Below are 106,107 nucleotides of genomic sequence, written 5' to 3'. Positions count from 1 at the left end.
GGAGCTTCTATATTTTTAATTGCAGACGTCAAGCAACTTTCGGAGATTTGTTGAGCTACCTTTTTAAATTCGTGGCAAATTGAACACTCGATGTGTTTGTCAATGATAAGCCTCTGGTCTTCAAACCTGTCCGTCGAGAATCGCTAGGCAGCATTGTAATCATTGTTATTTACAATGGTCGATGATGCCTTCTACCGGTCCAACCAGTGAGTTACGGAGATGGTAGAGTTTTATCTCCGGCTCCTCGTGTTTGTATCGATCCATTATGGTCGTTTTTTTTTTTTATTTAGTTAACATCTAAACAGATAACACTGAATCAACAATTTGACGCCACAATGCACGGTTCGAGGCCGCATCTCTCCATCCTCGGATACGCCCCACGCTCGCCAAGTCGTTCTGCACCTGGTCTGCCCATCTCGCTCGCTATCTATCTATCTATGATGGTCGTAAACATGGATTTAAACGAAAACCATCGCTCATACGACCCGTCGAAGGTCGGCAACGGTGCTTGAAGTGGAGGCAGATAGGACAAACCTGAACCAACTGGCATCGTAATGTTCGCTGTTGTTACGGTGGTTTTATTCGTGGCGGCATCTTTTGCTTGACTTTGCTTCATATCTTTTTCCATAGGCATGCTCAGTCGAATCGTCAAATCGTTGTAGATGGTCTCAAAGTCGACGAACTTTGCATCCTGTTCAGCACATCGCTCTTCAGAAAGGGGCAGGGCATAAACAAGATTCAGGAATTCATTATATTCACTGTACGCTTGATCAATAGTTTTCTTATGCAACCGAAGAAAATGAACGTTCATAATGTTCGTGTTCGGCGCATCTTCATTGTGTTCAATGGGACTTTTCACGCGAGTAAGTTGGCCCCGCACTTTCTGACGAGTGAGAGTCTTCATTTGCTCATCCATCTTCTGTTGTTCTTGCTTCGCTTTTTTTGAGAATTTCTGTTCACTGATTGCTTTCGGTATTGGCATCACAACACGATCACTTTTGCACTTGTTTCCGAGCGACGGTTATTTGCTATTTTCGCAGCGCGTCGCTGCACTCGACCAGCGGATCTGGTGAGTGCTCAATTTCAACGATTTTTTCGCGGGAAAAACACTCCTTCAATTCAATAAGCCGAGCGGACTCTATTTATCGGATTTTTCTTCGCGAAATTAAAAACGCGTCCTGTTAACCGTTAAACTGTTAATCGACAAGAGAATATATTTTTATTTTTAAAGATACATGTATGTGTGTGTATTTCAATGTTGTTCACTCCCAACACCCTCTGTTTCCATAGATAACTACTGTAAACATTTCAGCCAGATCCTAGAAGACTAAGTAGATAGGTGCTCAACGAACATGAAGTTTATATAGAAAAAAAAAATAACAATGTATGAGAAAAATAATCCCATCTACTCTTTTTTACCGCTGGTGCTGTTATTATTCAATGCCGCTTATTAGTTTTTTACGTTACTCGCTTTTGTTCCGCCACGTGTTGGCGGGCTTGGCAGTCATATGGCTACTGCTTCTGCCTCATACGCAGGAGGTCGTGGGTTCAATCCCAGGTCCGTTCCATTCTCCTGGAAAATATAAAACTGGAAATGGACTTCCATACCGTTTCCATTACTATTCCTATACCTTCAACTTGAGTATTCTAACAGTAATCTGCTAGAATTGGAAATGAACTATAGAGCTCGTTTCCTACATCCAATTAGAAAATTACATCAGTTGCTTTCTCCTATCTATTACATTGGCAGCTCGTTAACTCTCGAACCTAACCCAAAAATTCCAACAAATTCCCCATGAACTCGTGGCAAGTGCAGAGGTATATTCGGCTTGCAGTGGGCGAGTGATTGCATCATAATTTCCTCCCCCTTCCCTGCATTGACTTGCATTCTGACGTGGCAGGCGCCAGTATGACCTAACAAATGAGGTCACCAGTACTTGTATATTGAAGATGTGTGCTAGTCCCAAGCAAACATCTGTTGGTTCCCTGTGCAAGAACAGCTGATCTGGTCATAATGGAGTAGCAACTACAAGCAGTCAATCAAGCTCAAGTTACTCGCTTTTGTTCCACAACATGCAGACAAAAACGAAATTCACTGATGATAATCTCCCAGTGGCCTTTTACACACATGAAAAGATAACGTTAAAAGAGGATAACCGTAAAGCTTTCCAGGTTTTCGAATGAAGGTGTTGCGTACAGAGCTCGGTGGACAGATAGAAAGTGAATAAATTACGAGTTTTATTTAGTTTATAAGAAAAACTCAACTTAATTCATTCCAGTGATGCTGCCTTTCTCACATTTAGCGAAGACACCAACCTTATGTGGATCGATGCACCATTTTCTTCATGACTTTTAAAGGCAATGACCGATCGTAATCAAATCCAATAGTGATCAACTGGGATTCGTTCCCTGTCGAATGCAACTTGTTGCGATAAATTGGTTAAGGATAACTATATGAATATATATATATGTATTAGGGTGGCTCAAAAAACACTTTTTCTAATTTTTTGATGGGCCGCCCTCTTATTCGGTTCTATTTGATGCCCTGATGCTCTGGACAAAATTTCAGCCAAATCGGTCAACGTTTAGGCAGTGCTAAACTCGTTGGAAGTTTATATGAAAAAATGTATGCAGAAACATCCAAAAACAGTGATTTGCAGTTGGACGGCACAATTTAAGATCAAGAACCATGATACTCATTCAGTTCTTGTAAAATAAAATTCAGAATGTTATGCTGAAAACCGCGAGAAGATTAGAGTTTATTACGCAAAGATATTAGCATTTTACTGGAGTGTTGTAGGGGTGAATTTATTTCTTTTCAAAGGTAAAAGAAACGAAATTTGCTCAAACCCCACCGCAGAGAAATGCTAATAACTTAGCCGGGCAAACTCGAATCTTCTCGCGGTTTTCTGCATAACATTCTGTATTTTATTTTACAAGAACTGAATGAGTATCATGGTTCTTGATCTTAAATTGTGCCGTCCAACTGCAAATCACTGTTTTTGGATGTTTCTGCATACATTTTTTCATATAAACTTCCAACGAGTTTAGCACTGCCTAAACGTTGACCGATTTGGCTGAAATTTTGTCCAGAGCATCAGGGCATCAAATAGAACCGAATAAGAGGGCGGCCCATCACAAAAATTGAACAAAGTTTTTCCCATACTAATTTGAGCCACCCTAATATATATATATATATATATATATATATATATATATATATATCAGGGGGGAGAAAGCCTGTCATCCACGAACAAATCCAGCCTACCTAAGATGTATTATCCGGGCCTCGCCGCTTGGGAAAGGCGGGCCACCCTGGGCCACCCCGCTTGGCAAGTGTAACATTTTTCGAACTGGAATCTTGTAGGATATTGGTTAACCTACACTACTGCTGACTAACGAAAAAAATGTGGGATTGTTTATTTACATTTGCTTCATACTACATGCAGGGGAGGCGCGATGCACCGCATATTACCCCCCTGATATATATATATATATATATATATATATATATATATATATATATATATATATATACATACGCAAATATTTGTATTTCCACAGACAGTCAAGCAACATTTGCCGGTCTAGGCTATTTTCGGATTGGAAATTGTTTCGACTTCCCTGGGCATAAAAGTATCTCATCGTGCTAGCCTCATGATAGTACGAATGCAAAAATGGTAACTTGGCTTAGAAACCTCGCAGTTAATAACTGTGGAAGTGCTTACTGAACACTAAGCTGCGAGGCGGCTCTGTCCCAGTGTTGGGGATGTAATGCCAATAAGAAGAAGAAGAAGAACTCTTCAGGTAGCTGTTCAGTTTTCCAGATTCTGACTATCAGTTTGTGCAGGCCAGTGGCTAGCTTTTCCGGGCCCATATTGATGAGCTCAGCTCCGATACCATCCTTATTGGTCTTTAGCTGTTGGATGGCATCCTTAACTTCCCTCAAGGTGGGCTCTGGTTGGCTTCCATCGTCCGCTGAACTGACGTAGTCATCTCCTCCGCCGCCTTGACTTTCACTGCCTGTACTCTCAGCGCCATTCAAATGTTTCTCGTAGTGCTGCTTCCACCTTTCGATCACATCGTCCGTCACGATGCTCCCATCCTTATCCTTGCACATTTCGGCTCGCGGCACGAAGCTTTTGCGGATGTATTGAGCTTCTGATAGAACTTGCGTGTTTCTTGAGAACGGCATAGCTGATCCATCTCCTCGCACTCCGCTTCTTTCATGCGGCTGAAAAGGCGGGTCTGCTGTCTCTGCTTCCGTCTATAACGTTCTACGTTCTGCCGGGTACCTTGCTGCAACGCGACCGCCCACGCTGCGTCCTTCTCCTCCAGAATCTGTGTCTGCACTCTTCGTCGAACCAATCGTTCCGTCGACTTCGTCCCATATACCCGACGTTGTTCTCCGCTGCGTCGGTCATGGCTGTCCTCAAGAAGGGCCTCATCGAGCTCACCCTCTTCAGGCAACGCTGCCTCAAGATGCTGCGCGTATGCAGTTGCGACATCAGGTTGCTTCAGTCGCTCTATGTCGAATAGCGACGGTCGTCGGTATCGAACATTGTTGATGACCGATAGTTTTGGGTGCAGTTTAACCATCACCAGATAGCGGTCAGAGTCGATGTTAGCGCCACGATATGCCCTGACGTCGATAATGTCGGAGAAGTGCCGTCCATCAATCAGAACGTGGTCGATTTGTGATTCTGTCTGCAGTGGTGATCTCCAGGTGTACCGATACGGCATACGGGAGGCTGTGTTGGAAGTAGGTGCTGCGAATTACCATATTCTTGGAGGCGGCGAAATCAATTAGTCGTAGGCCGTTTTCTTTCGTCAGCCGGTGAGCGCTAAACTTCCCAGTAGTCGGTCTAAACTCCTCTTGGCCAACTTGGCCGTTTAAATCTCCTATGATTATTTTGACGACGTGCTTCCGGAGTGTGGGCTTTGGACGTTGATTATGCTGAAGTTGAAGAGCCGGTTTTTGATCCTCAACCTGCACATTCTTTCATTAATTGGCCACCACCCGATCACGCGCCTTTGCATATCGTCCATCACTATGAATGCTGTTCCCAGCTCGTGTGTGTTGCCGCAGCTCTGGTAGATGATATGATTACCTCTAAACGTTCGCACCATTGATCCCTTCCAACAAACCTCTTGCAGCGCTACGATGCCGAATCCACGGTCCTTGAGCACATTTTCGCACCTTTACTGGCCTAAACCGACACTGCCCGAGCAGGTATAACTTTAAAAAATTTGGCCAGATTCATAATGATATCCGTCGTTTCTGTAACATGGTACGTGAAACATCGGAACATCTGCTTTGCAGTTGTGATGCATTGAACAAGGGTAGATCTTAATTTTTAAATAGTGACTTTATGCAACCAGGAGATATTTGGACTGCAAATCCAGGAGTAGTGGGTTTTATTTACTCAATTATACCGGACTGGGAAAATACGCGTCTTAGGTTCTTGATAAATGGCGAACAACCTACAAGATGCGAATACATAGTTAATAGTAATCAGGGATATACCACAACAGTTCAACTCAATGGACGTAGTGGGACTCCAGACTCCAGTGGGCTCGTCATTTAGTGCGAGTGCCGGAAGAAGATATGCTAGACCAACATTCAACAGATAACCAGATAGAGGCTGGTGCATTCGTAGAAGCTGCATGCGGTGGACCTAGCAGACCTAGATTCCTGAGCATTCGGCAAAACTGGAGGAACAGAGCCCAAGAACGACGATTATGGAGCGCTTTCCTTTCCCTGCTTCGAAGGAATCTTTCATTTTGGATATTTTCTTGAGTTATCTGGGCATAAAGCGCCATAATGTCTGGTGTGATAGGCTACATTAACTTTAAGGACAATCCTCACGGAATCCAAATTTATAAGTACTCGCGTTTTTTGTTATATCACGCATGCTGCGACGCAGCAAAGCTGAAATATTAAAAATGACAGTTGTGCGTTTATTAGCTCTTTTATTGAATGCGAATCAAGTTGAAATGTATTGTTATGTTTATAACACATCGTATTTTATTCCAGGTTCTTTATCTTCAGATCATACTGATCGACTTCTAGATTTGTTTGTTTGATTAAAAATGAAAGATAACGGTTGTTGTTTTGGTTTGATGAATTTCTCGTTTTATAGTTTTCAACAATGGAACAAAGGAACACAATTCCTTCGATAATCATCCATAGAATGACTGGCTTGTGCTGGTTTCGATTCCACGATAAGCACCATACCGGTCACCGATTGTGCAGCAGTTGTTCCAACAACAGGTAGTGAGTCCATTGAATTATTGCTCTTGATTTTATTAAACTCTTCTTCGTGTTTCATAACCCACTGTTCAACATATTTTCCGTTTAGGCTTTCTTTTGCAGAATTATGATTTTGGACAACTTTGTAGTCATTGATGGTTCCTGTATGACAGAATTGCCCAACATCTTGAGGAGCTAAATACCTTGTCGTTTTGAAAACAAATGGTTTGCTGGATGCATTGGTACCTGTAAGAATACGCCTTTTAGCTTTCAATATTTTCCGCCGTTGTACTTTGCTCCTCCCCGAGATAAGGTAATCATCATGTGATATCATTGGTTCCACGTCTGAATCGATTGACGTCAAATCAGAATCACTTACGTATTCGAGAGATCGTGCAGTTGCTATACCTAATTGAATGCGATTACTTTCTCTGGTGGGTGTGCAGTAGTCAATCAGAGTCAAATCCATTCTGGTGCAGTATATGTTTTAACTTACGAAGAAACTACGAAATAGCTTATGATGGCGATGAAGCAGAATCAAAACGGTTTTATAGTGGGTATTGAATTATATACCTGATGATTGGTAGAGACGCGTCTTCATTTCAGAATGTACCTACCAATCAGTATCTACAGCAAAATATGGGAAAGCGCATTTTTTAATACGTTGAAATAACAAGAGAGATTGGGAAGGCTCTGGACCACCAAATGTATTTACTGCTGGCAGAATGTGCACTGACGCAGAGGATACTGATGCACATCTGAAGCTCGGCCGTTCTGACGTTTTAACGAAGCAGTGCAATGAAGCTGATACAATTAATCTGTCATCATCGTCATTATTCATTATGCACGAGGAGTAAGACGGTAAGACGCTACATGTGTATAAGCCTTGCATGCACCTCACATCCTCCTTCCACTCAAGAAAAAATACTAGCAGTCATCACAATTCTCGCAACTGTATTATCCTGATGGGAATTCTGTAACTAACTCATATATTGCCTGATTTTCTCAAGATTGCACGCGGCGTAACTTCCGGAAAGGTACCGCCCCGCTTTATGCACCCCGTTTACTTGATTCTTACGGGTGAATAGCATTGCGGTGTATCGTTTGGCGCGGCCGTACCTTTTGACAGTCATTCGCCGCGTGAAGTTTTGTGCAAGCACCCATTTGGGAACATTACAAAAGCTGCGCAGACAATGTGATAATCAGAAAAATATATTAAGCTTTTAGTGGAATGTATTCAACCGTCTAAGACGAGTTAAGTACTCTCCATTTAATTCCACCAATTATTTTCGAATCTTTGCAGATACGTATTTCGACCTCAACTGTGTGGTCGTCTTCAGTGTCTTGTACTTGACTCGACTCGAGTCAGGTACAAGACACTGAAGACGACCACACAGTTGTGGTCGAAACACATATCTGCAAAGATTCGAAAATAACTGGTGGACTTAAATGGAGAGTACTTAAGGTGAAGGTGGGTTGAGTACCAAAACAAAGCTTTGATAGTATTGGTACAATAAAAACTTTCATATACTGTAGTAGTATTGGTGTCGTATTTATAAAAAAAACAAAGAATATTAGTAGGGTGGTTCAAAAAACGACCCAGCACCACCACGCTCACTCGATTCCGTCCCATGCTCCGAGTGTCCTCAAAAAACCGATTTGAACAAAAACTGGTTGAGCGCAAGCCGGTTCAAGTTTGTATGAAAACTAGAATGGGAAACTAAACCTTTTATTACACTGGCTACGGCGCTTTCCCTCCAAACGCTGGTGAAAAGAGAACCCACATAGCTGAAAGCAACATTCCAGAGACTTCAGTGAACGAAAACCACACCGCAGGAAAGATCCATTGATTACGTAACGCAAATATAGCATTTTATACTCCACTCACCCTTATGTCACACTTTTTGTATAAAGTATCTGCTCCTGGTACGATAGTGTAGACTAGACTAGACTATAAGTATCTGCCCCTGGTGCGATAGATATCACAGACAAATTCTGGGTATTTTGTTGAATTGCACGTTTCACTGATGCCTTCTGAGAAGCCTAATTATCATGCGAAAGAATCGCAACCTCGATTAAAATCGACTCCCAACTATTGGAACGACCATTCAATATGGATTGTCTATGGAGTTGAAGCTCTTAAATATTTCATCCAGTCATATGGTTTCCCCCCTCGCCGTCGCCAAATGACGGAGTGCCAGAATCAGAATAAAGGCAACTAGTCGCCGCGATTCCATCGTTGGGTCGCTGCAGGCAATGTTCTATATACGCTTCCATACCAACGGCGACAGAATCGCTGTCTCCAAGCGATAGAATCGCGTCGCGACTGTCGCGTCGCGTGTGTTTTGGGGCGAACACAATGCTGCGTCATCGCATACTTCAACTTCATCGCATATGGCCGGATCCATATGCGATGAAGTTGAAGTCTGCGATGACGCAGCATTGTGTTCGACCCTTTTGGGGGAATCTTAAGTTAAATTCAACGTCGCCATATCAACTGCCATACAAACCTGAAACGACACGGTAAGCCTCTATTCAAACCAGCCCAAACCATTGGATGACACCCAAATTATTAATCATAATCAACTGAGCGTGGCGAAGCAAAATTATTTTTTGAGCCACCCTACTTATTAGTTTGCTGCTGGCGGTGCCGGTGCACCGCGGTGTTTACATTCGCTCCGCGATCAGTTTTTAATCGTTTTTTTTTTCGGGCAAAACTAGTAGTTTACACTAAGTTTTCGGTTCAAATAAGTGACTGAGCATGAGCATGATTGACCGCCCACGGTTGCTCCTCCGTTATTGCCAGGCCAGCTGTAATTACACAGAGAACCAACAGATGTTGTTTGGGACTAACATCATCCTCAATGTGTAAAAACTGGTGACCCAATATAAAGCAATACCAGCGCCGGCCGTGTCCGAATGCAGGTCAATTAAGGAATGGGTAGGAAAATGTTGACGTGATACTCGCTTTGATGGAAGCCGACGAGTCATCTGCACTTCCACGAGAAATCACTGGGATGTTGGATATACGGGGTAGGGCATGTAGCGGGGTTCGTCTTGGTAAACGGTATGCTGTGTATAACGTGTGTCTGATGATCGTGCACTTATTAGTTCAATTACTGACCGCACAAAGTAGAACAAAAATCCGTGATCCTGAGACCGTTCAGTTTTGAACAAAAACGTCCGATCGCGCACTTAATTATTTGAATAACTTACCGCACAAAGCAGAACAAAAACCCGTGGTTTCGAGACCGTTCTACTTTTGAACAAACACTTTGTATCGCACACTAATCAATATAAAAACTCTTTACCATTTACCTTAAGGTCCCGCGACGAAAAAAACTAACACAATGCAAGTCCGGTGACTTCTGTATACTGAGGATCGTGCTTCTACGAACGAATCGACGCGCACTAATAATCTCTATCAACTTTTATTTATTATTAGGATTGTTCCGCACAATATAAGCTGGGTAACTTTTGGATACCGAGAAACGCGTAACTTCGACCGATCCAACGCGCACTTTAACGCGATCTTTCAAGCACTATTCCAATTACTACCAGAATTTAGATGGAAATTGTAGACATTTTTATAATACCATTCATTCCGCAATGCAGTCAAAGAAATCAAATTCATAAATGAAATAATGAGTTTAATGAATGTACATGTAATGAATACAATGAATAGGATGAAAATAGTAAGTTTCCAATAGGTGATTCAAAATGGATAATTATGAAAACTACTACTGCCGATTATACCCATCTTCTCTGTTACAAGAAAGGAGAAGGGAATGATGATATGACATCTACTAAACAAGAGCCCAGCGACTCACCGACGCCCACCGAAGTTGAGAAGGAAATTGTATAAGAATCATCGCCATAAGCAATCTCGGTAATTATCGCCATAAATAATCTCGGTAATTCAACCCCCTCTAATAATTTTAGGATTCTAGGTTAAATAACAATAATAATGAAACCAGATATAATCATAAATGCTGAAAAGATGATGGTTGTGTTCCAGAAAAGTACGTCTTATATGTGCAGTCAAACCTCCATGAGTCGATGTTCTATGACTCGATATCGACTCATGGAAGCAAACTATTCCATACTAAAAAATATTTTCTGGGTTACTGTGATGGTCCCTCCAAAGAGCCTTCCAAGTATTTTCTATTCTACATCTCGATATTTCTATGAGTCGATGGTCCCTTCAATATCGACTCATGGAGGTTTGACTGTAACATTATCCAAAATCAATGAAAAAAAAAACAGATGATGTAGCTACTTAAAATAAACTATATTGTGTACTACTTAGTGCTTATGCATTATTTCATACAATTTCAAGGAATATACTGCAAACCTACAATCAAGTGATGGAATGTTCAATGCACTAGTCAGAATTTTATTGAATGGTATGCTACATTATTGAAGGCAGTTATATAACATGCTTTGATACATTTAAAAATTAATGAAATGTTATTTGGTTAGCTTAAGTTTTACACCCAGTTTTTTTTTTGCACGGTTTAGTTTTGTTCGTTTAAGACCTTCACCGTCAATGAAGCAATAAGTTAACCCCACAAAAAAAAATCACAAAAAATCAAAGAAAATTCAGGGGGTATTTTAAAAGCTTTGAAAGTTCAGGTTGACCGAGAAATTAATGGATTCCAACCACGAAAAAACTGGGTGTACTTTGATCCACGTGATCCTGCAAACAAAGATTCAAAAGTCAATTCGTTGAATCAGACGTCACACCCACGCAAACTTACATGGGTGTGCCATATACTCAACGAATCGACGTCTAACCCAGCCTACTAAATTACAAAAGTCGTTCCAAAAATGTATTGAAAATACGTATGTAAAATATGTGACATCACAGATAGAAAAATCCACTGAAATTTACGCTAAAAATCATGCACATAAATGGAACGTCATTATTAGCGTACATCCACACGAGATGTAGCCTAAAGGTATACAATATTTGACGTGAAACGTCAATATTGCATACAAGTTGTAAGCAATCTTGTTAGGAAGAAGGCCATTTCAGCGTAAAATAGTGTAAATTTCCGCATGTCAAGTTTTACGCGCTGTTTATTTTTCATTATTTTTTTCTGTGATTTTACTGCTCTTGAATCTCGATGTACAACAACAGTAACTTGTTTATCAAATGATGTTTGACTGTAGGGTAAAATGTTAGAAAATCGAACAATCAAGGATTAACTGAAATTTAATTACATCAAGGGTCAGAACTGGGGTGTTGGCAAAAAAAAAACTGTTGCTGCTGAAATATGTTGTAATGCTTATCAAGAGAGGAGTAAAATACATGTTATTAGAGAGTACCTGAATTTTGTGCGATCCAGCAACGTAGACTTGACTCCCGCATGCAATGGTATTCCGTTAGTGCCTGCGTCATCTCTCTGTCGTACCCCTTGAGTAGCCTAGGAAGATTTGTTGTCTATGTACTTACCTGAATCTACTACACGCTCTACTTCGTCGCAAAGCATGTTCCAGAAAGTCTCGTCATTTTTCGCTGCCGTTCTTGCACAGGCCACCTTTCAATCGCAGCAAAGCCCGTTCCTGCACGCCTCGTCATTGCGGCTTCTACGCTCCTCATCTTCTCCATCCTATCGCTATCCGGCTGCCATCCAGCCACCGTTCGACTACTTGCCCACAAAATCCGTTACTGGATTTTATCCTTAACACGAAAACGTAATAATTAACACGGTAGACTTTCCGAAAGACTTTTCTACTAAATGTTCTAAAATTATGTTTCGAAACAGCCGAAACGAGAAAAACGCGTCGTGAAAATTTTGACATCCGTTCACGCACGCAGCTTACTACGATCCATCTTTTCGGTTCAAATAAGTGACTGATTTCAAAAAGTGGTGTTTCATTTGCATGCTATCAACATTTCGGGTTGCTCATGTGCGGAGCAGTGAGTAAAAACTTGATTTTTCCAATGCCCTTTGAGAAGAAGTGAAGTGCAGTGATGAACCCACCAAATCGCGAACGGCTATTAAATTGGCACGAAACTGCTGATTTATGCTACAATTCGAGCCGGAATACATAGGATTCATTGCAGAAACATGTTCATTATCACGGGAAGTAAGGAAATATGCTGTGAACAGGTTAGTAATATGAATATTAAACTTTTGTTCGATGCTGTTCGATGCATTCGAATGTTGGTGGGAGAGGAGTGCGGGAGGTGTGGGGTTGGCCCGTGGAAGGTCCGGTGCCATATTGGCTGCCATCGTGGTACTCTTCCAACTATGTCCTTAACTCGTCTTAGATTGGTTGAATCTAGAGGCCTGAATAAGAGAAACGCGGATAGGAAATAAGACTCTGCCAACACTGCATTCAATCTTCTTCATCAAAGAACAACAGATGAAAAGGAAGAAACGGTTTATGTAGATAAAATCTCACAATCCGCTATTTTATGTGTTCACATTACATAACAATAGAATGCAATAAACAATGGAATTTCATTTCATAATCTATAAATGACTTGCATATATTATTGAAAAATAATGTAAAATACATTCAATTTTGTTTATTTAAAAATGGCATGAAATCAAATTTGGCCGTTTTCAGTTTTTGAGCCATCATTTTGGCTGCTTGACAGGTCTCCTGCTCGATTGGCTGCTGTTTTTTGACGGTTCGATTGGCGGCACATACCTATCCGCGTTTCTCTTATTCAGGCCTCTAGTTGAGAAGATATCTCGCTTAACTTTTCAAAAGGACCTAAGTAACATTTTTTTCATGAATTAATTTGAGTACTGCAATCAAAAGCTTTCATGTTGTTCTGTTGATTGCGCTATTCAAATTAATTCATGAAAAAAATGTTACTTAGGTCCTTTTGAAAAGTTAAGCGAGATTTGTTTAATATTCATTAATCTTCTCTGTCGGTACTACAACTCTCACTGAAGCATCGACGGCTTCAAACTTAGTGTTCATTGAGCACTTTTTATTTGGAATACATTCAAGGGCTTGCCGTTTACAGTATTCCGCTACCCCCCACTAAGGCATTGCCGCTTCACCGAATATTTCTTAGACCCCGAAGACTACCAGTTTCAGCGCTGGGTTCGTTTAATAAGGAGTAATACGAAGGGCAGGGATTGACACGAGTGGTACGATTTTCACGAAGTCCGTCCAGTTATTTGGTTTCACCGACGACATTGATATCATGGCACGTAACTTTGAGAGGATGGAGGAAGCCTACATCAGACTGAAAAGCGAAGCTTAACGGATTGGACTAGTCATCAACACGTCGAAGACGAAGTACATGATAGGAAGAGGCTCAAGAGAGGTCAATGTAAGCCACCCACCACGAGTTTCTATCGGTAGTGACGAAATCGAGGTGGTTGAAGAATTCGTATACTTGGGCTCACTGGTGACCGCCGATAACGATACCAGCAGAGAAATTCGGAGGCGCATAGCGGCTGGAAATCGTACGTACTTTGAACTCCGTAAGACGCTCCGATCGAATAGAGTTCGCCGTCGTACCAAACTGACTATCTACAAAACGCTTATAAGACCGGTAGTTCTCTACGGACACGAGACCTGGACGATGCTCGTGGAGGACCAACGCGCACTGGGATTTTTTGAAAGGAAAGTGTTGCGTACCATCTATGGTGGGGTGCAGATGGCGGACGGTACGTGGAGGAGGCGAATGAACCACGAGTTGCATCAGCTGTTGGGAGGACCATCCATCGTTCACACCGCGAAAATCGGAAGACTGCGGTAGGCCGGGCACGTAGCCAGAATGTCGGACAGTAATCCGGTGAAAATGGTTCTCGACAACTATCCGACGGGAACAAGAAGGCGAGGTGCACAGCGGGCAAGGTGGATCGATCAGGTGGAGGACGATTTGCGGACCCTCCGCAGACTGTGTGGTTGGCGAAGTGCAGCCGTGGACCGAGCTGAATGGAGAAGACTTTTATGTGCAGCACAGGCCACTCCGGCCTTAGTCTGATAATAAATAAATAAATAAGAATGAAAACTCTCTACTGGGTTGTCTCTGTTAACTTTGGTTTAGTTTGGAAGATCTAATCATGAAACACAATACCAATCAAAGCGACACTCCCGAGGTCGTTCCATCAAATAATATAATCTGTAAAATATAATAATGTAATCTGTAAAAATCGTGAATATTTTTCGTGAGACGTGAAATCCTCGAAATGTAGCAACAATTTTTCGAACAAAACTCGATATCTTTAAGAATTAAAAAAAAAAAACATCAAAATAGCCAGCTCGGAGATAAAAAGTAAAAAACTACTAACATGGGACAATTATGCTGAATATGGTTTTGAAGAGGATAAGTCGACGCGTATTATTCATCGTCTTGGTCATGACATTTCAGCAATTACTTTAATCAGTGTTAAAAAAACGTTTAAAATTTTTTTTTACTCGCGTTAGGCGTAACATTTGGTAATACCCACCCCCTCCCCCACCTTTTAGTGTAACAAAGTATAACGCAAGTTGGACCTCCCCCCTCCCCCCAAAAGCGTTACGTAATTTGTGAACAGACCCTTAGCGTTGTTTATTTCGCTGGAAATCAGTTGATGTGTAGATTATCAACGTAAAAACCCAACTTAATTCACCGAGTAGTGATACTGCCTTTCTCGCATTTAGCCGAGACACCAACCTTATATGGCGCTAATACAGTTTTATGTACCATTTTCTTAATAAATTTCAAACGCAATCGTTATCAAATTCAATTGGCGATTAACCGTTGTGTGACCGGCAAAAAAAACACCCTTAACAGGCCGGCAGGGTACCCGGGTACCCACGAAACTAAAATGCTTATATCTCTGGAAATTTACAACCGATTTCAACAATTTTGGGCTTATTCGATTCAGAATTTTCTCTTCTATAAAGATGTTACCAGGATTAACCGACCCGGTCAATTCGATTCCTGGAAAATTCGGATTTTCAGGAACATATCCTGCATAAATGATACTGATCGTGGATTTCGATAGCTAATCAGCTATACGGGTATCAAACTTCTAGGATTTTCATCAGTAGATTGATTCTTATCGATTTGGATCCATCAGAAGTGCAGATTTTCGATTGGCCATTCCAGAACAGGTTCCTCGAGGGGTCATAGGTGGCCATGAACATTGTTCAATGGAACATCAACAATATGGGTATCAAACTTCATGACATTAACTCTTGCGTATGTCCTTAATGATCCTAGGCTTACCAGACAAGTTGACTCAGGAGTGGCCATTCTGGAACAGGTTCCACGGGTGCCGGGGTTGGCCAAAATTATTTCTCATTGGAACCCCAACAATATGGGTGTCAAACTTCTTGAAATTGTCTCAAGCGTTTATTTCTGATCTATTTGGGTTCATCAAACAAGTTCACCCCGGATCTCCAATTCCGGAATAGGTTCCCTGAGGAGTCAAGAATGTTCATTAACATTTTCATAGCTCATTGTTTTAAATCAATTTATCTAGCAATGTAAGTGCAAAATAAATGCAAGGACCACTCATTGACGCCGGGTGACCAACAGGAGACCCACCATAAGATTCCGAACACTCGGAGATATGATCGATTCCAGAAATTCTTCTAAACAGATGTGACTTTTCATAAACCGTTTGTTTTAACATTATCATATCAAAACCAATACATGCACTACTCTTCGATCCTAGGTGGCCTTTATCTGTTACTACGAAAGTTTGTTCTAGAAATTTGCGACTTATCTTATAAACAATCCGTTGTAAGGTAATTTCCAGGGCCATTAATTGACTCCAGGTGGACACTAAGTTATCCTTGGGAAGCTCCGAATCATCCGGAGCAGGGATTAATTCTTGAAATTCGTCATTTGTTGTGAGAGCAAAATTAATGCAAGGGCTACCTGGTGGTCCCCAAATGGTGCTCCAGAAGTGCGGAGGCATCCAGAGCAGTGGTCAATTATTGCAGTTCGTTCTAGAAACTTTCGAAAATCGTTTGTAATAGCAGTATAGAAGCAGAGTCTTTGCTCGCACTTAGAAGCATAGGGTAGGGGCGTAACTGTATTGATCGATTTCTCTTCATCGATTTTATGTTTACTTCACGTAGAAGATGCAATAATCCTTCATTACAACCATGAACTCGTCGAAGATAAATCGATCAAAACAGTTACGTCCTTATGATTCTAAGCGCGAGACTGCGAATATCATTCATTGATCCCGAGTGGCCACCAAGAAGTCCTCCTGAAATACCGGAATTCCCCAAGCAATCGTCATTTCTTACATTTTGTGTTCAACAGTTGCGTAATCGTGAACAATTTTTTTGTAACAAAGTAAAAAAAGAAGGAGAAGAGAGCGGGCTTGATAGTCATAAGGCTACTGCTTTTGCCTCATACGCAGGAAGTCGTGGGTTTAATCCAAAGTCCATTCCATTCTCCTACTTTGTATCTTTCTTTATATTTATCTCTAGCAATCGCTAGAACTGGAAATGGACTTCCATGCCATTTCCATTTCTTTTTCTATACCTTCAACTTGACAATTCTAGCCGTTTCTATTAGAATTGGAAATGAACTAAAGAGCTCGTTTCCTACATCCAATTAGAAATTCCATCAGTTGCTTTCTATCTACATATAACATTGACAGATCGTTAACCAAGACGGACCTCTGCCTCTCGAACTTTAACCCAACAATTCCAATAAATTCCGTACGAACAGAGGTATATTCGGCTTGCAGTGGGTGAGTTATTGCATCATCATTTCCACTCCCTTTCCTACATTGACTTGTATTCTGAATCCACTGATAATCTGTTTGAAACAAAAATCTGTAACTAAATGCGCTCCCTCAGAAGATGAAGAAACTGGCTAGTCGAATCAGTTTCGTCGTTCCAGTTTCAAAATCTACCTGTCTGGCCGTAAGGCCGATGAGATGTCGACGGATGAGATGTTTAGCCTGAAGATGATCCTTTATGAATTTCGGGAGTACAACTTGCCGACTCACCATCTGTCTATTGATTTCAAAGCAGCCTACGATTCATTGAAGTGCTGAGGTAGTGCTTGATGGGAAAGTTGTTGAAGAATTTGTTTATCTTTGAACACATGACATGTGACATGTGACAATGACGTTTCCTGTGAAGTGAAAAGACGTATTGCTGCTGAATAGGGGCTTCCTCGAATATTGGAAACGAAATTTTCTCTGATTCGTTAGGATTTAAAAAGAGGTGGACCGGAAAGCTTTTTGAGTTTTCGAACGAAAAGTGCTACGTACAATTCTCGATGGGAAATTAGAAAAAAAAATGGGTGGCGTAGACGCATAAATCACGAGCTGTATCAAGTGTATAAAGAAGAAAATATTGTGAATCGTATAAAATACGGCAAACTCCAGAGGGCCGGTCACTTAGTGCGAATGCCGGAAAAAAGAATAGCAAAAACAATATTCACCAGAGATCCGGATAGAGGCTAGCGACTTCGTGCTGCACTTCCACTGCTGCACGCGGTGGAATCGGACCTGGGAACCCTAAACGTTTATGAAAACTGGAGGAACATCACCCAAGATTGACAATTATGGAGCTCTACAATACGTCAGTCAAAGGTTGTTTAGAGCTTCTAGTGGAGTGTCTTCACTTGTCATAAGACGATTTAGAACTATCCCATTTTATTCCACCACTTGAAGTGAACGAACGATTTATTGAAAGTAGCAGTATTATTGGATGTATTGTGGCCGTTTAGATTGCATCAATTATGCTCTCACATTTCTCAACAAGCGATATCTAAAAACTCACAACTTTCTAGGACGACTTAAAAATTGGCACATCTTCGAAAGTTCCGAAGCTTCCAGATGTTCACCTAACGGCCACACGGTGTCAATAGATGATGCTCGAATTGATTTTGATCGCACACAACTACAAAAAAATCGCAGCTTTCTAGGGCGAGTTTCTAGAATTGATTAACTTTTCGGCTATTCCTGAGCTGGAGCACCACTTAGTGGCCTCCAGGGGTCAACATTTGGTTCTTGAAATGATATTGCTCTCATTTTGATGCATAAGTAGTTTTGTGAAACAGTACGGTTTATGAGGATGAATTTAAAATTTGGCCCTTTTCTCAGAATGTTACGGAGTTCCCGGAGGACCATTTAGCGTAGTTTTGCTCTCACATTCATAACAAACCACTGTATTCTAGGACGATATTCAAGAATTTGTCTTTACTATGGGTGTTCCGGACATTCAGCGCCAGATGACCAATGGTGGTCAATGCGTTGGTCATGCAATGATTTTACTCTCACAATGCTACAAAAATTAATAGTTTTTAGGATTTCCAGAATTGGCATTACGCCAACAATAGATTTATAAAAAAAATCGCAACTTCAAAATATAATCTTCTACGGTGTTAGGCCATTTGGCCGAATGCCGTTTGGCCGAACGCCATTTGGCCGAGTAGTTAAAAAAAATTACCTTAGTGGTCCTTCTCCCTTCTTGCTTCTTTCTTCCTCCTTATTCCCTCTTCCTTCTTTCTTCTTTTTTCCGTCCTCTACCTTCCTTCTTCTTTCTTCCTTCTTTCCTCTTCCTTCTTCCTTCTTTCTTCCTTCCTCCTTCGTTTTTCTTCCTTCTTCATTCTTCTGTTTTCATTCTTCTTTCTTCATTCTTCCTTTTTCTTTTTTCCTTCTTGCTTCTTCTTTCTTCGTTCGTCCTTCTTCCTTCGCCCTTCTTCTTCTTTTTTCCTTCTTCCTTTTCCCTTCTTTTTTATTTCTTATTCCTTCTTCCTTCGTTTTTGTATTTTTCTTCTTTCTTTTTCCTTTTTCCTTCTTACTTTTTTCTTCTACCTTCTTCATTCTTCATTCTTCAATTTTTCTTCTTCCTTCTTCCTTCCTCCATCTTCCTTCTTTCTTCCTTTTCCCTTCCTTCTTCCTTCTTCTTTCTTCCTTCTTCCTTCTTCTTTCTTCCTTCTTCCTTCTTCCTGCTTCCCTCTTCCTTCTTCCTTCTTCCTTTTTCCTTCTTTCTTCTTCCTTCTCACTACTCACTTCGTAAGGAAACGTATTTCAACTATTCGGCCAAACGGCCAAATGGCGTTCGGCCAAATGACCCTTTCGGCCAAATGGCATTCGGCCAAACGGCATTCGGCCAAGTTGCTCTAAACCTCTTCTACACCTGGTCATTTCTCCTGATGTTCCAGAACTTTCTAAAACCACTTAGTGTCCATCTGGGATGAATGAGTAGTCCTTGTATTGATTTTGTTCGCTCGTTGCTACAACACTAAAATTCTAAAAAGTCTCAGTTTTCTAGGATAAACTTTCAGAATCGGCAAATTCTACGGATGTTTCGGAGCTTTCAATGGTCCACCTAGTTGCCTTCTGGTGTCAGAGGGTAGTCCTTGCAATGATTTGGCTCTCAACACACGGATTACAAAAAATAACTGCAGCTTTCTTTTTTTATTTATATTTATTTTATTGAAAAGTATTTATGGCCACTTAACACCCTACGGGGTCCTGTCCTGCAATGGAAACTATAAAGTCAGCACGTCTGGTGGCTTTCAAACAATCAGAAACACACTGCTGAGGCAATTTCAAGAAGTTTGATACCCATATTGTTGAGGTTCCATTGGGAAATGTCCATGGCCACCTATGACCCCTCAAGGAACCTGTTCTGGAATGGCCAATTGAAGATCTGCACGTCTGATGGACCCAAATCAATAAAAATCAACCTGTTGATGAAATATCAAGAAGTTTGATACCCATATTGCTATTTACATATTGAAATCTACGATCATTATAATCTATGCAGGACATGTCCCTAGAAATCCGGATTTCCCGGTGATCCGAGGGTCCGGCCCGGTCCAATCCTAAAACAGCATGATAAAGGACAAAATTCTGAATCGAATGAGTCTAAAATGGTTGAAAACGGTTAAAAATTGCTCAAGATATAAGCATTTTAGTTTCGTGGGTACCCGGGTACCCTGCCGGCCATTTAAAGGGTAAAAAAATGTCGGAACCCCTCCCTCCACCCCTCCTTAATCAAAATTTCAGTTAACCCGTACAATCGATTTTGGCCGTCATTATTGTGGATATGACAGAGTTTCAACATCCTACTATGAAAATTCATTTAGATATCGCGAATTGAATTCCAAAAAGGTACGCGGGTACCCAGCCGGCCACACAAGGGTTAAGGTTTGCATGAAGAAGAAGAAGTCGACGGATGATATTAGAAAAATATAGGATGCATACGGACATTTTTTTAAAACTCTTCTCAAAAATTCTAGAAGCGATTTAATTAAAAACGGAAAGCATTACGGAGTTGGACTTTTTTTATACTGTGTATTAGATATGATATCATAAAATAAAATTTGAAATCGAAAAATTGCGTTTATTATGCAGTAGAAGGATAGTCCAACCCAGTACTGCTAATCGTTTTTAATTAAATTGCTTCTAGAATTTTTGAGAAAAGTTTTAAAAAATTTCCCGTATGCTTCCCCATGCAATATTTTTCAAATATCATCCTTCGACTTCTTCTTCTTCATGCAACCTTTAACTTTTGCATCCCCAACCTCTTTTGGGTCTGTTCAAATATTACGTAACGCAATAGGGGGTGGGGGGTTGTTTTATTTTTGTTACGATTTGTTACGCAAAATATAGGGGGTGGGGGTCCTTCGAGTAATTGTTACGCGTAACAATGAGAAAAAATATTTAAATTTTTCAAAAAATTGTTATTGTCTTCAAAATAGCATAAAATACACAAAAAATAATAATTTATTGTATCGTGGTTCAAATTCTAACAAAAACAAGATTTTTTCAAAAAAAATGTATTTGTTACGCGTTACGCATGGGGGTGGGGGTAGTTCTAAATTTAGTTACGGACTGTTACGAGGGAGTGGGGGGTTCTTGAAAACAACGTTTTCCGCGTTACGTAATATTTGAACAGACCCTTTTGTGCATCAAAATTTTGGTGATGTTTTTGCTCTAATTCATTCAATTTTTGACCGATTTGTTGGAAATTTTCAGACATGAACCAGAAATTATCATAGTTTCAGAGGATCGATCGATTGGAAATGTCGGTCCAACGGTTCCAGATTCATACAGAATCCCAGTGGTGTCTGTCGGGTGCCCATGCCCATTTGGGACATTTTTGGCTTTTATGTTTGTTATTCGTACCAACATCGTCTTTTTATACCTGTATAATGAAGAAAACTTATTTGCGATGCTTCTGAACAAATTTGGATGCATGATGGCCACACTGGAACCGGTTCCGGGGCTCTAACTGGGGACATATATTAGAATACTTCGAAATGTATCATGAGGCATATCAATCATCGGTATTTTTTGGCGAAAGATATCTTGAAACTAATTTTAGATTTCTACTATTAATTTTGATCCTTTCGATCCAGTTGAGCCAAACATCCCGGAACACCTGGAACCAATTCCGGGGACCCTGTGGAAGACTTGAATCCGGTTTTTGAAAAAAAACATAGCATGCGACATATCAAACTTCATGATTCACCATGAAAAAAATGTAGGATAACATTTTTTAGATCTTGATTCTTCTTCTGGCCACTTCCGGAAAAATCCGGAAATCGAAGAAAGCGGTTTTGAAGTTTGTTTCATAAGTTGAAGTTCGTTACCAAAGCTGTTAGTTGTACACACATTTCGACTTTTCAAAACCAGATCAAGAATATAATTTTGCCTCTAATATAAATTCAAATATAAACCAGCCTCTAATATAATTTTGAATCTAATTGGTCATGTCTCAGGCACCCGGAACCGGTTCCGGGATAGACCTGTGCGCCGATTGCAATTTAATTGGCGGCGGCGTGATGAATAATTTTGAGTAAGCGGTGGCGGCGTGCCGACGTCCCACCATTAGTGATCGGAGGAAGCGGTGCGGAATTTACTGCATCATTTCGTTCGGAAGTTCCTTCAAGAATTCCACCCGAAGTTCTTTTAGGAAGTTCTTTCAGAAATTCTTCCGAAAGTTCTTTCAGGAATATCTTCGGAAGTTCCTTCAGAAATATCTCCTGGAGGTCCTTCAGGAATTTTTCCGGAAGATCCTTCAGCAATTCCTCTGCAAGTTCCTTCAGCATTTCCTCCAGAAGTTCCTTCAGCAACTACTGCGGAAGTTCCTCCGGAAAATCCGTCAGTAATTCCTCTGGAATCTTCTTCAAGAATACCTCCAAAAATGCCTCCAACAATTGCTTTAAAAATACCTTCAACAACTCCTCCGAAACCTTCAGTATTTCTTTCGAAAGTTTTCAGGAATACTTCCGACAGTTCCATCTAAATACCACCGAAAATTCCTCCAGGAATTCATCCGAAAATTCCACCAGCAGTTCCTTCAGCTACTAACCCGGAAGTTCCTACTGCAATTCTTCGGAGAGTTCCTTCAACAATTCCTCCGTAAGTTCATTCAAGAATATCTCCGGAAGTTCCTTCAAGAATACCTCCGGACGTTCCTTCAAGAATACTTCCGGAATTTCCTTCAAGAATTCCTCCGGAAGTCCCTTCAGGAATTCCTCCAGATGTTCTATCAGGAATTCTTCGGGAACTTCCTTCAGAAATTCCTCTAGAAGCTAATTTAGGAACTCCTCCGGATGTTCCCTCAGGAATTCCTCTGAAAGTTCCTTCAGAAAATCATCCGAAAGTTCATGCAGCAAGTCCTCCGGAAGTTCCTTAAGCAATTTTTACGGAAGTTCCTACAGCAGTTACTCCGGTAGTTCCTCCAGAAGTTTCTTCAGGGATTCCTGAAGAAACTTCAGGAGCAATTTCTTGAAGGAATTTCCGGAAGATTTCCTGAAGGAACTGCTGAAAGAACTCCTGAAGGAGCTTCCGGAGAAATTCTGGAAAGAACCTCCGGGAAAATTCTTGAAGGAACTTCCGAAGAAATTGCTGAAGGAACTTCAGGAGGAATTGCTCGGGGATTTTCCGGAGGAATTCCTGAAGGAACTTCTGAAGGTATTTCTGAAAGAACTTCTTGAGGAATTCCTGAAGGAACTTCTGGGAGAGTTTCCGAAGGAAATCTTGAAGGATATTCCGAAAGAATTCTTGAAAGAAGTTTCAAAAGAATTCCTGTAGAAACTTTCTAATGAATTCCTGAAGAAACTTCCTAAGGAATTCCTGAATAAACTTCCTAAGGAATTCCTTGAGGAACTCTTAAAGGAACTTCCAGAGGAATTGCTGAAGGAACTTCCAAAGTAATTCTTGATGTAACTTCCGAAGAAATTTCTGAAGTAACTTCCAGAGACATTTTTTAAAGAACATCCGGAGGAATTCCTGCAAGAGCTTTTGGAGGAATTCCTGGAGGAACTTCCGGAGGAATTTCTGAAGGAACTTCCGAAGGAATTCTTGAAGAAACTTCCGAAGAAATTCCTAAAATAACTTCCGGAGGAATTCCTGGAGTAACTTCCAGAAGAATTGCGGAAGGAAGTTCCTCCAGGAATTCCTTCCGAGGTTCCTCCAGGAATTCCTTCGAAGGTTCCTCCAGGAATTTCTTCGGAGGTTCCTCCAGGAATTCTTCCGGAAGTTCCTCCAGGAATTCCTCCGGGAGTTCCTCCAGGAATTCCTCCGGGAGTTCCTCCAGGAATTCCTCCTGCAAGTTCTTCTAGGAATTAATCCGCAGGTTCCTCCAGGAATTCCTCCGCAAGTTCCTCCAGGAATTCCTCCGGAAATTCCTCCAGGAATCTCTCCGGGAGTTTCTCCAGGAACATCTCCGGAAGTTCCTCCAGGATTTTCTCGTTACTCCAGGTATTCCTCCGGAAACTCCTTCAGCATTCCTCCGGAAGCTCCTCCAGAAATTCCTCTGGAAGTTCCTCCAGGAATTCCTCCGGAAGTTCCTCCAGGAATTCCTCCGGAAGTTCCTCCAGGAATTCCTCCGGAAGTTCCTCCAGGAGTTCCTCCAGGAATTCCTCCGGAAGTTCCTCCAGGAATTCCTCCGGAAGTTCCTCCAGGAATTCCTCCGGAAGTTCCTCCAGGAATTCCTCCGGAAGTTCCTCCAGGAATTCCTCCGGAAGTTCCTCCAGGAATTCCTCCGGAAGTTCCTCCAGGAATTCCTCCGGAAGTTCCTCCAGAAATTCCTCCGGAAGTTCCTCCAGGAATTCCTCCGGAAGTTCCTCCAGGAATTCCTCCGGAAGTTCCTCCAGAAATTCCTCCGGAAGTTCCTCCAGGAATTCCTCCGGAAGTTCCTCCAGGAATTCCTCCGGAAGTTCCTCCAGGAATTCCTCCAGGAATTCCTCCGGAAGTTCCTCCAGGAATTCCTCCAGGAATTCCTCCGGAAGTTCCTCCAGGAATTCCTCCGGAAGTTCCTCCAGGAATTCCTCCGGAAGTTCCTCCAGGAATTCCTCCGGAAGTTCCTCCAGGAATTCCTCCGGAAGTTCCTCCAGGAATTCCTCCGGAAGTTCCTCCAGGAATTCCTCCGGAAGTTCCTCCAGGAATTCCTCCGAAGTTCCTCCAGGAATTCCTCCGGAAGTTCCTCCAGGAATTCCTCCGAAGTTCCTCCAGGAATTCCTCCGGAAGTTCCTCCAGGAATTCCTCCGGAAGTTCCTCCAGGAATTCCTCCGGAAGTTCCTCCAGGAATTCCTCCGGAAGTTCCTCCAGGAATTCCTCCGGAAGTTCCTCCAGGAATTCCTCCGGAAGTTCCTCCAGGAATTCCTCCGGAAGTTCCTCCAGGAATTCCTCCGGAAGTTCCTCCAGGAATTCCTCCGGAAGTTCCTCCAGGAATTCCTCCGGAAGTTCCTCCAGGAATTGCTCCGGAAGTTCCTCCAGGAATTCCTCCGGAAGTTCCTCCAGGAATTCCTCCGGAAGTTCCTCCAGGAATTCTTCCGGAAGTTCCTCCAGGAATTCCTCTGTAAATCCTCCAGGAATTCCTCCGGAAGTTCCTCCAGGAATTCTTCCGGAAGTTTTTCCAGGAATTCCTCCGGAAGTTCTTCCAGGAATTCCTCCGGAAGTTCCTCCAGGAGTTCCTCCGAAAGATCTTGCAGGAATTCCCCCGCTGCAATCGGCGCACAGGTCTATCCCGGAACCGGTTCCGGGTGCCTGAAACATGACCAATTAGATTCAAAATTATATTAGAGGCAAACCTATGATTGTTTTTTGCTTGATCTGGTTTTGAAAAGTCGAAATGTGTGTACAACTAACAGCTTTGGTAACGAACTTCAACTTATGGAACAAACTGCAAATCCGCTTTCTTCAATTTCCGGATTTTTCCGGAAGTGGCCAGAAGTAGAATCAAGATCTAAAAAATGTTATCCTACATTTTTTTATGGTGAATCATGAAGTTTGATATGTCGCATGCTATGTTTTTTTCAAAAACCGGATTCAAGTCTTCCACAGGGTCCCCGGAATTGGTTCCAGGTGTTCCGGGATGTTTGGCTCAACTGGATCGAAAGGATCAAAATTAATAGTAGAAATTGACCTTTAGTTTTAAGTTTTCATGTAGACGACACAGTCAGATGAAATAAGCAAAATAAATAAATAGAAAAAAAATAGAAAAAATCTAAAATTAGGTTCAAGATATCTTTCGCCAAAAAATACCGATGATTGATATGCCTCATGATACATTTCGAAGTATTCTAATATATGTCCCCAGTTAGAGCCCCGGAACCGGTTCCAGTGTGGCCATCATGCATCCAAATTTGTTCAGAAGCATCGCAAATAAGTTTTCTTCATTATACGGGTATAAAAAGATGATATTGGTACGAATAACAAACATAAAAGTCAAAAATGTCCTAAATGGCCACCCGACAGACCCCACTGGGATTCCGTATAAATCCGGAACCGGTGGACCGACATGTCCAATCAACCGATCCTCTGAATCTATGATAATTTCTGGTTCATGCCTGAAAATTTCAAACAAATCGGTCAAAAATTGAATGAATTAGAGCAAAAACATCACCAAAATTTTGATGCACAAAAGAGGTTGGGGATGCAAAGGTTAATCGTCAAGAGTGAAACTTTGTTGTACGAGAAAGGCAAAACATTGAAAATTCCAATTCTTCACCAACCCAGGAAAATTTCAGAGTTTCGTTACAACCGTCTGGTGCGGTTGGTTCGTTAGACCATTTGATTCAAACTTCAAGACAACTTTGAGATTTTACAGCATCTCATATGCCTGGATTTGAGACGCAAGTAAAAGACAAATACCCGGAGTACATAATTGGGTTGATGCCGCGGCAGATGGCATCATGGAAGCCTTGGTGGATTCGATAGACCATTTTACTCAAACTCCAGAACAATTTGGAGATCTTACAACAACTCAAATGCCTGGATTTGAGACGCAAGTGAAAGATAAATACTCGGAGGACATAATTGGGTTGATACCGCGGTATGGGACATCAGGAAGCCTTGGCTGATTCGGTAGACCATTTGATTCAAACTCAAGGACAATTTGGAGATCTTACAACATCTCATATGCCTGGATTTGAGACGCAAGTGGAAGACAAATACTCGGAGGACATAATTGGGTTGATACTGCGGCTGGGGGCATCATGGAAGCCTTGGTTGATTCGGTAGACCATTTGATTCAAACTCCAGGACAATTTGGAGATCTTACAACATCTCATATGTTTGGATTTGAGACGCAAGTGAAAGATAAATACTCGGAGGACATAATTGGGTTGATACCGCGGTATGGGACATCATGGAAGCCTTGGTTGATTCGGTAGACCATTTGATTCAAATTCCAGTACATTTCGGAGATCCTAGAACATCATAATTTATTATCACACATGTTTCGTATATAGTTTACATTTATTTTAACAAGTTCACAGTAGGCAACATGCTTGAAAACATTTTCTGAAGCTTCATACATGCTGTAGTATAAAGTGGGATGTAGGGATGCTCAAAATGTGTTCTTATGTTCCAGGTGATGTCTTTATGCGTTATTTTATCATTTCCATCATGACTATATGAATACACTCTGTCAAGTTTGCTTAAGACCACCCATATTTTGAGAAAAAATCTCCAATATTTAATCAGTTTTAAATAAACAACGAATGGATCAGTTATTATTTCATATGTACATCATTCTCGACTGTATTAAATAATAATTATAGACAAATGCAAAGTTTTGGATTATATTTGTTTATTGGTGCTGTCAATTTAACTTAGGACCACCTGAGATATTGTTCGAGCAGGAGCGGTAAAATATTTAAACATTTGAAATTCAACATGTTAATAATCAGTTGCTTTACCGTTTCTGTTAATAACTTGGAACATTCGGTTTGGCATACTGGATACTAAGTTTTGTAGAACGCTTTTCTCAATATTTCCCCAGGCCTTTAAAATAGCAGATTTTAGCTCATCAACAGAGGTGTACTGCTTTCCTTCTGCATAATTTTTTACGTAGATATCATTTGTGATAATGAAATATAAGTATATCTCCAAAATCGCATTTTTCTAAATCCGTTGCTTTACTCCCACAGCTCTAGTGAAAAATAGAACACCCCTAGATACAATATTTTGCAATGTCCAGAAACTAGAAGAGATGGTTAAGAGGTTGGTGAAAAACTGAAAGAATCGGTTGAAAAACCACTGAGATATAGCCATTTAAAATTTAGTTACGACGATTTTCTGAACGAATGAATCCTAGTGTTAAAAGTTTATTCATTCTACTAGTACCAGTTACTAGTAGATTAGACATATAATCAGACATATAACAATAATAAAAATATGAAAACAATATAAAAAAGATGGGTGTTGCACCTACTGCGGGGTGACTTGCAACACTTCATCGAATTCAATCATAACATGTTTTAGAACTCTCGCTTAACTTTTCAAAAGGACCTAAGTAACATTTTTTTCATGAATTAATTTAAATAGCGCAATCAACAGAAAAACATGAAAGCTTTTGATTGCAGTACTCAAATTAATTCATGAAAAAATGTTACTTAGGTCCTTTTGAAAAGTTAAGCGAGAACTGTCTCATTTAGAGAATTAAACTGAGAGTAAACTTAAAAGTGACATTTCAATAATTAACGAATAACCCTGCTCGCAGAGCAAAATTACTTTTGACTAGAGGTGTGCGCCGATGCGCCACGCCGCCGCCGCCGGCAGTTTTTGGCACGCCGCCGCCGCCGACATTTTTGCATCGGCGCGCTGCCATTTAAAATTTGCCACGCCGCTGATCTATAATTTTCCACGCCGATTGAAATTTTCAGTGGAAACTCCTAAGATTCATTGGATTTTCCGTATAATTTGCTGATAGGCCTCTACAACATTACGTTGAAACTTCAGAGAATTTTTCGTGAGGATACCAATTATTTCCATGAAAATTCCATACAATACCTTGTTAAAACTTCGAAGAGCTCTCCGTAAAAACTAAGCGTGTTGCGAAAAATGAAAAAAATGAAAATCTAATTTAAATTGAATTTTTGAATAGAAAAGAGTTGTTCGGCAGAAAGTCACAAGACTGAAAGTTGTTAGGCCGAATCGTTTAACCGAAAATATTAATTGGTAGAAGCCTACCCGATCCGAGCAAAGCTTAAGAGCAAATCGATAACTTGTTTTAATGTTGTGTATTCATCGATTATGTTCACCTAATTTGATATCTTTTTGGTCGTTTTAACGGTTGAAATAACAAAACGTTTAGCAGAATCAGCTTACCGTGACATCAAATCAAAAACTATTCTGCTGTCGATGAGAGGAAATCGAAAACTAAATTTGATATTGGTTTCCGATAGCAAAATAAGTACACATTTTGATGTCATATCATTAAATTTAGTAATCTACAGCAACATGAGATCAAAATATATAATCAATCATGATGATTTATACATATTTGAAAACCAATTGTGAATCATTTTGTCAAAATCAAAATATTCTATATGCTCTCATTATGTTTTCAGACTATGTAGCCTGCAGATATTTGGCCGAGAATCTTATTTGGTCGAACAGTTCCTTTGGCTAAAAAAATCGTGAGCTTGTCCTTCGGCTGAAATAGTAGTTTGGTAGAAAGGGCAATTTGATCAATATGGACATTCGGTCAAAAGTGTCGTTCGGCTGAATTGGTCATTAAGGATATTTTCACGACAATAACTGGAGAATCTTTTGAATCTCGCCTCAAAAAATTAATGAACTTCCCCAGAAAATTCTTCAAGTTTTTCCAGAATATTCATTTGAAAATTATTTTCAGATTTTCCACGGGAACTACTTTCACGTTTCGAGAACTCTTTGTAATTACCAAGGAAAATTGTTTGGGATTTACATGAGAAGCTCTACAGAGTTTTTCCGGGGAGTTGTTCCAAATTTCTACAGGAAAATATTCAGAATATTCACAGAAAGTTCCTATTGAGTCTCTGTTGAGTATTCTCCAATAAGACCGAAAGTGACAGACGGCCGAGCTGGTAATTTGGCAGAAAAAGCCGTTTGCCCTAACAGGTCGTCTGGCCGAAACCATCGTTGTCCAAAAATGCCATTTAGCAGAAATAGTTTTTTGACAGAATGGGTCATTTGGCCAAACGGGGTCATACGGCCAAATTTCAATGACTGAACCTCATACTGAACGGGTAATATGGTCAGAAATGGCCACTTGTTTGGCGAAATGGTCTTTTTGACAATTGACCATTGAACAAAATTTCGTGGCCTCTCTATTTTTAGGTCAATACTAGACTTTAGACCAAAAGACATCTAGCCAGGTACCATTTAGCAAAACGGAAACTGTTATCAGATCAAAATTGGTTTGACCGAAAATGTAGTTTGACCGAAAGCGATGAACAGCTAAAAGGAAATTTGGACGGATTTGTAAAAATTTTTTACCCTAACAGGTCATTTAGCTGAAAATGCCGCTCGGGTGAAAAAGTCGTTTGACCGAAAATACATCATTTGACCAAAAAGGCCATTTGGTAAAAAAAATGGCATTTGACAGAAAGAGTCATTTGGACCTTAAATGTCCTTTCGGCAACCTTTTTCGAAAAGTGTCGTTCGGCTGAATTGGTTATTTTGCCAAAGAAGACGTTTATCCGAATTGGTCATTTGACAGAAAATGCTGGTCGGCCAGAAAAGTTGTTTTGCAGAAAGGACATTTTCTGGTCAAATTACCATTCTTACCAAACACCATTTTCGGTCAAATGATCTATTTGATAAAAGATTTTTTCGGCCAAATTACCAGTTCGGCTGAATGTCCATTTCGGCTGTATGTCGTTTTCGGAAAAAATACATTTTTGGTCGGACCATTTTTGACCTGATAACAGTTTCGGATAAACGTTCAATTCTGCTTAATGGGGTTTGGTTAGATGGCTTTTGGCTTAAACGTTAGTATCGACTTAAAAGTAGAGGTGTTACGAAATTTCGTTTAACAGTCTTTTCAACGTAAATGTCATTAAGCCAAACGGATGGATATTATGGACTAAATTATCCATTCAGTTATTGACATTTGGCCGTAAGACCTGTTGGCCTAAACGATATTTTCGGACAAGTGACCTATTCTGTCAAACGACCATATCGGCCAATCGGCATTTTTGGGTTGATGACCTATTCGGCAAAACGACCTGTTAGGGAAAACGACTTTTTCGGCTAAATTACGTTCGGACATACGGCTTTCGGCCAATGGAATTTCCCAAGAATTTCTTACGGACAATACACTAGTCGTTCGATAACTGTAACATGACGCATTCTAGACGTCAAACAATTGTAGACGTCGTCATAATAGAAGTGCATCTGATTGTTCACCGCTATGCAGTGATCATCGACTTTGACATAGTTTTGATGCTTAACTGTTCGATAACTGCAAAACTGATGTAACTTTCGAAATGCAGTTAAAAGCATTGCAGTTAAATGAATTGCAGTTATCGAACGTCTTCTGCACAAAGTATTTCCCGTAGAATTCCAAGAATTTTGAACAATTTTTCGTTGAATCGTTTTGAACAATCCTCCGCGGAAATTCAAAAGAAGTTTCCGTTAAACTTACGGAGAATGCATTAAGGATCTGGCTTTCTCAGTCTATGGGCCAGATTTTTAATGCAACAAGTTTACCAGTCGTTAATTAATAACACTTACGGAGAATTTCTCCTGAACATTCCAGAGAATTTTTCTCGAAAACTCCTTAGAGTCCCCGCGGAAATTCTTAAGAATTGACTGTTTTATCGTTGGCCATGCCAAACAAGCCGTCTTTATTATTGTAGATTGAGAAAGCCAACGGTAAAACACCCATTCAACCAGCCGCACTCTACTACAATTATCAATAATGTTCTGTACAAATTTGGAAGAATACTCAATAGGAACTCAACAAGACCTTTTCATAAATTTCCGAAGTTTTTCCTGTAGAAGTTAAGAACATTTTTTTTTATAAAATTATGAAGTTTCTCATGTAATTTTCTGCTGAAATTCCAAACAATTTTATTTGGGAATTCAAAAGAGCTTCTCTTGGTAATTCCAAAGATTTCTCGAAACTTCAAACAATTCGAAAATATTTTCCAAATTTTGGTTTTCCTCCAGATTTTTCTGGAAAAGTTCATTAGATTTTTCAAGCGAAAATAAAAAAATCTGTTTTTGAATGTCTTGAAAATATGCCGAAAAAATGCAAAAAAACAATCTTAGAAAAACGTAATGAAAAAAATCGCCACGCCGATTCACGCCGCCGCCGCCGCCGGGTAAAATGGCTTCGGCGTGACGCTGAAAACGCCGCCGCCGCCGGCCAAAATTCTGACAAACGCCGCCGCCGACGAATATCGGACCGGCGCACACCTCTTTTGACAGATATCGAAACATTTTGCATCGATGTCGTATTGGAATTGCTGGGTAGCACCAGCCATTCTTATGATCGGGTAATTTTCTAATTATCGAACTGTCACTTTTAAGTTTAATTCTCCAAATGAGACAGACCCTCAATCATAGTGATTTTTCATCCTGGGTCATTCTTCACCACTGTCAATGCAGGGCAGGGACAGGAATGGTTGACATTTCTTTTTACCATTCCTTCTTCTATGCAAAAAAATAAAAACAAAACCACGGCAGCCACAGCAGCAGCCACGCCAAGCAGACGACAGTCAGCACATGCTTTTACCATTTTCTACCACCACAATTAATGTTTTCGTAAAATAATTTCACAGCGTATAACCGTTTTTGGTGGGAAATATTCATTTCATTATTACTTGCTTGATTTAGAGACAAGAACGAATAAATCAGTACCTACGGATAGCACTCCTTCTAGGCTTTGCGCCACAGGTAATTGAACTCGATTCCGTGCTGTTTGCGCTGCGCACGAGCCGAAACAAAAAATCTCACGCAAATGTTGACCGCGCGCCGGCACGACTCTAACGTAGCAGCAAGCAAACAGTTTGCTTCATCGGAAAAAATAATGTCACGATGTCGTGTACATTTTTTTGGCAAACTGTTTCGGCTTGTTTGGCGCAAGAAATTTGACTGAAAAAAAGATAAACATTCGCATAATCAAAGTGTTTTAATGTACATTTCCCAACACTGATGCAGGGGCCTTACTTGAGGAATCCCCTTATTCAGATTTTTTTACGATTTCAACGGATCGATTAATATGTTTAAGGTTCTGTCTCAATTGGATAATTAAACTGAAATTAAACTTAGAAGTGACATTTCCATAATTATCGAATAACCCTGCTCACAGAGCAGGATTACTTTTGACAGATATCGAATCATTTTCCATCGATGTCCTATTGGAATTGCTGGGTAGCACCAGCCATTCTTATAACGGGGTGATTTTTAAATTTTCGAACTGTCACTTTTAAGTTTGATTCTCCAAATGAGACAGATCCTTAGTCATCGGTTTGAAAGTGCTTTATGTCGGTTTAAGAATGGTGTGCACCATCACCATTCCCTGGATAGTTGTTTTTAAAACCATCCAAATTACCACGATTATGTTAAGATCATTATTTTGAAAAGGCATTTCCACAGCAAGCAGTAAAACATTCACAAGTGTTGGACCTTCTTGGGGATTCAACTTGGGGATTGACCACCGTAAGTCTTAGTTTTACTGTTTTCTGTATTAGGATTACGTAAAATTGTTGTTGCAAATCGTACCGCCAAGCGGCTTCCCGGATAAACAGTTTGTTTTTAACTTGTACCGCTGCCTTCATCAGTTTGCTTTAAAAAATTAGCATACATGCGACTTCCTGCAGGTTTCTTGTAGTTTCGCGGCATGATAAAGGAATTCTGCTACATAAAATCAATGTTTTAAAAAAATGTTTAAAAACTGAATCGGCTGGTTTTGAAGAATAAACTATCGTGTACACTATGCATGATTTGTTCTGTGCGGGGATTTACCTCTGCGCGTTATTTCCGCATAGTCATCCAAATTTTTCTTTTTCTCCGTAATATCAGCTGTTGCAAGTACCACGCTAGTTGATTTTTCAAAAACAAACAATTTTATTATTTTATAGTTTTTGCGAAATTAGGTACCTAATTAGATACTGTAACTGGAGAGGGGATCGATTTTGGTGAAATTATTTTCAATTTGCTACACGAACTTACGATTTACGACGCTCGACTTTAAATTAAATTCACAAAATAATACAAAAAAAAAACAGTGAGTTATATTTTCATCTAAATACCAACTAGGCACAACAAACACAATGTAAACTAGGGATGCGTGATGACATAGGTTGTTCGGAATCGGTCCAAAGAAAGACTATTTTTTCTGCAGCAGTCTTGTGATCAGCTCAAAAAGAAATAGTTTCCTTGTGTCGCGAATTGTTACGGAACCTATAGAATATTATCGATTAGAAATACGATGCTAACAAACTATTGCTGAGCGCGTTTTACTCCCAACTCTCCTAGTGCGATAAACGCAACCTTTGTTGCTCGTGTCTTGGTTACGATTCTTCAAATCTTGCTCGCAACTTAACTATTTTCTACTCTGCCTTTCTCGGCTCAATTTCAATTACCACTGCACAATTAAACTCGAATTTAATAACCGCCAGTACTCTTCACTCGTAAACTTTTTTCCTTCTATTTGCCTTTTCATGTTTTGCTAAATCGTAAACAATCAACCTCATAGCATGTTGTCGTAGACTGGTTCTGCATACATCTCACCCTGCTGATAGCGCTCACTGCTCACGTTTCGTTAGCATTGACGGTTGAAAGAGCTCGGAGCCGTCAACATAGGTCGATGTTTGGGTATATTTTTATTGTAAAAAAAACAAAAACTTGTGGAAAACCCAAGTGTTGCAAGTCACCCCGTTTGACGGTAGGCATCTTTGCCGTGGAATGTGGTCCTTCCATGATTTTGGAACGCTCGCAAACCTAGCGGTGGATGTCAAGCGTTACTATTAACACAACGCGCATAAGATAGAGTACCATATCTGTTTTATGCATTTGGCATTGTTCTTCCTATTTGTTAGGAATTCGTCCGTCGTGATGGTCATACATATATTGTCTTTATAACTTCTCCGTTGAATGATCCATGCAGAATATCAATATGTAGGTATGTACATTGTTGGGTGTTCACAATATAATAAAGTTAGGACAAGATTGCAATTTTCTGTACGTTATCAACATCTTTAATTTATTCATCCACTGTTGTTGATAATCGTCCCCGAACATTGTTCCTATTTATTATTTACCTAAACAAATGTTCAAGTTATGCTTATGTTGTTAGGATTTCTCCTCCACTCACTTTTTCGTCACGTCCCTTTCGTTTTTTGTCAGTCTTTGCACTGATTGACAAATCACAAGAAAATACCTACAATTTGACAGACTTTCTCTCGTGTCGTTTACTCAAATACAAAGTCATAGTACGAAGCATCGAAAACTTGAACACGCACAAAACCATCTTCACCGCCAGTTGCGTAACTTTTGCCATCCGGATGGAAAGCCAAACTGTTGATTGGGCCGAAATGTCCCTTAACTCGAGCGAACTCTTCCTCGTACACCAAATGGAAGAATCTGGAATCAAACTTACCGGCCTTGGTTGACGTAGTTGTTACCTCCATAGCTTCCTGACCACCACCCAGTACTACATGCTCATGGATTGGGCTAATGGCTGCCGAATTAACCGGACGTTCCGTTTTGTATGTCTTCAGGCACATCAGTGATTCCGAATCGAACAACTTGGCCGTGGTGTCCTTTGAGGCTGAAACCAGCATCGTTCCATCAGAGGAGAGCTGCATATCGTTGATCTGGTGCGTGTGGTCGTTAACGGAATTGAGTTCCTTTGCAGCACGCAGATCCCAGATTCGGATCGAGCCGTTGTCGTGACCAGTGATCACAGTCTCGTCTAGCGCTCCCCACAGCATCGAGGTGATCTTCGACTGCTGATTCATGGTCAGCTTCAGGACTGGACTTTGGCTGCTGATGCTGGAGTCTACATTTCGAACATCGATGATGAACAGTTCGCAGTTGTGACCCATAGCCTTGTCAGTGGAATAGGATGCCTGATTGCCCGAATAGCTGAAGTTCACCGTACGAGCCGCCGAGTTGCATTGAATAGTTCCGAGGGCACGGCCCGTTTCGACGTCCCACAACCTAGAAGAGTTATTTTTGTGAATTATTTAAAAAAAATATATATTGTAAATAAAACAAAATTATGTGACTTTAAGATGTATCTAAGGATGGTTTACGAGCTAATATTCATGATTCGTGTTTGAAAACAGGAGTAATTGAAAGGCCCAAGCACTATATTTTATGAAATGCTTTGAGTTTCAAGTGACCTGATACAAAGTTTATTTGAAAAGTTTGAAAAATATACAGTAGAAGTGGATCTTCGGCGTAGTTGAAGCTCAATAAAAATAAGCTGATTAGAGAGGAAAAAAATGAGTGGCTTTACTCATTACTCATTTCGAATTCGTTGTAATTCCACGCGTTAAAACCTTTAACTACAAGCTAAATTGAGCTAATCTAAGCGAGTTGATTATTAAATAACATAAAAAAATCTATCCCTTGTCTGTATACAGTGACTTTTAGCGTATCGCTACCAGCCCTGCTTGAAGGAGCGATACGATAAGCAATTAAAATTCTATTATATGTAGCAGCAAAACGAAGTTCAACTTACATAGTAGACATATCGCCACTGCCGGTAATCAATCTGGTCGTAGTCCAGTCCACGTCGACACACCAAACGGCTCCCTGGTGGCCATTGAATGTTCCGAGCCGTTCTCCGTTTAGCGAAAACCAAACCGAGGGCTTGTGATCTTTTGCCGTGGAAAAGATCAGATCGCCCTCCCTATTGTACTTGATTTGCGTTATGGCACGCTCGTGCCCTTGTAACATCAAAGGTTTCTAAAAATTTTAATAGTTAATATTAGAAGGTTCTGTGTCCATCAGCATATTAAGAGCACTTTGAGGTTAGGATAATATGTTGATATATTATTTTGATTCTACACCAAAATTTCAAACAGATAATCGATGCATATTAGTGAATAATTCGTCCAGAATAAAATACTTACCATTTCGACTTCTTAATGCAAGTTTTTTCGGCGAATTTTCACAAAATTTCACCAGGAAAACTGGCCGCGAGTGAGTGAAGCACAAAATGTTTGCAACGAAAGACCGAAACGAAAACGTCAGCTTTCTGCCACTATCACAAAACGTCAAACCAACGGTACCGGACCAGTGTTCGAAAGCGCACTTGGTCGATTATTCCGATTTTCATTTGCGGGTAGAACGGTCTACGTTCCACGTTGAACCATAAAGATAATGGTACTGGACCATAATCGTATACTATCCAGCTTTCCACGCTCGGTATAATGGCGGCTTATCGATGTGTAAAAATCAATCGGTTACTGTACTTTTTGACACTAGCTGGAGGAAAACTCACTGGCGATAAGGCCTTTTTTCCCTTCCCCTCACCCAGGAACGCCAGTGGGCTTTCCTCCAGCTAGTGTCAAACAGTATAGTGACCGATTGATTTTTACACACCGACAAGCTGCCATTACCAAGAGTGGAAAGCTGGATAGCTGATAACGTTTTGACCATAGGAGCTACGGTTTTCGTAGACCGGACTGTATGAGCAACGGGTTGTTAAGAATGTTGACCGTAAGAAAAATCGATTTTCTTCATACATTTTTGGACGAAAGATTTTATCGGTATTATATTGATTATGGTTCGTAGACTGTAAACCTCATTGATTACGGTTGAGGTACACGTAAAAAAATAACCTTATATGTTATGGCAAAAAACCATTCGAAAATACTTATACTCTTCATTATGCCCCCTAATGAACGATCCCATATCAAAAAGCTAATAACATTTATAAGTTAATGAAAAGTATAAGTTTCCGAATATATGCGACTAATGCGATGTATAAGTTTTTTCTTATACATGTCATTAAGCGCCTGATTTAGCAAAAAAAGTATTAGAAATATTAATAATAAACAACATTAAATTTTTTTACGTGTAATTGTTTTACCATAGATATGTACTGTTTGATGAACTTAATGTTAATAAGTAACGATATCAACTATGTCCATGTTATACAGTAGACGTTCGATAACTGCAAGTCATTTAACTGCAATGCTAAACTTCAAACTGATGTCAAACGCAATGACAGCTGCATTGCACTGCACACATTTAGATGCACTTTTTTGCATCTGACGTCGATTGACAACCGTTTGACGTCTAGAATGCGTTGCAGTTAGGGATCCTATAATGAGAGATATGCGAAAGCGGCCATTGTAAGCCAATCGAGCATTGAGAACTGTCAAAACGTGAGCCAAATGAACGTTGTTATTGTTGCAGATTGAGACGAGGTTGAAAGGTATTGAAATAGATTTTGAGAAAAGTTTCATCGAATAAACAATTTGTTTTACTTTCGCGAGTAGAAGTAATCTAGTTTATGTATCGTGTTTCGCCTATTTGTATTGCACTTTTGTTTTAGTGATAATGCTTATTTAAACACTGTTAGTGGACAGACAAACATATTCCAAATTGTTATCAAATGCAAAGTCATATACAAGCTACAACATTTTGCGCTGCGGCAAGTGCTGGAAGCGTTTGCTAACAAAAGTAACAGCGTTGCTAAATCGTCTGGAAAAGTATTTGCATATCTCTCAATATAGGATCCCTAGTTGCAGTTATCGAACGGCATTCGTTAACTGAAAAGTATAAACATTTTGCAGTTATCGAACGGCTACTGTATTTGTAACTGTACAAAGAATGGTAAATGATTATGGGGGCATTTGGGTACATTACAAACGCCGCGCAGTGTATCGTATCCAGAAAATCTGACAATATATCCCGCTATGTCGATCAGGAGGGTGAAACGCCTGCATGAGTGCTAGCGACAGTGTGCAAACAGTGGACTGCGGGCTTTATTTTTTCAAAATACGGTTTTGAGTGAAAACAACTCACTTTTGGGTAGTTTTGGTTTTCTGTGCATAATTAGGTTTCCAGTAACGGGTATAATAGTGTCAAAATAAAAAAAACGAAAAACGAGAAAAAATAAAAGCAACAATTTTGGCACAACAAAGAGTGAAAAATATTATTTTTTCGCCTAAAATCCGTTCTTTTCCCAAGAAACTTCTAACAATCAGGTCCAAAATGATCGTGTTTCGTGAAAACTTATTGTGCCGGGTTAGTGTTTGCCGAAATCAGTAGAAAATATTTATATTTCGAGAGTGTTTACAGTCTGTTACGGGTTTGCTGTGGGAAGGATCGCATCAGATTCTCGAGAGTATCGATTTTTCCTTCGAGGTCCGTGTATGTGGGAAACCTATATAATAGAGCATCGATTGTCTGCAAAAATCTGCTAAAGCAGCTGGTGACCGATGTGAACATTAGCTGCAAATGTACAAACGGGAGTGAAACGGTGGTTAAATTGGTCGCAATTAGCTCAAGGATAGCCCTCGATAAAGGAATACGACAGCTCGGTGTAGGATTAGAAAAAAGTTACAGCAACGAAGGAAGGAAAACTTTCAACTGCATAAAACGTAGGCCATGTAAGCGGATTTCACTTAGGAAGATATGAAGTAAGTAAGACTTTGTTTTGCATTTAGTTTGATCAATACATATAATTCTATTCTACCTGCTGATACCTGTATATAATATCTATGTCTTCATATGATGAGATTATTTGAATGGATATAAACAATCATTTTACAATTGCATAATTTTGAAATTAGGTCTAAAGTTATCAGGTATATGGTTTGTATCATTCTATTATGACAATCAACTCAATTATATGGCTTCTTGTTTCAAGGGTACCTTGAGTCTGAGATCAATCATGATGGTAATCAAGAAACAAAAAACTTTCTATGTGCAGCTGTCTTTGGAATAAGGGAGAAAATTTACTTGGGTAGTACGTAACGTACGTAGTGTTCCACCAAACACCAGGACTTGAGCTAGTGCGCTTTGAGCGGCACACGTTCGCTTTAGCGAAGCCTGCTTGCTGATACATGCAGCATTTTATACAAGTTTAACAGCGCCCATTCCTTAACCCCACCACATCCAAGGCAAGCACTACAAGTCGAAATAGCCTAGGCAAGCCCTTGAACATAGTTCATGCTGCCCGTGAATTCAGGAGGGGATTTTCCCGCTGAACACCAACAAAGCCCCTGGGGTTAATCAACTACCAAAAAGAGCTGTGTAAATACGGGGGTGAGGCCTTGGCTAGAGCGCAGCACTGGGTAATCCCAAGATTTGATAGGACGATGTTCCGCCGCATGAGTGGATGGAAGGTGTCGTGTGTCCCATCTACAAAAGGGCGATAAGCTGGATTGTAGCAACTATCGCGCAATCACGTTGTTGGACACCACTTATGCATAAAGTACTGTCCTGATGTTTATGCCGTCAACTAGCACCAATTAGAGGAAAGTTCTTGGAGCAGTACGAGCAGGCCTGGTAGCGGCTAACTTTTTAGTCACTAAAGTGACTTTCCCTCAAATCAAACTCAAGGGTATCGTTTTTTATCCTTATTTAGGATTTTGTTAGGTACATCATCGAAGAATAAAAAAACATTTTATAAAATATGCTTTATGTACCCGTCGAAGAACACTTTTCTTAAATGATCAAGGATCTGAGAAAAAATACCACTTGGAATTTGTTGAGCCGAAAGTTTCTCTCAATGTTTTCGTGGCTTCATTTTTAATAAACAAAACTAAAATTTGGCCGGCCATTTAACATAATATTTTATTAGCTTTCAAGGTGTGATAACGTTCGGGAACTCGAACCGTTGTAAACATTAGAAACTGGAAGCTCACTTGTTGTGCACAACGTACAACATGCAGTGAAACGTCATCTATGAGTGATTCAGGAACAAGTGAGTCTTAGACTTGGTCCCAGAAGGTTAATTCATTTTCATCATCTAAACAGATAACACTGAATCAAAAATTTGACGCCACAAAACACGTAGAAAGAACAACTTTTTAGGTTCAGGTTCAGAAAGAAATAAAAAAATATTTTAATGAATGCCATGACGTTAACAATAATGGCTACTACGATCTAATTTCTTAACGCTTAAAAAAATCATTGTTGTTTATTATTAATATTTCTAATTTTTTTTTTGCCAAAGCAGAGACTTAATGTAGTCACATACATTCCCAAACTTAAACTTTTCATTGACTTATGAACTTTATTAGCTTTTTATATGAGACCATTCTGTTAGCGGACCGAAATGTAGCGGAAGTCGACAAGGCACGACTAACGAAAGTAGACGCGAAGTTTTCTCTGAACTAAACGGCCGGGTTTCTCACGAAATTATAAAAACAAAGATTACGCGACGCACAAAAATGTCTGCTCTTTCTTCTTTATTTGAAAAACTGAACTCAAAAAACAATGACATAAGTAACCAACTCATGGATTGGCGTCTCTTCAAATATACGTTCCGAACGATGCCGTTACGATCCGGATGAGTTGCTATAACCCGAGCAAGCTCTCAGAAAGCAGGTGTTGTGTTCTCATTTTTCACTAGCACAAGGTCGCCGATCTTCAGATTGTCCTCAATCTTGTGCCATTTCGTTCGAGGTTAAAGCGTTGAAATGTACTCAGTCCGAAATCATTGCCAAAACTCTTCAGTCATTTTTCTCAATCGACGATACCTCATTTCATTTTTCATTTATTTAGTCTACATCTAAACAGATAACACTGAATCAACAATTTGACGCCACAATACATGGTTCGAGGCCGCATCTCTCCATCCTCGGATACGCCCCACGCTCGCCAAGTCGTTCTGCACCTGGTCTGCCCATCTCGCTCGCTGCGCTCCACGTCGTCTCGTACCTGCTGGATCCAAGAAAACACCATCTTTGCATGGTTGCTGTCCGGCATTCTTGCAACATGCCCTGCCCATCGTACCCGTCCGGCTTTAGCTACCTTCTGGATACACGATACCTATCGAGACGATTCATCGGCACGTGAGACACATTCGGTTCTGGTACCAGATTCAGTGGTTGGCCAACGGTGAAGTGTCCCGATGTTAAAGCCTCACATGAATCAATTGAGCTTGACAAAGCACATAATGGCCTTGAATAAAGACATACGGTGGATAGCTCCTCAAAATTCAATATGTTGGTTCCCAGTACAACTCGAAAGTGCTTCTTCATGCTTTTGACTGCTTCTTCCCAAATACCGCCCATGTGGCTACCGGCAAAAACGACTAGCAGTTTGTAGGTAACACTATCCTGCCTCATGATACCGTGATGTGGGAGATAAAAACTCTTCTCTGGCGAAACGTTCACCTCGTCATCTCTAATCCGCTCCATGTGATGTGACCAAGGTCAAGATACTCGGCCATGAACTCACCGTACATTCTCTTGCAAACTTCCTCTCCGTTGCTTCCAGCTGCTGTATTGCGTTGGTAAAGATTTCCCCAACGTTGGTTTGCTTTCGTCGAATGGTAGACGCACTGTAAATCTTCCGGTATCATCCCGATGATGCGTGGTGTCGAAAATGTTCAATGCTTGCTGCTCGTCTTGTGTTAACAGTTTCGGCTTGTTGATTTCCTCTACGTCCCAGAACTTCCGTAGCACCTTGTCGATGTCCATATCCATTAGACCTCTTCATGTTTTCAAAAAGTATCAAAAATTCAACCAATCAGCCCAGAATCACAATTCTTATGCTAAAATAAGCCTCCTGTCAAATTTTCAGCTGATTCGGATAACATTTCGAGGTGGCTCAAATCAATTTAGTGTTTTTGGGCTGATTTCAATTTTGGAAAAAATCTAACAAGAGATATAAACGTCGAAAACTATCGCAACAACCTCTATACGAAAGCTCTCGGTGTGCTCTACAAGTTTTGTGAACATTGCGATTCGTTCCGTTCACGTTTTGTCCATGTTAAAGTGATTTTCAAGCTTTTAAATGCATAAAAATACTGTTTCTCCTGGAAATTGTTGTTCTACAAAGTTCTTGAATTTATTACAAATTATTGCTTATTTATTATATTATTATTCCTCACAAAACATAAATTAAATCATATGATATTTGATGCTTACAACAAACGACTTCCAAATTTTGTTAATTCCATCATATGTCTGCATGCTTTTAACATTGAGTGCATCGTAGTTACAAGTGAAATCGAAGCTTAACTTGCTTGAAGAAATCTCAGCGTGCAAATTTATGACAAAAGTTCAGCTTCTGATTTTTAAGAATTTAACGGTAAATCACACATGGGCAATTATATTACTCAAATTTTCAGGGAAAAAAGAGGAAAAATAATATAATAAATTACCAATTATTTGTCATAAACTCAAGAATTTTGTAGAACAACGACTTGTGGGGGAAACAGTATTTTTATGCACTTAAAAGCTTGAAAATCACTTTAACATGGACAAAACGTGAACGGAACGAATCACAATGTTCACAAGACTTGTAGAGCACACCAAAAGCTTCCGTATAGAAGTTGTTGCGATAGTTTCCGACGTTTATATCTCTTGTTAGATTTTTTCCAAAATTGAAAATAGCCCAAAAACACTAATTCGACTTGAGCCACCTCAAAATTTTATCCGAATTAGTTGAAAATTTGACAGGAGACTTATTTTAGCATAAGAATTGTGATTCTGGGCTGACCAGTTGAATTTTTGATACTTTTTGAAAACATGAAGAGGTCTAATATCCATGCTGAGACTAACGATAGCCGTATTGCAGTTGCTTTCAAAAACTTGGCCAGCGACGATCCAACGAAAACTTGAGTTTATCACCACTGGTAATCCCGAATCATCTCTAATCTTACCGTCTTCCAAAATTGCCAGAAAAACAGCAGCTCCAAGAATTATATCTGGATCTGCTAGCTGCAATGAATCCAAATACTTCAACCGTTCAGCATTCAATTGCTGGTTTGGTGTAATCCGCGGAAACTTGGACAGCACATAACCTTTGACGTTAAGCACCATGTCGTAACGGAAGCGAGACGAAATCTGCAAGTCTACGACTCCTCTGGTGGTTTCCGATGAGCAGCTTCCAATCCCGGTGACAATTAATACTAAAGACACACTGGTGGTATAAGGGCCGTGGTATACCACGGTTATATACCCCAGTACATATTGTACCATGGTTTTCCACGTTGTACCAGCATGGTACTAGGCGACACACCTGTGGTACAACTTGTACCATGGTACGAATACCATCAGTGTGTCATTAGTATAAGTTAGCATTGCTTCGATGCAAACCAAGATTGGCCACACAATGTTTCGTGATTAAAGATGCCTGCGATCCGCTTTCAATCATCACTCTGACTTCTTGATACTGACCAAGAAGAATACACTACTAGGTGCTCCAACCTGCCAAGTTTATGGTGGTGTATTCATCTTGATGCTGACCATCGTTTCGCTTCACTCGTACTAGAGCAGTAGGTAATAGTCCGATGACAACAGAAGAACTGATGTTTTTGACGTTGGTCGAACATGATACCGCAGGATTAAATTCGACTGCTGCAGTAATCTCTTGATGTGGCGGTACCTCTGTTTCGAACTGCGGGATCGTTCCTTTGTAAAGCATTGTATGGTGGCGTTGTTTACAATTTGGTGTGCGGCATACGGATTTCAAGCAAGCAATTGTAGCATAGCTTCGCTTGTTGAACTTGTTCGCGTCTTTCGTTCACGGAAGAGTTCTTTGAAAACGATGCAGTCGTAAATCCTGTGGTTTTCGTCGCAAACTGGAAACAACTGTTGCACTGCACCGAAAGCTTTGATTTCTTTTTTGATGGCATGTGGTTTGCGATCATCTCGTTGAACTTCCTTTTTACACTCCGGGAGTCTTTCACCAAATGCTACACAAGTCTCCAATGCTTCGCACTTTCTTTTCAGAAACTTGAGCATGTCGTCGAAAGTTGGTTCGTCGTTATCAACAATATGTTGTGCCCATTGCGGAAGTATTGTTATCGCCTGATGATTATTATGGCGAATTAAAATTCATGAATTGAAATGTATTAGATTTGTTCTAGAAACAGCTTCAGAAAACTTCAATACACCCTCCAATAAAGTTGCAACAAGAAACTCATGTGTTTGCACTCTGTAGGTGACTTTGGTTATCGAATTAAAAAGCTTTAGAAGTGATCACTCCCGTGAAGTCACTTGAAGGGTTGAACAAAAATGAAAGTTTTCAACTTAATAATAAGAACATCATTCAGAATAAGAGTAAGAAGATCCTCTTTGCGCAACTCTATATAACAGACTCTGGTTCGCAGAACTCCTGTACTACACTGTGCCACCAAAGTTTTTAATGGGTGAAAAAGTACCCATTATGAAGTTAAATAGTTCAACTCATTAAATGAGTAAACAGCGTTTACTCATTAATGAGTAAACCGCTTGTACGTCAAAACCAGGGGTGAATTTTACCCATTATGAATTTTTTTGAAATCTTGCGGTGGGTATAATTTATACACTATTCTTTTCAGTTTTAGACAATATGAATCAGGAAATTTGATAAAAATGAAGTAAAATAATCGAATTCGTTCAATAAATCTATTTATTAAATATTATGTTATTTCGATATTGGATATTGATTCTCGATCTAATCCGGTTTTATTGAAGGTGTATTGCTGCTGATCCGGCGAGTAGACACCCATCTTCCTTGTCCTCTACTGAGGTGGCGGGTCGTGTAGGTAAACGAGGTGCCAAAATCCGTACGAATCGGCCGGGTCACAGCCAGACCAATCAAATCCAGCCAGAATAAAGATTCGCTGGTTCTGACTGAAGCTGAAATTTAATTCGAAATCAGACATAACAAGTTATAACAAATCAATTGAATGCTCACCCTTTCTAGATGCCATCCGAGATGCCTCTGTGAAACGACTCGACCAATTACACGATCAGTCGCCGGAACTGCTTTGATTCAGCGTCATCGGTGGTCAGTCCAGCAAACAAGGTGCCGCAGAACATGCTCCGTTACCAGCCGTATCCGGTGGTCCGTATCCGATCACGGTGCAGGAAATAAATAGAAAATTTCCAGACACTTGAGGGGCCTTCACTGTAAGCAGGGATTCCAAATATTTTCAATCCATTATTGAGAAGAAAATAATTAAAACTTACCTCATTTCAACAAAATTGTCGGTGCTGCTTCCACTCTAACTGCAAAATGTTTTCATTTCAAGAAGTATATTTTCACCCATTAATGGGTAAATATTCGAAAGTATATAATGAACATAATTTACCCACTATAAGAAATTTAAAAATACCCATTATTTTGACAGCTCCATATGTCGTAAAGTAATGAATATTTTTACCACATTAATGAGTAATGCCGAGTTTACAGTGTAGGACGGCAATAGACCAATGCAAACTCTAACTTAACCTCACTTATTTTGACAGTTCACAGAGCTTGTTTACAAGGTGTTAGAAGAAAAATCGATGAAAGGAAAATTAAATTTCATATTTTTAGTTTAAAAGTGCTGTGATTCGAATATTTCAGTGATATTCTTTGCATTCAGCATGAAATCAATCGCAGAAGACATCTACATGCGAATAAAATGACGAAACAATTTTATCGGGAGCTTCGACGGAGGCTAAGTCCTGGTGAAATAGCTCTGTGAACTGTCAACCTACGTCATCATGCACTGGTCAATTGTGAATTTTAGTTGTGTATCCCACACCTGTGCCTTTTGTTGAAAAGTCGTTAAATTATTATAATTCTCCGTCACGGAAATGAATTTGACACACGTAATCCGTTGATGAATTGAAGAATATAGTTTTTCTATTAGAAGACACATAGAAGTTCTATGATAGAACTTAATTAGTAGAACCTTTCTAAAACTGCACACTGACATTGATTACCTCCGTGTCCAGACCTGTGTTAATAGCAGTGTAAACATTTTGTACCCGCTGTCATTGTCAGTCACAGTATGAAAACTATTAGCAGGGATGCCAGAGAATATTTTCAAATGTCTTCACAGTCGTTTAAATATGTCTTCAAATGTCTTCAATATAAAAATTATGATTATTAGCGAGAAATTTCAAAATCCTAAAGGTTTGTAAATTCAATCATGTCCTTGTTTTATAGATGTGCAATAATGTTTATTTTTTTAAACATTCAAATTGATAGAATTCAAGAGAATATTCTATAAAATTTTCACGAGATAGTGCGTATAACGATTTTCTCCTGAGTCTGGTTAAAATTCCACCGGATTTTTTAACTGAACTTCCACGTGGAATTCTTCCAAATTTATTGTTAAAGAATACCCTGTAAGGTTTCAAAATTTACCGTGAAATACTTGAAAAACATCCAGACGAAATTTCCCGAAAAATTCCTGTTGGAATTACTGAAGAAACTTCTGGAGAAATTTTCTGGAGAAGGAACTTCCGGAGGAATTGCTGGAGGATTTTCAGAAGGAATTCTTGGAGAGACTTAAGAAGGAATTCCTATGAATTCCGGAGGGATTTTCTGGAGAAATTTCTGAACGATATTCCTGAGGAATTACTGAAGAAATATCTGGTGGAATTCCTGAAGGAATTTCTAGAGAAACTTCCGGAGGAATTCTTGGAAGTAGTTCTGGATGAATTCTTGGAGGAACTTCTTGAGAAAGAAACCCTGGAAGAAATACCAGAGAAATTCCGTAGTATACTTCTGGAGGCATTCCCGGAGAATCTTTCGGCAACACTCTTGGAGAATCTTTTAGACGAATTCCTGGAAAAACTTCCGGAGGGATCACTGGAGGAGCTTAAGCGGGAATTTTTGAAAATTCTGGGGGAACTATCGGAAGAGTTTCTGGAAGAACTTCCGGAGGAATTCCTGAAAGAACTGCTGGAGGAATTCGTGGAGGAACTACCGGAGTAGTAAAGGAGGATCTTCCGAAGGAATTCTTGGATGTTGTCTAGAATTCTCGACGACGACGACCTTACGGAGTAGCTCCTACAAGAAATTCCAAAGGTATTCCTGGAGGATTTTTCGGAGAAATTCCTGAAACTTCCGGACAAATTCGTGTAGGAAATTTGGCAAAAATTTGGAAATTTCAGAAACAATACTAGAACGATTTTTTGGAGAAATTCATAAAGGAATTCTCAGATAAAATACTGGAAGAATTCCAAAGATATTTCTTGTAGAATTTCCAAAGGAATTCAAAGAAGAATTTAGCGAAGGTGTGTAATAAGATTCCTCCGGATTTCTTTTAATAAACATTTTCCTGTAGTAATTTACCATGGAAGATCTGAGAAATATCTATTTAACACCAAAACAATTTCAATTTCTTGTCGACATTCGAAAGAATTTTCTAGGGGAATTAATTGAGGCAAATTTCTTGTGGAAATCAAAAGGGATTTTTTTTGTGGGAGCTCAGTAAAACTTGTGGAAATTAAGAATTTCCTGTTTAATATTTAATACTCCATTATTCCTTCTTAACGAAAATTATTATAAATTTCCACGATAATTTTAACTGAATTTTCAATTTCAAATCTCTTAAATTTAGAAAAGAAATTCCTCATCGGAAATTCTCCTTATAAAATTCACGAAAAATTCTTTTAAATTTTCACTAAGAAGTCTTTTAAAAATCCACAGGAAATTCAAAGAGTTTCCCGGCGGATATTTAGAGGAATGTGGAATGATGGTATGCATATGCCATTCAGAATGAATTTAGAAAAAAATAACTGGTTCTAGCTCAACGGTTGAATAGATTAAATCTAGTCATAGAAGAATTTAGTCTATGTTTGCCGCAAATTAGATAGGTCATTGCGTTCCGAAATGATCGAAATACCTTTTTAAATACACCGCCAAGAAAAATTCAAACGAATGTTACCATCGGGATTTTTTTCACCAGCGCACAGCTCAAATTTAAGTGTGTATGAGGTCTAAAATGCAGTTATCAACCGGGTAGAGTGAATGTATTTTATGTTTGAGATTCTAAGCTCGAGACAAAGACTATTATAACTTTTGTAATATTTATATACCTAGTTTACATAGAGGTTGCAGAATTTATAGGCTTATAAGTAAGTAATGAAATTGTATTTTTTATTCGCTGGCTTATTGATTGTCTTCAAGTGTCTTCAAATAAGTAGTCTTCAAATATTTTGAAAAGTCTTCAAAATGTCTTCACGAAATAAATGTCTTCAAATTGAAGACATGTCTTCAAATCTGGCATCTCTGACTATTAGTGCCCGATATATTCAAGATATTGTCAGGCAATAAGATAAGCATACGCATGCCTTTAAACTGATCAAAATCGCTGAATTTAAATGGTAAACCATGTTGAATAGCATTCGTCTTTAGCTCAATAGTTAAAATTTGGCTAAAATTATCAAAAAACATCAATTTTCTGATTGGCGCGTAAATTGTATGTAGGTAAAATATTGACTTTTACAATAGAGCATATGAAATTTGCCAATAAGAATTTATAGCGATTCATATTTCTAGAATTGTGATGTGTTTCATCCATCCATTATAATAATGTTCTTTGAATTTACCCATTTTAAGTTTTGAAATGTGTTTGTTTTTGTTATTTATCTTAGAGATGACAACGACTTTTAGATCAAGAGATGGTATTATTATTTGTTTTATCATAGTTGGAATAACGTTTTTTCTAACATATAATTGTTTGTTTGGGTTATGTTTCGCATGAGTTTCTAGATGACAAAATTTGTCTCATAAGCCATAAGTTTTTGCGCTTTTTAGGTACTACAAGCGGTCATGAGACACGTTGATGTAACTAAAATTAATCATGGCAAGAAGTGTTGGAGAAGTATCATGAACTTTTAAGGAACAAAGTGTGTTACTTGGGTAATATGTTGAGTGGACATTTGACTCTATTTGGTATACAATTCTCTCCTCTCATAATACTCATCGTGTTATCAGTTGTGATCCATATATTTCCATCATTATATTTTTCATTTATTTAACAGCATACAACAATCAATGAAATAATACGAAAATATAATATAAATCATTTATAGATATGACTAGTCGACCCGGCAGACGTTGTCCTGCATAGTAGGCGAAAATGCGCGTTCCGAACTGCCCATGCAAAGTTTCCATATGAATCTTGATTTTAGTTTTTCACGTATTGCTCGACCTTACTCGTAATTTTGGCATGAGGAAATATCATATAAACCCGTCGGAAACGGTAATGAACGTTTCCGCTGAAGGAATGAAGAAAATCTATCCAGCCGTTTTCGTGTTATGCGGATACGAACACAGACCATTTCATTTTTATATATAAGATTATTACATAAATTCGAGATGATAGGTCAAAAACTGTTACTTCTACGACTGCTATGTTTAGTGTTAGTAATGTAAGAGTGAAATCTTATGGAATGAGCACAAAATGTCAGTTTACAAAGAAGACTTATTCCGACATGTAGTAGTTACACTAAGGGGCCCCATACACGCTCCGACATGTTGTACAGCCTCCAGGAGGTTTGGTTCGGTCGGAGTGAAGTCGGACCGTCTGTGGGCAAGTTGTACGACTGTTGAACAGTACAACTTGCCCACAGACGGTCCGACTTTACTCCGACTCGACCAAGTTTCCTGGGGGCGGAGTCGGAGTTGTGCAGCATGTCGGAGCGTGTATGGTACCCCTAATAGATATTAATCCTTTAAATTTTTAGAGCTACGGAAAACGCCATTATACTGACAAACCCGAATAATTTAGTAAAGGGATTATAATTATACAAATTCGTAAATTCAATTACAGCTTAATTATCCAACCTGGTATGCATCATAAACGGATGCTACACAACAAACAACAACGGAGTATTTCTGTTAAACATGTTTTCCAGTATTTTTTGTCGAGTCTTTATTAGCAATTCCTTAGTTATTAATTGGAAGTTACACTTTGGATAATGGGAGTTCTGTGCGTGATCTCTCTTGTTTCGGACAGCAGAACGATCGCGCGGTCGGACGAATTATTGTGATCTGCATTGCGCGGCCGGTAATAAAATTTATCAGTTCTGTGCGTGATCTCTCTTGTTTCGGACAGCAGAACGATCGCGCGGTCGGACGAATTATTGTGATCTGCATTGCGCGGCCGGTAATAAAATTAATCAGTTCTGTGCGTGATCTCTCTTGTTTCGGACAGCAGAACGATCGCGCGGTCGGACGAATTATTGTGTTCTGCATTGCGCGGCCGGTAATAAAATTTATCAGTTCTGTGCGTGATCTCTCTTGTTTCGGACAGCAGAACGATCGCGCGGTCGGACGAATTATTGTGATCTGCATTGCGCGGCCGGTAATAAAATTAATCAGTTCTGTGCGTGATCTCTCTTGTTTCGGACAGCAGAACGATCGCGCGGTCGGACGAATTATTGTGTTCTGCATTGCGCGGCCGGTAATAAAATTTATCAGTTCTGTGCGTGATCTCTCTTGTTTCGGACAGCAGAACGAGCGCGCGGTCGGACGAATTATTGTGATCTGCATTGCGCGGCCGGTAATAAAATTAATCAGTTCTGTGCGTGATCTCTCTTGTTTCGGACAGCAGAACGATCGCGCGGTCGGACGAATTATTATGTTCTGCATTGCGCGGCCGGTAATAAAATTTATCAGTTCTGTGCGTGATCTCTCTTGTTTCGGACAGCAGAACGATCGCGCGGTCGGACGAATTATTGTGTTCTGCATTGCGCGGCCGGTAATAAAATTTATCAGTTCTGTGCGTGATCTCTCTAGTTTCGAAACGGGCTTGGTAGTCATTTGCTACTGCTTCTGCCTCATACGCAGGAGGTCGTGGGTTCAATCCCAAGTACATTCCATTCTCCTACTTTGTATCTTCCTCTATATTTCTCATGTTCTAGCAATCGCTAGAACTGGAAATGGACTTTCATACCGTTTCCATTTTTATTCCTATACCTTCAACTTGAGTATTCTAACAGTAATCTGCTAGAATTGGAAATGAACTATAGAGCTCGTTTCCTATATCCAATTAGAAATTCCATCAGTTACCTTCTCCTATCTATCACATTGGCAGCTCGTTAACCAAGACGAACCTCTGCCTCTCCAACCTAACCCAGAAATTCCAACAAATTCCGCATGAACTCGTGGCAAGTGCAGAGGTATATTCGGCTTGCAGTGGGCGAGTGATTGCATCATCATTTCCTCCTTCCCTACATTGACTTGCATTCTGACGTGGCAGGCGCCAGTATGACCTAACAATTGAGATCACCAGTACTTGTACATTGAAGATGTGTGCTAGTCCCAAGCAAACATCTGTTGGTTCCCTGTGCAAGAACAGCTGATCTGGTCATAATGGAGTAGCAACTACGAGCAGTCAATCAAGCTCAAGCTCAAGCTCAAGCTAAACATGTTTTCCAGTATTTTTTGTCTTACTTTATCACTAATTCAAATCCTATTTCATATTCACGAGAGGAAAACATACGAATGGGGTTTAACGGTAGACAACAGGAGCAAGACATTCTTAAGGGATTCCGACACCAAAAGGGATGGATGGACGACGAGTATAATCTAACAAGCCCTAGTTTTAGTGATGATGATTTTTTTGCTTTATTATTATTATTTGTTTCTTTATTACATAGTCGCCCCTTCACAGTAAGCTTTTCATATCCTCGCGTTAAAGCAATAACGATGGCGTTGACGTTTAAGTCCACATTCAAATGAACAATCGATCCCTTTGAGTGATTGTTTGTTAATCCTTTATCCTCACAATTCAACACAGAGTGCTTGAAAGATCGTGTTAAAGTGCGCGTCGGTTCGGTTTAAGTTGCGCGTTTCTCGGTATGCAAAAGTTACCAAACTTACATTGTGCGAGATTTTCTCTTAATTGCGGGACAATCCAATAACAAATGAAAGTTGATACAGTTCTTGAGTATGCGTCGGTTCGGTTGTAGAAGCGCAATCCTCAGTATGTAGAAGCCACCGGGCCGGCATTGTATTAGTTTTTTTTTGTCGCGATACCATGAAGGCGAAAGAGTTTTAAAAATAGTGTTCACCATAAAAAGTAGAACGGTCTCGAGGCCACAGATTTTTGTTCTGCTTTGTGCGGTAAGTTATTAAGTGCGCGATCGGACGTGTTCGTTTAAAACAGAACGGTCTCGAGATCACGGAATTTTTGTTCTACTTAGTGCGGTCAATAACTGAACGAATTAGGGCGCGATAGTCAAACTACACGTTATACACAGCATGCCGTTTACCAAGACGAACCCCGCTACATGCCCTACCCCATATTTTCCAACATCCCAGTGATTTCTCGTGGAAGTGCAGATGACTCGTCGGCTTCCATCAAAGCGAGTATCACGTCAACATTTTCCTGCCCATCCCTTAATTGACCTGCATTCGGACACGGCCGGCGCTGGTATTGCTTTATATTGGGTCACCAGTTTTTACACATTGAGGATGATGTTAGTCCCAAACATCATCTGTTGGTTCTCTGTGTAATTACAGCTGACCTGGCAATAACGGAGTAGCAACCGTGGGCGGTCAATCATGCTCATGCTCATGCTAGAAGACACATAGAACTTAATTTACTACACGAGATTTATAAAATTCTTGATCTGCATGGATTTATCTTTATACAATTTTAAGCTTGTGTAAAATGTATCGTGTAAATGGCCTAGTGAACCCTTGGAGACCGGTCCAGCATAATAGTATTCTTATAGCTTAGCATTATATAGATCATATTCGCACTTACGTTTAGTGTTCTCACTGGTCTTCGCTACGGGTACTAATTGAGCCGGACGGACTTACTACCGGTAGTCCCACATACCCGACGATGCTCTCTGCTGCGTCGTTAATGGCTGCTTTAACTGTATTCCAGTAGTCCTCAAGAAGGGCCCCATCGAGTTCACCCTCTTCCGACAACGCTGCCTCGAGATGCTGCACGTATGCAGTGGTGAAATAAGGTTGCTTCAGTCACTCTAGGTCGTACCGCGGGCTTCGTCGGTACCGAACATTGTTGATGACGGAAAGGTTTGGGCGCAGTTTAACCATCATCAGATCTGACCACCAGTCGATGTTAGCGCCACGATTGTTCCCGACGTCGATAATGTCGGAGGTGTGCCGTCCATAAATCAGAACGTGGTCGATTTGTGATTCTGTCTGCAGTGGTTATCTCCAGGTGTACCGATACGGAAGGCTGTGTAGAAAGTAGGTGCTGCGAATGGTCATATTCTTGGAGCCGGTGAAATCAATTAGTCGTACGCCGTTTTCGTTCGTCAGCCGGTGGGCGCTGAACTTCCCAATTGTCGGTCTGAACTCTTTCTCCTGGCCAACCTGAGCGTTCAAATCTCCTATGATGATTTTGACGTTGTGACTTGGGCAGCTATCGTACTCACGTTCCTGCTGCGCGTAGAATGCGTCCTTATCAACATCAGTGCTTTCGAAGTGTAGACTTTGGACGATAATTATGCTAACGTTGAAAATCCGTCCTTTGATCCTCAACCTGCACATTATCTCATTGATCGGCCACTACGCGCATTTGCATATCGATCATCACTATGAAAGCTGTTCCCAGCTTGTGTGTATTGCCGCAGCTCTGGTAGATGGTATGATTACCTCTAAACGTTCGCACCATTGATCCCTGCCAACAAACAGCCTGCAGCGCTACGATGCCAAATCCACGGTACTAGAGCACATCGGCGAGTATGCGAGTCTAGTCCCTTTTCGTCGCTGTAGTCTTCGCCGATTGTTGCGGTGCGTACTCTTTCGCTGATTATTCGTTGCTGGATTTTTCGCCACATGTTTCATATACCTAAACTTGCAATGGAAGCTCTAACCTTATTGGTCCATGCACCTATGTCGTTAACAGACAAAGTCTTGGAAAAAAATACTGAATCCCGCTAAACATGGAAATCCATTCCAGCAAAACATGGATAAGGTTGTCAAAATAAAATGAGTTTGAACTTCCAATTTTCGTAAATTTTCCAATTTACCCAATGTGGATCAAAAGAAACATTTAAATACCAAATATGTATGTACTAAACATTGAGGGTACTGGAAATTTTGAGAATAGATTTTGGCCTACTTTTGAACAATTTTGTCATTTTCAATATGATTAACTTTTATTCTTATTTTATCCATTATCTTTATATCAAATGGGTTTCTTATTCACTCTTCTGCGATTCGTTCTCTTGTTATATTTGTCCCACTGAAAAAAAGAAAGTAGAAGGTTGTATCAAAGACACAACCACAAAATAAGCGAAGAATTACGTATGGTGCAATAGTAGATGCATATGGTGCAATAGTTTTATAAAATCTTGAGTTTCCTCATCGAATAATATCAGAATATCAAGAATTCATTGAAAAACGGCTGAGTTGGTTATTACTTCCTAACCTCTTTTCGTGACATGCCCGAATTTGAAACTTTGTTTGTTTCCTACTGCCCATAAATTTATAACAGTTTCATGTAGGTAAAAATCAAGCACACATGGGTCTGTTATAAATTTATGAACATTAATAGTTATGCGTTAAATGGCAGTCTTTACGCGGCTCTTTGACAGAGAGAATATTTATGTTAAATTAAGTTGAAATCAATCGAGTTGTTTAGAAGTTGTTCTTTCCTATCTCGTACAACATAGATGTGTCTAAATGCTCTTCTATTATATTTGTTTTTATTATTTGAAAGCGTGCAAGAAATTTTACAGAAATGGACCCAACAGTTCGAAAGGCTCTAAAAACAAAATCTATCTCTACTACCCTAACACCTCGATAACTCACCTTTTCTTCTTCTTTTTCATTGGCATTACATCCCCCACTGGGACATTGCCGCCTTGCAGCTTAGTGTTCATTTAGCACTTCCACAGTTATTAACTGCGATGTTTCTAAGCCGAGTTACCATTCCTGCATTCGTATATCATGAGGCTAACACACGATGATACTTTTATGCCCAGGGAAGTCGAGACAATTTCCAATCCGAAAATTGTCTAGACCGGCACCGTGCATCGAACCCAGCCGCCCTCAGCATGGTCTTGCTTTGTAGCCGCGCATCTTACCGCACGGTTAAGGACGGCCCCAACTCACCCTTTTACTTATTTCAAAATTTGCTGATTCATCAAAATATGCGGATCTTTTATGGTCGTTAAAACGAGAATCTTCCATATGTTAATTTTAGAGATATCGATACCGCTTTTTGATTAGCCACCTTGCTACCATGCTCGCAGTTCCATAATTACATTTCTGATGATCTTCATGCGCATTTTTGTGCTTCGAAAACAAGCTACCCCAATCGATACGCAATCGAACTGGTTCAGATTATCTCTATTTGATTATGTCACAATCTAATTATGCGCTCTCTGTTCTATCTTCCAGGTCTGATGTGTAGCGCTGGATGTGCTGTCCCGCTGAAGCTGAACCGAACGTAGTACGGTCGTTTACACATTCGGTTGCACCTCCCGAGCGATTGTAGTGGTTCGATGTGCGTCACCAGAAGCGCCTAGAGAGTTGTTGTTGCTCGGGCTGCTGCCGTTGTAGCGGGGAAAACTGATAGTTGGATTTGTATTCTAGATCGAACCTGTAGGAGGGAAACAGGTCCGCTAGTTCATTCGTCATTCTTAGTTCGTCAGAGCAACAGCTGTAATTGAGTGCGGTGGCTGCTGCAGTAACATACGAGGAGGTGATAACGCCGATAGTTGGGAAAGTTACGCGAGGCAAACGAAGTGCGAAGTGTGTTTGTTTTGATTTCGTATTTCATTCAGAACCAATCGGTTCCTTGAGGGTTCAGTAGTCTACATAGTGCGGTAATAATATAAGAGAGACGATGCGATGCAGAAACGTCTGTAGACAGAAAGGTGGTTGAAGTGATTGGGTTGATAATTGTCCACGGAAAAGACAACAGTTGGTGGGGAAATATTGATCGTGGGTTTTTATCGAAGTTCGCAAAATGGGAGGATCAGTAAGTCAAGTGTTTCGATCGGGAAGCGCGCTGTTGTCCAATAGAGATGGTCACAAGGTGTCTGAGACAACCGTTGATAAGGTGAACACAATTTTCGATGCACTCAGGGCAAATCCGAAGATTTCTATACAGCGGTTGGAGCCGCTTTTACTGCAAATTCCGAAGGTAAGTTTTGCACAATTTATGTACAATCTACTACGTCTGAAACACGTTTCTTATTATCAGAGTGTTATTGTAGAATTGAAATGAGGTCTGTGGAAAAAATGTTGAAGCAACTTTTACGACTTTTGACATCAGCGAAATATAAATTTACAAATTATAATCATTAATCTGCGTAAGGCCGACAAATAAAATACGAAGCGGTGAATTAATAACGACATAATCGTAAAAATGGTAAAGAAGAAATCTGAGGGATCGACGTGGGCATTTCGAAATATTTCATAATTGTTATTATAAACTATCCTCAAATGTATATTTAACAGTTGGCTCTGTCGTGTGTAAAGACCTACAAAGCCGGAATTCAAATTTATATGGGGCCTTTTGTAGTTCAGTGGAAGGTTGCGGCGGCCTACAAAGCAGAGCACGTTTGGTTGCTAAGTAATTCTTTGAATTCCCTGGGCGTAAAACTATCCTAAAATTTGACAAATGTGCAGAAAATTAAATGAAGGAACGGCGCCTGGAATTGAACCAATTACATTCTGCATATGTAGTAGGTGTGGTAACCATTTTACTCTTTTAGAAAGGTTGGGGCATCTAGAGTTTATTGATTAATTGACACATAAATATACATGTTTGCACATGTGCAAACACGTACCGCTCAAGACTAGCTATAAAAAAGTAGGTGGAATGACGGCTTTGGCAGGTTTTGTTCTATTATTGTCAGGGGGGTTTTTTATGTATGATTATGCTCAAATTTGCATATCAAAGAATATTGTGGCAAAATTTCATAAAATTCGGTCGACAAAACCCCCCTGCCAATAATAGAACAAAACCTGCCAAAGCCGTCTTTTCCCCTACCTAACAAAATTATGTCGACTCAATGTATTTATTGAAGTATTCCTCGGTACAAGAACAAAACATCATCCGAGATTGAACTGATCTCGTAGATCTAATGATTTGAACTCCAGGACGTCTAATAGTCTATAATAGTCTATTCTCTAGTCTATAGTATACGTCAATTCAAAGGACAATAAGTTTATATCTCCTGATCAAGCGGATATACTCGGACATGTTTTTATTTAAAGACAAACTCACAGAAATAAATATTTTTCTTCTTTATTTAAGAGATTTTTGAGAAAAATAAAGAGAGAAATTTAAGAATCTTCCACTTATCGTTGTTTACCAAGTCCAACGGCACTTGTTGGGGGAGGGGTCGAGAACCACCTTCAGGGACCTTCCGTAGGCAATTGAGGTCTTCAAGCAGATTTTACCAACACTATCACAGAGTCATTTGTTCACGTTGCAATCCGAATCAAAATAAAATCCCTTGAGTTTTGCAGTTTGGATTGGGGTTCCGGGCTGCCCGGTCACTGGGGGTGGCGTCTTATACCCTTGGATTGATCCAAGGAAGGTCCGAAAGCTTCGCGTTGCGGGTCTCACTCCCGGGATTATGTTCTTCTGAACTGTGGACCCCACAAGCTTCTGTGTGTAACCGAGCCTGACTTCTTCCGAGTATCCATATCCCAGCGTAACGGGGAGTAGGGTATCCAATCATGGTTTGAACTAGTGAAAAGCGTATCATGGTTTGAACCATTTTGAAATCAGTGGAAATTACCATCTCATTGGCAGGAAATGAACCTAAAACAGTATGAATGGCATATTTAGGTATACTGGAAGTGATAGAGTTTATTTAAACATTCGTACATATTGTTTAAGTAATAAAATAAAGCGATTTAAAAACGTCCTGAATTTGCGCTAAATACCCCACCAGTGGCATAATTTCAAAAAGCTTTTAAAGGACGCATTTTATGACACAGGAGTGAGATTAATATATCAAAAGAAAGCTATTTCTATCTGTAACCGATTGACATCATCGTACAATTAAGAAACAGTTCTAAATAGTTAAAATAGTAATATTTATACAAGGTAAAAACTGATCATGGTTTGAACCAAGATGAATACACCACTAGGTGTTCCAATCTGCCAAATTCACGATTCAGCCATCTTGGATTTTAGTATGGGAGAGCCAGCCGGTTTGTTTATGTTTTGCACCGAAAATGAATTTTTCACCCCCGCCTTCTTCTCTTCCATAAACTGGGCAGGTTGAAACACCTAGCTGTGTATTCATCTTGGTTTGAACTAAATTCGTATCATGGTTTGAACTTGTAAAAGCAGTCATGTTCTGCTGCTGTCCGCTAGGAGCGCTGCATGCGCCTAGCTGGAGCATTTTGTTTACATTTCCAATATGAAAAATCGCAATTTTCATATCGATAATTTAGACTATTTTCACACGTTTCGAGTTACTAATCTAATGCGAGAAGATGAATAGTGAAACAAATTTGCTTTTCTATAGATTTCTTCAGCGTTTCATGCATGTGATTAGTATTATATTTAGGAGCTGCTGGCTGCTGCAGTAGTTCAAACCATGGTACGAATTTAGTTCAAACCATGAACAGTGTAGTTCAAACCATGGTACGAATCAAAGTTATGTAAATATTAAGTTTTTTCAATGAAACTGAGCATAAATATGTGCACCCAGGATGTTTTTAGAAAGATAATGAACTAAGCTTCCATATAAACTAGAAATCGCAGTTCTAACATGTCCCTTCAATGAAATAAATCAACTTTGTTCTGACGGCTCATCTGAAACCCGCCATTTGGTTCAAACCATGATTGGATACCCTAATGGTGCCATTGATTCGACGAAGCTGTCTGGCAGTGAAAGCTCTCCAATGTCTTTTCAATCCTGGATTTTACGGAGCAATGCAGGCCGTAGAGCAGGCAACTGTCAATAAAGGCCTGCCCGATCTTTAACCGGAGCATCCTGTTAACTGAATTTGACTCCGGGGAGTGCAGTAGGCAGGAGAGGCTCCGGTAGATACACATCGTTCATGGCGACAAAAAATAGCGTCATCGAAAGAACGGAACCATGGGGTACCCCGGTCTCACCTGGGAGATACATGGTGGTCGGCGTATTGTCCCTCGTCGTAAGTGTCCTGCAAAACGTCTCCCAAGTTTGCAAAGTATGTACCCTTCCGAGTCTACTTTCTGCTTCTAATTTGTCGCGCAGTCGCTGGTTCACCCACCTCTCGACGACCTTGAACACACAAGAGGTCGGCGAGTTGGGCCAGTACTTGGTTCCATTCCGGGAGGAGATGCTGTTTTAGGAATGGGGATGACCAAGTTCTTTCATCCGGGAAGGTTTGGTGAGGACATATGTGGTTGAACAACTCTAGGAACCGGATCTTCGAGGAAGGCGGGAGGTTTTGAGTACCCAATCCCGTCCGTAGCGGAGGACTTTCTATTGCTGTTGGAGAGGGCGTTAGTTTGAAACCAGAATTTTATAAATCCTGGCGGACCTGAAAGGTTGTCAGGAAAGACGTGCTACAAGTGATTGTCCGCTGCAACTCGGTGAAGTAGTCGTTCACCCACAGTATCCCGGCAAAGTAATCCCCAAGCGTGTTGGCCAACTTCGAGGGTTTAGTTGATGGTTGATGGGGGGAGATCTTCGCTTGCCACAAAGCGCGTTGACTTTCCCCCAGATTTGGACAGCGGATTGAGCCGAGTTGAGCAAATCGAGGAAATTCCCCATTAAACGGAAATTTTCCATAGAACTGAAGTGCACAGGAAGCAGGAAGTCTCCGTAACGTTCGAAGGGTCATCCTTCTCGCTTCAACCATCCGACGCGTATCATCCGACCACCAGCGGAGTGTCTTTCGGTTTCTGGTTTCTGGTTTACGAGCAACAATGGCGGCACCAAAGACAGTTTGGGTGAAGTCAGGAAGGTTTGTGGACGTGTTTTGTTCAAATACGCATCGGAGGTAGAGGCCATATGCCTCCCACTCGGTGGCATCGTAGTGCCATCTATGCCTTCGGGTGAAGTCCGGGATGGTGACCGTAATCGGAAAATGGTTGCTTCCGCAGACACTTCCCACTTGAGAGCGAAAAGTATAGACCGTCTTGCAGCGGTCAGACCTATAACTATCCCCGGCCGAGTGGTTCGTGTTCATGTCCCGGATGTTTGAACCTACTTTAGTAGTCCAATTGGACTTTTTTTCGAGTGAGTGATCTATGGAATCAAGTGCGACCCGATGGACCTCCTGCAGGCCAATGATCTACGGTGGGCTGTCGTGCGTTAACAGCTCCAAATTGGGAAGATGTTTTCCAGAATCCGCTGATGCTCCACTGGAGACAGAGGTTGACCTTCAGCGGAAGTGTGGAAACAAGCAAGAAAGGAACAAGCCAGCTACCTTGATCTGATCTGTGGGAAGGTAGGGATGATGTGTTCGAGATACCAATCGAATTGTGCTGGTCAGGGGGAAGGAATAAGGTTGGTGTTCCCCGGATGTATCTGGAGAGGTGCTGTTAACGACGGGACATGCTTGTGTGGTTAAATTTGGGTGATTCCTGAACCCGGAGATAGTGTCGGAAGATGGAGCTGGCACATGCATGGCCTATGACTCTGTGTCTGTTGTGATATATTGGTCCAGTTGGAAAGGAAAGCGATCTGAAGTGGAAGGACTTACCTCAGGAAAAGAAGCTTTTGGGGTAATCGCGCTGAAATAAAGAAAAAGAAAGGCAAACTAATATATATTTATGGACATTTTTTTTCCTGATATTTTGTATCGTTCCATAAGATATACTCCAGAACACTTCGAACGTCCACAAACATCCCAAAAACATATTTTAATGCTTATTGTTGTTTCTGTACTAGAATACATTTGATTAAAACACATAGGGTAACGGTACCAATAGTGGAGGTATTAGTAGATCCACAAAAGAAAATATTTTAAAAAAATTGATAATTATGGGAAATTTACTGCTTTATTATCTTAGTCAATAGATAAACTAATAAATTTGCTAACAAAAATGAGATAGATGTCATTTAACATCAACAATTACCAAATATTGCTTGCACCACTATGGGTACACTGTTCCTTTAGTGGCGGTAAAAATTAATTTTGGTTCCTATAGTGGTGCTATCCATTGGTTTCTTATGAGACTCGCCACTATTGGTACAGTTGCACCACTATAGGTGCAAGGGAGTCAATTTTGTTAAGGAAAATCATTGTTTTCAATCGTTTTTCAAGCAAAATCTTAAGGTAAGTTGCATTTAACAGGATATTTAAAGCACGACGCATCAACTGAAACCATCGTAAAGTCTATAAATATAATAAATCTCATTAAAACCCCACTACCTCCACTATTGGTGCTACCTCCACTAAGGGTACGGTTACCCTATATCTGTGCGACATATGGGTGTCATAAAGGGTTAATCCACCAAATCCGTCAGAGGCAAAACAAACTTTCTTATCACTTTTTTAACAAGCGGAACGTCACCTTTGTTCTTGTGTACAAAATTATCAGTAGCACCTCTTCCTTATGTGCACTAAGTGCATTGCATGAGTAACTATTTTCGAGATTGGCTGAAGAAAAAAGTAATGGGTAATGTTTTAAACATAACCGCGAGTAGACGTAGGACTTGAATAATCGTAACGTATTTACATTTATCTTTTGAATTTATGGGGTTTGATTGGTATAGGTATTGATATTGGAAACGACAACATTCATACTATGTAGAATTATTAGCGATTTGTTTTTTTCAAAACTTCTGGAAATGAAACTAATAATTGAATACATAATTAGAATCGCATTGCTTCTAACTATGGAACCATATTTACTCAAGCAAATGTAGGACTATTTTAAAACATTTACATGTAATACGGCAAAATTTCCTAATTTAAAATGAATATCAATACAATTGCTGAATGTGTATCATTTAATTGCCAATGCCTGCTGCGAATGAATGAAAATAATTATTTTTAATCAAATTTCTATATTCAATAGTGTAGTTGATTTTTTTTGCTAAGGAATCAGAACTGTTATAGTTGTGGATTATTAAACCAATCACTTTCCCTGGATGAGCAGACTAATTTTATTATTCTTCATCCACCACCGCTGCCCTCGCAGCCTCTAGCCGTGAACTCCGAGCGAGGCGATTGCATCGATCGCAACCGACACCACTGCATCCGACCATCATCAAGCATAGAACGGCAAAAAAAATGCGTCCTCTTCTTACATGCACACTCGCAGGCCAACCAGGAGCTCTACCGCTGGCGACTGCATGCTGTGTAGGTAAAAAAATGCGAGAAAAAATGCGGGAGCGAAAAGCACGTCAGTACGCGCTGCTGTCACAAACTGTAATGACTAGCACACGGAAGGCACTGCTTCTTTTATGCGCGAAGTAAATCTTGCGGTGGATCCGAAGGCACGTGCAATGTATTCTGATGTCCGTGTTAGGAATGCACGAGATTGATTATATATGAAATTTTTATTGACCTTGACAAGATTTAAAATTTTCAATAGCTTATCGTTGAAAATCTTAAGTTTCAATGAAGTTGGAAAATTGCTGGAGAGTGTCCGAGTCGATTGATATATGAATCTTAAAAATCCATCGAAAGATAAAGGCGCTAGTAACGTTTGAAATCTTCCCTTTCAGCGTAACGCTCTTGATTTCCAAAAATCTAAATGACACCCAGTATAGTAAAGAAAGACGTAAGTCCTACGTCAAAATCGGGAGGGGTCGACAAGACTTGACCGCACGACGTAAACAACCTACGTAAAACAGTTTGGTGCACTGAACATTTGTGTGGTGCCATCATGATAGAATATTATAGGATAACCCTTTTAATTCATTATGTCGATGGTTTCGTTATCGTATTGAGCACAATCATGAAAGTTGTTAGATAGGCGAAGAGGTTTGGTTATGGGCACCTTTTTTGTTTTGGTCCATATCTTTGGCCCTAGTTGATATTATGCCGACAGACAGTTATTTCCATCAATTCACATTGATTTACGTTCATTTCAATACAGCAGTTTATAAAAAAAGCTTGGCCCATGTTTCATGAAGCGGTCTTATTAGCGTTTTGTACATGATACATTAGGACGGTTGAGAATGTTTTTTGACTGTTTTTTCACAGATGATGCGCCTTCGTATTTCTCGACTAGCATTATTATCAATCAACCGTTAGCAATTATCGAAGGTAGACGAATTGATCTACCACCTCAAAGGCGGTCTATCGTAACAATGCTTCCCAGACCGTCCCACCAGTCCAAATTTTGATGCCTCACGATCTGCAACCTTTCAAATGATCGGCTGACAATGTCCATATCCTCCGTGAAACAGATAAACAGAATCATGCCCCGGCCGCTACAACTGGCATTCCGCATTACAACTTCAAAAACAATATTGAACAACAGGCACGAAGTTGCATCCCCTTGGCATTTTTTTTCCTGTTCGGGTGCCACTGCACACTTAAATTATTTTGTAGACCTCGGCAATTTTTTTGCCGAGATTCCAACAGCCGAGATTCCAACAGCCGAGATCTCGGTAATATTTTTTACTGAAATTCGGTAATTACTTTACCGAAACTTCGTCAATATTTTGCCGAAATTCGGCAAAGTTGATTTTTTGCCGAGATCTCGGTAAAGATTACCGCAGTCGATTACGGCAGAATTTTAAGTGTGTGCTTAGAATTTTAAGTGTGTGCGACCTGTTATTAGATCTATTGTAGCAGTGATACTGTTTTGGCCATGCATCGGAGCCCTAGCCACATCCTTGTCTTGCTTCTAGAATATCACCAGTAAAACAATTAAAACCCGGGATTAAGCTCTGTCTACAAGACCATTTCAAGCAAGAGAATTTATTGAGTAATAAGAACTTCCATGTGTTCCTCTCACTACCGTTGTTCACCAGTTCAAGAAGAGTTAGTGCGCATTTAAAGCCCTAACTCGATTTTTCCAGCAATCAGTTCAGCCAAGGACCGGGTACCGAGGTTTTTTTTAACTAATTGCTTGAAAAGTTGTTTCCGCTGTATACAGTCTAGCCTCAAACAAGAGGAATTCGAATCTTTCAACTGTCTGCAAGGTAACATTATTTATGTTTCATTTTTGAGACTGCTGTTGGTAGCGGGGACTAAATCAAGTTTTTTTTATGTAAACAGGTTATCCGACTTGTCAATATCCCCAACTCAGCCATCTTGGATTTTTGTATGGAATTTATGCTCGTTTGTTTACGTTTTGCACTGAAAATGTATGTTTCCCCCCCGCGCTGGTTATTCCCATCTACTGACGAAGTCGGATAACCTGTACATAAAAAAAATCTTGGAGTAAACACTGAATCCTTCATTACCACAACTTATTGCCTTAGCTAGAAAAATGGATTAAGCTAGGGTTCTGTTTGGTAGATCTTACACCACAACACACTACGTCAAAGTGATCTACTGTGTTACGATCCCCTTGGCATAGTCCACGGCTGGACCCAAACGAACTGGAATGTTCGCCCGAGATCTTCTCACATTTTTTTTTTTAAACCATCTTACTTGATACTTGATGGGCTACAGCTCTTCGATGAACCTACGCCGCATGAAGTACCCTACTCCACTGGTTTCGATCCTGGGCCAATCGCTTCCAGTCGCCCTGAACATTGAGGGCCCTTAGGTCCTCTTCAACTGCAAAAAGCCATCGTGTACGCGGCCTTCCACGAAGCCTGTGGCCTCTTCCGGGTTCTCTACTAAATATTATCTTCGCTTGACGTTCTTCCGGCATACGAACAACGTGACCAGCCCACCGTAGTCTGCCGTGTTGTATAAGCTTAATAATATCCAGCCATATACCTGGTACAACTCGTGATTCATACGAAGCCGCCAGATACCGTTCTCCTGTCTACCGCCGAGTATTGTTCGCCGAGCTCAAACACTCCGAGAGCTCTCCGATGAGCCTCCTTTAACGCCGGAAGAATCAGAGTAGTATACAGAGCGAGTTTTGTTTTCGTTTGCAGACTACTGTACTTGAGCTAATACGAAGTCCGTAATAAGCCCTATTTGCAGCTACAATACCAATACGCCTTTTTACCTCGCGGGTACCATCATTATCGCACGTCACTAATGTTCCAAGATACACAAATTCTTCTACCACTTCAAAATTTCCACTATCTAGCACCATTTCGCTACCACCACCACTAATGAATCCACGTTGATTGCCAGCGACCATATACTTCGTTTTGTTGGTATTGGTCGTGAGTCCAATCTTCGCTGTCTCCCTATTAAAGGCACAAAAGCCTCTTCCACGGCCCTGCGATCAATCCTGATAATATCGATATCGTCCACAAATCCCAGGAGCATATGCGATCTTGTGATAATGGTACCGCTTCTTTGCACACCAGCTCTCCTAATCGCTCCCTCGAGCGCTATATTGAACAGTAGATTTAAGAGCGCATCATCCTGTTTTAATCTATCTAAGGTAACAAATGACGTCGATATTTCATTCGCAACCCTTACACTTGATTTCGATCCGTCCAACGTTATAGGAATCAGCCGTATCAGTTTCGCCGGAAAACCATGTTCAATAGGGTGGCTCTAAAAACACTTTCAAATTTTTTGATGGGCCGCCCTCTTATTCGGTTCTATTTGATGCCCTGATGCTATGGACAAAATTTCAGCCAAATCGGTCAACGTTTGGGCGGTGCTAAACTCGTTGGAAGTTTATATGCAAAAATGTATGCAGAAACATCCAAAAACAGTGATTTGCAGTTGAACGGCACAATTTACGATCAAGAACAATGATACTGATTCAGTTCTTGTAGAATTAAATACAGAATGTTATGCTGAAAACCGCGAGAAGATTAGAGTTTATTAGGCAAAGATAAGGGGCCCTCCTTAGCCGTGCGGTAAGACGCGGGGCTACAAAGCAAGACCATGCTGAGGGTGGCTGGGTTCGATTCCCGGTGCCGGTCTAGGCAATTTTCGGATTGGAAATTGTCTTGACTTCCCTGGGTATAAAAGTATCATCGTGTTAGCCTCATGATATACGAATGCAAAAATGGTAGCTTGGCTTAGAAACCTCGCTGTTAATAACTGTGGAAGTGCTTAATGAACACTAAGCTGCGAGGCGGCTCTGTCCCAGTGTGGGGATGTAATGCCAATAAGAAGAAGAAGAAGAGGGCGGCCCATCAAAAAAATTGAAAAAAGTTTTTCCCATACTAATTTGAGCCACCCTAATGTTCAAGCATAATTTGCCATAATTCATTCCGTTTCACTGAATCATACGCCGCTTGAAATCAATAAACAGATGATGTGTCTGCAAGTTGTACTCCCGGAATTTATCAAGGATTTGTCTCAGGGTAAACATTTGATCCGTCGTTGATCGGCCCTCACGAAAACCTGCTTGGTATTCGCCGACGAAGGACTCTTCAAGCGGTCTCAATCTGTTGAACATAATACGGGACATAATTTTGTACGCCGAATTAAGGAGGGTTATTCCTCGGTAATTGACGCACTCCAGTGTGTGCCCTTTCTTAAAGAGAGGGCAAATGAGGCCTTTCAACCAGCTAGTAAGCATTTCCTCGTCTTCCCATATTTTTGGCATAATATGGTGCAGAACATCATAAAGCTGCTCACTGCCATGTTTGAGAAGTTCAGCCGGGAGCTGGTCCTTCCCCGCAGCCTTATTATGTTTTTCAGCTCTTTTAACAGCTTTTTTAACCTCATCTAGTGTAGGCGACTCAAACCATCTAACGTTGCTTTATTTCAACGAAGCGGACTTGATAACTTACCACGAACTCATTCATTGTCGGTGATAGACGACGAAAAATGATTTGGGATATCACATTGTAGGCGGCATTATGGATAATGATCGCTCGAAAGTTTTCACACTCCAGCTTGTCGCCTTTCTTGAAGATGGGGCATATGACTGATATGATGTTTTTTCTCAATTCAATCTCTATTGTTCAACCTCAAGGGCTTTTTCATAATATTGTTCTTAATACTAAGAAGCCTACAAATTTGTTTTTTGTTCACTTTTCCGGTATATTGACTTAAAATGTTCTACAAGATTGCAGCGCAGTTTATTCCAACAACTTTGCTGTATAAACTTGTACTATAGCTTTTAAGTTCACTAACAATTTTACTTACTAGGATTAGGGTGTTGCTCAAAAAACAATATTTTTGATCTGCTTTTTTATTGATTAAAAAATATAGATATAATAAAGAAGAATACCTGTCTAGCGTACTGGTTTTGTATACAATAAGGTACCCCGGGGCAAGTGAAAATACGGGGTAAGTGGGTACTATGGCTGCCGATTAATCGATAAGTGTTTTTAATGGTAACAATGTTCTAGGAAGATGAAGCAGAACTATCCACGAATACGCCTGACACAAAAATATTTGGAATCAAAATCATTTGCGGCACCATACCAATGGTATTACTTAATCATGACTTTTAACTACAGGGAAAAGCTATTACTTCTATTTTAATTCAATGGATTTCTAACAAAATAGTCGTTTCTAAATGTATCATTGATGTGGAAAGTGAATGTTGTGGGAATCATATGATTGTGTGACATAAAACGATTTCAAAGTTTTAATCAAAGTCAAAATCTGCCATTTTTACTTGCCCTTGAGTTTAGACATAAATGGGGCAAGTGGGACATATTTGAACAACATTTTCGATAGAGCCATTTTACCAGTTTTTAGATGGTTGTCTAGTGAAAAATAACTTCGACAATCATATATCATATGGATCTGAATCAAATGCAGTTGATATCGTTGGTTTCGTTGTTAAGAAACGTTGGTTTAAGTTGTTAAGTTGATTTACGATATGTGTATTTTACTTTCTGAAAATTATCTGTCGCATGGAAAATAGTAATGGTTATAACTAATGCGAAATTTGCCGTTTACAGTGCAAATAATCTACTTTTTCTACAATAGATCAATAGGTTTTGTCTTGTGTTTTGTTATTTTTTAACTTCGCATCAAATTTACAGATTTTCAGATAAATAAAGTGCTTAAGAAATAAATTGACCATTTCGTTCTATTGCAAATTTACAACACTGCGCATCGCCTGAATAAAAAAGTTCCTTTTAATGTTCTGATTTATGTAATACTTTGTGTTATAAACAGAGAAACATTCATTTGAACAAAAATTTGCTTATCCTTTCCATCTAACACATTTGGTAAGAAAGTAAGCTAATGGTAAGCCAGGCAACGGCCAATTAAACAGTAAACCGGCTGATGTCTTGTTTGTATGTCTGCTAACATTGTAATCCTTTTTTTGCAAAAAACAAAAGTCTGACAAGCAAAAAACCACCATCCATGATCTGAAATACTAAGACTCAGAAATAACATGAACATTATATCTACATTCTTCAAATTAGTGTCGTTCGACAGTATAATGCAGAATAGGTCCCACTTGCCCCGTTTGAAGGGGTAAGTGGGTCCTGAAGGAAAATTTATTTATTGCACTACCAATATTTTTGTAATTGAATAAATGGCTTTCAACACCTCTACACTTCAACAATGGAAGCGTATAATGATGTATCAGTGGTTAATGTACTGAAATAACCTGTTTTCTAAGTATGCGTTAATAATTTTGCTGAACTAGCGTTTTTTTGGGTCCCACTTGCCCCGGGGTACCTTACATTTTTTAAACTAAATCTTTCAGATGTTGTGCAATTGCACAAATCGAGTATTAGACATAGTAATGAATAAGAGTAGCTCTTTCAAATGTTTTTTATTTAGTTTGCCTCAATCGGAGCTATCAACTTAAAAACAATCGTATTTTTGACAAAAACAAGCGATTATAACTTTTGATCGGTTAAAGATATTGAGCATATTGGCACATTTACATTTTTTTCCTCTAAAAGTTACCAAAAAATCATAAGCAAATAATCATAATCATAATGGGCCACCCTATTCCTTGGCATAATAATGGCCTTACTTTTCCGAACAACTTTGTTTCTTTTTTTTTTAAGATATAGTTTTGGCATAAAATGTATCTTTTTTCCGCGTAAATCTGTATCCTGGACCATAGTGCAGCGGATCCTCCATGAGTCGATGTTGCCATACTAAAATATTTTCCAGGGTACTCTGATGGTCCTTTTGAACAATTTTTCATGGAACTTCTGTCCCACATCTCGCTATGTGGCGACTCATGGAGGGTCAACTGTATTACAGACCATTTTTAATTCTTCACAACGTCCTGAAGCTCAGGTCATTTAACCTATCATATTAACCAACTTATGATTGGTGTATGATATGATATCCCAGTAGGTCCATTGAGTTCAATTATTACTTGTACAAGCTACTGCAGCTACTTTTTGTTTCTCTGAAACATCTTGGAGTTCGTAATATTTTATTGAATCATCCAAGTCCGTGAAAGGGGTAAACATTGACTTCTTCTGCTGATTTCAGAAAGATTAGAGACTTCCTTTTCACTTCCGTTCGGTAGAAGGCGTGCAGCTGCTCCAATTCCAAGTGGTTATTAGCTTGGAGCGGTCCTAGTTGTTGAGGAATTTGCACGAAAACTATTCTGCCGCCGCAAGCAACATAGTTACATGTTGATATGGATTTCACATCATTGTGGGACAGTTATTCTTGCGCCGGCAGTATAGGGTAATTTACCCTAATACGCTAAAAAAATCGGCTACCTATGATAATTATAACGAGTGCTCAAATATAATTTTCAATGCCCAATCAGCAAGTAGAGGAAAGCGGGGCAAGACCGCCATATGGGACAAGATTGCCAAGTTGATTGTAGCATCAGTAAGCATTTTTTTCACATTATTAATACGAGAGAAGATGCTCTATAATGTTAGGTTAGGTTGTAATATAGATTGGAATTGAGAAGTCGTGAATCGCAATAGATCAGTCTTATTCTTTAGAGACATTCAAATTTCAGAATGTTTTCAATTCGGTGTGGAAAACTATTTAGACTTATCAGGATTTGCATCAGGTTGGAAAATTCAAAATAGTAATGTCGATGCAATTAAATGAATATAAAATAGCTTAATGATAGGAATCTGAATTTATGTTTCTCCATAACAATGAATATTTCTTACATAAACTTTGTATTGGTTCTGATGATAAGTCTTAACATCATAGCAAACTAGAAATCAGCCAGAAAAAACGTAGGATTAAAAATAATTAGATTGATCATAAAATGAAATAATAATATTGAACATTTTAGATTCAGATATTTAAATAGAATTTTTTTTTAAATTTGTGTTTGAGAAATTGTTTAGAGTAGCCAAGAAAAAGTTTGCTGTACTATTGGATAGAAAAATATTAAATTGAAATTCAATTCTGAGATAAAGGAGATATACAGAAGAAAAAAGTAGATTTAGATTTAGCTTTAAAAGAGAAAAAGAGATTGGTAAAAGGAGAAAGCAGATATGGATAAATAGAGGAAGGATATACTGCCGTCATACGCATATTTGTCCCATGTTTGCTGGTATTCCCTATATACATGGGACAGTTATGCGTAAAACGGCAGTATAGGATTTGTAAGGCAATACTTAACAATTATTTTGTAGTTTTATTCATACTGTATCTAACAATGACTAGAATACTAATAAAACAAAGTTATATAAGACCTTTATGTTGAAACTTAACAGACAACCGACAACAACACAATGACAATAACAGATCTAAAATATAGAAGACAAGTAGTGTGAACTAGAAATGGCTCAATAAATAATCAACGCCTAACGTACATACAAACAATACTGACATGCTCAAATTTACATTTTGACTAAACTTTGTCCTATGTGACTGACTTGTCTGACAAAACCACATTCCTGAAAGTTTTCAAGAGGATTAAGTTAGCTGATTCCCACAGTCCGGTGTTCATTTGGTCAAAGTAGACTCTTCCGGCATAATCACTTGTCAACTTTCAAAACCCACCACGATCATAGCAATCCTAAGGGGCAAAAAAAAAGAGGGAAGATGCTCTGTAATGTAAAAGAGTAATGAAACTGGAAAACAATTTTTTTCAAACTAAGTTAGTTAAGTGAAAATTAGATTTTTCTTATAATTTCGTAATCACTTAATTTAAGATTTTATATCTAAAATTATTTGAAACAAATTATATCCGCCAATGCTCATATATTGCCCAATATTTTAGCCACACTAATAATTCGATGAGATTCGATGAAAATCTCGATAGAAGAAAGCTAAGAGAATTTGTCGGTCTTCAAAATTAATTTGTAAGATGTATAAACTTTAATAACCAATATTTTTGCATGCTAGTAAAGACCAATCTTCAGTATGTGGAGGATTTTTATTATCTAGAGCCAAGGCTTAGGGTGGCGATCTTGCCCCACTTTCCCCTAGGTACACTTTGACGCAATGCTTATCGGTTAATGGAGCATGTTTTCGTTCTTAATGGATCCCATAATATGGGATGATTGTTAAGTCTATGCACCGGTCACTGATCAATGACAAGTAATTAAGATTCGTGATTCATCCTAATGAAAATGATCCAGTAACTGGGATTTGCGTAATTTACGTTTTTGATGTACACACAGATAAGAGAAAATAGATTATAGGATTGTTGTTCATTTAAGCGGTAGTAATTAATGATTGACGTCGCGGAGGTGTGTTATAGAAATGGAATTCAGTAGTTTACATGGTTCGTCCATGGGTGTGAATTCACAATCAGTTTGCTTTGAGATAATAAACTCTAATGGGTTGTACGTCATCTCCATCGTAACTGATATTAATCTTGCACGTCAGAGTCAGTTGGAGCAAGGTATTACGGAGATCATCTCCTCGATTGTAGTATCGCAGTTTTGTATCAAATATTTAATGCGACATAGATTTTCTTTGTATTAATCTATTCTATATTATTCAGAGCTTTGCTAATTTGTACGTCATTATCCTATCTTCCAGTACGAAAACATCCTAGCAATACACGATGAAACAGGCTACAATTTGCTCCAGAAGAGTGTAGGATTGAACCATATAGAACTAGCCAGATGGTTGCTCCAGAGGCACCGCCCAGATGTAAACAGGAGTTCCTGCTCATTGCCTCTTCACATTGCATGCCTAAAAGGGTAAGCGTTACTGAGCCGTATTTATGATTACTGAACGATACATACTGTTTTTATCTTTGTAGATATGAAGAGTGTGTCGAACTTCTGCTGAAACATGGAGCAAGAATCGATACGGAAGCTAGAATGTGCTTCCCCGGTGCTCATTCTCACAATTGCGAAGAAAGTGGAAAGTACAAAAGTGAGTGATCATTTGATGGGGTGTTGCCCCGACTTACCATTCGATATTTTTCCCTAGATCAAGGGGATGACGTGGGTGTCTGCGAGCGGCCTAACACGAAGCTTCAGAACGCAGTTTGCTATGCCATAGACGGAGACCAGATTAGTGTGCTCAACATTCTGGCCCAGAAGATGGAGGAACCGTGGATGCCGTTCCGGGTGCGGAAACCGTTGCTGCACATAGCGTGCGAACGGGGTGCCTGGAAGTGCGTCCAACATCTGGTGCAGACGCGATCAGACGAGATTAACCTAATCAAGGACGAGTACTATCCCATCCATCAGGCTGTGCTACATGACGGGCGATTTCTGGAGTTGCTAATCCAGCATGGTGCCATTACGACGGTGCGCACGTGCACCCAGCAAATGACGCTGCTGCATGTCGGTATGTTGAATTTATTTTAGGGATGTAAAATTTTATCGTGCTAACATGTTTCCTTTTTTTTTTAATGCAGTTATCTTAGCGGCGAGGAAATCCGCTGAAGATACTTTGAACACTATCCGAATATTGTTAGAACGTGGCTGCAAGGAGCTTATCAACAGTCCTGATTCGCTCGGCAATACTCCACTACATGCAATAATCGTCCGCTATGCACTAGAGGAGGCTAGGTAGAGAATGCCACAACGAAATTTATCGAAATCGTTTTAATCTGTTACATTTTCTATATTAAGGTATGGCTATGATAAGTGGAACAAATGGGATGTGCTACATTTGGTGCGCTTTCTGCTGCAAAACGGTGCTAAAAGCTCAATCAACCAGGCCGGGAACAGTGCGCTGGCCTGCGTCTTTCGCCATATTAGAGATTGGGAAGTGTGCTATGAACTGTTGAATATGCTTATTAAGGAAGGAGGTATTTATCTGAGAATGAAGTCATATATTCTTTAAAATGATTCGTTATATTGCTGTTACATTTTTTTCAGGTGATCCAAACATCGTAGGACGAGATGGATCGGTTCCGATTATGGTCTGTTTAGTGCCACTGATCAACAAGGATCCGCTGCATCACTTTACTCATTCGATGAAAGTGAGTATGATGCTTTCTTTACAAATATTTAAGCTCAACTCATCAAACTGTTCGAATATGATAGTGGTTAGACAAAAAGGTTGACATAGGCCAAATTTAATTTGAATAAAACCGGGAACATCAGACGCAAGAACTCGTACATCGGTTCAGGATGTATGACCAAATCCCTCTGCGTATTCCGACAGATTCTCTATCTGCAATCAGCAATGGTCGGCAAAATAGCTCTAGTTTTTGCGGATAGCATAAAACATGATGGAAGTACATTTTTAACATACTTTCAAAATATCTCCGGTTCCCATGAACCGATAAGATAAGGACAAAAACTAAGTAAAAAAGGTTCCTGTGTCCGATGGTTTTGGCTTCACCAAGTCGGATTATTTTAAGCAAACTTATGCCACGGGACTGATACTTTTATAACTCCACCACATCTTCTTACGTAGCCAACATTGAAAATTCCACACTGACAGCCATAAGGAGAATCATGAGAAAGAAAAAGATAGGTGTGTTCCAGACTGACAGTTTCATAAACGACAAGCAGAAGAAACAAGACTGCATATATACTATGAAAACACAACCAAAACATCAGACCCCCGACTTATGCTCACTTGAATATCGACAAAATTTTATATAAGTATCTCAAACATTTTGTCTAACCCCTATATACTACCCGTCGCTAACTATCATCCCTATATGATGCCATTATGATTTGTGGGCAGGGACAGGAACGGTTGACATTTTTTTATTATTCATTCTGCCATGCAGTCACAGAAAAACAAAACCACGGCAGCCGCAGCAGCAGCCCTGCCAAGCAGACAACAGTCAGCACTTGCTTTTACTGTTTTCTCTCCCCACAATTATTGTTTTTGTACAATAATTTCACAACGTATAACCGTTTTTTGGTGTCGATTTTTCATTTCATTACTCCTTGCTTATTTTGGAGATTAGAACTAATAAATCAGTACCTGTGGCTAGCACTCTTTCCAGGCTGTGCGCCACAGGTAATTGAACTCGATTCTGTTCTGTTTGCGCTGCGCACGAGCCGAAACAAAAAAACTCATGCATTGCCATGCGAATGCGACGGACGAGACTATCACACAGAAGCAAACAAACAGTTTGTCTCATCGGCAAAAAAATAGTCACAATGTCGCGTACATTTTTTTGGAAAACTGTTTCAGTTTGTTTGGTGCATGAAATTTGATCGGATAAAATGTAAATATTCACATAATCACAGTGTTTTACTGTACATTTCCCATCACTGTTTGTGGGGCATTGACCCTGACCCCTATCTAATGAACGGTAAATCGAGCATCTCGAGGCAGCGTTGTCGGAGTAGGGTGAGCTCGATTAGGACCTTCTTGAAGAATGCTGGAGTACAGTAAAGATGCAGCGGAGAACAACATCGGATATGTGGGACAAAGTCTACGGATCGATTGGTTCGACAGAGAGTGCAGACAGATTCTGAAGAGAAGGACTTAACCGGAGGGCAATTGCGCTGTAACAAAAGTCAACAGAACGTTGGAAATTACGCTCTGCCGTAATTTGAGAAAGTAACGTAAGCGCCAAATTACAACATGCATGTTTTCCATTTTTCTGTTAAAGAGCTCGATGAGTACTACTCGTAGACACCACTTTTGGAAAATGGCGTATACGTCACTTTTTCAGATTACTGCAGCGCTGTTGGACTTTCAAGAGACACCAGTAGGATTGAAATCGCCCAGGACAAGCACTTCGACAGTCGAAGTGGCCGTTTCTAAGACAGCGAAGACTAACTGGCAATGAGTTTCGATGAGTTGTACGTCACGGACCAGATCAGGAGGGATATACAACGAGCACAGGAACAGCCTTCGGTTACCCATCTCGGTTGACCGGTTGATACCCAGACTTGTTCGAGACTCCTCCAAGAATCGCTTTCAACTGGTTTTGCTTTGATTCCGGAACGCACGGCAATCAAGACACCGCCACCAGTAAACTTCCTGCTGTTGTATTGATTCCGATCGCAACGACGCAACGTGACCAAACATTTGATTGGAAAGTGTTCTGGAGTCGAGCCATGTCTCTATTATCACTATAACGTCAAAGCGGGAACTAGAAATAGCGAGGCGGTGGTCGTCGATGCTGCACGGAAGAAAAAAAGTACCCAAAATTGAGTATTTTTAAACTTACTTTTTAGTTATTTTTTCTCTTCTCTTTCATCCACTCTTTCTTTTGTTGTCAAAAACAAAAGAGCCAAACAATCCAACGACGCCAGTTCAATACGGGAAGCCAATTTTGAGTTTTATTACCTGAGGTCGAAATTGAGTGAATTAAACTTACATTTGGGTAAATAAATTACTAAAAAAACTACTTCGACCCTACTTACTCAATTTTGGCTTCCCGTACGGATGTTCGAGGTTGGGTGAATTAAACTCACTATTGGGTAGTTTATTTCTTCCGTGTGGTGTTCATTTTAATAGTAGATGGTAATGTCTGTTGCTTTCTCATAGCGATAGATCGCGATGCAGTTGTACACTCGAGGACACTCTTAGGCGAATCAATAGTGGATCGCTGATCATACTTGCTAAACGTTGGAGGTCGGAAGGCCCCCTCTCCCGACCCAAACCCTATGCGTGCGCAGAGATTTTACTGCAAATCGGAGGAGTTTCAGACGAAGGCAAAGCTGATGGCTGATAATACTCCCAATTTATCCAATTCATACGCAGCTCCGGGACGGCTTCTGGTCGCTGGCAGGGATCGCTCGACTGCGATGACTGGAATAGGGGCTTCCTCATGGCCGGTGTCAAGTGTGCGTCCCGGTGGAGAACGGAATGAATGATCAGCCGGAACTGGACGTTGCGTTTGGCTTGGTGCGAGTCGATAGCGACAAGCTAGCAAAGCTTGAGAGTGGATCGTTGATGCTGAGGACCCAGCACACGCGTAGTAGTAGCCAAGCTACCACATGGCAGTGTACCGGAGTGTGGGACTCTCACCCACTAAACATACTTGGATGCTCACTCTAACACTCCACTGCCATGCCTCGAGAAGTCAATAGCGGTAACTGCCTGGGCCAACAGATACTACTTTAAGACACTCCTACCTCAGCATGTGTAGTCTATACACAATCTTCAGCCATGCCTCGGGGTGACGATAGCAATTACCTGTTACGCGATTCCTATCTCGGCACAAGCAGATCCCTTGCTCTACTGCCGAAGCAGCCCACGTGCTACCCTACCGAAGTAGGGACGGGACAGTCCCCCTGCACCTTGGGGGTTTTGGGATGTCATAATTTCAGCTTCAGAATTGAATCAAGCCTGGCGATATGACCCGATTTATAAAGTTACGCACTACTTTAGAGTATCCATCCCAGCGTAACAGGACATCATGCATGCCCGGTGGTATATGCAAACTGTGGAGGATCGCGTATTGGAGGACGGAAATGACGAATAACACACGCACTGAACTTGCTTTCCTGATGACTACTCTCTTTCAGGGGGATGAACGTCGCCTGGAAGAAGTGGAGTGCACCACCCTAGATGTTGCCTACAATGTAATATCCACACTCCACAGACCATATTCCGTCATATGTCACCAATAGTGAATGAGTTCGTGGGATGTTATCAATCCGGCTTTTTTGACGACCGCTTGACAACGAAACAGTTCTTTACTGGAAGGAAAATCCTTCAAAAATGCCGTGAATATCAGGTCTTCACGCACCATTTGTTTATCGATTTCAAAGCGGAAACAACAGTCTTCTTCATCTTCTTTATTAAAGAGGCTTTCAGCCCTTTGCTGATTCACCTCTGGGCAAACAACAGTATAGACCGCAAAGAGCTATATATAATCATGGTTACGAACAGCTTTTTCGGGAAGCCTACAAGATAAAAGGATGGACGGTGTGCAAAATTGTGTGAAAATTTCGGGCGAACACTCCAATTCGTTTGAATCCCGCCGGCAACTGCGACAAGGTGATGGACTATCGTGTCTGTTGTTCAATATTGCACTTGAAGGTGTCTTGCGGAGAGCCGTGTGTAACAGCCGAGATACGATTTGCAGCAGAATCATTCAATTTGTTTATTTTGCGGACGATATATAATACATTGTCGGTCGTACGACTTGGCGAACGTAAAGCGCAACCACTCTCGACCTTGACCATGACCTCGAAATGTGTATGCTGTTTAGTCAACGCACCACAATTTGAATGTTCAACACAAACGTGAAATATGTGTTGTTGTACGCCAGTTCGACTCGATGTGTATCAGCAGAAATCCCACACAAGCAGCAAGCGTTCATCAACCGATGTATACGTTTTATTACTCGGACCTCGGGAGTCTCCAGTAGCCTTGCGAGCAAAGGCGTAGGATTGCCAATCCGAAGATGATGAGTTCGATTCTCGGTCCGGTATAGGATGTTTTCGGGTTGAAAACTTTCTCGACACCCTGGGCATAGTGTATCCATTGTACTTGCCACACAAGATACATACTCATGCAAATGGCGGGCATAGAAAAAGCTTTCAATTAATAACTGAGGAAATGCTAGTAGAATACTAATTTGAAAAGCAGGCCAAGTTCCAGTTGGAATGTAAGGCCATTGAAGAATAAGAAGAAGAAGAAGTGGCATTACGACTGTATCTCGGATGCTGAGCTCTATCGACGATGCCCTCAAAAACCAAAATTTACTGAAATTTCCGAGCGTTGGAGGTGGGTCGGCCAAACATTACGTAAGAGCGGATACGAATTATGTAAGCAACCGCTGCATTGGAGTCCTACAGGATATCGAACAAATAGATAAAGGAAGTCGATAGGAATCTGCCCTGGGTTCAGGTCAAGGCTGAAGCAAACAGCCGCCCAGGTTGAAGATCTTTTACGTTGGTCCTATGTTCCCCCAGCGAGCCGCGAGCCGAAATGTGCCGGGATAAGGATGGGAGCATCTTGACGGACGAACGTGTGGTGATCGAAAGGTGGAAGCAGCACTACGAGGAACATCTGAATGGCGCTGAGAGTACAGGCAATGAAAGTCAAGGCAGCGGAGGAGATGACTACGTCAGTTCAGCGGACGATGGAAGCCAACCAGCCCCCACCTTGAGGGAAGTTAAGGATGCCATTCAACAGCTAAAGACCAATAAAGCAGCTGGTAAGGATGGTATCGGAGCTGAGCTCATCAAGATGGGCCCGGAAAAGCTGGCCACTTGCCTGCACAAACTGATAGTCAGAATCTGGGAAAACGAACAGCTACCGGAGGAGTGGAAGGAAGGGGTTATATGCCCCATCTACAAGAAAGGTGAAAAACTGGAGTGTGAGAACTTTCGAGCGATCACCATCCTTAATGCCGCCTACAAAGTGATATCCCAGATCATCTTCCGTCGTCTGTCACCATTAGTGAACGAGTTCGTGGGAAGTTATCAAGCCGGCTTCGTTGACGGCCGCTCGACAACGGACCAGATCTTTACTGTACGGCAAATCCTTCAAAAATGCCGTGAATACCAGGTCCCAACGCACCATCTGTTCGTGGATTTCAAGGCGGCATACGACAGTATAGACCGCGTAGAGCTATGGAAAATTATGGACGAGAACAGCTTCCCTGGAAAGCTTACCAGACTGATCAAAGCAACGGTGGATGGTGTGCAAAACTGTGTGAAGATCTCGGGCGAACACTCCAGTTCGTTCGAATCGCGCCGGGGACTAAGACAAGGTGATGGACTTTCGTGCCTGTTGTTCAACATTGCGCTAGAAGGTGTCATGCGGAGAGCCGGGTTTAACAGCCGGGGAACGATTTTCAACAGATCCAGTCAATTTATTTGCTTCGCGGATGACATGGACATTGTCGGTCGAACATTTGCAAAGGTGGCAGAACTGTACACCCGCCTGAAACGTGAAGCAACAAAAGTTGGACTGGTGGTGAATGCGTCAAAGACAAAGTACATGCTTGTGGGTGGAACCGAGCGCGACAGGGTCCGCCTGGGAAGCAGCGTTACGATAGACGGGGATACCTTCGAGGTGGTCGAGGAATTCGTCTACCTCGGATCCTTGCTAACGGCTGACAACAACGTTAGTCGTGAAATACGAAGGCGCATCATCTGTGGAAGTCGGGCCTACTACGGGCTCCAGAAGAAACTGCGGTCGAAAAAGATTCGCCACCGCACCAAATGTGTCATGTACAAGACGTTAATAAGACCGGTAGTCCTCTACGGACATGAAACATGGACAATGCTCGAGGAGGACTTGCAAGCACTCGGAGTATTCGAGAGACGGGTGCTTAGGACCATCTTTGGCGGTGTACAAGAAGACGGTGTGTGGCGGCGAAGAATGAACCATGAGCTCGCCCAGCTCTACGGCGAACCCAGTATCCAGAAGGTAGCTAAAGCCGGAAGGGTACGATGGGCAGGGCATGTTGCAAGAATGCCGGACAGCAACCCTGCAAAGATGGTGTTCGCTTGCGATCCGGCAGGTACGAGACGACGTGGAGCGCAGCGAGCGAGATGGGCAGACCAGGTGCAGAACGACTTGGCGAGCGTGGGGCGTATTCGAGGATGGAGAGATGCGGCCTCGAACCGTGTATTGTGGCGTCAAATTGTTGATTCAGTGTTATCTGTATAGATGTAGACTAAATAAATGAAATGAATGAATGTTCCCCCAGGAGTTCTCAGTGAGTGAATGATTATGTGAAAAGTTGAAGCACCTCTAAATAGGTCGCTTCTTTTTTATTTATCAGCAAAACTGTTTCTTTGTTGAAATTAATTATAAAATTTAAATTACACCCTACACACTTAATTTTTTCAATAAACACTTATTAGAACCGGCTATTAGCTACGTTCGTAACATGAATATCAAGTGATGAATTTCGTACAATTAAAAAAAAAGTACATTTTAAACACTAGAAGCCATGGAATGACTCTCTCTGTTGCTATAATTTAGATGGCTTTCGTAACCTCACTAATCACTATATAAGTCGGTCATTGGCAGTAGCAAAACAACGATGATTTAAGTTCTACTGACAAGTCTAATAATAAATAGCATTATTTGTTCAATGGCTTCATACGCCCACTCGTATTTTTTTCCAATCGTCTTTGGTCTTTGGTCTCCACTGTTACATAATCGAATGATATAAAGTAATTCAAAGCATAACCACTTACGTTCTTCTTTTTTTCCTCACCAGGTGTGCTATCTAAACTGCATTCGGATACTACTGCAGAACGGTGCCAACCCAAACTGTTCGTACCGCTCGAATCTCACGCCGCTGCACGTGCTGATTTTTACCGTGTCGGAAAACTTTACCCTCAACTGTGATACGCAGAAGCGCGCCAATTTTGACTTCATAAAAAATATTCTGATCCTGCTGCTGCAGTATGGCTTGGACTGTAACATCACAACCCAGCACATTCTGCAATCGGTGATCGATATGATTGCGAACGTACGTACCTGCCCGGATATTCTGTGCGTGTACGAGCTGGTGCTGGTGCTCATCCAGTACGGAACGGATCCGAACATTACCCTGAGCAATAAGCTGATGATGAGCGGAAGCAGTAGTTCGTCCATGAACTACGTCAATGATTTCATCAATTTCGGTGGCATGAGAGCTGTTGGGGGAAGTGATGGCGCCGGCCCTAGTGGGAGTGGAGCTGCTGGGCAAACAGCCGCTAACGGCGCCGTAGCGGCCAGCAATGGCAACGGAAGTGACAATCTGCGTAGCTCTTTCCGAAACAATGCGCGTAACTATCTTCTATTCTATTACATTATGCTCATTACACGGAAAGAGTTCATACTGCTCGATCGCGAGCAAACCTATCAACGTATTATCTATCTGTTTTACTATTCTATGAAGCACGATACGCTATTCAACTGCCTCAAATCGCTGCACAATCTGTTTATAGCTCAGGTTCCGAACAAATCTATCGATAATCTGAGGCACCTGATAATCACACTTTACAAGAAACCTCGTAGTTTGAAGCAACTCTGTCGGGTATGTATATACAATAGTCTGAACAAGAAGCTTGCACCAAGTATAAACAGACTCAATCTACCGCTTCCCCTCAAAGAGTACGTACTGAACTTCGAAGGGTAGAGTACCTTTTCGATCCACTATTGTACACACCCCGTTAACTCTCTCTATGAATATAAATGTCCGCGTTTTTCAATGTTAGATATTGTGTAAATAATGATTATATGCTGATCAACAATACAGATGTTTAAAAATGAAGAAACACAACAATCACTACCAGAAGCTGAAACAGGATAACGTAGTTTGAAAACCAGTCACTTATCAATACAACTCAATGAAGCAAAGGTTAACTGATTACAGGTGAAACTGTTAGTAAACTATTTTACCTGCACCACCTATTCCGCTCTTTCTTCTCGCTAAATTTAATTTTCCATAATAGACCTATGAAGGAAATGTAAACACTGAACACAAGGAATCTATTCGCTTTATCCCAATGCATTCAAGTGAACTCAGTCATCACCGACACTTTAACGTGTTTTAAAAATATTAAAATGAAATATAGATAACAAATATATCGAATTGTTGAATTCCTTGTGTAATTATCCGATGACAAGCCTTGATTAACAATTTTTCAAATCTCGTACACTATAGGTGTCATTATGGCTATACGATCATCCGAAAACCGAACTTTTTTCTGATCCTCGGGTAGTAGGTGAGGAAGTGTAAAAACATCATATCATAATTACGGAATAGTTACGGTATACTTCGTAAATTCTGGCAATAGTGATACTCATTACTCATGCTCTTTTAATTTGCATACAAATTTCAGAAATCAATCTTGAAGTCCTTAATTAATAACAAAGGCAAACAATAGAATCATGAGGATTCCCGAGCAAAGTCTGATATCGTGAATAGAAAACATATTTTGATGTCGGCATCAAATTGAAATCATGATTTGTTTTCAAATTCTTATTTTCGTGATTGATTAGGGTAAAATGCCCAATAGTGGACCCCCTAGTAGCGGTATTTTGCTCTTCCTGTCATAAGGAGTAGAAATTTTCAATATATTAATTCTGCTTGATATCTAATAACAAGTGCATCTCCTCTCCACGATACGTACATAAAACACTCAAATACACGACGTTATTCTTTGAAATTAACATTTTAAAGTCTGACTGAATTCGCACTATAGTAACCCCCTAGGGGTCCATAATAGGAAATTGCTTCGCTAAAGTCGACACTATATTGATTTTCATGTTCCGTTTCGGGGCGTTCTTCTTCCCTACACTCCCTACACTTTTAAATAAAATTGTGAAAAATCAGACTTCAAAATGTTAAAATGCTGAAGGACTGGAAGTTTTTAATACTACCCGAAGCTATTTTAATTTCAACAGTGCTTCTCAGCGCTATTTGTACCCACTGATCCCGTTGCGATCTTTGCTTGGACCCGTGCCTTCGTTTTACGTTGGATCCGTTTGCGGAAGTAAAATTCCGACAAGCGGTGGTAATCCTGCAGGGACACCGTTTTGGAAAAAAAAAAAACTCTTAGAATGTCACCTCACGTCTCCACGCTCAGCAATGAGCATTCATAAAAACAAGAGGAAGGTTGAGTCTCTGAATTCTCCACTTCCTTCTAAGAGACAAGGTTTCAAGACCGTCCTGTCAAAGCGCGGAAAAAATAGAAGCAAGCTGGAGACTTCCGCGTTTTGCCGGGATCCTAAACGTCTTCTTCAGTATTTAACTGAGAAGCGGCATAAATTCTTCACATACGATGACAAAACTGAGCGATTGTTCAAAGTCGTCTTGAAAGGTCTCCCCAGTGATGATAAATCACTGTCCCATGTCCGTGTTACATGGGAACATTTCCGCAGGCCTGGGGGAAATATCTAAAACCCCACACAGTGCCGTAAGTGCCAAAAGTGGGGCCACGGAACTAAACATTGCCACATGGATGCTAAATGCATAATTTTAGGTGGAACCTCTCACGCCAAGGACGCCTGTCCTGTGAGAGAAGATTCCAATAAATTTAAATGTGCCAATTGTGGGGGCAATCATAAATCCAATTTCTGGGAATGCCCTTCACGCAAAAAAGTTTTGACTTCCCGTGCAAAATTGATGACGGGAAATTCCAATAGGATCCCAGATTCGCCGGATAAACATATTTCATACCCGCCACAATCAACGAACAAATTTTGCTCCTACCTCTCACCGAGTAACGAGCAGTTCGTCGAATTCTAATTTTTCAAACAGGCAAAATTTCATTTCTGAAAATTTACCGACGATGAATAATGTTCATACCCATTCAACGGAAAATAATGTTCGTTTTGACGACTCAGGTAGCATGCCTGCTTCCGACTTTGATTTTCTAAATGAACAATTGCATCACATGATTGAAGCAATGTTCAAAGCAAATACCAAAACTGAAGCTGTTCAGGTTGGTATCAAATTCCACGCAAAAAATTGTTATTGGACTTCGTTTTAATGGATCCAAGTAATTCTTTGAAAATTTTAAATTGGAATGCCCGCTCTTTAAAGGGTAAGGAAGATGAATTATTCAACTTCCTATCGGTTCATTGTCTTTTCATGAAAATAGATCCAAATTATTTTATTTACCGAAATGATCGTCTTGACAGCACCTGTGGTGGGGTCGCCATTGTCATTAATATACGTATCAAACATAAATTATATTCTTCGTTTGAAACCAAAGTTTTCGAAACCTTGGGAGTTTGTGTCGAAACAATTTTGGTATTTTGGAAAATTCTCTTTTATTGCTGCCTACTTGCCTTTCCAATACAATGGGCAGCAAAGGAATTTGTTGAGAGCTGATCTTCAAATTCTAACTCGCAACAAATCCAAATTTTGATAATTGGTGACTTCAATGCCAAACACCGTTCATGGAATAATGCTCAAAGCAATTCTAATTTATTTGTTTGATTGTTCTGCGGGATATTATACTATTCAATATCCCAATGGACCAACTTGTTTTTCTTCCAGAAGAAATCCTTCTACAATTGATTTAGTTTTAACGGATTCAAGTCAGCTGTGTGGCCAATTGATAACTCATGCTGATTTTGATTCTGATCACCTTCCTGTGACGTTTGAAATCCCACAAGAAGCCTTTTAATTATCATAGAGCTGATTGGGATTTATATAAACCGTATATCGATAGGAATTTTGATGTTGATATTCCTCTCGAAACCAAAAGTGATATTGATAATGCTCTCGTATCTTTGACAAATTTAATTGTCGAAGCCAAAGGCATTGCAATTCCTAAATGTGAAATTAAATTCAACTCCATTATTATTGACGACGACGATTCAGCTTCTGATCCGTCTTAAAAATGTGAGGCGAAGGCAATACCAAAGAACTCGCGATCCCGCGTTGAAAGTTATTTGGCGAGATTTGCAAAATGAAATTAAAAAACGTTTCGCTATTCTGAGAAATACCAACTTTGAGAATAATGTCTCGAAGTTGGATCCCAGTTCGAAACCCTTTTGGAAATTAACGAAAATTCTTAAAAAACCTCAAAAGTCAATTCCAGCGCTTAAAGAGGGAAATAAAATTTTATTAACAAATGGCGAAAAGGCTCAAAAAATTGCTCAGCAGTTCGAGAGTGCTCATAATTTTAGTCTAGGTCTCACTAGTCCAATTGAGGATCAGGTTACACGGAGCTTCGAAGACATTCTCAATCAATGTTTTTGACCCTTCGTTGGGAACTAATTTGAATGATGTGAGATCTATTACTAGAAAATTTAAAAATATGAAAGCCCCGGGTGATGATGGTATTTTCTACATACTTATCAAAAAACTTCCTGAGAGCTCTTCATCCATTTTGGTTAATTTATTTAACAAATGTTTTCAATTGGCATACTTTCCAGATAAATGGAAAAACGCCAAAGTTGTTCCAATTTTGAAGCCGGACAAAAATCCAGCTGAGGCTTCTAGTTATCGCCCAATCAGTTTGCTTTCTTCAATAAGCAAACTGTTTGAAAAGATTATTTTTAGAATGAAGGTTCATATTAATGACAATTCTATCTTTGCTGATGAGCAATTTGGTTTTCGCCATGGGCACTCAACCACTCATCAGTTATTAAGAGTTACGAATTTAATTCGGCTCAACAAATCTGAAGGATATTCGACTGGAGTTGCTCTTCTTGATATAGATAAAGCATTTGACAGTGTTTGGCATGAAGGTTTGATTATAAAATTGATGAATTTTAATTTTCCTCTGTACATTATTAAACTGATCCAAAATTATTTATCAGATCGCTTACTGCAAGTAAACTATCAGAATTTCAAATCTGATAGATTTCCTGTAAGGGCTGGTGTCCCCCAAGGCAGCGTACTGGGGCCCATTTTGTATAACATTTTTACTTCTGACTTACCTGATTTACCACCAGGGTGTCACAAATCTTTGTTTGCAGATGCCACTGGCCTCTCAGCCAAAGGGCGAGGCCTTCGTGTCATTTGTAGTAGATTGCAAAAAAGTTTGGATATTTTCTCCACTTACTTGCAAAAATGGAAAATTTCCCCGAATGCTTCCAAAACTCAGCTTATAATTTTCCCACATAAGCGAGCTTCTTATTTGAAACCTTCTAGCAGACATATTGTCACTATGAATGGGGTTCCAATTAATTGGCCTAGCGAAGCTAAATATTTAGGACTTCTGCTAGTTAAAAAATTAACTTTTAAAAGTCATATTGAAGGCAGTCAAGCCAAATGTAACAAATATATTAAGTGTCTATATCCACATATAAACAGAAAATCTAAACTTTGTCTTAAGAACAAACTTTTGATTTACAAATAAATTTTCAGACCAGCCATGTTGTATGCTGTGCCAATATGAACTAGTTCCTGCAATACCAGAAAGAAGGCACTTCAGAGGATTCAAATAATTCAATTCTGAAGTTGCCTCCGTGGTATAGTACCAATGAACTTCATAGAATTTCGAATATTGAGACATTGCAACAAATGTCCAACAAAATAATTTTTAATTTTAGGCAAAAATCGTTTACGATTAGCTCCTTGTACCCTTAACCTAAATTAGGTTAAGTTTAGTTTAAGCTAAACACATTGTAATTCATACATGGTTCAATTCAACCAGAAGTAAAATCCTAACTGCCAGAGGCAATTGAAATCTTCTTCTTCTTCTTCTTCTTCTATATACATAAAAATGAATTTCTGTCTGTCTGAACCTTATAGACTCAGAAACTACAGAACCGATCGGCGTTAAAAAATTGTATGCAGAGGTTTTTGGGACTAGGAAAGGTTCTTAAGATGGTTCGAGACCCCTCCCCCTTTGCAAAAGGGGGCTCCCATACAAATAAAACATCAATTTCTTCATAACACGAGAATCAATCAGAGAATACATCGATTTTAGGCGAAACGAAGTTCGTCGGGTCTGCTAGTAGCAAATAAGGATGATAGTGTTAAGAAAACACGGAACACCTAGTCTAAGAGATGAATGCATGTATTAGATAATTAGCAAATAAAGATAGTTAAAAGAAAAAAAATGAAGAGATTGAAGAAAAAAATATTCTATATGAATGTTTGATTTTAGTATTCCATTATGAAAACGTTCCAATGTTGGTTTGGGATTAAAACTTTGTTCATAAAATAGGAACATTGGATTTGCATTTCGGGTTCATACATTGGATTTGAGTATCGGATTGGAAAATCGTATTAAACGTAGGATTGAAATATTTGAATTAGAATTTGAGTACGGATATTGGATACTGGTTTGTAAAATTAGACCGGTTGTGTCTCCCTATAAACTCGGTGTTTAACTCGATCTGTGCAGTGAAAGAGCCACCAAGTATCGGTGTAACCGAAGAACAGTTTCCGTAATTTTTTAACACAATTAAAATCCAGTGACCTTAGATCGAAGACGTTGACAATACAATACTTCAATTACCTGTCGATTATTACCATTATTACCTAAATGTGATTGTATTTGAATGCAGAATATGCAGAAAGTCTTAACCATCGTGAAATATGGAGATTTCATTTGGTTCAAAAAAATTCTAAGTTCGAAACGATCGATTACTCTCGATTATTGTCGATTATTGAATCAATTACTCGTTGGGTAGTAATCGATTCAAAACAAATCGATTATCACAACAATGAATCGATTATTCGAAGTAATCGATTAATTTGCGACACCTTGTCGTAAAATCCCAATTGATCGATTAGTTGTTGAGAAGTAATCAATTCAAAATTATTCGATTATCACAACGATGAATCGACTAATCGTTCGTCGGGTAACGAAAGGAGTTTCAAGCTCGATAAGGCAGCACACAAGCGATCAACCAACGGATAGCTCGATTGGCGAGGTTAGGCCACAATCCAAATCTACAAAGTTTTCACGGATTTCGGTAAAACATAATCTTATTTGTATCTCAGAGACGACTGATTTCACAATTCTAGCTTACGCCGCAGTCGAAACTGAAAAAGCTATTTACTAGGTTTCTGCGATCTGGGTGAGTTGCGTCCTCCCTTCTACTTTCCAAGAAACAGGAGCTGTCATCCGGACTCAACGTCGATGACGAATTCCTGAAATGCTGTTTCTTCAGAGGAATATTGGCTGATTCGTGCCGTTTTGAACATTAATGACGGTAGTCTTTCGAAGCTAGCCGAGAAGGGAGATAAGATGATTGACTTTGTGCCACATGTGGAGATAGTGTAATACGTATATGTATTACTTTTCCATTGATACCCAATTGGTTTCTAATTTGATAGTGTGACTTAACTAAAAACCTGTCGTGACTTTAGGACAGCACACGTCCGTTGTCAACAAGATTGTTTTATTAATTATTATAACTGATGCATTGGTGTATATAGTGTATACACGCTCAATTAAAAGAGCCTTACCTAAGAATTTATATTTCACAGGGTAACCAACTTGATTTGGACCCCTACACATTTTGGACCCTTCTGGCATTTTCTTGATTTCGGAACAAAAACAATGCCGCTGCTGATTCCTTGGCTTCGGGAAAATAATATTGTTTAGCATCTGTTTCACTGGCTTGATATTTAGTTGAAATTTCGAGGAAATTATTTTGTTCAAGAAGGCGAGGGTTACAATGCGTTACGCTTAAAAGTATACATCACTGAAATTTAAAATTCAGGAATCTTATCATTGATGCATGCCAACCGAAAGATAAGACTTTGCTTCGGCTCAATTGACAAGGATAACTTAGAAATTCTACTTTGGAGAGACTAAATTGGGGTTGTCCAAAATGTGTACATTTTGGGGTCCAAAATATTGCACTGTCCAAAACGAAGAATATTTTCATTTCAAATAGTTACAATCGTTAGCGATTTATTAACACTTGATGCCATTTTCAAATTTATATCTCATAAATCAGACTTCCATCTATGATATTATGTGATTTCCGGGTATATCGAACGTGTCATTTGGTACATAGAGGCAGATATCGGTTAGGCTCTAAGATGTAGAGACTTGTTAGTCTAAATTCGACGTGTGCTGTCCTGAAGTTACGGTCGTATTGTGATATTTCTTAGAACAAAAAAGCAATCACAGGGATATGGTGATATTGTGCGGTTTTTACTATTTATTAGGCTCTGAACATTTCCCGAATTAAATTAAATTTAATTTAAAAGTGACAGTTCAGAAATTTAAAAAATCACCTGGTTATAAGAATGGCTGGTGATACCCAAGGATGCCTTCATTAAAAAAATTTCGATATCTGTGAAAACTAACTTTATTTGCTATTAGAAGTTCACTTAATAATTGATCAATCCCAGAATCTTTTGGACTTCCCAGGACTCCTAAGCTCGTTGTTAGCCACCTCTGAATCACCTCACACTTATCCTTGAGAAGATTGCCGTCAGTGTCCCTTTCAGTTTCAGGCCAGTTTTGGTCGCTCTCGTGAAGTGTGTTAGGCAGCAATTTCATCCATTCTCATCTGCATTCTTCTACTAACTGCTCGCATTTGCCGTCATAGTAGTCCACTCTGATCCGGATCTACCGTTCAAGAAAGATTAACCCTATATGGTTCAGGACAATATAAGCAGACATAGGCGACACATATATTGCGTTGTTTTTTCGAAATCGTGATTGTTCACTTAGCCAATTCGTGAATGGTGGAATTATCACGACTATTCCGTCACATGTTTCGCAAATATCCATCACCATCAGATTTCCCGACAATAATTTTTTTCCTCAACATAGGACAAGCAGTCGCGGTATATTTTGCTGAAGATATTTCGTTATAAAATTATGTAAACCTAAATACGTCTTTATATCAAATGCTTTTATTTTAATTGTTTTAATCCATGAGGTTTGTAAAAATGAATGTCCAGAATATAATTAATATTAATTATGATAACTATCAATAAATATTTTCCTGTGGTTTTAGTTTTGGCGAAATATTTTACCACGGGTGAAAAAAAAACAGCTATACCGTGGCAACTTGTTCGTACGCGTTTGTCATACTTAATATAAACGTCGCAATGCAGTTTCACACTTGTGCGCACCGATGGTCTTTGAGCTAGTCATCAGTCTATATTTACAGATTTGAAATAATAAGTATTGGGCAAAATATGACAGTGTAAATAGGAATACGTGCCAAACAATATTGTTAGCACATGAATTTCACACTTTTAGTACTTGTCACTTGGCGACTGGTAACTCCTTTTGAAATTTTCCTCCAATCAATGCAAGACTGAGACAAGAAAGCAAATTTCAGCAGCATTGTACGTATATTAAAAATAGAGCATGACGCAAACCTGAGATGCGGAAAACGTGATTGAAAATTGGTAAAGCTAATAGTAATTCGGAGTTATAATTAATATGACGTCGTGTTGGCGATTCGATATGTCAAAATAATGTTCATCACGATCGCCCATGCGTTACAGTGTCGACAAAAAATAAGTCCATACTTAGCTACCAATTTCTAGAGCACCCCACACGTCATACTTTTCTGTACACTACCTCACTCCGCTTGTACAGTTCCATTATTAGCGAGATTCATGGTTTGCAAAATAGTTGCGCCACACACTCCTTCATAGTTCTTACACCGTATTCTTGCAACCCTCCAAACATGGGTTCTATTTTGGTAGACTTTCAAATCTTGCTCCAATATTTTGATATATAGCTGATCAATAATTCATTTATCATGAAACTCATGAAACGTATTTCAGCCACAAACAAGGTTAACTTTTTGAAAAGTTTTTTAAAAAGTTTTTTCACTTGACATAATAGGAGTCATAATAGAATAGTACCTATTTGATTCCATAACTTTGCATTTTTTACAACTACGTATTTAGACCTCGTCTAAAGTGTCTTGTACTTGATATGACTTGAAGATAACTATCGTTTCTTGATTGTACTATTGAGGCTAAGCTAGCTACTATTTAGGCTAAGATAAAATATCTAATCTTATTCAAATACTGTGTTTGCCTATACTCGCCTATTATATTATTGATCTTTATTGAACAACGATGTCTATCTTCTTCATATAGGCATTACATCCCCCAGTGCACTGGGACATTGCTGCCTCCCAGTTTTGTGTTCATTCAGCACTTTCACAGTCATTTACTGCGATGTTTCTGAGGCATGTTACCATTTTAGCTTTTGTATATCATAAGGGCTAACACGATGGTACATTTTTATGTCCAGGAAGTAATCAATTCCAATCCGAAAATTTCCAAGACCGACCCGGGAATCAAACCCAGCCATCTCCAGCATGGTCTTGCTTTGTAGCCACGCATATTACCACAGGCTAGGGAAGACCCCAACGATGTCTATATCATTCGGTATATTTCCAAGCTCTCAGCTACATTATGTTTTCCCGGGAAAACATTTTTTCAAATTCAAATTTTTCAATTTCAGAACATCGCGATTTGGAAACAAACATTGTTTTATCGAATCCGTAGCGTAGAGGATTATCGATTCTGATACAAGAAACCTTATTTTGTCACACACCGTGGTTTTCTCAGCAAATGCTTTTAGCGTTGCTGACTTCCATCGTATGTTCCATGAACCTTACATTGAATGATCTTTTTGTTTAGCTTACGTAGATTTTTCCACATTGGGGGCAACTTATTTTATGATTATTAAACATTTCTACTTTATCATTTGTGGAACCCAATAACGGCTTGAGTTGGTTGCTTTTGCTGGGAAATACTATGAGAAACATTAGATAAATGCTGAACTTCCTTAGTCGACATCGTAGCGAAGTGTTGATCACAGGGTACCAAAACTCTTCCTCTGATCTTATCCACTACATTCTCCCCTTCCCTTAATAAAAATGAAAAATATCTATATAGCTTATGTGCTTGATACATCGTTATTCCTTTTTCGCCAGTTTTGAATTGCCCATTTATTTTGGATTCAAATATCATATAAGAACGACTCTATTCAATCAAAATCCAATGTTAATCCCAATTCAAATTAAATTCTTGTCCAATCATAATCCCGATTCAAATTCAATCCGTGTCCAATCCAAATCCAATCCAAATCTAATCAAAATCCAATCCAAATACAATCCAATCCAAATCCAATACAAACCCAATACAAATCCAATCCAAATTCAATCCAAAACCAATCCAAATCCAATCCAAATCCAAATCCAATCCAAATCAAATCCAAATCCAATCCAATCCAAATCCAAATCCAATCCAAATCAAATCCAAATCCAATCCAAATCCAATCCAAATCCAATCCAAATCCAATCCAAAATCAAATCCAATCCAAATCAAATCCAAATCCAAATCCAATCCAATTCAAATCCAAATCCAATTCAAATCAAATCAAAATCAAATCCAATCCAAATCCAATCCAATCCAAATCTAAATCCAATCCAAATTCAATCCAATCCAAATCCAAATCCAATCCAAATCAAATCCAATCCAAATCCAAATCCAAATCCAAATCCAATCAAAATCAAATTAAAATCAAATCCAAATCCAATCCAAATCCAGTCCAAATCCAATCCAATCCAAATCCAATCCAAAACCAATCCAAATCCAATCCAAATCCAATCCAAATGCAATCCAATCCAAATCCAATCCAAACCAATCCAAATCAACCAATCCAAACCAATCCAAACCAATCCAAATCAAACCATATCAAACCAAACCAAACCACACCAAACCAATCCAAACCAATTCAAAACAAACCAAACCAATCTAAAACCAATCCAAACCATTCCAAACCAATCCAAACCAATCCAAATCAAATCCAAATCTAATCCAAACCAATCCAAACCAATCCAATTCCAAGCCAAACCAATACAAACCAAACCAATCCAAACACAATCAAAATCCAATCAAAACCAATCCAAACCAACCAAACCAATCCAAACCAATCCAAACCAATCCAAACCAATCCAAACCAATCCAAACCAATCCAAACCAATCCAAACCAATCCAAACCAATCCAAACCAATCCAAACCAATCCAAACCAATCCAAATCCAATCCAAACCAACCAAACCAATCCAAACCAATCCAAACCAACCAAATCCAATCCAAACCAATCCAAACCAACCAAACCAATCCAAACCAATCCAAACCAATCCAAACCAATCCAAACCAACCAAACCAATCCAAACCAATCCAAACCAATCCAAACCAATCCAAACCAATCCAAACCAATCCAAACCAATCCAAACCAATCCAAACCAATCCAAACCAATCCAAACCAATCCAAACCAACCAAACCAGTCCAAACCAGTCCAAACCAATCCAAACCAACCAAACCAATCCAAACCAATCCAAACCAATCCAAACCAATCCAAACCAACCAACCAAATCCAATCCAAACCAATCCAAACCAAACCAATCCAATCCAAACCAATCCAAACCAATCCAAACCAATCCAAACCAATCCAAACCAATCCAAACCAATCCAAATCCAATCCAAACCAATCCAAACCAATCCAAACCAATCCAAATCCAATCCAACCAATCCAACACCAATCCAAACCAATCCAAACCAACCAAACCAACCAAACCAATCCCAAATCCAATCCAAACCAATCCAAACCAATCCAAACCAATCCAAACCAATCCAAACCAATCCAAATCCAATCCAAACCAACCAAACCAATCCAAACCAATCCCAAACCAATCCAAACCAATCCAAACCAATCCAAACCAATCCAAACAAACACAACGCAAACCAATCCAAACCAATCCAAACCAATCCAAACCAATCCAAACCAATCCAAACCAATCCAAACCAATCCAATCCAAACCAATCCAAACCAATCCAAATCCAATCCAAACCAATCCAAACCAATCCAAACCAATCCAAACCAATCCAAACCAATCCAAACCAATCCAAACCAATCCAAACCAATCCAAACCAATCCAAATCGAATCCAAATCCAATTCAAATCCAATCCAAATCCAATCCAAATCCAATCCAAATCAAATCCATATCAAATCCAAATCAAATCCAAATCCAAACCAAACCCAATCCAAATCCAATCCAAATACAATGCAAATCCAATCCAAATCCAATCCCAATACAATCCAAATCCAATCCAAAACCAATCCAAAACAAATCCAAATCCAATCTAAAACCAATCCAAATCCATTCCAAATCCAATCCAAATCCAATCCAAATCCAATCCAAATCCAATCCAAATCCAATCCAAATCCAATCCAAATCCAATCCAAATACAATCAAAATCCAATCAAAATCCAATCCAAATCCAATCCAAATCCAATCCAAATCCAATCCAAATCCAATCCAAATCCAATCCAAATTCAATTCAAATCCAAACCAATTCAAACCAATCCAAACCAACTGAACCAAACCAAACCAAGTCAAATCAAATTAAAATCAAATCCAATCCAAACCAATCCAATCCAAATCCAAACCAATCCAAACCAATCCAATCCAAACCAATCCAAACCAAACCAATCCAAATCAAACCAATCCAAACCAAACCAATCCAAATCAAATTAAAATCAAATCCAAACCAATCCAATCCAATCCAAATCCAATCCAAACCAATCCAAATCCAATCCAAATCCAATCCAAATCCAATCCAAATCCAATTCAAATCCAATCCAAATTCAATCCAAATCCAATTCAAATCCAATCCAAATCCAATCCAAATCCAATCCAAATCAAATCCATATCAAATCCAAATCAAATCCAAATCCAAACCAAACCCAATCCAAATCCAATCCAAATACAATGCAAATCCAATCCAAATCCAATCCCAATACAATCCAAACCAATCCAAACCAATCCAAAACAAATCCAAACCAACTAAAACCAATCCAAACCATTCCAAACCAATCCAAACCAATCAAAATCAACCAAATCTAATCCAAATCCAATCCAAACCAATCCAAACACAATCCAAACACAATCAAAATTCAATCAAAACCAATCCAAACCAATCCAACCAATCCGAATCCAATCCAAATCCAATGCAAATCCAATCCAAATTCAATCCAAATCCAAATCCAATTCAAATCCAATCCAAATCCAATTCAATTCAAATCCAAATCCAAGTCAAATCAAATTAAAATCAAATCCAATCCAAATCCAATCCAATCCAAATCTAAATCCAATCCAAATTCAATCCAATCCAAATCCAATCCAAATCCAAATCCAATCCAAATCAAATCCAATCCAAATCCAAATCCAATCCAAATCAAATTAAAATCAAATCCAAATCCAATCCAAATCCAATCCAAATCCAATCCAAATCCAATCCAAATCCAATCCAAATCCAATCCAAATCCAATCCAAATCCAATCCAAATCCAATCCAAATTCAATCCAAATCCAATCCAAACCAATCCAAACCAATCCAAACCAATCCAAACCAATCCAAACCAATCCAAACCAATCCAAACCAATCCAAACCAATCCAAACCAACCAAACCAATCCCAATCCAATCCAAACCAATCCAAACCAATCCAAACCAATCCAAACCAATCCAAACCAAACACAATCCAAACCAATCCAAACACAATCCAAACCAATCCAAATCGAACCAAGTCCAAACCAAACCAATCCAAACCAATCCAAACACAATCCAAACCAATCCAAACCAACCAAACCAAATCCAAACCAATCCAAACCAAACCAATCCAAACCAATCCAAACCAATCCAAACCAATCCAAACCAATCCAAACCAACCAAACCAAACCAATCCAACCAAACCAATTCAAATCAAATCAAAATCAAACCAATCCAAACCAATCCAAACCAATCCAAACCAATCCAAACCAATCCAAACCAATCCAAATCCAATCCAAACCAATCCCAAACCAATCCAAACCAATCCAAACCAATCCAAACCAATCCAAACCAACCAAACCAATCCAAACCAATCCAAACCAATCCAAACCAATCCAAACCAATCCAAACCAATCCAAACCAATCCAAACCAATCCAAACCAACCAAACCAATCCAAACCAATCCAAACCAATCCAAACCAATCCAAACCAATCCAAACCAATCCAAACCAACCAAACCAATCCAAACCAATCCAAACCAATCCAAACCAATCCAAACCAACCAAACCAATCCAAACCAATCCAAACCAATCCAAACCAATCCAAACCAATCCAAACCAATCCAAACCAACCAAACCAATCCAAACCAATCCAAACCAATCCAAACCAATCCAAACCAATCCAAACCAATCCAACCAACCAAACCAATCCAAACCAACCAAACCAATCCAAATCCAACCAAACCAATCCAAACCAATCCATATCAAACCAAACCAAACACAATCCAATCCAAACCAAACCAACCAAATCAAATCAAAATCAAACCAATCCAAACCAATCCAATCCAATCCAAATCCAAACCAACACAAACCAATCCAACACAAACCAATCCAAACCAATCCAAACCAATCCAAATCCAATCCAAATCCAATCCATATCAAATCCAAATTCAAACCAAACCCAATCCAAATCCAATCCAAATCCAATCTCAATACAATCCAAATCCAATCCAAAACAAATCCAAATCCAATCTAAAACCAATCCAAATCCATTCCAAATCCAATCCAAATCCAATCCAAATCTAATCCAAATCCAACCCAAATCCAATCCAAATCTAATCCAATTCCAAGCCAAATCCAATACAAATCCAAATCCAATCCAAATCCAATCCAAATCCAATCAAAACCAATCAAACCAATCCAAACCAATCCAAACCAACCGAACCAATCCAATCCAAACCAATCCTAATTCAATCCAAACCAAACCAATCCAAACCAATCCAAACCAATCCAAACCAATCCAAACCAATCCAAACCAATCCAATTCAAACCAAACCAATTCAAATCAAATCAAAATCAAACCAATCCAAACCAATCCAATCCAATCCAAATCTAAACCAATCCAAACCAATCCAATCCAAACCAATCCAAACCAAACCAATCCAAACACAATCAAAACCAAACCAAACCAATCCAAATCAAATTAAAAATCAAATCCAAATCAAATTAAAATCAAATCGACATCCAATCCAAACCAAATCCAAATCCAATCCAAACCAATCCAAACCAATCCAAACCAATCCAAACCAATCCAAACCAATCCAAACCAATCCAATCCAATCCAAATCCAATCCAAATCCAATCCAAATCCAATCCAAATCCAATCCAAATCCAATTCAAATCCAATCCAAATCCAATCCAAATCCAATCCAAATCCAATCCAAATCCAATCCAAATCCAATCCAAATCCAATCCAATCCAAATCCAATCCAAATCCAATCCAAATCTAAATCCAATCCAAATCAGTACCCGCTAAGCTGCGGTGGACGACGGAGGTCCTTCGTAGCTTAGTAGGGAAAGCACCTGTCATGCGAACTGGGGTCGTGGGATCAAACCCCACCGAAGGGGCGGTTACCCTCCAATACCTTTTCCGAACTAAATCTATCACATGTTGTACATATGCATAATCAAGTTTCAGACATAGTAACAATCTCATTCTTATTAGAAAATTTAATAATTTATCTATTGGTTAAAGGTATTAAAATCTTCCCGTCACACGGTAGATCACTTTGACATAGTATGTTACGGTCTAAGATCTACCAAACAGAGCCCTAGCTTAATCCATGTTTTTAGCTTGCAGACAGTTAAAAGACTCGAATTATCTTTGTTTGAGGCTGAACTGTATGCAGCGGAAGCAACTTTTCAAGAAATTAGTTAAAACAAACCTTGGTACCCGGTCCTAGGCTAAACTGACTGCTGGCAAAATCAAGTTAGGGGTTTAAATATGTACTAACTCTTCATGAACTGGTGAACAATGGTAGTGAGAGGAACACACGGAAATTCCGGAAATAGTCTTCTACCTGATCGATTCACATTTCTCGCTGCGCTGGATTGGATTTGTATTGGATTGGATTTGATTGATTTGATTGCATTTGATTGATTTGACTGATTGATTGATTATGGATTGGATTGCATTGGATTGACTGATCGATCTGGATTGATTTGATTTGACTGATCTGACTTGGATTTGGGATCGATTTGACTGGATTTGATTTGATTTGATCTGACCTGATCTGATCTGATTTGACCTGATCTGATCTTGACTGATCTGACTGACTGATCTGATTGATCTGGATCTGATCTGATCACCTGGACTTGATCTGGATTTGACTTGATTTGACTGATCTGATTTGGACCTGACTCCAAACCAAACCAACCAAACCAATCCAAACCAATCCAAACCAACCAAACCAATCCCAAACCAATCCAAACCAACCAAATCCAACCAAACCAATCCAAATCCAATCCAAACCAATCCAAACCAACCAAACCAATCCAAACCAATCCAAACCAATCCAAACCAATCCAAACCAATCCAAACCAATCCCAAACCAATCCAAACCAATCCAAACCAATCCAAACCAATCCAAACCAATCCAAACCAACCAAACCAATCCAACAAACCAATCCAAACCAATCCAAACCAATCCAAACCAACCAAACCAATCCAAACCAATCCAAACCAATCCAAACCAATCCAAACCAACCAAATCCAATCCAAACCAATCCAAACCAATCCAAACCAATCCAAACCAATCCAAACCAATCCAAACCAATCCAAACCAATCCAACCAATCCAAACCAATCCAAACCAAATCCAAATCCAATCCAAATCCAATCCAAATCCAATCCAAATCAAATCCAAATCCAAATCCAATCCAATTCAAATCCAAATCCAATTCAAATCAAATCAAAATCAAATCCAATCCAAATCCAATCCAATCCAATCCAAATCTAAATCCAATCCAAATTCAATCCAATCCAAATCCAATCCAAATCCAATCCAAATCCAATCCAAATCCAATCCAAATCCAATCCAAATCAAATCCAAATTCAAACCAAACCCAATCCAAATACAATCCAAATCCAATCCCAATACAATCCAAATCCAATCCAAAACAAATCCAAATCCAATCTAAAACCAATCCAAACCATTCCAAACCAATCCAAACCAATCCAAATCACATCCAAACCAAACCCAAATCCAATCCAAATCTAATCCAATTCCAAGCCAAATCCAACACAAACCAAACCAATCCAAACCAATCCAAACACAATCAAAATCCAATCAAACCAATCCAAACCAATCCAAACCAATCCGAACCAATCCAATCCAAATCCAAACCCAATTAAAATCCAATCCAAATCCAATCCAAATCCAATCCAAATCCAATCCAAATCCAATCCAATTCAAATCCAAATCCAATTCAAATCAAATCAAAATCAAATCCAATCCAAATCCAATCCAATCCAATCCAAATCTAAATCCAATCCAAATTCAATCCAATCCAAATCCAATCCAAATCCAAATCCAATCCAAATACAATCCAAATCCAAATCCAAATCCAATTCAAATCAAATTAAAATCAAATCCAAATTAAATTAAAATCAAATCCAAATCCAATCCAAATCAAATCCAAATCCAATCCAAATCCAATCCAAATCCAATCCAAATCCAATCAAAATCCAATCCAAACCAACACCCATCCCCAACCCGACCCACTCCCAACCAAATCCAATCCAAATCCAATCCAAATCCAATCCAAATCCAATCCAAATCCAATCCAAATTCAATCCAAATCCAATCCAAATCTGATCCAAATCCAATCCAGATCCAATCCAATCCAATCCAATCCAGTCCAAATCTAAACCAATCCAAATTCAATCCAATATAAATCCAATCCAATCCAAATCCAATCCATCTTCTTCTTCTTATTGGCATTACATCCCCCACACTGGGACAGAGCCGCCTCGCAGCTTAGTGTTCGCTAAGCACTTCCACAGTTATTAACTGCGAGGTTTCTAAGCCAGGTTACCATTTTTGCATTCGTATATCATGAGGCTAGCACGACGATACTTTTATGCCCAGGGAAGTCGAGACAATTTCCAATCCGAAAATTGCCTAGACCGGCACCGGGAATCGAACCCAGCCACCCTCAGCATGGTCTTGCTTTGTAGCCGCGCGTCTTACCGCACGGCTAAGGAGGGCCCCAAAATCCAATCCATATCAAAAAATCCAAATCAAAATACAATCCAAATCCAATCCAAATCCAATCCAAATTTAATCCAAATCCAATCCAAATCGAATCCAAATCCAAACGAAATCCAATCCAAATCCAATCCAAATACAATCCAAATCCAATCCAAATCCAAATCCAATCCAAACCAATCTAAACCATTCCAAACCAATCCAAAACAAATCCAAATCCAATCCAAATCCAATCCAAATCCAATCCAAATCCAATCCAAATCAAATCCAAATCTAATCCAAATCCAATCCAAATCCAATCCAATTCCAAGCCAAATCCAATACAAATCCAAATCCAATCCAAATACAATCAAAATCCAATCAAAATCCAATCCAAATCCAATCCAAATCCAATCCGAATCCAATCCAAATCCAATCCAAATCCAATCCAAATTCAATCCAAATCCAATCCAAATCCAATCCAAATCTAATCCAAATCAAATCCAAATCCAATCCAAATCAAATCAAAATCAAATCAAAATCCAATCCAAATCCAATCCAAATCCAATCCAAATCAAATCCAAATCAAATCCAAATCCATTTCAAATCCATTCCAAATCCAATCAAAATCAAATCAAAATCCAATCCAAATCCAATTCAAATCCAAATCCAACCAAGACCAATCCAAATCCCAATCCAAATCCAATCCAAATCCAATCCAAATCCAATCCAAATTCAATTCAAATCCAATCCAAATTCAATCCAAATCCAATTCAAATCCAATCCAAATCCAATACAAATCAAATCCATATCAAATCCAAATCAAATCCAAATCCAAACCAAACCCAATCCAAATACAATCCAAATACAATCCAATCCAAATCGAATCCAAATCCAAACCAAATCCAAATCGAATCCAAATCCAAACCAAATCCAATCCAAATCCAATCCAAATACAATCCAAATCCAATCCAAATCCAATCAAAATACAATCCAAATACAATCCAAATCCAATACAAATCCAATCCAAAACCAAATCCAATCCAAATCAAATCCAAATCAAATCCAAATCAAATCCAAATCAAATCCAAATCAAATCCAAATCCAAATCCAATCCAAATCCAATTCAATACAAATCCAATCCAAAACCAAATCCAATCCAAATCAAATCCATATCAAATCCAAATCAAATCCAAATCAAATCCAAATCCAAATCCAAACCAAATCCAAACAAAACCCAATCCAAATCAAATCCATATCAAATCCAAATCCAAACCAAACCCAATCCAAATCCAATCCAAATACAATCCAATCCAAATACAATCCAATCCAAATACAATCCAAATCCAATACAAATTCAATCCAAATACAATCCAAATCTAATACAAATCCAAATCCAATTCAATTCAACTCCAATCCAGCGCAGCGAGAAAGATGAATCGATCAAGTAGAAGACTATTTCCGGTACTTCCGTGTGTTCATCTCGCTACCATTGTTCACCAGTTCATGAAGAGTTAGTACATATTTAACTTAACCCCTAACTTGATTTTCCTAGCAGTCAGTTCAACCTAGGACCGGGTACCGAGGTTTGTTTTAACTAATTTCTTGAAAAATTGCTTCCGCTGCATACAGTTCAGCCTCAAACAATGATAATTCGAGTCTTTTAACTGTCTGCAAGCTAAAAACATGGATTAAGCTAGGGCTCTGTTTGGTAGATCTTACACCGTAACATACTATGTCAAAGTGATCTACCGTGTGACGGGAAGATTTTAATACCTTTAACCAATATGTAGATGAATTATTAAATTTTCTAATAAGAATGAGATTGTTACTATGTCTGAAACTTGATTATGCATATGTACAACATGTGATAGATTTAGTTCGAAAAGGTATTGAGGGTAACCGCCCTTCGGTGGGGTTTGATCCCACGACCCCAGTTCGCATGACAGGTGCTTTCCCTACTAAGCTACGAAGGACCTCCGTCGTCCACCGCAGCTTAGCGGGTACTGATGAAACCTGATGTGTGGTCGTGTTGGGATCTGACGACCAAACTGGCACAACCTCACACAACCCTACTTCATTGAGCGCCGTTGCTGATGAAGCAAGTGTGTAGGAGCCGGACAATACTAAATACTCATCCTACTTGGTTGACATGATGTGTACAAAAATACATTTGAGAGAGTTAGTTCTGAAAATGTATTGCGAGAGATCGGCTGGTACCTGGTGCTGGGAATTTGGTTTCATCAGTACCCGCTAAGCTGCGGTGGACGACGGAGGTCCTTCGTAGCTTAGTAGGGAAAGCACCTGTCATGCGAACTGGGGTCGTGGGATCAAACCCCACCGAAGGGGCGGTTACCCTCCAATACCTTTTCCGAACTAAATCTATCACATGTTGTACATATGCATAATCAAGTTTCAGACATAGTAATTAATTTCCACTCCGGGTGGCTTAATACCCGGCATATAGGCAATTAACTTTGAATGTACTGATGAGATTGTTGTTATTTTACCTCAAAAATCTTCTTATGAGACTCACCACTGTTGGTACAGTAGCTCCATTAAAAGTGCCTTAATTATATAACTGAAGCAACAAACATTCAAATGTGTATTACAAACTTCATGACCTATCATTTTATTGTAAACGTATAATAAAACATATTCAGATCAAAACGTTTAAGGAACAAAAACGATTAATTCGGACGTGCGAAACTGTGCAGAATTAGGCCCTAATTAGCTTCATTGAGAAAAAAAACGTTTTTGCCACCGTTTATTGTGCATGATAGGTACCATTCTCGCAGACCCCCACCAGATGATTACTGTTACAGTGTTTTGATAGGGTAGAACCGATTTCAGTGTAGGAATATGGTATATGTAATGCGATAAGTATTTGATTTAACAGTATTTCAACACCCTACCGAACATTACCTCTCCCAGTAACGATTCTGAAATCTCTCGGGACACATGTCTTCATCATAGCTCTTTGCAATTTTCTTAATTGGGTATCAAACTAAATGTTCCTCATTAGTGCTCAGCATTTTCAGTGTTGCACATCTTACATTACAAAATAACAAGTATTTTGCAAGCTTCTAATAGTTAAGCATCACAGAAGATTGAAATTAAATTATTCCAAATTACCTTTTTTAATTATTTATGTCAAACATACTTTACCCGTATTGCAACACGGATATAATCCCTTTAATTTGCCCCACCCTAGGATATATGTATGTCTTATTTGGCCATAAAAAATAAGTTAGATAGCGAGTATAAAAAATATTAGCGGAGATCACACGCCAATATAGCGGTACAGTGCAAAAACTGTCCAGCATCAATGAGCCATTAACGAGCGAACTATTAAGAGCTGTTTCGCTTTTCAGCGTCGTTACCTTGATTGAAGCGGATCCGATGGTGTTCCTCTAGTTTTTGCAAATTGTCCTTTCCTGGTTCGATGCTTTTGCTTTGCAACCGGTGTTGGTTGGTAATGCAATTCTCTTCCGAATTCCAATCCATTCAAATAGGTATGTAAGGATACCCCAGCAGAGGTGCAACCGCCATAAGCTCGTGTAGATGTATAGTAACGCAGGTATTGAAATTTTTGAACACCAGACACCAGTATTCTCCCATTTGAATCAAGATTTTCGTATTGTTTAGTAATTTTTAGCTATTGATGTATATTTTAACATCCGCTACTGAATGGTATTTATTATTTGCCATTTGGAGATTCGAAGTGTGTAACCAAGTATTACAAGGTTTAAAGTTTTTTTAATAGGTATGTGCTGTATGTAATCTGTATTGTCGAGTTTGTATTTCACGTATATCCAAAATCAAGAGGGAGTCGTAATAAAATAACATTTTCATAATGAATCGACTGCTTTGAGCGTGCTTACAGCGGTACACTCGGAGTTAACTTTCTGAAATCAGTATGGCGAAAGGCATCTAAGATTCGATTTCTCAAAATTAAGCACCTTAATCGAAAAAATATTTTTTAGGCGTAGTAGAGGACTCATAACCCTCATAACCGGTCGGTACCAAATAGTTTTTCATGAAAATTTCCTAATTTTGAGAAAACCAGCGTTAGATGTCTTTCGCCATACAATTTTCTGGCGGTTGACTCATGCTGACTATTTTGCGCATATACTATAGCGCCTGGATGTGACTGCGGCGGGTAGAAAATCAGCCACTGCCAATAATTCATTGGGATGGATTGGGATCTACTAAGCAAATAAGTTTTCTATGCTATGCCCACGGAGTCGAGAATGTTTCACATCCAAAAACAGACCAGAAAGACAATGGAACTCGCCACCTCCAGATTGGCAATCCAGCAGCTTACTGGGCAGTTATATTTAGTAGCAGTGAGATAGTAATAAATGAAGCATAATATTTGAAGTATTGACATGAGTTTCTACGGTCCTGGATTAGAATTTGTTTTTTACTGAATTTCTACAATTCCAATAATAGAAAGATATGTTAATTACTAATAAGAAAAAAAATCGTAGTCGATTGCGTACTTTTTTAGTTTTAGTAAAGACACTTTCTGCAAAGTTTTGATGTGTATATGCAGTTAGAGTTTTTAACAACGATGTGTAATAAAAATGTTTAATTTTCCTTATGTGCTAATTATTTCCAGCTCAAAATCGCTCAAAATTTCCTGTTCCAATTAAATAAACGATAACTAATACAATCAGATTATTATCTAGTGAAAAACGATCTAAAACATGAAGCTAAGTAATTGCAAAGCATCATGGTTGCACGTTTTGTACCGTAGATGGCTAATTTTGAGTGGCTACTGCTACCATCGCCTAGTGAGAGGGAGAACAACATCAAGTTCCTTGAAGCCGAACTACTATGGTTCGAAATGTTGAATGTGGAACGTCGAATTGTTTCTGGTTCGTACCAGTTGGTTCTGCCTAATAGCTGTTCGATATCCGTTCTAGAATAGAGGCCATGTACTGGTGGCAAGTGCCTCGGTATACAACCCAGTTATTGCAGAGCAGCAAGTCCTCAATAGTACCACCACCATATCATCGCCATGAACGCGTCTAGTCATCGTCGTAGAAGATCGCATTCAAATTAACGCAGATCATTCACTGTTGCACCTACCTACCCACATACAACATCATTAGCGCCACGGATTTGCTACAGTTGTCGCGCGGGTGCAAACCAAACGTCATTCATAACCGTCAACCGGACATACCCAGACAAGGAATACACATGCAGCCGAGGTCGTTTCGCATTGAGCAAACAAAGCCGCACAAGCACTTGTTCTGCGATCTATGTTATAAAGAAAACATGTCCAAGTCCAAGTGCTTCCGAGGTTATTGTACACAGGTCACGATTTGACTTTCTCGTATTTAGGATATACTGAAAGATTGCGCGTTCAAAGATAAAATAAATGCAGCAATGATTTATTAACATTGACCGTAGTATTAATAACATTGAGCATATTTGTATTACTTGTTATATGCGAATTTTACTACTCTTATCTATAGTATAATAAAATAAGTTACATTTATTCAACCTCGCCACGTTTGGAATAAAAATAAAAATCCAGAGAATTTATTTTGTTGATATTACGAAGTATTGCTTAAAACTAGGATTGAATCGAACCTATTTTGAATTCGATTTATTTTCTATATGTAATTGACGTTCTACCGCGTGTTCTCCACTGGTACTTCATTTATCAACTCCAAACCTCCAGTAATAGGTGAAGAGAAGAACGTGGCCAGAACTGATCACAGCTGTGAAAATGTGTTTGTCACAGACACAGTGATTAGTCACAACCTATTTCTGCAGTAACGCAGACGGAAGTAATGAAGTTACTCCAATGTATAGAATCAGTTTTTATTCTGGATAAAGTTAGCTTAATTATCGCCTTGAGCCATAATGACAATATAGCCGGATTGTGACCAGATTAGAAAATGGAATTAAAGCAAGCAATCGGGCAGCACATCAATTAACATTAGCTTTCGTTAATGTTGTTAATGCACTTGCAATCAATCTGGGAATGGGAATCTAGCCCCCAATGACTTTTTGGAATAGTTAGAGATCTCTATATACGAAAAAGCTGACAATCATGTTTTTCAGGATCGCAAGAAAGGTATCACAACTAATAAAAAATCAGATTTATTCAAAACTAATCAAAACAAATCACTTCCCCCAGTTTAGGGTAATT

General features: G+C 39.6%; 2 protein-coding genes across 3 annotated transcripts; one reads left to right on the top strand and one right to left on the bottom strand.

The window, feature by feature from the left end:
* Positions 1–34,611: 34,611 nt before the first annotated feature.
* On the bottom strand, positions 34,612–36,677 carry LOC134211389 (eukaryotic translation initiation factor 3 subunit I). The gene is made up of 3 exons (XM_062688196.1): positions 36,519–36,677; positions 36,125–36,351; positions 34,612–35,598 (listed from the first exon to the last, which is right to left on the bottom strand). Exons 1-3 carry the CDS (start codon positions 36,519–36,521, stop codon positions 34,848–34,850), a joined length of 981 nt encoding a protein of 326 aa, XP_062544180.1. The 5' UTR covers positions 36,522–36,677; the 3' UTR covers positions 34,612–34,847.
* A 1,811-nt stretch (positions 36,678–38,488) lies between these two features.
* LOC134211393 (ankyrin-3) lies at positions 38,489–82,036 on the top strand. 2 transcript variants are annotated; one of them, XM_062688200.1, is made up of 10 exons: positions 38,489–39,038; positions 55,678–55,783; positions 55,873–56,425; positions 72,145–72,308; positions 72,371–72,486; positions 72,544–72,906; positions 72,977–73,130; positions 73,194–73,372; positions 73,443–73,546; positions 80,675–82,036. In XM_062688200.1, the coding sequence occupies exons 3-10, from the start codon at positions 56,249–56,251 to the stop codon at positions 81,578–81,580; spliced, it is 2,163 nt and encodes a 720-aa protein (XP_062544184.1). In that variant the 5' UTR covers positions 38,489–39,038; positions 55,678–55,783; positions 55,873–56,248; the 3' UTR covers positions 81,581–82,036. The 2 variants fall into 2 exon arrangements, with proteins under 2 accessions (XP_062544184.1, XP_062544183.1); XM_062688199.1 differs by having other exon boundaries at positions 55,678–56,425.
* The last annotated feature ends 24,071 nt before the right edge of the window (positions 82,037–106,107 follow it).

Source organism: Armigeres subalbatus, chromosome 2, assembly GCF_024139115.2.
Source record: "Armigeres subalbatus isolate Guangzhou_Male chromosome 2, GZ_Asu_2, whole genome shotgun sequence".
In the NCBI taxonomy this organism is placed as follows: Eukaryota; Metazoa; Arthropoda; class Insecta; order Diptera; family Culicidae; genus Armigeres; species Armigeres subalbatus.
This window is presented reverse-complemented; position numbering and strand designations above follow the sequence as displayed.

What these genes read in the sequence shown, in the direction of transcription:
- LOC134211389 (XM_062688196.1), bottom strand. An exon ending in AGTGGCGATATGTCTACTAT is followed by an intron (nt 35,599 to 36,124) that starts GTAAGTTGAACT and finishes TAACTCTTCTAG; the next exon opens with GTTGTGGGACGTCGAAACGG.
- LOC134211393 (XM_062688200.1), top strand. Translation starts at nt 56,249, where the DNA reads ATGGGAGGATCAGTAAGTCAAGTGTTTCGATCGGGAAGCGCGCTGTTG. An exon ending in AATGACGCTGCTGCATGTCG is followed by an intron (nt 72,907 to 72,976) that starts GTATGTTGAATT and finishes TTTTTAATGCAG; the next exon opens with TTATCTTAGCGGCGAGGAAA. An exon ending in ACTTTACTCATTCGATGAAA is followed by an intron (nt 73,547 to 80,674) that starts GTGAGTATGATG and finishes TTTCCTCACCAG; the next exon opens with GTGTGCTATCTAAACTGCAT.